General features: G+C 37.1%; 4 protein-coding genes and 1 long non-coding RNA gene across 14 annotated transcripts; 4 read left to right on the forward strand and 1 right to left on the reverse strand.

The window, feature by feature from the left end:
* The first annotated feature begins 13,469 nt into the window (after positions 1-13,469).
* Positions 13,470-18,694, forward strand: LOC115981943. 8 transcript variants are annotated; one of them, XM_031104382.1, is made up of 8 exons: positions 13,473-13,946; positions 16,784-16,864; positions 16,960-17,019; positions 17,331-17,374; positions 17,829-17,871; positions 17,964-18,035; positions 18,116-18,217; positions 18,333-18,694. In XM_031104382.1, exons 1-8 carry the CDS (start codon positions 13,584-13,586, stop codon positions 18,450-18,452), a joined length of 885 nt encoding a protein of 294 aa, XP_030960242.1. In that variant the 5' UTR covers positions 13,473-13,583; the 3' UTR covers positions 18,453-18,694. The 8 variants fall into 8 exon arrangements, 7 of the variants coding, with proteins under 7 accessions (XP_030960244.1, XP_030960247.1, XP_030960242.1 ...); XM_031104385.1 differs by having other exon boundaries at positions 18,385-18,694; XR_004089483.1 differs by having other exon boundaries at positions 13,474-13,946; positions 17,964-17,986; positions 18,333-18,425.
* Positions 18,695-30,026: 11,332 nt separating this feature from the next.
* Positions 30,027-31,151, forward strand: LOC115980968. Its single transcript, XM_031103163.1, has one exon. The coding sequence runs from the start codon at positions 30,027-30,029 to the stop codon at positions 31,149-31,151; it is 1,125 nt and encodes a 374-aa protein (XP_030959023.1).
* Positions 31,152-40,940: 9,789 nt separating this feature from the next.
* On the reverse strand, positions 40,941-74,898 carry LOC115981946 (choline/ethanolaminephosphotransferase 1). Of its 3 annotated transcripts, none has more exons than XM_031104393.1 (20): positions 74,716-74,898; positions 73,723-73,914; positions 72,871-72,880; positions 72,711-72,761; positions 63,699-63,776; positions 61,216-61,291; positions 61,094-61,116; positions 60,914-61,014; positions 60,390-60,484; positions 60,054-60,122; positions 59,015-59,084; positions 55,166-55,229; positions 55,042-55,082; positions 54,868-54,952; positions 46,580-46,642; positions 42,414-42,472; positions 42,255-42,307; positions 41,911-41,983; positions 41,295-41,353; positions 40,941-41,157 (listed from the first exon to the last, which is right to left on the reverse strand). In XM_031104393.1, exons 2-19 carry the CDS (start codon positions 73,857-73,859, stop codon positions 41,332-41,334), a joined length of 1,170 nt encoding a protein of 389 aa, XP_030960253.1. In that variant the 5' UTR covers positions 73,860-73,914; positions 74,716-74,898; the 3' UTR covers positions 40,941-41,157; positions 41,295-41,331. The 3 variants fall into 3 exon arrangements, with proteins under 3 accessions (XP_030960253.1, XP_030960252.1, XP_030960250.1); XM_031104392.1 differs by having other exon boundaries at positions 40,941-41,144; positions 74,721-74,897; XM_031104390.1 differs by having other exon boundaries at positions 40,941-41,144; positions 74,716-74,897.
* A 2,079-nt stretch (positions 74,899-76,977) lies between these two features.
* Positions 76,978-78,495, forward strand: LOC115981720. The gene is made up of 2 exons (XR_004089418.1): positions 76,978-77,306; positions 78,105-78,495. It is a non-coding gene; the product is annotated as an uncharacterized LOC115981720 (long non-coding RNA).
* A 60,789-nt stretch (positions 78,496-139,284) lies between these two features.
* Positions 139,285-140,104, forward strand: LOC115980970. Its single transcript, XM_031103164.1, has 2 exons — positions 139,285-139,822; positions 139,947-140,104. The coding sequence occupies exons 1-2, from the start codon at positions 139,285-139,287 to the stop codon at positions 140,102-140,104; spliced, it is 696 nt and encodes a 231-aa protein (XP_030959024.1).
* The last annotated feature ends 4,075 nt before the right edge of the window (positions 140,105-144,179 follow it).

Here is a 144,179-nt window from a genome sequence, read left to right on the forward strand (position 1 = left end):
ATGCAGATCTGAAGTTTAAAAAAAAATACAAACTGATTTGTATCTTTATCAGATACATACCTTTTTTTTTTTTTTTTTTGACATATGCGGATTTGGAATAAAGAAAAAGATCATGCATGATTGTGTTTGTTTTATTTAATACATGTATCATGAATTTATATCATGAATGAAATTCTCTTCTAAAAAAAAAAAAAAATCTTTTTCATATTTTTTGAACTTACAAAAATATATTTGATTTTTTTTTTTTTCAAATCAAAAGATTTTGTTTTGTAAAAAAAGATTTGATTTTTCTTTCATTAACAAACCAATTTTTTTTTTAAGTTCTCAAAAATAGATATGATTTTTTATAAACCAAATTCAATTTTTTTTTTCTACTCATAACAACAGATCTACATTTTGAAAAAAACAAAGAAAAGGATGCATTCATAAATAAATTTGTATGATTTAGTTTGTTTCACATGTACAACATATCATTCATCTCATGCATAAAAGGGGTAAATAGGTCACAAGAGTCAAGAAGACCAAACTTTATCTAGGCAAAATGGGTGCCTAACATCTTCCTATTCCGTAACCTAGCCTCCAAATTTAGTATCTTTGGATAGGTAGACTTAGGTCTTATCTTTGCTTTACTTTGGGTAGATTGTAACTAGGACAAAAAGCCATGTAATTATTTGGTAGTTTGTAACTAGAACCCAAAGCCATGTAATTTTCAATTTTTCAAACATGTATTTTCTTTTATTCAATCAATGAAATGAAACAATTCAGCCATGTAAAGTTTTATTTAGTTTTTCTTATTTTTTTTTTGTATAAAAAATAAGTGGCGACTCCACACCACTTACCTAAAAAGAGAGATGCCCTAAAAGTTATCCAAATCTCTTTTTTGAGAGCACCAAATGGGAATTTTCCTCAGTTTCTCACACCTTCTTCAAGCCTATTGAACCATCTCATGGCCGTAAGGCCGAGGCTTGAAGGAAAAACCTTGCACATGAGGGCCTCGTTTCTGGAATTGATGACCATCCTCTGGTTGAAGTGGCTGACATGCTCCATTGGGTCTGTTTTACCGCTTTTAAATAGTGAAGGTTGGTTGAGTAAACTGACAGGGGAGCTTTGCATCCTCAATGTAACCAGAAGATGGTGATCGAGATACTTGGTGCAAGGCCCTACTTGTGGCATCGCCCCCCACATTCCCCAGAGGAGGTGTTCTATTCCTCCTATGAAGGCGTCTTTTTCCCTTTATAGAGAGAGAGGGATTCCTGTGAACATTGCCTTGTGGGCTTCTAGTTCTCCTTCTATGACTCCATTCATCTCCTGAGCTGGAGTTTGGACTTTGCGTTGGGCTTCTATGCACACACATTAAATTTAACATACAAATTGATTGACATATTGGATGATGTGATATGAATGTTGGCCACCATAGTCTAGAAGACCGGTTTCACCGGGCAAGGTAGGTGCCTAACACCTTCCCATCTTGTAACATAGCCTCCGAGCTTAGATCAAGGGTTAGTAGATCAAATACTTATCCATGTAATTTTTGATTTTTAGATTGTAACTAGGAAACAAAGCCATGTACTTTATCTTAGATTGTATCTAGGACCAAAGCCATGTAATTTCCTATGATCAATGTAAATTCAATTTCAAATTAATAAAATGAGGAATTTTCATTCATGGTTTTCTTATTTTTCCAAAAATTAAATAAGTGGCGACTCCATTGTAAAACCCTTAATCTAAAGGGAAAAATATAACTAGTCGAACCTCCATTTTGAGAGGCAATAACACGACTCCACCCATTCACGTGGGTTTGGCCCAACACATCATAAAAACGGGCCGGGGGCGCGGTCTCTCACAGTGGCGACTCCACTGGGGAAATTGAGGGCTAAGCTTCAATTAGGTTATGGTGGCCAACCATGTCATTGTTTGTTTTTTGCTTTTTGTATATAATAGGTCTAATATGTCATTATATTGCATGTCATGCATCATTTGCTTGAATGAAATTCATTTTATTTGTGTGCTAGCCCGGAAGCCCGGTAGTATTAGCCGTGGATTGTGGTCTTCCTGAGACTCACATACCCAGCGGTGAACCTACCACCCACCGCGACAAGGATCATCATGGTTATGCCATGGTGGTTCATAGGGACAAACTGTACCGTTCGGACCAACGCGGCGCTCCTGACGTCACAAGTTGGGAGGTACGACGTCCTAACTTGTGGGGACCTTTAACTTACCTTCTACCCATGTTGTAATGACCCATAGAACCTACCTTTAGGTCGGTCCATGTAAATTGCATTTCATTACGCATTTGTTTGGCCGTTGTTTGAACCATGATGACTCAAGTCCAACGCTTGAGCCCATCATGATTGTTTGAACATTGCATGTTGTGAATGAACTCAAACCCAAAAGCCTAAGATTGAACTCTACTTGAAATGGAAGCCCAATTTGTTTCTTGAATGAGTCTAACCCAACACTTGAGCCCATCAAAGGTATATACTCATGATCAACATCAAAGGCCAAAAGCTCACAAGATGCATGCCTTCCAAGTGTAAGGTCAAGCCATTTCAAGCAAATACCAAATGATCATATGGTTCAAGCCTTTCAAGTGCAAGCCCAAGCCATTTCATCATAATCAAGGTTCAAGCACACCAAGCCTCAAGCATCCTAAATGGACCAAGAAGAAGCAAGTGGCCCAACTTTGCCTTACTCCACATTTGGTTTGCAACATCATGGTTAAGCTTAAAGTTTGATTGTTTATTCCATGTTTCTATGTTTCTTTGAATTCAAATTCTTCATGTAGCATTTAATGAGCTTTGTTTGTGTATATATATAATAAAAAAAAAAACAATTCAAGATTTCCAAATTTCCCAAAAAAAGAGAAAAATTTTCAAATGAAAAAAGCCTTTGGACAAGGGGCATTGAGCCCTTAAGTCATTTTAAAAAAAATTCCTTGAACTAGGGGCATTGAACTTCCTAGTGACTTTTTTAAAAAAGACCCAATTTTTTTTCTTTCTTTCTTTCAAGATTAAAAAAGAAAAAAGAAAAAAAAAAGTCTCCTTTTCAAAATGGTACATGAGAATCCCTTGGACAAAACATTTCCTAAATCTTGATGTTTAAAGACTTGAGCAATCAACTTGTACCAAGGAATGATTAATTTCATTTGATCCATGTAAAGACTTTTGCTACTTGACTTAGAATATAAGAAAAAATGGTCTTAAAAGGCAATCAAAAAAATCCATCCATCGAAAAATCTCGAGAATCCATTCACTTGATCCAATTTTCAAAAGTCTTTTGTTTCACATCATTAGAGCATTCATACTTTTTCTTTTAAGATGAATTTATTAAAAGAGATTGAATCACTGTGCCTACAAGCAAGCATTACTAGGGATAGGAGGCCATCTTTGGTTAAACCAAATTATTTCCTATGACCTAGAATGTTCATCATCCATTGCTAGCCCATTTGAGCCTTCAAACATTTAGCCTTTTTTTTTTGCATAAAACCCACTAAAATCTAAACCTAGGGTGGGAAAGTTCAAAGTATGCATGCTTAAATCTCATGTTGAGGAGGAGTCGACCTTGTAGTTTTGAAGCTAATTGATAAAGCTCTCCTAGAAGACATGAAAGACAAGTAGAGAATTCATTAAGCTAAAGATAATAGATCATCAAAGTAAAAGGAGTTTTCACTCAATCAAGGAAAGAGAAATGAAATTCCATCAATGTGAGAGAAAGCAAAATGTGCATCAAGTTTGAAGAGCCTAAAATTCATCATACCAAGAGGAATACAAGATTCATCTAAAAGAGATTTCATCAAAAAAGGAAAAGATTCATCAAGCATAGAAAGGTGCAAGTGCATTGAGGCAAGACAGAAGTCTAGAGAGTACATCAAAATGACCAAAAATCATTAAGCTGAGAAATACAAGGAGGGCAAAAGGTCCCTAAAAGTTCATTCAATCAAGAGATGAAAGACCAAAAAGGAAAAAAAAAAAAAAAAAAAAAAAAGAAAAGCCTGCTAGGCTGAAAACCCAAAATGGCGGTCTAGGCAAAAGTTAGGGCCAAAAAAAAAAAAAAAAAAGCCCGCTAGGCTGAAAACCCAAAAGGGTGGTCTAGGCAAAAGTTAGGGACCAAAAAAAAAAAAAAAAAAAAAAAAAAAAAAAAAAAAAAAAAAAAAAAAAAAAGAGAAAAAAAATTTGGAAAATCCTACCAAGTTGGAAACTTGAAGAAGCAACCTAAAATGAGAACAATTTTACAAGATGAAAGTCTAGAGGTATGATTCAAGAGGAATGAGCATAAAAACGATTGTTGATACAAGTGACCAATGAAGACTAGTGAGAAGATGACAAAGAAGAAATGGGACAACTCCTCTAATACTTGATTTTTGAGTAATGCATACTTAGGGGAAATATCATAGGGAATTTTGAGCCTTTTATATCTTTCATTTCATAAGCCAAACCCAACCTACATTACAACCCATGAGTAAAGACCTCCTTGAAGTCTTGCTAGTTGTAGGTGCATCTTAAACTCTAATAATATTTTTCTCTTGAATTAAAAAGGAAAAATGCTTAAAATTGTCAAATCCCACAAGATGATATGTCCAAGGACAAATTTTCTCAAATTCTCAAATCCTCAAAATGACTCAAAAGAACTTCCAAACCTGGAGCACTCTCTTTGTTTGCACCTAATAATGTGATTCATAAATATTATCACATTTCATTTCTTGATTGCCTTTGGAGACTTAATCTGACGATGTTCAAAAGGAAGAGGCAAATTTGATTACATGAGTTTAATGATCTTGACCCTTCCTAATCAAAGAGATTTTTTCGACTCTTAAACACTTTGATTTGCCATAATGGTTGTTCAAAGAATCACCTCTTGTTCATAATTATAAAAAAAAATAAAAATAAAAAAATAAAAATAAATCATTCTTTTTCAAAATCCGGTTCTCTTGAACTACGTCTTGACCTGATCCTCTGTGACAGAGGTACGTAGGCAGCCTTGCAGAGGCCCGGTCCCTTTCACTCAAACAACCTTGGAGAACAAAGTCAAAATAATGTGACAAAATTGTTTGGGTGCATGTTAGGCTAAACTCATTTGTTTTGCATTAAGCATGTTTAAACTTAGAGCATTGGCCTATTTATATTGTATGCAAGTTTTCATGATAATTGGTTTCTAACAAGCTAGAGAAAGAAAGTCTTTTTGCAGGAACCAATGATGACGGACCGTGATCTTCTTTCATGTTCCCCAATGGTCACAATATCAAATGAATTCAACTTCAATCTAAGCATGGAACATGCCCCAAACTAGGGGCATTGGGTAAGTACTTCCAATTCATTTCAATGAATAAATCCATTACTAATTGAAATTATCTTTTTACAGGAATTGAGCAAGGACTTATCCAGCAATCTACATCAACTTCAGCCAAAGTTATTCTCATTCAAAGGATAGGTTTTTCAAAAAACATCATCATCAATAAATCTTCATCACTTTTACTCCATCTTCATCTTCTTCACTTTTTGATAATGAACAAATCTTCATATTTCAAAAAAAAAAAAAAAAAGGGGGGAAAAAGGAAATTTTCAAAAAAGGCCTTGGGACTACGGGCATTAGGCTCGTACTTCTTAGGTTGCTTTCAAAAAAAAATCATCAATCAAAATTTCCAAATTTTTTCAAAAAAAAAAAGGACAAAATTTCCAAGAAAAAAAATCAAAATTTTCAATTCCATGAAAAAATTCAAAATTTCCAAATTTTTCAAAAAAAAAAAAATCAAAGTTTTCAATTCCTTAAAAAAATTCAAAATTTCCAAAATTTTCAAAAAAAAAATTCATCAATCAAAATTTTCAATTCCTTGAAAAAATTCAAAATTTCCAAATTTGCAAAAAAAAAAAAAAAAAAAAAAAAAGGGAGACAAAAGACAGTTTTCAAAAAAAAAAAATCAAAGCTTTCAATTCCTTGAAAAAATTCAAAATTTCCAAAATTTTCAAAAAAAAAAAAATTCTTCATTAAATTCTTCTCCAGGAACAGAAAGCTATGATCTTCTTCCACATTTTCCAGTGGTGCAACATCAAGTCAACTGTCCACCCTCAACATTCATTGAAGCGTGGAATATGTCCGAAACTAGGGGCATTTGCCAGGTATGCCAAATTCTTTTCAATGAATAACTCTGTTACTAATTGAAAACGTTTATTTTGCAGGTACTAGTGTAAAAGGCCACACACATCGGCATGAGCTAAGATCCATAAATCCTTGGTCCTCTGAAAAACATGAGCCAGGATCCAGAAACTTTGGTCCTTTGAAAACATGAGCCAAAGTCCAAAAACCCTTGGTCCTCTGAAAACATGAGCCAAGATCCAAAAATCCTAGGCCTCTGAAAACATGAGCCAGGATCCAGAACCTTTGGTCCTCTGAAAACATGAGCTAAAGCCCAAAAAACCCTTGGTCCTCTGAAAACATGAGCCAAGATCCAAAAATCCTAGGTCTCTGAAAACATGAGCCAGGATCCAGAACCTTTGGTCCTCTGAAAGCATGAGCCAAAGCCCAAAAAACCCTTGGTCCTCTGAAAACATGAGCCAAGATCCAAAAATCCTAGGCCTCTGAAAACATGAGCCAGGATCCAGAACCTTTGGTCCTCTGAAAACATGAGCCAAAGCCCAAAAAACCCTTGGTCCTCTGAAAACATGAGCCAAGATCCAAAAATCCTAGGCCTCTGAAAACATGAGCCAGGATCCAGAACCTTTGATCCTCTGAAAACATGAGCCAAAGCCCAAAAACCCTTGGTCCTCTGAAAACATAAGCCAAGATCCAAAAATCCTAGGTCTCTAAAAACATTAGCCAGGATCCGGAACCTTTGGTCCTCTGAAAACATGAGCCAAGATCCAAAAATCCTAGGTCTCTGAAAACATGAGCCAGGATCCAGAACCTTTGGTCCTCTGAAAACATGAGCCAAAGCCCAAAAAACCCTTGGTCCTATGAAAACATGAGCCAAAGCCCAAAAAACCCTTGGTCCTCTGAAAACATAAGCCAAGATCCAAAAATCCTAGGCCTCTGAAAACATGAGCCAGGATCCAGAACCTTTGGTCCTCTGAAAACATGAACCAAAGCCCAAAAACCCTTGGTCCTCTGAAAACATGAGCCAAGATCCAAAAATCCTAGGTCTCTGAAAACATGAACCAGGATCTGGAACCTTTGGTCCTCTGAAAACATGAGCCAAAGCCCCAAAAACCCTTGGTCCTCTGAAAACATGAGCCAAGATCCAAAAATCCTAGGCCTCTGAAAACATGAGCCAGGATCCAGAACCTTTGGTCCTCTGAAAGCATGAGCCAAAGCCCAAATCCGTCGTCCTCCAGGTAAGCATATCTTCTACTCATACCAAAAAAAAAAAAAAAAAAAAAAATCTACATGCATGAACTACGTTTAGACCTGATCCTCCCATTAAGAGGTACGTAGGCAATCTCCCTCGAGATTTGGTCCACATTTTGATCTAGAACATGACCATCTGCATTTTTATTTTCATGCATCATACATTCACCACGGTTAAATACTGATTGCAAAGTTAGGTGTCTCTTTCATACATTGGCATTCGCTTTTCAAGCTTTTCCAATGAGGGGCATTCTGTTGACACCCTATTTTGCAACCCGTATTTAACCTCACATGAAGGGTAAAAGGGTAATTTCACATTGAAAATATGCATCTTGATTCGGGTCATTAGATCTTTAATCTCATTTCACCAAAATAATCTTGATGTTGTAACGATCAAATCGACTGGTCATGAGCCCTAATCGGACCATTAGATTGAAAGTTATCATCAAATCAAGTTTTAATGGTTGAGATACACTATCACAAATTGAGTCCGACTATATGGGATTATGAACAATTGATTTCAATTGGTTATAATTATAATCAATTTGAGATCGATGATGTGTCATAATTGGGTTGGTTAGGACTACATTTTATGGTAAGGTTGCACACACCTAATTAACTAGATAGTTAAACATTAATTATTCAATGAGTAATTTGTTCAATTATCTTTTAATTAGAGTAAATTTAGAGCCAATTAAGTCTGAAATGGGAGTGATTGGAGCCATTTAATGTTAATTGGGAGCTAATTTGGGGACCTATTAATATTAATTGTGCTGAAACCATTTTCTAACAAATGACCTCTGCTTACCATTTCATTGATATCTCTCAGAATATTTTGAATCTGTGAATGAGGTTATTTTTCTCAGAAACTAGACATCCGGGGCTTCAATTTGAGCACAAGAATGAGACAATTTCGATCAGAATTGAGGCAGATATGATTTTTCAAAGTTGGCTCTATAGGCTGTGACAGCAGCTACGGGAAAACCGAATTTTGGCTTGCTCCTCACTCCCACCAATCTTTCCATTTAATGCACCAGATTTCCCCAAAGACTAAAATGAGGTCTAGGTTCATGATTCCTTGTCAACTCTCATTAAATGGCCTTCCATTCATATTTCCTCCACCACTACTATATAAACCCCCCTCTCCTTCATTCCAAGACACAACAAAAAATCCCCCTCTCTTCTCTTCTCTTGAGTTCTAGTGAAGTTGAGTAGTCTTGTCATATCTTGGTCTTCCTGAGACTCAAGGTATTGAGTGAGACTCACTCTCCCTTTCCTAGTTCTTCTTTTCCTCTACCCTTAGGACCTCCATCAAGAATCTCCTCCTCCATTACATGGATCTTGCATGAAGGTATAATCCCCTTCCCTAATTGTTTGCTTCTATTGTCATGATGAGAATTTAAGATTAAAGCATGATAATTCTCTTGAATATATTTGAATGTTCTTAATTGTTTTTTATGTGTTCTTCACATGTTCTTAGTTGTTCATCACATGTTCATGCATATCACTAGATTTAATCTTAAATCCACATCAAAAATATGAAAAACATGTTTGTTTAGTAATTCTTTCAAATCCTTAAATCTAGGTTATCACTATCCACACACATTCACTAGAGTTTATTTTTCAATTCAAATGCCATGCTTAATAAATTGAGTTAGGGTTTATCATATGCACACACATTAAATTCAACATACAAATTGATTGACATATTGGATGATGTGATATGAATGTTGGCCACCATAGTCTAGAAGACCGGTTTCACCGGGCAAGGTGGGTGCCTAACACCTTCCCATCTTGTAACATAGCCTCCGAGCTTAGATCAAGGGTTAGTAGATCAAATACTTATCCATGTAATTTTTGATTTTTAGATTGTAACTAGGAAACAAAGCCATGTACTTTATCTTAGATTGTATCTAGGACCAAAGCCATGTAATTTCCTATGATCAATGTAAATTCAATTTCACATTAATAAAATGAGGAATTTTCATTCATGGTTTTCTTATTTTTCCAAAAATTAAATAAGTGGCGACTCCATTGTAAAACCCTTAATCTAAAGGGAAAAATATAACTAGTCGAACCTCCATTTTGAGAGGCAATAACACGACTCCACCCATTCACGTGGGTTTGGCCCAACACATCATAAAAACGGGCCGGGGGCGCGGTCTCTCACAGTACTCCATCCAATATTTCATCTCATGATTATTTAAATAATTTGAGTTGTCCAACTATGTCTAAATACAGATGGTATCAAGATGTTTTTACTTCCAGAGTAATGCTCCAGAAAGATTGTCATAAGCCTTATTGGAAAGAAAAGTTTATTGACGGTCTGCCTCCTATCTTTGCTCATAAGGTAAAACAAGAATTAATGGATAAAAATGATTCTATTGATTATGATAATTTAACCTATGGTGATATTTTCAGTACTATTAAAAAACTTGGTATCAATATGTGTAATAACAATTCCTCTGATATTAAAATTGGTAGAGGTTCTTGCTGCAATGTTATTAAAACCAATGTTCTCACCAAAGGTAAAGAGGAAAAATTTAATAAAAAGAAATCCAAAAAACTAACTGTTAATGATTTACAACATGAAATTAATATTGTTAAATAAGAGATAAGCGAACTAAAACATGATTTTAAAGATATTAAAAGTGATAACAATAATCTTAACCAAGGACATGAGCATAAAGATGGAGATGAATCCTGTTAACAAGCTCTTCTTTCTGGTAAAGGTATTCCTGATGCTTTCACTAATTCTCAACTTGCTCTTGTTAATAAAATAATTCCTCCAAAATGGTTTACAAAAGTTAAAATTGTTGTTTCTCTTGATTATCATTTCACTGTTATTGCTATGATAGATTCAGGTGCAGATATCAACTGTATCCACGAAGGATTGATTCCTTCAAAATACTTTGAAAAATCTACTGAAAGATTAGTTTCGGTTAATGGTCCTCAGATGAAAATAAAGTATGAATTGAATAATGCTCATGTATGCCATGCTAATGTCTGTTTCAAGATTCCTTCTGTTCTTGTTAAAAATATGACTGATAAAGTGATTCTTGGTTTGCCTTTTATAAATGCTTTATATCCTTTTCTTGTTGAACATGATGGAATTACTACTGATCCTTTTGGACAAAAAGTAAAGTTCCAATTTGCTTCGAAGTTTGATATTGATACTAATACTGCTTCAAACATGATTCATGCTAAAATTAAACATCTTAAATTCTTTCAGCAAGAAGTTAGATACAAGAAAATTGCTGAACAAATTTCTGATAAATTGTTGCAATCCAAAATTGATAATTTTCAGAAAATATTGATTGATGATGTTTGCTCCGATGTTCCTAATTCTTTCTGGCATAGGAAGAAACATATTGTTGATTTGCCATAGGTTGGATTTAATATATCAAGAAGTATGTTGTTCAAACATATCAAGTCATTAAGGACATAAAGGTTAATCCAAGAAACAAGTAAAGAAAAGCTGTTTCATTAAGTCTTGACATAAGCTCGACAAATGTTGCCATCGAATTTTAATGAAGAAGCTTGAAACAAACTCTATTTATCGAGATCTATGATTTCAGAATTTCCAGATCTGAAATTCAACCTATGATGACTTGGATGATTAAGGTTTCTTTTCTTGCAACCTTAGTCATATATAAGGCTTATTTTAAAAGTCATCAAGTACGAAAATAGAGACCTAGAACTCATATACTTTGTGTGAAGCTACTGCGTTTGTATGCCTTGGGGTTTTGTAACCAAGTGCTTCCTGGTCTTCATCGTTTATGAAGTGAAGAACTTTGCAATCAACAACAATCATACAAGTTGCTGGAGTTAATCACGTACTAGGATCTGTGCAAAGGAGTTAGTTACAGATTAGAGATTTGTGCAACAAAGAAAAGAAGGCTACTACAATATCAAGTTCAATTATATATTGAAGTGAAGGTTCAACTGTAGGATGGTATTTTAGGATAAGCCAAGGTAGTGGTAAGATTCCTCATACTTGTAACCGCTTGATTATTTATTAGTAGATTCTTGAGAGTGTTGACCTTAAATTCACCCGTTGGAATTTTTGCCTTGCGAGAGGTTTTTCCATTTGTCAATAAATCACCATACCAATTTATTTTTCGCAGCATATTAGTTATTTGGTGATTTGTTGGTACCTCCATGATTTGCATATAATTTGACCTAATTAATCAACTTAGGTAATTGAATTACCAACTTTTTAAAACTTTTGTATTATTTAATTTACTTTCAAAGTTCAGTAATTTTTTTCATGCTTGTCATTTGTCTTCAACCATGTAATTAAAAGTTCTAAATCATCTTAATTGTTGTTTCTGAATCCATAAAGTTTATTATTTTTTTAGAAAGTGAAGCCACAAAATTTATTTACTATGAACAATTATGTTTTTGTTAGTATATGTTTGGTTCAGATAGTTAAGATCAATCATTACTTATTAAGGTTTTTTTTTTTTTTTTTTTTTTGCATATTTTTAGCAAAAATTTTTTAGTTTCAGTAAAATAAGTTGTAGGGTCACAATTTGGGGCCCAAGCCCAAAATGTATGGGGTCTTGGTCCAAGGAGCCCAGAAACAATGAATTTGTAGAGAGTGGGCTATAGAACTAGGTCTTAGCGAGTTGGACAACGGTTAGTATTGGGCTATACAACCATTGAACACAAGTAAAACATGTTAACATCCATAGATCTTCAGTCCGAGGAGATAAGATGAATATATGTCAATCACTGTTTGATGATTATGGTCATTTGTACTGCTTCAGTATTCTCTCTTCTTTTTTCTCCGTCCCCCACCTCATAGGGACTCCCCATCTTATATAGTCTTCTTGAAGCCATCGTGGTCTTAAACTTGTTGATCATCTGGACTCTTACTTGAGTGCTTGTCCCATCGGACATCCCCTTTCAGCCTTCTGTGAGTTGTGGTGGGCAAGACAGCATTGTTCACAGGTCCTCTCCACATTAATGCAGCCAAAAAAGTAGCTGCAACACATTTAATGTGGTAGCAATAGCCTCTCCTTGGATATTTTATGTTTCCTTCTTTCCTGCGGGTCTGTGGGACGCATCCCAACTGCTAATGTCTATTGGGGAGTGGGTCCTTCTAGTAGATAGAGTGCATGTTTGAGCCATACTCATCACGTCCGAGGAGGCATCCCTCCTTGGACCGTCCTCCAAATGCCCCCTTGTCTACGAGAGCTAGGTTGGAAATCCCTTTAGCATCCATTTCCTCTCCTCAAACATTGCTAATCGTCTCGGATGGGGCCCAAGGCCCATTACATGATTTAGGGTCTTTGCCCCTACATAAGTAATTCTCAAATAGACCCTAAGTTGCTACAAGAATTTAAGATTTTGTTTCTAAATGTTAGACATTTGGTGCATTTGTGACCCTCAAAAGTCCAACAATATTGAATTTTATTTTAGTTCAATTTGGTCTTGTTTGGAGGTTTTCACATTTTGAATTATTTTTGGAGAGTTATTTTTCGAAGAATAGTTTTTGACTTTTAGTGAGACTATAAGATGAAACTTTATGGGAATGGAATCGTTACCTTGTACCTGGTTTATACAATTGTGTTCAAGGTTGTAGATGCCCCATTTTGCGACCTTTATTATTATTTTAAGTCTGATTTGAGCTCATAAGTAATCATTTTAAAGAAAAAATTAATTATTTTTCATATGAGCTCAAATTTTGTCACAACAATCAAACTTGCATTGTGTGTGTGTTTGTTTCTCTGAAAAAAAAAAAAAAAAAAAAAAAACTAACTTGAATTGCCTATATATATAAAATAGAACACAATTGTGTTCATCAAATATGTTATAGTGTGTGGATGATCAATTGAAAGACTAAATTCTATATATTATTTCAACTTCATATTTCTTTTTAGTTCATTTTATTTGGCAAAACTTTCTCAAAAAAAAAAAATATATATATATATATATATATATTTGGCAAAAAGGCAAACTAGTATCACGAACCAAAATAAATGGGAACTTGTGGAGGAGAATCTATCCCAAAAAAAAAAAATCCTCTTATTATGCCATTACCGCTGGGCTAGTTTTATTCCAGCCCAAACTCAGTGAATGTACTTTGTATAGAAAGAGAAAACCAAGGCCCAAAGACACTGAGTCAGCTCCCTATCTAAAGTCCTCCGTATGGTATGAGCTATCTAAACTAAAGTACTAGTTAGTGGTTACTAGTCATTAGTTGCATCTGCATATATCTCCAATCTCCATGAACCATGATTATTCCTGTTCCAGTTCCACCCTTGAAGCTTCTTCGACTTCAACCCCATCTTCCATATTTTTCTATTTCCCAAACTACCCCTCTCCCTCCACCTCATTTTCTCTCTCCTTCCCTTCACAAATCCACTCTTTTCCCCAGGTTCAAACCCACCTTCAATTTCTTCAGAGTTTCAAAACCTGAAGCACCAATTGCTACCAATGAAGGTGGTGAATACTCTTCCAATGTTTTTTCACCGGAACTTGAAGACTTGTCCCCAAACGGTGTCGTTTATAAGAAAACTCTGGCATTGGTTGAGTGCTCCATGTTTGCTGCGCTCACTGGCTTGGTCTACTTCTTGAGCAATTCTCTCTCAATTGAGGTCTCTTGCTCTTAAAACTCTTATTTGCAAAATGGGTCTTAGCCAATTTATTAGTTATTGCTCTCTACACTTTCTATCGCATTATTTGTGCTCTGTTCTTTTTCTCTTATAATTTATTTATGCTGCTTTTTGTACCGTCTCCTGTGAACCATTCTTTATGTGTGTGTATATATTCCATGGCTTATTTTCTGTTTCCCTGCATTTTTTTTTTTTTTTTTTATAGCTTCGCTGGTTTGCCTTTTGGTTTATATTAGCACATTAGTATACGCACAAGGCTAATTCTATTTTGTTTGCAAAGCAAGTCTCTTATTTGTCCTAGAAGTGTATTAGTCTAGGATTTAGTCTATTATATATAACATTGTTATGGTTTATTATAATACAGAATTTGTACTATACTCTAATATATTATTGATGTAGTCATTTAAGATTTTCTATGTAACCCTTGTGTATTACTGTATTCTATACTTTACGCTTTCACTTCCGCATCTATACTAATATATTCAACATGGTGTATCAATTCTAATATTTAAGAGTTTCAAATTGGTTTTTATAAAATATAATTGGGTCTTCTTTTTTTTCCTGGTGCATATTGATTATTTTTATTTTGAGAATGGGTTTAAGAAACTTTATTCAAATGGAGAAAATTACTCCCACAAAAGAACTACAGAGATATCTGGGGGTAAAAAAAAATTAAAAATAAGACTAGATTTCAGAACCAGCAATATCCTTGGCTTTTCTATCCAGGGGGTGAACTACTGCGTTACAATGTGACTTCATTTGCTTGTCCTTAATAAGAGTTCATATAAAGCCATTCAATCTTCTTCAGATTTCAGAGCATTGATGACAAACTCAGAATCGCCTTCAATTATCACCTCTCTATAGCCCAATATTCCAATGCAAAATCTCTTGCTTTCAACCATCCAAGGGCCTGCACTTCTGCTACCAGCGAAACCCTTTTCTGTAAAAAATGGCCCCATCAAAGTTGATTTTAATGAGCTATTTTTCTGGAGGGGTCCATTCTGTGCTGCAAATTGCTGGAATTTGGGCGAGTGAGGGGGTGATGAAGGAGCCACAATACCATCACAAGCATGGTTGTCAAAATCGCGGTTTGAATCGTAGGATCGCACAATTTTAAGATCCCACTTCACCAAAACATTTAGGATCGCACTAAGATCCTAAAAATGGTAGGATCGTACATAGGTTCGTATGGGATCCTACCGATCCTACCAAAAACATAAATTTTTAGTTTTTTTTTTAATTATTTTTTTTATGGGATAATTTTTTGGTTTTGATGAAGTTTTGAGGGTTTATTTATTTATTTATTTTTTTTTTTTTTATGTCGTGATGGTATGATTTTTTTTTTTTTTTTTAAATTATGTTAACCTAAGCAAATGTTTTCTAGTTTCTATTTCACTTGCAATCAAAATGAAGGAATGCTTTATCATTTCTAAATGAAGAATTTGATGTTGACTTTGCTGCCTTTTAAGCTATAATGTTGTTAAATTTGTTTGGTCAATATACTCATTTGCATTCTAATATTACTAAAATATTTTCTTATATATAATTTTATCAGCTATGCTTGTATTTGTCTAATGATTACTTGATTTTTTTGAGCATGCTCTTTAATTGTTGTTGAGTGGTATAACTTGAATAGTTGATTGTGAAATTGTATCTTAATGTCTTTTGCAGCTTTAGTATACAAATATATAATGTTTACATAGATGGTGAAATGGATGATGATGATGATTAGGAATTTAGGACGGTGGTTATAAGAACCTTAAAATGGGAATAATTAAATGTTCACTTCACCTTAATATTCATCTTGCTTTTAGATTTCATATTGTAGTTAGCTAGTTTCTATTTGCTAACTTATTTTGTATTTCAAACTTGGAACTTAGAACTTGGAAAATATTTTCCATATGTTTTGATAAATATTTTGGTATTTGGTTGTTAATTAAACATTTATTGAACTTTTTAGATACATTGGTTCAAAACTTAAATATATTTGTTTCGTTAGTATAAACTTAGTGATGTATGACATGCAAATTACTTCATATGATGCAAATCTTAGTTTTTTTTTATGGATGAATTTATAATTTACGTGATTATTCAACATACAAAGTCATTATCAATGCGTTTTTTTGCTTTAAATCTGAAAATATGTAGGATCTTACGATTCACAATTTGATCCTACAATCTACGATTCCACCTACCTTCAACGATCTTGCGTAGGATCCTGATTTTGACAACCTTGATCACGAGACATTCCTGAAGCACAGCATCTTGCAAAACCAGAATTTTACTAACAAGATCATCAAAAGATGCCAATGTTGTAACCCTCCACTAACTCATCCCTCACATGTTGATTACTTATTTATAGAAATGTGCTGATTGTGTAGGAATTTCCTTTTTTAATAATTCACTTTCGATAGTTGGTATTATTATTCCCAAAAAGAAAAACAAGGAGCAACACCAAGAGCCTTGTTGCTCAGTGGCATTGTCTGCTCTCTTCGATAAGGTTTGAATTCCCCTCCTGCATTGTTGTAAGTACCGAATCATCCAAAAATAAAAATAAAAAGGAGAAAGTGGCAGCACACAAACCTGAAACCTTAACAAAACAGTGTTTTAAACACAAAGGAATGAACAACACAACTTGCCCAAGCAAGAACAGAAAAGGGAGATTCCTTTTCTTTTCTTTTTTCCTGCCCTGATATAAATAGCTAATTATAATGTTCTTCAGTCCCATGTAAATAGCTATTATGTGTCTCACATTATTTTTTTTTTTCTTATGTATTGTGTCATGCATTTTTTTCTCAATAAGATATGGTTTTGTACAGAATTACTTTGGTTGTGTCTTCTCGTTGCCAATAGTAATCTCCTCAATGAGATGGGGCATTGCAGCAGGAAGGAAGACTATGGTTTGTAACCGATATTTCCACCATATTACAATACAGCATTTTTTGAAGATTTACATTGAGATCATTGTGTTATGTGTCTTAATTATTCTTCATAGGTGGCAACAACTATGCTATTACTTGTCTTGTCTGGTCCAGTGAAAGCCTTAACCTATCTGGTGAGCTTCCTTTTAAATTTTACAGCCCTCTGCATGAAGGATCATCTTGTTTTTATGTTTGTGTCTCTAGCTTAGTTCCTAGTCTTTTTTGAAATTTTGTAATCAAAACAAGTGTTTTTTCTGAGCTCTTAATGATTTGTCTTTTGTGGATCTTTCTCAAGAATTTAGTACATTACATATACAAATACTGCATTTAATGAGCTTTCAGTTTCTAGAACTTTTTCTTGGTATTTTTTTTTCTTTTGGAGGGAGGGGGGTGTGTATCAGGTAGCCGATAATTTGCCAACTTTTTGGATATTTGTTTTCTGCAGCTTAAACATGGAATAGTTGGGTTAACAATGGGCACTTTGTGGAGGTATGTGATGCTCAAGGTCTATTAGTATTGATGATTCTTCTTTTGATAAAGTGAAAACTTTTCTAGAAATTTTATTATTTTAAACTGTAAATCACTATTTTATTAATCTTTTGTACTCACCTGTCCCCTATGTTTTGTTTCCCATACATTGTCTACTACTTTGCAGAGATGTGTTTCTGGTAAACAGTTTCTTGGCGTTTCAAGTTTAATGTGTGTGTATATATATATACATATATATATATATATATATATTTTTTTTTTTTATAACATCTAAACTTTATGGATTCATTGTGAAGTGATAGATTAGTTTGCTTAGTGAATTCTGTTAATTTTGATAAGCAGTGGACCACTTTTTCATAATTCTTATTAGTTTTTGAATAGTGAATTTCCTTTCTCCGAAGCAAAATGTATTTAGCAGTAACAGCTTGATGTTTTGATTTTGGTGTATTCTTAGGTTGGGAGCAAATTGGACTGTTTCAATTTTGTCGTGCACAACTGTAGTGTTTGCTCCACTTTGCCTTGAATTCCTTACAACTTTTGAACATCATCATCCTCCAGTTATTTTCAATTAACGAACTTATATATGCAGGTTCGAGCAATTGGTGCTGTGGGGTATGTCTTGATATCTTCATTTTTACTGAGGGAAAACATACTTTCTTTGGTAATTGATTTTCCTTTTACGATTGAGGTTTTACTTGAGTAATTGCAATTCATTCACAGATTTCTTTTATTTGCTTGTAGATCACCATTAACATTCATGCTTCTCTAACGTTCATGTTCACTGCTTTGGGTGTTCATACAATTCCATCAATGAACATGATATATGCCATTTTTACAACCTTGGTATCCTTAATTACTTACTTGCCCTTCTCCCTTGTGCTTTTAACTTCCTCCCTCTCTCACCTCAATTACCTGTCATGCATGAAAGACTCACACATTTCCCCTTCTATTTTATTAGGTTTTATTGAATAGTGGATGCTTCATATTCTTGCTCCACCTTTTGTATTCAGTGTTCCTTACCAAGCTTGGGATGAAGGCTTCGTTGAGATTACCAAGATGGATAGAGAGGGCTATATAATTGCATCTAAGACATTGACTCATTTTTAGTGTATGTAATACCATGCACTAAATGGCCGATAGCCGTTTAACTCAATTGACACTTTTTGGTGTTTTCAACGGAGATGCCAAATGTTCAAATCCCTCTCCCCATTTGGTTAGAATTGGTATATGTATTAAAGTCCATGGTTCCGTCATATATTCAAGTAATTTGAATTGATAAATATATTTGATATCTCATTGCAATTACTGTCATTGAGACTACGTGCATTCTCTCAAGAATCCAATTACTTTATTCTTCTTTGTTTTCCTAAGTTTTATAGATATAAGTGCAATTACTTGCATCATGGAGCCATGAACTGAGAATGGACATCAGCAAAAAAACACGGAAAATGTGGAAAATTCAATGTATAATTACCTTGCATGGATAATCTATTTAGCTAGAACTTGAGCTTATACTGAACCAGACAATGAGGAACTAGAGCAACCTTCAGGTTTACATGTTGTCTATGGTTCCTATCACCCAAGGGCGCATATCACTTGCAATGGGTGAATATGCAATCCCTTTCTTGTAACCAAACTCGGCAATAACCAACTCAGTAAAATAATGTCAACTCAGCAAAAATACCATGCCATCACCAATTCAGCAATAACCAAAAAACCCATATATTTATTTCTAGTAGCCAAATTATTCTAACTCTTTTCTTGTAACCAAACAACATCAAACTCCATCAACCGTGGACGACAAAACTACACAAAATCTAATGCCATGGCCACCACCCACCAGTGAAGATTGTTCGTACATAACATTAATTACATGGGCTTGCTTCATATAAAAGAGGAATCTTTTGTTACAATCGAAGTAGAAGTAAAAGTGACGTGGATTATTCAAGAATCATAGTCGATTTGCTTTATAAAAAGAGATTATCAATGAACTTGTATAAAATGGTTTCGCATAATTCGGCCAATTGACTTTTTTATACGCTTACGAGGCTATTATGAAATATTTGCTGATGGGTGAGACAAGCTCTTTTATTTTAGTTTCTGGTTTCTCTTAGCTATATGGTTCATCCAAGGGAGAGATCAAGATATTTTTGGTCGGTTGTGGGTGAGGCACGTGCTCTAATCCTTTGATTCGCATGAATTGGATCCACTAATGTTAAGATAGACGACCAAGAAAGAAAGACTCCATGCTCTCCTGGTTGATCGTAGTCTTAGCAAATACCATGCACAAGATCTTAGATGGAAGATTCATAAGGGTAGTAGCTCCCTCCTGCTGAGGCAATTGTAGCAACTCCGACACCCATTTATTTTCTCCTTTTGTTTTTCCTCTCATTGGTACTCATCAGCAAAGAGCTGAACCAAACAACACCACTTTGGCACTTGTTTCAGCAGTGAGGGGCCAACGTCAGACTTTGGGATGAGGGATCATCGATTTAGTCTTTGTAGTGGTTTGGCAATCAGTTGCGGGCATTTTCGCTCTTCATTCGTCTCTGTGTGTGTGATTGTTGGGTGGCTTTGGTGAGTTCGGCAAGGGAAAAAGGGAGATGGTGCATGGTGGACATGACTTCAATTGTTTGGGTAGAGGAAAAGGAATTAAATATGTGGGTTTTTTTTTGGGTTATTGCTGAGTTGGTGATGACGTGGTATTTTTATTGAGTTGGCATTATTGTACTGGACCACCTCTTTTGATTGTAGACTAGAGATTGCATATTCACTAATTGCAGGTGATATGATACCATCACCCAATTACTGTAATTTGATTTAGGATTTGGTAATCTCTACTAATTTATCTATCAATCATCATAAAATTTCCTTTTTCCATTGTTTTAAGTGCAGTCGTCGATAGGTTATTGGTATAAGACATATTCTTTAAATCTGGACAGAATAAAGAATGGGAAGATGAGGTGCTAGGGTAATTTGAACTTTGGATTATATATATATATATATATATATATATATATAACAGAAGAAGATGCCAACCAGTGGGACTACAAGGCTTTTTATCCATTCATCTTCATTTTTTACTAAAGAGAGAATTTTATAAGGATTTATTGTTAGTTGTCATGTAAACTACTAATATATGACCTTCCATCTCAAAAATAAAAGATAAAAGGAAAGGGGTTATTTATAGGTAAAAATATTGCTAACAAATTTTTTTTTTTTTTTAATATAAATGTCTCAATTTTGTTGTGAAGACTTGTTGGATGTCACATTTCGAAAATATATAAAAATGAGGGAAAATATACTTTACAATTTACACCTTATAACTGTAATTAATTGTTAACATAGTTAGTAAAATGTAAATCGTATTGTAAATCAATTTTTGATCTTTGGTTTTTTCATATCATATACTACAAGATACCCAAACTCCTGATAAAATTTATGAAAATAATTATAGATATACATATATAAAAGGTATATTCATTCTAAATTTATAAATTTCAACAAATGACTAAGTAATTAGTTATGTAATAATATTTTGGTGAAAATATTATTTTGGCCCTTATATTATTTTGGCCCTTATATTTTAGGATCGCAATTAATTTGATCCTTACATTTTGATAGCAGTTAGTTTAATCCCTATTATTATCAACTTGCAATTAATTTGAACTCTAACGTTAACTCATTAATGGAAAATCGCCTATGTGACAAACAATATGCATGGTTGGCATACTTCAACTTGGCATAACTACTATTTTTGTTCTATAACTTCCATATCTTTATCACCCCAATCAACGTACTGTTTGAATTTCTTTAAAACAATATACGAAAAAGTTATAGAATGAAGAAGGTACTTTGAGAGAATGAGAGAAAATTTTATAGAAGGGATGCACTTAACCTAATCTTGTTGGATCGATTAAGCAGGTAGTGAAATCCATGGAAGTTGCAGAACAAAAATAGAAGAAGCAAATGCAAATTATTAAAATTTATGTATATGTTTAGTCGAAATCGAGAACCACAAGCTCAAAAAAAAAAAAAAAAAAAATTATTGGAAGTTTCAAGACCTTTGGCCCTCACCTTATAAAATTAGGGATTTTAGAAATTTTCCCAAACTTGAACTCACACGTGAACAAAAAATTTGGTTTTTTATTTTTTATTTTTATATATTCTGAGGTGGCAATATAGTTAGCAATTGATGTGACATGGAAAATCTTTTTTTTTTTTTATTCCGTTTGACACATTAGATTTTCTATCCAAGAGATAACAACAAAGACCAAATTGACAAAATTGAAATATTAGGTACCAAATTGACACATTGTGTAAGGATAGAGACCAAATATATAAGGTACCAATTATATAATTTACCCTTTTTTTTTATTAAACACTGATGTGGATGGTGGTACATTTTTTTTTTTCCCGTTAATGTTGACGTCTATGATTTCTTAAATATTGTAAAATGTATATGTCTCATTTCCCTTACATGTCATGATAAAACACTACATGTCAAAGGATGCTTAATTTCGGAATCAGAAAAATGGCTAGGGACTAGGGTTTAGTTTGAATTTAGTTTTACTAGCAAACTTCATAGATTAATCATGACTAAAAATAATAATATTTAATAAAAGGGAAAATTAGTTCATTTTAATATTAAAAATATCGTCAACATTTCTTCCTTTTCTTTTAAAATAATAATAATAATAATAATGTTGGATTACTTTTGTTATGAAAAAGAGTATGTATGTCACAGATTGAAAATATAAAGAAGGGTATTATACTTCTTCCTCTATAAGATTAGACTCCATCAATAATTTCAACTATAAAATTTACGAGTTTTTTTTTTTTTTTTTTTTGAGAAATAATTACTAAGTATAAAATTTAAAGAAGGTATTATACTTCTTCCTCTATAAGATTAGACTCCATCAATAATTTCAAGTATAAAATTTACGAGTTAGCTTTCATACGAGTTTTAACATTCATTAGTTAAATGTTGGGCTTGATGCTTGGTCCATTTACCTTTTATTGTGTCAGTTTATTTTTTATTGGTAAGGTAAAACAATACCAGTTAAAATAGGCAGAATTCAGTTTGGGTTTTCAGTTAGTAGTTTTAGTGGTTGAATTGTTAGTTTGTTGATTTTAAATAGTAGTTGGCAGGATCCATTTATTTTATTTGTAAGTTGCAATTACAGAGCCATAAGATGAAAGAATTTGATAAGAACTCCTAAAGTCAATTTGTATTGGTAACCATACACCAAATGGGTGTATTAATACGACCTAGGTGAGCCAGCCAATTCCTTCTACCAAGGATGATGTATCCGAAGCATGGTGACATTAAGTTCATAAATTGATAGAGACAATCTTTCATTCAACATCTATGTAAATCTGCATGTCGTAGAAAACCAATAGTTATAGAACAGTGTGAAAATTGTCAACAAAGGATTGCATAATTTCGGGGTCCAACAATAGCGACTCCTAAGGTGAAGAAAAGAGTGACCAAGTACTTGAGAAAATTGATCTGCTTGTTTGACCCTATTGGATGCTTTCGCTTGTTTGCTTGGTCAGAGACGAGTTTCAGAACTACAAACCCAACTGTTTTCAATTGAGATTGGTTCCTGTTCCTATAAACTTCTTGCACCAGACCCGACCATAGAGTTTGTTGTTTGCCACACCCTCACCCTCACCCTCACCCTCATCCTATGAGAATTCAAAATTCAATACTTTGATAGAAAAAGATTCATGTTCAAAGATAACTTTCCTCCAAATCAGTTTGGAAGAAACTTTCTTCAACCTATTATGTGGTAAGTCAAATGTACATTTACAGATACATTTTTAATCATGTGACAAAATTAAGATCATGTAACTTGTTCAAATGATTTAATAAATCAAATGATTTATACATGTGTGTGGTCTTATGAGGGAGATTCCACTAACCAAATTTTGGATTCTAACTAAAAGACACAAGTACAAAAGTGCTTTAATGTGTCTCAAGGGGTGTCTAGTAAAATTTATAAATTTTCACATCAAAAGCAATAAGAAAGCCAATATGGAATATTATTTCCATTGCTACTAAATAGGATTCATTAATTAAAATGTTCCAAAACTTAATATTGTTTCATTTGAAGCAAATAAATTGATACCCAAAATTCCCAATTAAAAATATAAATTCAAACAGTATACAAAATAAAAAATAAAAGTAGATAAACGAGAAATATTTCTAAGTCGTCCATTATGAGAAAAAGTAATAGGTCTTGAGATTGTTTGAAGAATGAGTTGGAAACTAGAACCCATCGAAACTTTATCAAAAGTGGGTTTTCACAGGGTTACTTATCATTGCTTATGGACTCAGTTCTACAATGTTTGGGTCAAATTGAGTTGGGATCCAAAGGAACTGATGTTGAATCAACTAAGGAGTTAAGGTTACTGATGAGTTTAGGAACAAAAATAGTGTGGATGGTTAGGCCATGCAGTGTTAGACATTGCAGGTATTTCATCATGGATTGTTCTTGCCACTTTGGTTGACTCTTCATGTTGCAAACTTGTGCTAGTCTTTTGCAATCTGCTAATAACAAAACTTGTCTAAAACCAAGGTCTCTAACTTTTATTAAGGCCTCTGCTACTGCTTCTTGAACAATTGCAGGGTAAGATGTTGCTGCAATACTAGCCACTCCAGTGAGGGTTACTGATGAGTTAAGGCTACTGATGAAATGTCAGTGTCAATCAATCCTAGAGATAGCTAGTCCTCCCCAAAATGAATTGACGAGGCTGCACAACAACTAACTAGACATCTAAGGGCAAAGCATTGTTTTAGTTTGAGCTAACTGTAAATACTAGATATTACCTCAAAGATAGACTATGGGAAATACGCTTCACCATCGCAGGGGAAACAATTTCATTATTTCAATCACCAAGTAAGTTACTGCTCAATGATAAGGATGTAGGGGGTGAAAAGACCACCAACACCAAGGAACATGAGATGAGTAGTTTGGAATGCACAAGAATATTGAATCAAGTGTTGAATTCAAAGGATATTAACCATCAAATCTCTTTGTCAATTCGTAAATATTTACATGGCATTTAAAAAGCACATTATCAATTAAATCACACATTATAGAACTTGTATTATATGAAATGAGATAGATTACGAAGATATCAATGCAATTTGACTTCTTCTTTTTTAATAATTCGATATTGTTGAGGGTCATTTGTGAGAGTCCACGTAGACAGAAAGAAAGCCCAATAATAAGGGCAACAAAGAATTGACAAAATAGATAGCAAAAAAACCATTAAGCCTAAGCGGCAGGAATAATGGATCACAGGCCCAACAAATAAACAAATGGGTCTTGAAGAGGCAAGTGGGCTCAAAGAAGCCCGGAAAGAAAGAAATGGCATCCTATGGGCAGTGTATGAGGTAGAAAAACGAGAAGGGGCCGCCGTAGGCCCAAGGCAATGCAAACTAAGAAAGTAAGGGGTTTATGACAGGCCCATAAACCTCAAGGATGAGAATAAGGTTATTGGGCCAGGGAAACCCAATGAAGTTAGTAAAAAGCCCATGAGAGTGTGAAATTAGCAAATGGGCCGAGGAAGCCCAAAGAAAGTAAACGGGCCGTGGATGCCCAAAGGGACATAGGAGCCCATAAGTAAAAGCAAAACAGTGGCCATGACAAGCTACTGAGAGAAGGAATAAACGGCTGGCCCAAAAGAGACCCAGCAGGATTAAGTTATTACGGCAGGAATAAGAGTACAACATTGCAAGAAATAAAGAAAACCGAAAGTGGGCCAAAGAAATGTAAGGCCCATCATCAGACAAAGTCCAGCTCTTGAATGGAGCGAGAAACCAAAGAAAAGCCCACATAAGAGGTCAGAAAACACGGACGGAGAGTCTCTAGATCACGGCAAACGCATGAGCAGCAGGCAGACTTTTGGACATATCTAAAAGGAAAACATGCGCAAGGCCCAGGCATCACCAGCCTGTACCCAGTCAATATGGGACATGGTGGGGTCATGGGCCAGAGGTAAGAGACAAAGGGGGTATGGTTTGGTGGTGGGGAGAGGGAAAAAGACTTATTTTGCGGCTCCTGCCCAAGCCCTTTTGGGAGGTACGTCTTACTGGGATGACAGACTGCCCAAAAGAGGCAAGGTTGAGGGGGGAACTGTTAGGTGTATGCCTTGAGGGAAAGAGAGAGAAAGCATTTATGCCGTGGCGGGAAAGAGTGCTACGGTGGACTGAGGAATGAAACAAACCAACCTCTGTCTAGTAAGGGTGAGTGTCACACAGACTTGGTGGTCGGCAAGTACGCCCAGACCAGATAAAAGCAGTTAAGGGGCAAAGTGGTAAAAAACTGGCCACGGCAGACACTATAAAAGGACCCTTGCCATGCCCTGAATTCAGGATCGAAAAACAGAGGGTATTCACGGAGTAAAAGAAAAATAGAGTAAAAGAAAACAAGAGAAAGAAAAGAAAAAGATAAGAGAGAAAACAGAGGAAAGAAGAGAGGAAATTGAGGAAAAAAGAGAGATAATACAATGGGCATGCACCAGTAGGTCAATTTCCCTCTTTCCCTCTTCAAATCCTGCTCTCTTCCAAAATGTAACAAGGATTCCTTTTGGGCAATAACCATTTAGGTCCGACTCCCTCAAAGCCATTAATCCCCACGGCAGGATCTTTTCCTAGGAGATTATTTGCATTGAAAGGAGGCGTTCTCCCCTCTTTGGTTTTACTTCGGCGGACCAAACTTAAAACTTGATTCTATGTCCGTTCTTGATTAGTTCATATTATTTTCTTTCTCCTTTATTTTCTCTGTAAATGACATTATCACGACTGCAATCATGTTTCATAAGTAGGGATTACTTGACCATTTTTATTAAATAGTCAGAGTACTCTGTTTTGCTATTATTATTATATCTGTCTGCCGTAACCCATCTGAAACAGTTCTGCTTGCCGTAAGCCTACTCCTGGCAGACAAGACATATTTTGTGCATAAACCGGCCCAAGTTGAGTTACAATTGGACCGGCCCCAACTCCCTTCCTCAGAAACATTCGGGCCTATTACCGCAGGAGGCAGCCCAGCTCAACGCACAATACGCAAAAAAGACCCCTACATTAAATTGGCGACTCCGCTAGGGAGTTGGGAAGCAAATAGGGGAAAAAAGAAAAGAAAACAGAGTCCCTCGCAAAGAATGTCACCAAAGTCCAAGACGACACGGAATATGAGTGCCGTACCCTCACAAGCAGAATCCAGGCCAACAACGCCTCACCAACAGCAACTTAACCAAACAGAAGGTGCCAACAGAACGGGAGTTGATCCTCAGCCTCAGACAAGAGTCCCCGCGGACAATGTCAATGCCTTCATCGAAGTATTGCAATCATTACAGTACTCGCAGCAACAAATGATGGAAGAGATCCGTCAACTGAAGGCAGACAAAACAAAAGAGAAAGGCAGCCAGCATGACCCGGATCATGCGGTAGACAGAGAGGAGACATTGGTAGGAGGTGTCCCACGGAACGCAGAATAGCGTTTCATTACCATGGCTGAAGTAGCGGTTCTCTTGGAGTAAGAGAGAGCCAAAACACCAAAGGAGAGGTTTTACACACGAAGACCTCCTTATCCTTTAAAAGTACTCAGCAAACCGTACCCCGAGAGGTATGAACCAAGGGCCTTTGCACAGTACGATGGCAGGAAGGGAAGTGCAGTAAAGCACGTGAGCAAATTTATTGATACCCTTGGCCCTTACGCAGCAAACGAAGACTTATGTCTGCGGGAGTTTTCAAAGTCACTGTACGACCGGGCATATACCTGGTACATTGGCTTAAAACCAGGATCGATCCCAACTTGGGATGATATGGTGGATGTATTTTGCACTAAGTACTTCCACGGAGAAGAAACGGTAACGCTCGCAACTCTGCAAGCGACCAAGCAAAGGAATAGTGAGGATTTAATGGAATACATTAAACGGTTCAGGGACATAGCACTTGACTACTACAACCACTGTGAAGAAAGGACGTTAGTGGAAATGTGCATGACCAATATGATTCGGGAATTCAGAGTTGTCCTGGAAAATCTAGAAATTTCCCAGTTCGCACAGCTATTGCAAAAAGTTAGAAAGACGGCTCAGTCTGTAAAACTCAGTTCAGACAAAAGAAACGCCCCGCAGGCTATGGCGGTATCCACTGGAGATTGAAGAAGGAAAACAGAGGGGAGAGAGTATAATACGCCCCCACCCTTACCATGTACTCCTAAGGAGCTGGATGTGCTACTTGAAAAATGGATAGCGGACGCGATCTTTAAACCCAACCAGGTTTCTAAAGAGCCCATGGAGGAAGAAAGGAGGGATCCTCGCTTCTGCCACTTGCACAACTATGTACAACATCCCACCGCAGAATGCTGGGCGCTTCGCAGATTGGTGCACCGCAGGATTAAAGAAGGCACATTGGAGCTAACCCAGCAGGAAGTCCAAAGAAACTTACTCCCAAACCACAAGGGAAAGGGTGTAGTAGCAGTGGTAATATGTGTAGACCTGGGAGAAGACGAGGAAGAAAACTTGGCCCTACCTGCCACGACGATTACCACTCTTCAGCAGAGTGCCAAGTTCAAAAATCTATTTGACCAGTTGGGACTTACAGCAAAAGAAAGAAAAATAGCCGCGGAGGCTTTGGTAAGCATCGCCTCTAGGGCAGGGGTGGAGTGTCTGTCAGCAGAAATGCCAGAAGACAAGGCCCTTCTACAGGAATCAACAGAAATCACGTTCAGCAGTGAGGATATGGAGGTGGGACACCCAGATCATAGGAGGCCTCTCTATTTAGCAGCATCTATAAATCAAATCCCCATCAAGAAGACCCTGGTGGATATGGGTGCTTCCATAAACCTTATTCCGTTGAGCACCTTGCAAGCCGCAAGAATTTTAGAAAGAAAGATCCAAGGATGCCCGATGGAAGTAATGGGGTTCGGTGGAAGAGGTGAGTACACCGTAGCCCACATTCAGCTGTGGTTGAAAGTAGGCCCCATAGCCTCTTTAGCTCGTTTCCATGTGGTCAGAACGGAAGTATCCTACCATGTGCTTTTGGGAAGGCCCTGGTTACACAAACACCGACTAGTCCCATCCACCTACCACCAATGTGTGAAAGGAAGATTGAATGGCAGGATGATATGCATAGCTGCAAACCCCTGGCCATTTGAGCAGGCAGAAGCCCACTTGGTGGAAACCATGTTTTATGACCAACGGGCTTCATCTGGGGAAAACTCGATTTCAAAGCCACGAGGCACCTTCGTGCCTAGGTGGGAAGATGTTTAAGATGACCCAGAACCCAATTTAAGAGAACTACTAGCGCGAAAGAAGAAAAGAAAAGAAGCGCTTGCCGTAGAGCCAGACGAAACACCTCAGTGCATTAGGGTCCGAGGCCTTGATGGCAGGATTGTGTATAAATTATGAAGGTGCGTGGGGCCCACGGGTGAGATGCAAGTGGGTCCCACCCAAAAAGGGCAACACAAGAGTTTGGCGTGCTGCGTCGCTGAAGGAAGTTTGGGAAAAGAAGAAGAGAAGGATGAGGCAGTTGCGACAAAAAAGGACATTCAGGTTATGGCAGAGGAAGAATTGGAAGAAGTTGACTTAGGGTCTGATTCACGAGAACCAAGGCCTATCTCAATTAGTGCAAGCCTGACAGAAAAGGAGAAGTCAGAACTCATACTGTTGTTGAAAGAATTCAAAGACATTTTTGCTTGGGATTAGAGTGAAATGCCAGGGTTGGATCCCGGGCTAGTTGCGCATACATTGAATGTAGACCCAGAGGTCAAGCCGGTGGCCCAGTCTACCAGGATATTTCACACAGAAATAGAAGGGCAGATAGTCAAAGAAGTGCAGAAGTTACTGGCTGTAGGATTCATCAAGCCTATTCAGCATCCTCGTTGGCTATCCAACATAGTACCAGTGAAGAAGAAGAATGGCCAGATAAGATGCTGTGTAGATTTCAGAAATCTCAACAAAGCTTGTCCAAAGGACAAATTTTCATTGCCGAACATGGATTTACTAATAGATTCCGCGGCAGGAAGCTCCATGTTCTCATTCATGGACGGTTTCAGCGGGTACAATCGGATCAAGATGGCGCCAAAGGATGCAGAGAAAACTGCATTCAGAACACCCATGGGCAATTTCTACTATACTGTGATACCCTTCGGGTTAAAAAATGCAGGTGCAACTTATCAACGAGCAATGATGGCCATATTTCACGACATGATGCACCAGGAGCTAGAAGACTATGTGCATGACATAGTGGTTAAATGACATAGTGGTTAAGTCAAGGAGGAGAGAAGAACACTTTCGTGTGTTAAAAAGAGTATTCGAAAGATGCAGAACTTTTAAGTTAAGAATGAATTCCCTCAGGTGCACATTTGGAGTGTCCTCTGGGAAATTTTTGGGTTTCCTGGTTCACAACAGAGGTATAGACGTGGATCCGGCTAAAGTCGCGTTCATAACAACTATGAGACCTCCGGCCACAGTAAAAGAATTGAAGAGCTTCTTAGGAAAAGTCTCATATATCCGGAGATTCATCCCTGGGTTGGCATCAATCACCTCTGCCTTCACGAAGTTGCTTAAGAAGGGGCAAAGTTTTGAGTGGGGGGAAGCGCAGCAGACGGCTTTCAAAAGGTTATAGCAGATAATGATGAACCTCTCCATGGTGCAGGCCCCTATTCATAAAAGACCACTGCTACTTTATTTGGCCATCAACTCGTACGCCATCGGCGCATTGATCGCTCAAGAAGATGGAGGTGGTGTCGAGCAGCCCATATACTACATCAGTCACGCCTTAAAAGATGCAGAAGCTCGTTACCTAAGGACAGAGAGAGCGTGCCTGGCCATTGTATACGCTTCGCAGAGGTTGCGTCACTATTTCTTGGCCTACGAAGTATGGCTGACGACTAAGTCCCATGCCATTAAAGCCCTGTTACAACAGTCGATTCTCTCCGGCAGGATATCCCAGTGGTTGTTACAGTTATCGCAGTACGATTTAAGAATGGGGACACCTAGGGTAGTGAAAAGTCAAGTTATAGCAGATTTATTGGCACAGTTCCCAAGAGAGGAAGAATTCCCACTGGATGATGAAGTTCCAGGGGAAGTAGCCATGGCAGAAGAAGTCAGAGAACAGTGGGTAATGAAATTCGATGGGTCTTCTACTACCCATTCCGGAGGGGTGGAAGTAGTTCTGTATCATGAAGAAGACAAGGCAGTGGTGCTGTCATTTAAGTTGGAATTCCCCTGTTCAAACAACACGGCGGAGTACGAGGCCTATCTAACGGGGCTTGCCACGGCGCTCGAAATGGGAGTCAAACATTTGAGAGTACTGGGAGATTCGAACTTGGTTGTCTGCCAGGCCAAAGAAAGCTTTTCCTTAAAGGAGCCTAGCCTAGCCCCGTACAGAGCGATGGCCCATAGAATGGAAGAAAAATTCTCAACCTTTAAAATAGAACATGCTCCGAGAAACGAAAATCGGTTTGCGGACGCGTTAGTTGCATTGGGTTCGCAAATAATCCTCAAAGGGAATAGCACTAATATAGAAGTCAGCAAGAGGGAAGAATCCATCATTGAGGTGTTGAAGGAAAAGTTCCGGGAGGAACAGGGCGAAGGGGATTGGCAAATCCCCATAAAGGAAACCTTGGTGAAGGGAGACAATACAGCAGAATTAAAGATATTAAAAGACTATGCCTTGGTAAAAGAAGAGTTGTACCGCAGGATGCTAGGTGGGTTTTATCCAGATGCGTGGGGCAGGAAGAAGCCCAGAGAAAATTGAAAGAAATATATGACAAGACTTGCAAGTCTTGCAGAGAAGTCAGTCTTTATAGCAGACTTCAGAGAGCAGGCTTCTATTGGCCAAGCATGGGTAAAGATGCAGATCAAGTCCAAACCTAGTGTGGGACCTGCCAGCTTGCGGCAGACAGGAAGGAAAGTTACGCTGTATTTATCAACGAGGATTGGAGTAGCCCTTTCATGCAGTACCTAACAGAAGGCGTCCTGCCACAAAGGCACAGTGAAAGATACAAGCTTAAGAGGTTGGCAATGCGTTACTTCTTGCATAACATGGTCCTTTTCAAAAAGGGATATGATGGAGACCCTTTAAGGTGCTTGGGCCCTGAAGAGGCAAAAGAAATGATAAAAGAAGTACATTCAGGAGAATGTGGTGAACATCAGGGGAAGAAAAAGCTTTACAGATGTCTGCTACAGATGGACTACTACTGACCAACCATGAAGAAAGATGCGGCAAAATTTGTAAAAAAGTGTCACAGTTGTCAAGTACAAGCCAACTTGATTCATACCCATCCACAGGGCTTGCACAACATGGTCACCCCATGGCCCTTCCACACTTGGGGGCTAGATTTGGTAGGGTCAGTCAACCCACCATCATGTGGATACATATGGATATTAATGGCTACAGAGTATTTTACTAAGTGGATAGAAGCAGTGCCACTCCGTAAGGCCACAGGGGGAGCAGTGGCAAACTTCATCAAAGAAAATATAATTGTAAGGTTTGGGGTGCCCTACAGGATCATCAGTGACAACAGCACACCATTTGTCAACAGTGATGTAAGGAGAATGCTAGAGTTCTACCAAGTCAAGCACCATAGGTCATCACCTTATTACCCTCAAAGGAATGGGCAGGCAAAGGCAACAAACAAAACTCTTATAAAGATCATCAGCAAAATGAGCCAAGAGTATACGGGAGGATGGGCGATGCACCTACCGAATACTCTCTGGGCTTACAAAAAATCACCAAAGTCAGCCACAAGCTTTTCACCCTTTTCCTTAGTCTACAGAACTGAAGTAGTGAGTACGGTAGAAATAATGACACCGTCCTTGAGGGTCATGCAGATGCGAGAAAAAGAAAAAAAAGGGAGAAGTCTTCGCGGCAAAAAGGTTCGAGGACCTAGAAGAGCTTGATGAAAAGAGAGAAGAAGCCCAGGAACGCAACCGAAGATACAGGCAAAAAATAACTGAAGCCTACGGCAGGATGACCAAGGAAAGAGTGTTTGCGGAAGGACAACTAGTGTTAAAGGTGGCAGACTATGTCAGGCGAGGCCTGGCCGGACCATCCAAGTTTGCACCAAAGTGGGAGAGACCCCTTGTGATAAGGGAAACGCATCAAAGTGGGTATTATCGTTTAACTCAAATGGATGGTAGAGACTTCATGGATCCCCTCAATGAAAAATGACTGAAACGTTATTTTGCTTAAAGAAGAAAGTTATGTGGTTGTTCCTTTCTTTTGTTTTTTTTTTTTATGTTTCCTTCACTTTTTCTTTTATTCCTCCAAGTGACTATGTCACAGAAGAAAAGGTTGTAACGTGCTTTCATGAGTATGCAATGAAAAAGTACAAAGTATTAGCATCATGTCATAGCAATAGTAAAAAAAAAAAAAGGTAGCAAAGTGTAGCATCATTACAAACCCAAACTATGGCAAACATATGCCAAATAACTACTGTAGGAAAGATATAAGTGTTCTGTGTGACATAACAAAAACAGAAAAGTAGAAAAAAGGAAAGGGAACCGCGCCATCATCAATGGAGTCCGGAAATGAGACTCTGATCTCCAAAACGACTAGGCCCACTAACGCCGGAAAGAAGGTACTCACGACGACCCTCCAAATCCACCACTTCTTTTTTCAAAAGCTCGATACGAGCATCTATGGCATCAACGGTTGGCTGAACTCTCCTCATAAAAAGGGCTCGGGCAACCTCACGAAGATGATCAAGAACAAACTCCACGACAAAACCCACACTGATAAATTCTTAAATCACAGCCCTCCACTACAGGATTCTCTCGGCAGAAACAGAGTCAATGAAGTTATGCTCAATATCGTTCAGCACACACCCTAACATCTTTAAGAAATGCTCCCTAGCAGAACAGCCAAGACGAAATTCCTGCATAAAGTTGCCATGACTGCTGTAGATCATCACTAAGTGAGAAACGCAATCCTCAGGGATTCGGAAGCCAAAAAAGTTTACGTAAGGAGGACCGGAAGCCCAGAAGTCTACCGGACCAAGGTCGTTAACTTGCGGCTAGTCAAAGCGGGCAAAGAAGGTCGCAGCATCATCCGGGACGGTAGCAAAACTACTACCCACCTAAAACTGAGAAGGGATAGTAGGAAGTGGACCTATATAATAAAAAAAATAAAATAAATAAAAATAAATAAATAAATAAAACGCAAAGTAAAGTGAGAAGCCATGACACGGGAAGAGAAGACTTACAAAAAAGAGGATGAAATAAAAGGAAAAGGAAACTTGCCAAAGCTACTAGGAATGGGGGCTGCGGGTGCAGCAGAAACAAGTACTATAGGCACAGTAGAAGCAGGAGTAGTAGGTACGGCTGAAAAGGGTGCTGAAGGTGTGGTAGGAATAGGCGCTACAGGTGTGGCAGGAGCAGTCATTCCCACGCCTGCTGCAATTCTTGGCCCCTCAGAAGTCTCTACAAGCAAGGAGATAGGTATGCAAATGAAACGCAAATACAAAAAAATAAAAAATAAAAAATAAAAAAATAAAAATAAAAAACACAAAAAAAGAAGGGGAGGAAAGATACATACCCATGAAGTCAGGCTAGGGCGAAGCACTCTCCTCTTCATCGGAATCAGAAATCCTTTTCTTCAGGACGGGCGTATCATCGGGATTCTCGAGAATGTCATCGGATCCCCTTGAGGATAAGTCCATATTAGGACCACGGGTAGCGGAGCCGGGAATGGAGGAAGGAGTAACAACAAGGGAGGCACCACCCTTTGCAGCCTAGGAGATAGCTGCAAAAGGGTCACTAGTCGAAATAACAAGCGGCAGAACGGAAGGAGCGATTTTGCTTTGAACGGCGGTAGGAGGAATGGCCCCCTCTGGAGGAGTGGGTCTCTCGGCAAACAAAGGTGTAGTCTCACCAACCCCTTCGACATGAGTACCCTCTCTAGGTATCGACTCGGCAGAAGGGGTGGGAGTTTTAGCAAGAGCCTTATGTGCAGCAGTAGATGGAGCGGGCGTTGCGAATACTGCATCGCCCCCATCAAAAAAACCTTCCATGGGTACACCCATGGAGGCGGAAATCTCCTCGGCAGTAGGGCAATATATGGATAGAGGTTCAAGCTCTTCCTAAAAAAATAATAATAATAATTAAGCAAAAAACAAAAGACATGTGGCAGAGGGAGCGCGTGCGAAAAAGAAAAACAAAAAAAAAAAAAAAAGTGAAGAAAAGGGACTTACCTCAGATTCAGGCTCATCAAGCAAAATAAGGCGGGTAACTGACAAGTCTTCCTTATGCTTGGACTAAAAGAAAAGAGGCAGAGGAAATTAGCAAGTTAGCCGCAAGAAAATTAAGAAGTTTCGTCAAAGAAAAAAAAAAGGGGGAGAGATAACTTACCCTCTGTTCAGTAGCAGATATGGAGTGAGGACTAGTCTTTCTTTTGCTACCACGAGTTCTGCTAGCCAAAAGAGCACTTGTAGGAGGTAGTGGGGTGGCAGGCTTGGTTTTGCCGGCAAACTTAAGTTTGGTAGGAGCTTTCTTGCTCGGTACAGAGATGTTTGTTACTTTAACTTTTTTCTCTCAATCGGGAGGATAATCACCAGCATGCCAATACCATCCTTTCTTCTCTGCGTCCCACTCAAAGATGGCTGACCGGCTTTGTTTTCTAGCATACGCCAAAACAGACTTAGAAGGAAGAAGCAAGCGAGGGTTAACTGAGACAACCATACCTAGCCCATCAGGAGGAATAAGGGAGAAGCCACGGCTACCCACTAGCTCATCCACAAATGTAGTCATCACTACGTGCCAATAACCGTGCATGGGAGGAGTACAGAGACCCTCCCTTAGTGAATCGAGGACTGTAATGGCGTTGAAATGCTGCCTCCAAAACTCAAAGGCAGCGTGCCGCAAGAAAGGACGGACTGAAGAAGGAGATTCCATTAGGAAAGAAATGTCATTGGGGATATCTTGATCCAACCCAAACTGCCTTCTCACCCGGTTGGCAGGATAGTGAACAAACCTAATGCCTTTATCGGCTTGGTAAGGCATTCATCCAGCATTAGTAGCAGCAAGATAGGTGATCCCTGTTTCATCAAAACTAACCAATGGGGTAGTGGTCCCAATGATGTCAACAAACGAACCTATGGCAGAATCCATACAAGTGTAATCTACACCCAAGTTTCTATAGGCACTCCAAGAAAAATCGACGCCCTCATCAAAAGATTCAACCACAGAATAGTCAATCGGCTTCAAACCAGACCAACGAAAAGCAAGCGGAAAATCGAACTCAAACCTACCACAAAAGTCAGTAATCACTCTCGGACATGTCTGGTACTTCTTTCTGGCAAACCGAGCAGATCTACACTTTGTCAGGTACTAAGCACAACGCTCAAACAACAACTGCTGAAGTATGATACAGTGAACAGAAGAGGTAACAATGTGGCAGGACCCAGCCTGACTCTCATCACTACAAAGAATGTCTAATTGAACATACAGATGTTCCAGGAACAAAGGGGCCAGCGGCAGCTTACCTTAGCAGATATTTTAATAGCCAAATGAAAGTACAAAGGCTTTATGACGTAGTGGGGGTGGGACCCAAAAACAAATTTGCAAAGCCAAAATGCAATAAAAGCCGCATGATGAGCAGCAACAGAAAACTTAGAGGAAGAACTCACCCAGTATGACAACTTGGCATTTCCGGCCATCCTTTTCCTCAATTCAGCCTCAGTGGCCTCTTCCTCCGAAGAAAATTCTAGGGTGGCAGGATCGGCATTGCCAAGAATGGGCAGGAGCAACTGATTAGCCACATCTTCAAGGGTCACAGTGAGTTCACCGCACGAGAAAAAGAAGGTGTGGGTGGTGGTACACCACCGTCGGACCAAATGACGGAGGTTATAGAGGTCCCGGAAGTTCGACAGGCAGTGAGATGAGACTATAGCCTTCAAGACGTCGGCTCGTTGCAACAAACCCATAAAGCCCATATCGGAAAGCTCACTATCAACCCATTCCCCCCAACCCGAGGCTGTGCCGGACCCAAATTCGAAATGAAGGGGTATGGGAAGCGAGGTACCTTGGCGAATGGCTAGATCGGGGATCGAAGATGCTAAAGTAGCCCAAGAGACGTCGGGGTTTCGCCGGACAAGAGCAATCCATACACGACCCGGCGGCGGCGGCGCATAATCACCAAGAACTTTTGGAAAGTGAGGATGGACTTCATACCACGGGTCAATTAAAGGAGGGCATTCACTATTGGGGTTGCACTGCGTCTCTTTAGCGGACCGTTCCAAATCAGAATGCTCCATCTCCTCGCCTACATCAGGAACGGCGGGAGAATCGGAAGCAATTGCCTTCCCTTTGCGACAGGAAGAGCCTTGGCTTTTCACCGGCGACATGGTGAGAAGACTCAGTCAGAGAAGATGGATATGGGTGTTTGAAAAGAAAAAAGAAGAGTAAGAGACGAAGGGTGTATGTTCTAGGAAAAGAAAGAATTTGTATTTAAAGTGTAGAAGGATTCCTCCTTAAATACCCAGGTCATTAATAACAGCACGAAAGAAGGTGACAGGTCAGCCATCAGAATAGGATGAAATTAATGAAGCGGTGGCTCTGTTTCGAAAATAACTGCCAAACTGGGAAATTCAAAAAGGCAACCCTGTTCGCGGTAGAAAGGAAACTATAATATATATATATATATATATATATATATAAGAAGGGGTCCACAGCTTAAAAAAGACCTGGGAAAAAGAGAAGAAGAAAAAAAGATGAGAGAATGGCAGAAACGCCTTTTCATTCACATATGAATCGCAGAAATGTTTCATATGTTCAGGGAGCTAAATGTTGAAGGCCATTTGTGAGAGCCCAAGCAGACAAAAAGAAAGCCCAATAATAAGGGCAACAAGGAATTGATAAAATAGATAGCAAAAAAACCATTAGGCACAAGCGGTAGGAATAATGGATCATAGGCCCAACAAATAAACAAATGAGTCTTGAAAAGGCAAGTGGGCTCAAAGAAACCCGGAAAGAAAGAAATGGCATCCCATGGGCAGTGTATGAGGTAGAAAAACGAGAAAGGGCCACCGTAGGCTCAAGGCAATACAAACTAAGAAAGTAAGGGGTTTATGGTAGGCTCATAAACCCCAAGGATGAGAATAAGGTTATTGGGCCAGGGAAGCCCAATGAAGTTAATAAAAAGCCCATGGCAGTGTGGAATTAGCAAATAGGCCGAGGAAGCCCAAAAAAAGTAAACGAGCCGTGGATGCCCAAAGGAAAGTCCAAAGGGACATAGGAGCCCATAAGTAAAAGCAAAACAGTGGCCATGACAAGCTACTGAGAGAAGGAATAAACGGCTGGCCCAAAAGAGGCCCAGCAAGATTAAGTTATTACGGTAGGAATAAGAGTACAACATTGCAAGAAATAAAGAAAACCGAAAGTGGGCCAAAGAAATGTAAGGCCCATCATCAGACAAAGTCCAGCTCTTGAATGGAGCGAGAAACCAAAGAAAAGCCCACATAAGAGGTCAGAAAACACGGACGGAGAGTCTCCAGATCACGACAAACGCATGAGCAGTAGGCAGACTTTTGGACATATCTAAAGGAAAAGCACGCGCAAAGCCCAAGCACCACCAGCTTGTACCCAGCCAATATAGGACATGGTGGGACCATGGGTCAGGGGTAAGAGGCAAAGGAGGTATGGTTTGGTGGTGGGGAGAGGGGAAAAGACCTATTTTGCAGCTCCTGCCCAAGCCCTTTTGGGAGGTACGTCCTGCTGGGATGACAGACCGCCCAAAAGAGGCAAGGTTGAGGGGGGAACCGTTAGGTGCATGTCTTGAGGGAAAGAGAGAGAAAGCATTTATGCCGTGGCAGGAAAGAGTGCTACGGTGGACTGAGGAATGAAACAAACCAGCCTCTGTCTGGCAAGGGTGAGTGTCACACAGAATTAGTGGTCGGCAAGTACGTCCAGACCAGACAAAAACGGTTAAGGGGTAAAGTGGTAAAAAATTGGCCACGACAGGCACTATAAAAGGACTCTTGCCGTGCCCTGAATTCAGGATCGAAAAACATAGGGTATTCACGGAGTAAAAGAAAACAAGAGAAAGAAAAGAAAAAGATAAGAGAGAAAACAGAGGAAAGAAGAGAGGAAATTGAGGAAAAAAGAGAGATAATACAATGGGCATGCACCAATAAGTCGATTTCCCTCTCTCCCCTTTCAAATCCTACTCTCTTTTAAAACGTAATAAGGATTCCTTTTGGGCAATAACCATTCAGGTCCGACTCCCTCAAAACCATTAATCCCCACGGCAGGATCTTTTCCTGGGAGATTATTTGCATTAAGAGGAGGCGTTCTCCCCTCTTTGGTTTTGCTTCGGCAGACCAAACTTAAAACTTAATTCTATGCCCGTTCTTGATTAGTTCATATTATTTTCTTTCTCCTTTACTTTCTCTATAAATGACATTATCACGATTATAATCATCTGAAACAGTTCATATATTACTTGGCCATTATTATTAAATAGTCAGAGTACTCTGTTTTCCTATTATTATTATATCTGTCTGCCGTAACTCATCTGAAACAGTTCTGCTTGCTGTAAGCCTACTCTTGGCAGACAAGGCATAGTTTGTGCACAAACCGGCCCAAGTTAAGTTACAATTGGACCGGCCCCAACTCCCTTACTCAGAAACATTCGGACCCATTACCGTAGGAGGCAGCCCAACCCAACGCACAAAATGCAAAAAAAAACCCCTACAGATATTTACAAGGGGGAGAGGATTCAAACCTTAAATTTTTTTTCATTAAAAATATCAACCATTTGAGCTATAAGACTTTTTGGCAACAATTTTACTTTTTATTTACTTTAAACCCTTAAAACACTATGTCACGTAAGGATTTAAGGTCTTACAATATTTCAATGTCATATTTTAATATAAAAATTTTATTAAATTTAAATTTTATTTTATATTTAAACCCTCTATTAAAATCTAGGTACATATTTTCTTTATATAGTAGAATACAAAGTTCTATATACAGACATAATTATATAAATGCATAATCCTAGAATTTTTTAGTTCAATATACAAATACAATCATAATAAATACCTATTAATAATTATAAAATTATATATATATATATATATATATATATATTAAAAATAATAAGAGAGGATTATAAATATTAAGACAAAACTTAAGTATAATACTTGGATGTTATAAGGTCACAATTTGGCTCCCAAGCCCAAATGATGGATGAACTTAGGCCCAAAGATCCTAATACAATAAATTTGTAGAGAGTAAATTGAAAAACTAGACTTTAATGAGTCAGTCAACAATTAAAGTAGATCTAGATGACAAAAAAATAAAAATAGACTGGTTTAAACTAAAAGAAATCGTCCTCGACACAATCCGAGGAGATCAATTCTTATATATTTCTTCTCAAGTTTGATTACAAGTTCAATTCTTGATTGCTATAGTGTTTCTCTCTCAATTTCTCAATCTCCTCTCTTTAGGGTGTTCTTTCTGTTTTATACTCTCTTCCTTCTTTCCTCTTTACCCTCCACGTGTAGAGTAGATTGCTGGTATTGACTCTTATTTCATCAGCACCTTCCTGAAGTTTCTGATAGTAACTGTAAGACTAAAAATTACTGTTCAGGTATCACCTCCACATTAATGCGGCTAGTTGGTTAGGTACAGAGCATTAAAAGCGATGGTAGCAACTTTCTCTTTAGATATTTTAGGACTTCCCTCTATTCTGTACTTCTGTTATGCTTATCCATATCAATAGAATCTCCTGGAATGCTGCCCTAGATGGTAGACCACTCCCTTAGATCTCGACTCTGATTAGTCGAGGAGGCATTCATCCTCAGACCGTTCTTATGGACCCTTATAATCAAAATTAACCTACTCACTTACTAGCACAAACTCCTCTTATAATGTTCACTATTCCTCGAACTACTTCATATCCTCGAATTGAGCCCTAGGCCTAACATCCCTATAGATGTTATTCTTTAAATTCCCCTCTTTAAATTTTAAAAGAGGAGCTTAAGAAACACCTAAATACTATACCTAAATTTTGCCCATTATATCATATTAAGTTTTTTCATGCACCACATGGGTTACTAACTATATATAAAAATGAAAGGCGCATGACTTATGATTGACCTCATAAATTTTTGTCACATTAACTAAGACCTCACAATTTTTCATTTCATTTATTTCATGTATCTAATTGAGTTTAAATTATATAAAGATTCCTTATAAAACCTCATATATCTACATCATTTGTTAGAATTTTATCAAACATAATCTTAGGGTCTGCTTGGGATCCGCTTATTTTGCTGAAATTGAAAACTTTTTGCTGAAAGTACTATAAATAAAGGTAAAAGTTAATTAAAATAGTATAATGAAACCCATGAATAGTACCAAAAAAATGTAATGGAATCCATGAATAGTAGCAAAAATAAGCTAAATAGTAAAATAAGTTGACAAAAATAATCTTGCCAAACAGATACTTAATAAATACCTATTAATAATTATCATAATTTTAAAATTACATATTTAGAATATCATATATTGAACTCTCCTGTGTATTGCACAGGTTACTAACTAGTGTTAAATTTCTAATGCTTGTATTACACAAAATGAGTTTACAAATCTATATTGACCTACTCTATGCTGAAAAAGAAAATTCTAATGCAAAGGTATGGATAACCAAAATGGACCTCAAGCACTGAACCCAGTGAGTCAGTGACAACTATGTCATAAATGTCTTTAAAAAGAACAACCAAAATCTTGGCATAGCTGCATCATTCTGGAATTGACAGCTTGAAGGCAAGAGGAAGGTCAAAACGATCAGCAGAGAACATGCAGGTACAAAACCAGCAAACATAATCAGCTACAAAATCTTTGGTAAAGATACAAGAAAGCATAGGGAAAAAAGTCTCAAGAATGATGGGTGAACCTGGGAAGAATAAGCCCAAAAGAAACACTCGCAAAGTTCAAGCTTCTTTCCTAGTTATCCTGTAATTGACAAAGAAAAACATATACAAAGGTCATACTCATGTAAAGAAACTACAGGGAAAAATCCGAAATTTTAATACTGCAGTATACATTAAATTGTGCTACAATAAATTACAGTTAAATTGCTAATTACGTGTAAATGTTTGTTTTTATGAAAATAAAGATTCAACGTAGTTGGACATACTTTGGGTTCATTTACAAGAAACCAAAGGAATATTAGAGGTAACAAATACTAGGGTCTGCGTTAGTAATGACTAGCAAGCAAGTATATTACATCCTAAATAAAATACGCAGCTGGAGTTCACTAAAACCTTTTTTTGGACTAATAGATGTGTCATAGCCACCAAATAAAAATGTAGACAACAAAAATTATACAAACATTTCATATCACGGTAGTAAAGGTTACATAAATTTCAATATAATTTGAACAAGTAGGTTTAAATATGCTCAATTTGGTGAAGTCAGAACTGACTTTAAAACCAAAAAACCTGCATCCAATCTAAACCTGATTTGAACCAAGATGTGAAATTTTACAGATTTTTGAATGACAATCTCACCTGAAGCAATAAATTCCCAACGCAGTTGTGATTTCATGAACGACAGATGTTGCGAAGTGCAAATACAGTACCACTGAGTTCAGTAAAAGAGGATGTCAGGCACAGGAGAAAGATCACAAAATCACAGTATTACATCTCTAATCAATAGTAAAAGCTAGACCAATATTTTGCCAAGTAGACACTGCAGCAGCAAATGCCTAAATATGCCCCCACACCCCCCCCCCCCAACCAAAAAAAAAAAAAAAAACTAAGCTCAACAAGGAGGCCTATTTCAAAAAAAAAAAAAAAAAAGAGAGAGAGAGAGAGAGAAAAAAAAAAAAACAAAAAGGTGAGAGTCACCATACCTGAGAATGCACAGTAAAGAAGAAGGACCAACCTCTCATCAACTAAAGGAACTCTGCCACAAAAGATCAAAAGAGGTTCATGAGTGAAATAGAACCAGAAGCATTGAGAATAGAATGGTAAGTCCATTTTTAGCACACAAAAATCAAATTACAACATACCCATCATTCAGTCTGGCTGTGAGTGCATTTGCAATGGCAAAAGGTAGATACAGTAGTGACTGCACAAAATAATAAAGATTGTGAATTACTTTCTTTTTTTTCTTTTTCTTTTTTTGGGGGGGTGGAGGGTGGGGGTGGGGGCGGGGTTGAGTGGTGGTAGTAATTCACAATGGAGTTTAGACACACATCACCCACCATCCCATACCTAAGAAGGGAAATAGCAACAGCATGACATGAGACACAGCAACAGCAATTCTTAAAAAATTAGGACACAACTTGAAGGGAAACAACAATTAATTAATTATTTATATTTTATATACTTTTGGGCATATATTACGTTTATTATAGGTTTTAAAATATATAACAACCATTAAAATGCTAACAAATGATACGACTAACTAAACCTTAAACAATAGTCTTAATAATAAATGATAAATCACATAACTATATAAGTTTATAGCCACTAAACAGCAAATGTATACAATAAACATCTAACTAATAACCAAGAATTTTACCTATCAAAAAAATAATAACCACCAAAAATTTAAATTTTTATAAACATTAAAAAAAGAAAAGTGTTCAAAACCCATTGCCATTGCAATACAACACTAGATTTTTTTTTTTTTTTTAAAGAGCAGCTGACTGTTGTGGCAAAGCTTATAGAAATCAGATCGATGTGCCAGATGCATTGCCAATCTGATAGTGAGGATTATTGAAGAGGTGCAAACGGGCTGTTTGGTTGCGGGGCTGATCATGAGAAAGCATATCGATGGCCAATGGTGCAGCGCATAGTGAGAGAGAGAAATTTGTTTCAAAGTCATGTAGTCTATGACTCTATAAATCTACTGTCATTATTGTGCCAAGAAAGCAAATCAATGACTTTTTTCTTTTTCTTTTTTTAAATTCTTTTAGGTTCAGCCGTGTCGTGATTGTGTCCCCTCCGTGAACTAAACAAAAAATAATAATAACTTTTTGGGCTGGTTGCCCCACAGACATGCATGCAGCAATATTTGAGGTGTGCCTATGTACATGCAGCCCTTTTTGCTGTGTCCGTGCTTCCTAACCCCATACTCATGGGAGATGCCCAATGCCACTGGCATATAACTCAGTGGCTATATAAATTGCAACATCATTAACTAGTTCAAAAGAAACTTCAAATAACATGACAGAAACTGACAAGCCCTTTTAATTTCTCAAATTTCTAGTTTCCAGCAGTTCACACTGGACAAAGTAGCCACACTTCTTCTTTTTTTTATTACCGAGGAACCTTTCTACATAAGAGACCTTTGGACTCACCTTTAGCTAATAAAACTTATGGGAACTAACCCCTCTCACTAGAACCAATTGTCAGGTATCCAGGGGCATTCTAAGAAGCCACACTTATCTCATGTCAAGTTCTCAAGCAATAAAGCTGACTGATAGAATAACAATTACGCAAATTTAATAACCAGTAGAGCTGTACAAATTTCCTTGTTTTGATTTTCCATAAAAATGGGACCTTATGTGTAAACACTGAAATGTAAAGGTAATCCCAACTTAGCTTTGAATCAAATATCTAGCAAACAAGCAAACTATTTTGATAAGCATCATGTTATTAAGAGGGAATTACTCCAGTACACAGAATAATACAGCTCTAGCAAACTAGGTAAACCATAGACCAAGAAAATCAGGTTTTCACTTAATGGGCTAGCAAACAAGCAAACATTATGGTGAAGCCCTTTTTTTTCTTTTTTTTCTTTTTTTTTGGTGTGGCTAATAAGGGTATCCAGAGCTCTTTAAACACTACTATTCCCACAGTGTATATAGTCCCCCTATCACACACACCACATAATTACAAGGATAAGTCTATTAAGGTGGCCCCAAATTGCTAGGTAGAGGTTTCAAACATGATCTCATGGATCTCATGAGACCTTAGAAACTGGTAGGCCAACCCTTTGGAGTTGGTGAAGCTGTCAATAAAATCAATTAGAAATTAATCTATTAATTACTACCTGAACGCACAGGTATTCTCACTTAAGTATTCAAACATATCACCAAAATCACTTGCAGTCCCATTCTGTCCATAGTACTCCCCTGAGATCTTGTTGTTTGTTTCGTTTACCCAAAGCCCCCTCCAACACCCCCACCCAAAAAAAAAAAAAAATTCACTATAACCGAATTTCATGAAGACCTTTTTGCTTTCAATGCATTGAATGACCAGTCAAATAAATTATTTTTCATTTTTTAATAAATATGGTGCAATGCCAAGTTCCTTCCATCATAAGTGAAAGTTTTAGATCACGGGTTTAAGTACAAAAATCAACCTCTTCAATAAAAATCTAAAGTTTCCTACCAATCACCTCTCCTAAACATAAAAGTGAGAGTTTTGTGCACTGTGTATGACATTTTATTATTATTATTATTATTAGGCGTAAATGCACTTTTAGTCCCTACATTTTATTTTTACCACTTTTAGTCCCTAAACCAATTAACACCTGACATTTAGGTTTTTTCCGTCACTCAACTAATGGCAAAAGCTGACGTGGCTGAAGGTGGAATAAAAAAATAATATAATCACACACATTAATTAATTAAATTAAAAACAAAAATTAAAATAAATAAAAAAATTAATTTATCAATTTAAAAAAAACACATAAATTTAGATATGAGTTCATCTTCAACAATAACACAATGAACACAAATCCAGATTTAAATATAACAACACACACCCAAATTTTCTAGCATTTTCTTGCCATTTCTTGTCAACCAAACACAAAAACACACACAAACCGTGGCAACCAATGGACTCAAGGTAGTGAAGAACTCCATCCTTGAACTTAGATTGGTTTTAAGGAAAATTAAGATACTCTAATACATTTTCTTGGCAACCAAACAAATTTTTCAGTTTCACCCAAAAAAAAAAATTCCAGATCTGACAACCAACCAAATTTTTGATGTCAATCCTAAGATCTAAACATTTTTCACAAACCCATTAAATCCCCTTATACACAAACCCAACAAATTCTCTATCACAAACCCAAAAACTTCCTTTCACAAACCCATATTATCCCTTTTCAAATTTATCAAAAATCCAAAACAAATACAGCAAACTCAACCCAAATAAAGAGAGAGAGATGAGAAAGTGAGGAGGGAAAGGGGTTTCCGATCTAACTGGAAACCCATGCGATGGCGCCAGCGCCGGCGACCTACCACCTCACCACACTCCTCAATCTCACCCTCACACTCACGCCCACTCTCACCACCAACACTAGTAAATGATTCTCGGCGATAACAGTGTCGGGGACGAGGACCATGAAGTCGAAGTTGAAGTCAAGGAAAGCCGAGATGTGGGTCCAAGACGAGAGCTGAGACGTGGGTTCAAGCCAAAGTCAAACAAGCACTTGTGGGAGTAGATCTCGTTGGAGATGAGGGAAGTGGAGGAACTTGCTCAAAGAGTTCAAGAAAGCTAAGCACCAAGATAGAGGGAGAAAGAGGAAAAAGAGGAAGAAAGAAAGAAGACTAAAGAAGGAAAGGAAGGCAGAGAAACTGAGTGAAAGATCTAGGGAAGAAGAAGAAAAAGAAATTAGGCACAAACATAACAGATCTAAGTTCCACCATTTTTTTGTTTTTAATTATGTTTTTTATAATTTTTAAAATTGACAAATTTATTTTTTAAGGTTAGCTGCTGATGTGGAAGCTGATGTAGATGCTGATGTAGCATTTTTTAATATTATTTTAATGGAAAGTCAGCATTTACTATGCCAACAGTGCACTCCGTTTGCCACGTTAGCTTTTGTAGTTAGTTGAGTGACGGAAATGACCTAAATATCAGGTGTTAATTGGTTTAGGGACTAAAAATGGTAAAAATAAAATGTAGGAACCAAAATGGAAAAAGTGCAAAATGTAGGGACTAAAAGTGCATTTACACCTTATTATTATTATTATTATTTAATAACCCTTCCAATTTTCCATGTACTCTTTTTCAAGTGACCAGACTCAATTGCTTTTAATTGTTTTCATTTTAGGCTTACTCTCAAATTTTGAGTGGTTCTCAAACCAGTTATGGTGGAAAGAAACAGATAGGCAAGATATACAAACAACACAGCCAAAAAAATAAGCCATAACGATAACCAAATTCTAAATTACCAACTAAATTCAAAGTCGTTTGGTATGAGATAGCAACATACCATGCACATATTGGTTTTCAAGCCCTTTGGTTCATCGCACAAGTGAGCGAGGATCATCCTTCCCTGCCAAAACAGATGTAATTCAAAAAATAAGAAATCTTATCCAGCAAAAAGTAGCTATAAAGAAGGATAAAGCAAACACTAGGCAGACATTAGAACAATGTTAGAAAATAAATGAATATGTTTGTGTGAATTATTTATTTATACTATTTTTTTTTTACAAGACATCGCATGCTGGGACTTCTAGAGGAAAATCTACAAGACAGCCCAAAACACAAGCCAGAGAAACATCTTACTAGGTTAACAACCATGATCTTTGTTAAAGGTATTAAGTTTATGTTGATGTAAAGCTGGGAAGCATAGACACGAAAAAATGCCTACCGTGTCCGTGTCATATGGGTAGTCGGGTACGGGAAAAGGAATACTCCTGGGACACAGCTGCACGTGTGTCCCAGCCGTTTTTAAAAAAAATATTTGGATACGGCAGGGACATGGCTCAGATACGTTTGGGATACAGGAGGGATATAGTCGGGACACGGGCTAGCAAAAAATGAGAAGAAAAAAAAAAAATCATGCCTGAAACTGTTCGTTTTGAAGGCAGAACCGCATAACTTAAAAACAAAACCTAAAATCTCTCTCTAGATCCCTCTCCTGTGCTTTCGTCATGGGGCTTCAATGCCGTTGCCTTTACTTTAGCTGTTGGACTTTTCTCACTCTCTGTCCAACGGCTAAAGTGGCAGAAGAATAGAAGCCCCACGACGAAAGCAAAGGCAACAGCAGTGAAGCCCCACTGCGACGGCCGACAGTAGTCACGGTACTTTTCTCATTTCCATTGCTCTCTCTACCCCTCTTTCTAATTTTATTGCTCAATCCAATCTCTCTCTCTGGCTCACTCTCTCTTTCTGTCGCTCTCTCTTTGGCTAATTTAGTTGATGCTTGATCACAATTGGAAAAAAAAAAAAAAAAAAAAAAAAAAGTTGGAAGGTTGGTTACTGTATTTCACTTTATTGTCTACTATTACTCATAAATTGATAAGTGTTTACTATTATATGAAAAAAAAAATGCTTAACAATATATAGAAATTTTTTTTTTTTTTGATAAGTAATAAGATATATTGATAAAAAGGGGACACCCTAGTGCACAGGGAGTGAACAAGGGAAAAGAAATCAAATACAAAAATTGCAAGAGTCTAGGAAATCAATAAAAGAGGGGAAAGATTTATCTTGCAAAGCAAACAGCCAATCCCTTAAAGTTCTAAAAAAGAGAAGCTTGAGGTCTGGAATAGATTTCTCAGTATCTTCAAAACATCTACCATTCCTCTCCCTCCAAAGACACCACAATAAGCAATGAGGAATGATGGACCAAATATAACCATTTCGATGACGACCAAAGCTGCCTTGCCAACACCATAACAGCCCCAGAACAGTGTGCGACATAACCTAAGAAACTCCAAAAAGGCCCAAAACCATAGACCATAGATCCGAAGCAAAAGGACAATGAAGAAATAGATGGTCAACCGATTCACCATTTCTCTTACACATGTAGCACCAATCCAAAATCCATACCTTCCTTTTACGTAAATTATCAATCGTCAAGCATTTCCCTAAAGCAGCAGTCCAAACAAAGAAAGCTACTCTAGAGGGAATCTTCTGCTTCCAAATACTTTTCCAAGGAAACCCAAAGAAAGCGGTGCCAGCTAAAATTCTATAATAATCACTAACCAAGAAACCCTTAACTTTGCTAGGAATCCAACACATTTTATCCTCACCTCGCCCCCTTATATGCGAACCATAAATAGTTACCATGAAGTCGGACATAGCCTCTAGATCCCGAGCATGCACACTCCTAATGAATCTCACATCCCAAAAGAGGACACCATTAGTGGACCTCATAAGCTCAGCCACTATTTGTGTCCTACTTTTTTAAAAATTTCTGTGTTGTCGTACCGTATCCATACCCGTACCTGTATTTGTGCATGTGCTTCCTAGATGTAAATACCTAAGAGGCTTGGTTATGTTGTAAGCCCATGTACGGTTAACCCTAGCTTCTAGTCTCTATATATACCTTTTTAAGCGTTCACGGTAATAATTGACTTGATTATACAGAAAAGATATAGCCACTAGGACTTTATCTTGTGGACATAGGCCGTTAGGCTAAACCATGTAATTCCTTGTGTTCTTCTCTCTTTCTTACTTCCGCTTCTCTATATTATTTTATTCTTGTCTTGAACATGGTATTAGAGCCATTTTCCTGTGGCTGATTGCTTTTCCTCTTTCACAATTTCTATCATCTTGTTTCACCCACCAAACAGATCGACACAACACCTATCTCATTGTTTTTGTTCTCAATTGTTAGTGGTTGTTTGCTTGTGCAACCTTCAAATCTAACTTTGTAGGTTGTTCACAGTGGATGCTATTGTTATTGGTTGTTCTCAATGGTTGCTGTTGTTGTTGTTGTTGTTGTCTTGTTGTCTCGTTGTTGTTTTGGTGGTTGTCACAGTGGCTGTCATTGTTAGGGGTGTCCACCCACATGCCAGACCCGACCCGACCCGACCCACCCGCAACTGATCAGAGAGCTTCGATGGTTGACAGCGGGTTTTAGACTTCATAAACCAACTCCAGCAGGTAGGCTGCCGAGTTCTCTTCTCTAATCGATTCACCCAACCCGACTATAAAACCCAGAAAAATCCGGCAACTCCAATAATTTTCTGGTGATTATTTGGTGAAAATTCATTAGATCCACCTAGATTTCCGCCGGATCTAGCAGGATCTCACCGAATCAAGTGAGATCTCCAACAGATCTGGCGAGATTTCGCCAAATCTGGAATGTTTTGGGCAATTTGACCGAACCGACCACCACCCAACGCGTATCCAACCACTCTAATCCGACTCCTTAACAGTCAGTGGCGAGTCTAAAAGTCCTCCACCCGATTTGGTTGGGTAGGTCATGGGTTAGGCACAAACCCAACCCGGACCGACCTGTGGACACCCCTAGTCATTGTCGTTGCGGATCCAACCTGAATTCATATTCAACCCAAGATCCAGATCTAACCCGCAACCTATCTTGCCAAATCTCAACAGTTGGCCTTTATTTTTTGTTGTTCTCGGTGGAAGATCAATGGTGGTTTCTAACCATCATCCACCAATTATTGTTTGTTTTTGTTGTTCTTGGCATTTATCGGTGGCTTTTTGTTGTTGGGTGGTTTTCAGAATATTCTGGCAAGTCTTGGCAGATCTAGTACTTCTCAGTCGGTTTTGGCTTACCCCGGTGGTTTTCAGATCATGGAGGTTGCTTGCCAAAGCTTGCAATGGCTTCTCCTCGATCTCTTGGTAGTTTCCAGTGGTCCTAGGGTATTTTTTTCTCAATGGTTCTTGGTTGTTATCGCCAGAGTTGTTGGTTACTAACGCAGTGGTCACCAGCATGTTCTAGAGCCTCTAGTGTTGGTTGTTGGTTAAAGTAGACAAGGAAGTCCCATGTTTGCCTATTTGATTAATTTTGATTGTTTAGGTATAGATTTTGGTTGTCCTTTATCCATGATAAGGATAACCTAACAACCTATAAACCTCTGTTTGGTTACCCATTTGGTATTGAAGAACTTCAACTGGCTCATGCAAGTATCTTGGTCGGTTCAGCTTCAATTTCGACCGGTTCCCTCAAGTTTTGGCTGGTTCATATTGTTTTTCAGCGTTTTCAAGCAAGTTGGCACTATTTTGAAGTTGTTTAGAGTTTATGTGTTACAAGCTGGAACTATATGACTATATGCTCTAGCTTGAGGAGGAGCGTTAAAGGTATTGAGTTTATGTTAAGGAAATGGCCCAAGAGGCCCTAGTTATGTTGTAAGCCCATGTAAGGCTAACCCAAACTTCTAGTCTCTATATATAACCTGTTAAGGGTTCATGGTAATATTTGACTTGATTATATAATAAAAATGTAGCCGCTTGGGCTTTAGTTGAACCACATTATTCCTTGTGTTCTTCTCTCTTTTTTGCTTCCACTTCTCTATATTGTTTTTATTCTCATCTTTAACAACTGTAAACTGCAACTAATTACGGCACCCTGCAGAGTTATTTATGCACCATTAGGGTTCTACAAATTTTTTGACAAAAGACAAGCTCTTTCTACAGTTTATTACCAAAAATTTAGCATGAAATAGGTAAAAGGTTAACCGTCACATATCATGCTACCAGAGCAGTTCTGTAAGGAATTTATTTCACACCAATAATAAAACACCATATACCTTGAGCAAGTCAACCCGTAGACCTTTGGGGATCTATACAACTGATTATTGAACCAAAGCAACTAAAGAAATACATGCAATTACATGGACAACAAACTATCAATTTGCAAATTAAGCAGTATCAGCAGCCAGCCTGGAAAAAATTAATCTAGAAAGTTGCACTAAAACTAAAAACTAATATTGGCATGTAAAGGCTAACAAAATTACCTATTGCCCTACTAAGAAACTTAAATCATTATATTTCTAGCAAAATACTGCACAAGATGGAACATGTTCTTGATGCAGCATCAATTCTTAGTTGTTTTGGAATCTAAATTGCTGCTTTCATATGATCATGTGCCACCCATAGCTACCTACACAAATATGATTAACATGGCAAATACAGAAATCAAGTTGCACCATGATTTAGCTACTACCATAACCACAAAACCTCAACCACCATATATCAAAGCAGGATTATCTTAGATCCACTGAGCTTTCAAAAGGCAATCAACAAGAATTGTTAAATTTACAAAAAGCTCAAATCTGCCACTTCTTTGATTGGAGGCCTACGCCCTATGGTAAATGGTTTAAATTTTAGATTGCTAAACCAAAGAATTGGCTACAAAGACCCTTCAAAAAGGCGGATGTGTTAAATGCTCTAAAGGATTTGAATGAAGATTAAGGCTTAGGTCTAGATGATTTTATAATGGCTTGCTTTTAACACTATTGGAGGATCATGGAGGGGGATGTTAAAACAATTTTCCATGAATTTCACTAGTCTGGTATGTTTGAAAAGCCTCTTAATGCTAGTTTATAACTCTAGGGCCAAAAAGGCAGGAACTTTAACTGTGAAAGACTTTCAGTCTATTAGTTTGGTGAGCAGTGCATATGAATTATTAGCTAGTCTTAGCTAATAAATTGAAACTTGTGATAGGAGATTTTGCATAAGATATTCAAAGTGCACTTCTTGCTGGAAGTGGAAGAAAGTGGTAGCCAGGCATGATTTATAAGCTAGATATGAAGAAGGTTTATGATCATGTGATTTAAGATTGCTTGATTTATTAATTTTATATCTAAGAAAGGCTTAGTTTTTGTGATAAGTGGAGGAAATGATCTTCTATTTTATCTCAACTGTTAGTTTTTAATATTGGTGAATGGTGATCCACCTAGTTTCTTTGCTAGTTTTAAAGTATTGAGGCAAGGAGATTCTTTTTATCTCCATTATTTTCTTCTTCTAGTTATCTACATTGTCAAAAGAATGTGCTATACATAGCAGTGGAAGGCAGCAGATTTCTAACAGGGTTCCAAGTTGGAGATCATGGGGAGGATATGGAGATTCCTCATCTCTTATTTGCAAATGAAACCATTCTTTTATGTGGAGAATCTTCTGAAATATTGAGAGCTATCAGATGTGTTCAACTTTGCTTTGAAGTTGCGTTCAGAATGAAGGTGAATTTAGGTAAAAGTAAACTACTACCTGCCCACTGGGAGAGGTGGGAGGACTTTCTGAGTTGGCTGTAACATTGGGTGGAAAGTGGGCTGCTTTCCATGATATATAGGTTTGCCATTGGATCTTCTTTCAACGCTAGGATGATTTTGGAATTCTATAATTGAGAAAAGTTTGACAAGTTAAAGAAAATTGTATTAGTCAAAGGGAGGAAGATTGACTCTTACAGCCCGTTTGGATTGAGAGGGGAGGGAGAGGAAGTGGAGAGGAGTAAACTTAGCTGAAAATAGGCTAATTTTGGGCCAACTCTACTCTACTCCTCCCCCCCCCCCTCCCCCCTCCCCCTCAATCAAAATGGACCATTAGTAAAAGCTATCCAATCTATCAACCTATTTTCTGCCTTTATTTACCATGCCCATTCACATAGCTAACACACTAGAAAGCTAGGAAGCACCTGCATGGATAAGGGTGCGGGTGGGATATGGCGACATAGCAAATTTTGAAAAAAAAAAGGACACGGGTGCAACGGGATGCATTTATTAATTAATCATTAAATTTTTTTTTTTATATTTTCTATATATTGCTAAGCATTTTTTTTTTCACATAATGGTAAATATATATCAATTAATAATTATTATTATAAAATCAATCAATAATTATTTTATATATCACTCTTAAAATATATACTAAATAAATGACGGAAGTGGAGGAGAGTGGATCACATATCCTTAAGTTAGTGGATATCACTTAATAAAATAAATAAAAAGGAAAAAAAGCATGTAAAGTTGGCATCCACTACAAAGTTTAAAAAAATAAATCAAAAAGAAAAATGTACTTGACTATGCTACACGTTTCCCACCCACCACATCAATACATCACTTCACGTGATAACTTGAGATTTTGGATCTAGTTTCAAATTCATTCATCTATTCTCATTTATTCGGCTATTCCCCTCTCTCTCTCATTCTCATTTCTTTCATTCTTTGTCACTGTGTGGGTGTCACCTTGAAAAGCAAGCTGAGCTGAGTCGAAAGCTTGAAGAGTCGAAGCTTAAAAACTTGTATCGAAAATAAAAAAATAAAAAAATCATGTGGGACATGCGTGCAACTGCGTCAATCGTGTTCAACACAAGTGCGGCTACCATTTAGCCGCACTCGTGCTTCCCAGCTAGAACAGTTGCAGAGGAATTTTCTTTGGGGAGGGTTATGGGAAGCATTCAAATTTCATTTGGTGGAATAAAATAAGATTTTTTTTTTTTTTTTTTTTAAATTTTATGATGACTAGTGGTTTGGGTATTAGTAAGCTAGTAATACCAAGAACTTTTAATCAAGTTCCACTAGGAACATGGCTTTAAAGGAATGGTGTAGAAGGTGATTTGAGTGTGAAGACATATTATAGGTGCAAATATGGAGAAACCTGAGGTTATTAGATGTCTCTAGTGTTGTTAAAGAGGGATGTGCCTGTCAAGGTTTTTTTCTTAAGGAATTATGGAGCTTGATGGGTCATACGTTTGATTACGGTATGATGCATATGTGGAGCTTCTTTACAAGATTAGTTTTTGGTTTTGTTTGCCTTAGCTAGAGATAAGGAAGCCCCTATTGCTTCATGTTTGAGTAGATTGGAGGGAGGGGTGCATTGTCAGAATCATTCTTTCATATAATATTTTTAGGATTGAGAGTTAAGAATCAACAGAAGAGTTTTATGAACTTCTATTCTAATTTTCCATCAGATGAGGGAGGATAAGGTATGTTGGTGGTATTGAAAACTTCAACATTCAATCCTACTATGAAGCTTTAGAGGAACTTGGAAGCTTGGGTTCCCATCGAAGATTATATGGAGGACAAGGGTTCCACATGAGGTTGCATTTCAATCCCACTATAAAGCTTCATTAGAAAATTGGGAGCTTGGGTTCCCATGGAAAATATATAGAGGACAAGGGTTCCATGTACGGTTGCAGTTTTTGTTTGAACAGTTGCATTGAGGTAGATTCTGATAGTGGAAAATCTTCTCAAGAGGATAATTATTGTGAAAGATTGATGCTATATTTGCAAGGAAAATGGAGAAATAGTGAGACATCTTTTGCTTCACTAATTGGTCGCAATTGAACTATGGGCACTTGCTTTTTGTATGGGGCTAGATGGGTGATGCCGAAGACAGTTATAAATTTGCTGGTTTGTTGGCAAAGGAAATGCAATATGGGTAATAAGAGTGAAATCTGGAAAGCTATTGCATTTTTTAGGTGTTTCTTTTTTTGATAATTGAATAGTTGGGGGTGGGTGGATTTGAACCTTAGATGTCTCTATTGAAAACATCAAGAGGTGCCAACCAGTTAAGCTATAAGGCTCTTGGCTTTTTAGGTGTTTCTCTAGTATACTTCATGCATTAATGTTCTAGTCTCAATAAACTAATCATCTAATTATTAAAAAAAAAAAATCCAATTCATCAAACAGTCACAAATAAGTAAAATATATTTGTTAGTGACCACAGAACAGTAAAAGCAGAAAATCAAGAAAATTAAAAGAATACATAGTAACAACAATTTTAAAAGTGAATAATTTCAAAGAAAGAAAAATAGAAAAATCCACTGAATGGAGTAGTCACACTAAAACACAAATATCTTACCACAAGAAATCCAAACGCAAGTCCAGTTCCCAATATAACCAAATAAGGATAGTTCCCAATTAAGTCAGATGGAGACAAATAGTCCCTACATTTGAAAAAATAACAGTATGTAAACCCATCTACAAATTTTAAAGAAAAACATGTAAAAAAACATATAACAGATTTGGGTCATACCAAACTACCACTCCTCCCAAGAGTACAGCAAAAGGGTAAAGCTGACAAGAAACAAGAAGAAAACATTATTACATATCCTATAAGCAATGAAAAGAGATAAGTATCCAAAAGGTAGCAGTAGTACCATTGCTAATGCCAGCAGCATGCTTCCATTTCTTGCCTGAACTACCTTATAAACATTCTGTACACTGCAAATAAACACAAAACAAGGGAGATCTAAGCTGCCTTTATCAAACAACAACATTAAGTCAGACATGTAGGCTGGCTGTAATAGTGTAGGCAAACACATCAAATGCAATTAAAAAGCATAGAGCCATATACTTCCTAGAGCCTGGCGCAAAGCACATACAACTGCCAACTGCTTTACTTAAGTACAGCACAGGTTTTTCAAATATAATGTATAATAACCTCTAGTAGAAAGATTTATAACATATAATAAATAAATAAATAAAAGTTATTAAACTCAAAATAATAATATAGTTTGCCAATAAGCTCATTAGGATAGTGCATTTACACAAAGATTGTAAGTTCAAATTTTAAATAAGTAAATTCAAATTCTTAAAATTTTAATATAGTAAATTCAAAAACAATTATCAATAGATAATACTGAAATAATCTATAATCTATTCATATAAAGTTTACACAGCATTTTTCTTTACATAAGTATATGAGAATTGGTCCCTTGAAGTTTACCGATAGGCAAAAATACATTGTTGGTCCTTGAAATTTACCAAGTGAGCGTTTTTGATCCCTAAAGTTTCAAACGAGCACTTTTAAACATAATTCCAAAAAGAAATCGTTTTCTGGAAGTCATTTTAGTAAAAATTAAACACCTTTTCCACTTTTTTCAAAGTTTGGTGGAAGATTTTGTTTTTGTGTTTGTCATCGTCATGAGCCATCTGGTGAGAAAACTCAGCAATGTAATTGTTGTCCTTGTCATTGTCCATCTCGGCCAAACTGAGTTTTGACTCAACTAGGGAACTAAAACCCACCACACCACGGTGCTGGCAATGAAGCCAGAGGAATTACTGGCCAGAGACCATGGCAGACTTGAGGCGGTGGAGTTTGAGGAGAGAACTTGAGATAGGGAGGGTGGCTTTTGAGTGAGCGGCTTCCTAGTCCCTACTTCATTTCATCCAAACCCGAATTCCTAGGGGTGGAGGATGTGACAAGCTTTGTTGGGATCTTAATGGAAGTAGGAAGTTTGATATTCAGTCTTTTATCATAAGATTCAAAATGCAGCTCCTTCCACTTTCCCTTGGAAGGACATTTGGAAAGTTAAGATTCCTAAAAGGGTGGCTTTTTTCATGTGGACAACAGCTCATGGTCAGATTCTAACCTTGGATAACCTTATGCTTCGTGGTCGCCCTTTGACGAAACGTTGTTGTATGTACTGTTGTAAAGCAGAATCTGTGGATCACCTGTTACTTTTTTGTCCAATAGCTCATTCTTTATGGATGTATATGCTTCGGTTGTTTGAGATCGATTGGGTCATGCCAGGTTCAGTTGTGGACTTATTATTTTGTTGGTATCATTGGCTTGGGAAGCATAGTTCTGATATTTGGAATTTGGTTCCAGGCTGTTTAATGTGGACCATTTGGACTAAACAGAATCGGCGGTCTTTTGAGGATGAGGGAATAACTGTGGTTCAGTTATTAGAGTTTTGCCAACGGACCCTCTTTAATTGGTTCAGTTGTTGTTGGGGTTTCTCGGATTGTTCTACCCTTATGGATTTTCTTTCGTCTATTAGAATAGATTAGGGGTTGCTTCTGTCTTTTTTTTCCTTTGTTCACTACCGTGAACTCTTTGTATTTTTCTTGATATTCTTTTATTAATAATATTCTCTTCTTACTTATCGAAAAAAAAAAAAAAAAAAAAAAAAAAATGAGCATTGCAAAATGCAAACTCACAATACAATTTACTGTCACAGAAATAATTGAATGCCAAATCTCTCCAAAATCTGAAGAACTGAAATCCATTTGTTGGTAAGGAATGAATGAAGGCTTTAAACTCTCGCTCACTTTTAGTCACAGTATACCATTTACAGTTTTACAGAAAACACTATGCAACTAACCACAACCACACAACTTTGTTCAGTAAATACAGAGAAAAGTGAGAAAGCTCCTTGGACCAGACGACTCTAGTTTCCCCAAGGCCATCAACTACTCTGCTTTGTTCTATTTCCGAGCAGGGGAGGAGCTGCCACTGGAGGTGGGGGATGGGTTAGGGCTCAATTTGGTTTGGTTTGATTTGGGGAAAATGGGTTTGATTTGGGTTTCTAACGTGTCAATAATGATTGTAATTTTTTAATATTATAAACATTGCCACATCATTTAAAAGATGCCACTGCATTGCTCCGTTAACAGATTAAGTGCTGATTTTTTAAACTTCAAGGACCAATAGTGCTCGCTTGGTAAACTTCAGATTGTAACTTCAAATACCAAAACAAGGTATTTTGGTCCATGATAATAATCTATTCAGATAAAGTTTAAACATAGCATTTTTTTGCAATTCTCTTATGCTTTATAAATGTATATAACTTTGATAGTTATTAGTATATAATTCAATAAAAATAGATCCAAAAGACAAAGACCAAAAAGCATAAGAATAATAAATTCTTTGTTTGTGTGTGTGTGTGTATATTTATTCATGTTAATTTTGTTTTTTTAACTTTTTGATATGTAAACAAAAAATTATTTTGTAGTACAAGATCTTAAGAATAGTGTTTGTATAATAAATCAATGCTCCACGTCATTTTCTTCAAGATCAAGCAGTTACTATTAATGATTCATATCTTTTTTAGCCAAAAACAAAAGTGCACCTAAACATGCTTTAGGCTTCTTCAAAAAGCACAAGAAAAGTGCTTCTAAGTCACACTTCATTAAAGGAGCATTGCTTCAGCCAAGCGAAGCACTTAAACCTCGAGGCTTAGAGCTTTAAGCACTAAGCACGCCTAAGCACACCAACACAAGTCATAGTAAGAGACAAATCCTTTTAACTCTATGCCATCAACACTAATTGATACACACAATTAATTTATTTAAATATTTGTGTAAATTCACACTTGGTCACAAAACATGTCTAGAAGGCCTTACACAGAAACACATATGCATACAGACCCCATTGTGCAACAATACCACAGCAATGTGATATCATGGAAATGCCATTCCAATGTCCAAAGGTCAACATTACAGGAAACAAAAACAAAACAAAACAAACAAATAAATAGTGCTGAAACTTCAATCTATTTAAGCTTCCCATCCGAGTTCTGACCACTAAGTCAAAAGCTTGGGCATATTTTGAACAAAATCTCATTTAGGCTCAAATAGGTTTACCAAGTAATATTGACTTCACTCAAGTCACTTGCCCTGCCTTTGACACCCCAGCCTTGTGGTTAAGGTAACAACTTCTGGCATGGCTAGCTCCGATAGTATGACGAGCAGTGTGTGTAGCTGTTTAGATGGTAAAAATAATGATCTCTGCCATTGCACATCTAATCAGTTCGTCCCTGGAACTTTAACCTTTAGTCATTTGCTGACTTAAGATCCACACCATTTCCATTTCTGCCCTCTTTTTTAGCAGTGGAACTATGGACCACTCTCCTTACCATGGAATTACACACTTGCCGTGATCTCTAAAATATTTCTTTTTATGTTCAACTTACCCCGTTTAAACATAATTTTCCCTTGTCTTCATTTCTATTCTTTTCTCTCTTTTTTTCCAAAAAATATAAGTCAAGATCAAATTAATATGATGTGCCTTCTTGTTTCTTTGTTATTCCTATCATATCATAGAATGGGGAAAGCACCTGAAGGTTGCATGTGAAACAGTCCGTCTAAAACAGTTTACAATACATTGAAGAAGTCATAACAGATGCATCATGGTCAGAAAATCACATATGATGTCAAAAGTCACATGCCAGAACAGAAAAGGCTTTAAAACCCAATAATTTAGGGTATGGAGAAGAACATACTTGAAAATGATTGTTGGTATTACAGCAAAAGCAATCATCAGAAACAACACTGCTCTGTTTGTAGGAATTTCTGAAGAAAATAAATAAATAAAAATGAAATCATTACATTTCAAAAAATTGCAAAAGGATTTCAGGAGTTTATTGACAATCATCAAGCAGGTAAGAAAAAATGGAGATGAATTATCAACTGAAATTATGAAATGCCTAGTACAAACTCTTCCTGCAGAAGTACAACTTATTTTCTGGCATCTTAAACAGAGAAAAGAAATTGTGACTTAGCAGCAAACAGCAGCCATATCAAAGAAGGAATATATGAAAGAAAATGCAGGATGGAAACATTGCACAATTGGTAAGGACAACAATAAAAGGAATGAAATGAAAAAAAAAAAAAAAAATGTAGAATTCATGTGTATATATTACCAAATTAGGATCATAGAAGAAATGCTCAAATCCTAAAAGCATTGAAATAAATGCCTTAATGAAAAGGAAGAATGTGCCATGCCAACAAAGATGACACTCAACTACACAGAACCAATGTCAGCAGAAGAGGAAAAAATGGAATGTAATGCATTTTCACTACAATTTCCAGTGAAGGCCACATGAGAAGAAATAAAATAAAAACCTTTAGGCCAACATTCACTGAATACAACACTTAACAAGATAAAACTACCTAAATGACATTGGCTTACAGAAATAGGGTAACTCCGCACAAAAACTTCAAATAATACCACTGAATCACATTCTCTATGACCTCACCAAAAATTTTAAGAACACTGCTGTAATCTAAAACTGTTGCAGATCATTTAGAACAGAATCTATAAAAATGAGACAGCCAAAGGAGGACAAACAATCAAATGGACAACATACTGAGAAAAACCCCCAAATAACACATCTCATAATAAAAACATTATGGTGGGTCTGAATCTTGTTAAACCATTAAAGTATAATATGCAAGATATTAAGCAGAGATTCCATAAGGTTTTTCCAGATCCAAAAATGATGTGTTGTAGGTCGTTGGCTTTATAAAGAATAATCTTACCATAAAGAAAAGGAACCCAATTTAAGAAGGGCAAAGACTTTCCTAATTGTTGAGCCCACCACTCAGCACCTGGAGAAGTTAAGAATTTGGGTATGAGGATCAAATGATTCACAGGGTATATTTCTTAGCAAAGAAATGTGAATTCTTCCAAAATTTCATGGAGCTCAAAAGCTTAGTGTAGAACAAAATAAAGGCAACCCAAGAAAATTACAGTGTCTTGGATTTTAAATTAAGTTTTAGAATACTGATTGAAAGTGCACAAAAGCACATTACTTAAAAGAGGGGTAAGGAAAAGGGTGTGGAGGGGTTGAAGGCACATTGATAGCAGGAGCATACCTACAATAGCTGTGAAGAAATGAGCCACATATATCAACATAAGACCCTCAGTAGGCCCGTTGATAGCAGGAAGAATAAGGGTATTGGTGAAATAGCTGTACCAAGAAAATCAAATATCAATACTGCTAATAAAAAAATCCAACAGTCAATGGAATTTACATATATCAACAATGACAAAACCAGTTCTGAAAAGCATAGTTTTAAACAATAATTAAAATAGTGCAAGGATACATTGAAGTCAAAACGCACAAACAGATCTGTAATCATCATCCAGGATCAAACAGCAAACAACAAGGGTTTTAATATATCCCCCACAAAAACCAGAAACCCCCAGCTATGACCCCCAGTAGACGGGAGAATCAAAGAAAAGTTTTCATTTATAATATTCAAATGTATACAGCAATCCCTTTTTCTTATTGATGGAAAGTATAAATAAAATATTATTATAGTTTACAGATCCATAAAGGTAGGAAATAATGCAATGAATAAAATGCATAAATAATATGGGCATCAATTAAACTTACTGTTCCCATGTTGCACCATAAAATGGAATAGCTGAAATTACCCAGAACCAGAAAGTACTTCTTGCACACAAAGCAGTGTTCCCAAAAGCCAATGCTTCTAACTATATTTAAGAAAGAAAATGATAAAGGTGATGAATTTCCAAGGGCTACAAAATGACAACCAAATATGATGATACATACCGCACAAGCAAGAGCATCGCATCCTACAATATATTGGGAAAGGCAAGAATATTATTTATCAATATTAACACTTAACCTATGGAAGAAAAGGAAATACAATATACATGACAAGGGTATATTACCATGGTCAAAAAGCTCCCCTAATGGACTTGAGGAATTTGTCCGTCTAGCTTGCTTCCCATCAACAGCATCAAAGGTCTAAATGGAACTAGTGAAAGGTTAGAAAGGAAAGTGGTAAAAAGAATAATTAATTAAAAAGGAAAGAAAGGGAAAGAGAAGGGCATGCCAATACAAGAATATTGATGAATAATCAAGTATGAAATACATTGCAGAGGGCACTGCAGAAATTCTATCTACGAATCAGGGAATGAGATTTAGAATAAGGAAAAAAATTAAAATGCAATAAAAATTTCAATTTCCAGAGACCAAGGAAGTGTGGATATGGCAAACTCCCCATCATGTCCAGATCTGAATTTTGTCCTATGAAGCACAGGTGCGAATTTGGATTCGGGTTTGGGTTTGGGTGCGGATGCGGATGCGGGTGCGGGTGCGGGACTCAACAATTTTTTAAAAAGTAGGGTGCGGGTGCGACAGGGTGCGGCAATTAAAAAATTATTAAAAATATTTTTATTTATATTTTCTATATATTGCTAAGCATATTTTTTTATATAATGATAAAAATATACCAATTTAAGAGTAATGGTAAATATATATTAATAAATTTAAAAGCATATTTATATATATTATTAAAATGTTTACACAACTCCAATTTTAGCCCAATAACATATTTATAATATTAAATTATTTTCCTTCAAAAAAAAAAGTAATTAGGTGATAAAATCAAAGTATTAGAGAATAATAAAAACTCATGGGTAAAGGTGATAAAATCAAAGAATCAAAACCTGTATTTTTACTGCTTTCACAAGTTCCAACATTTTCTATCTTTTTGACTTTTCAAGTCCTTATCTCTTATACCAATACACCTATTCAAAAATCTATCCACAGTCCACAACTTTCTCCCTTGCTCTCTCTGTAACAGTTTCAGGAGCTCAATTTATCTCTTCTTCCTTTTCTCTCTCTCTTTTTTTTTTTTTTTTTTCTTCTCTCACAAGGCCACATGAAGCAGAAGAATGGAGGCCGGCGACATGGTGGCAGACCGTTTCGGTGTCCGTTTCAGCCAGAATCAGGCCGTATCGGCCATTTCGGCAACTGTTTCTGCCGAAATCGGCCTGAATTGACATGAAAAAAAAAAAAACTGACACAGCACGGACACGCGGTCAGCAGCATCGCACACCGCATGCCACGTCGGGTGCGGGTGCAGCAGCCCTGGAGCTGCACCCGTGCTTTCTAGGATCTGACACTTATTGGACACAGTAACTCCAGGGGTACAGTTGCATGCATGTCCATGACATTTGAGGGGGAAAAAATTTAATGATTTCAAAGACAGGACAGACATACCAGGGACAATCTGAACACAGGAGGTTATAAAATTTGGGGGGTGGGGGGAGAACTTTATCTAGTGAAACCTTAGGAAATTCCACCTCTCTCTCTCTCTCTCTCTCTCATTGTCATCTTTCACTTATGCATCGTCCTAGTCTTTGATACCTCTCTTCTCTCTATTCTTTTCTCAGATGTTGCTTCTATTAACAGTTTGCTCCTACACCAGCTCTTAAGACTGCAGTGGGCCTTCGCAATCATTATAAAATACACCAACTTAAATAATTTATTAATTCAAGCCAAAATACTTGAAAATAGGTATATCACAGCAATGTTAGAAGCCACATACAGCTTGAAAATATCTGTATTTTAGAAGCCCAAAACAGATTGAAAATAATTTCTCAAAATTATTAGTTGTTTTTTTAAAATCTAAAACTAACATCAAATATACTTTAAAATTATACTAATTAATCAATTGCCATCTCTCCACTGTATCATATCCTTGTGTTTCAAGAATTGCCTGTCATTCTTGTCCATATTAAGGTTAGCAGCAGCATACTAAAGTTTCCACAACTACTATGCATTCCAAACCATTCAATATATGATTAAATCTAGTGGAGACTAAAGCCTTACAACACAATCCCCATCATTCAGCTTGTTTAAAAAACTAGGGATGTTCAAAACCCCAATTCTCTTGACTTCAATAAAGAAAATAAGAACAACATAACAATAAACAAGCCTTCATCCCAATTTTTGGGATCAGCTATGGATCTTAACAGATGAGTCAAGGTTGGCCACAAATATTCTTTTCTGCCATTCCATTCTATCCGAAGTCAAACTCTCTAGTACTCCTTAATGTAAGTTGATTCAACTTACATTCGATGTACTCTTTTTTAGTCCAACTTAATCAAAAGCCTTTAGATTCTGAAGTGCCTCACCAAAATAAGAACAGCATAACAATCAATATAAATTGCAAAGGCAAAATAGCAAACTATAAAACTAAAATTATACATGAAAGTGAAAGAAATAGGAATCAGGAAATATTGTACAAGTAACTTAACTTTATTAATCTATCAGCTGTCACAAAGCATGCCTAATATACATAAAATACAATAACATGATTGGACAAAACAACATTACAAAACGCTTGAATAAAATCCAAACAAACCTGATAGAGAAAAAGAAGCAATCCGTGGGCAAAATGAACCCATCTTGGAGGAGACGAATCCAAGCAAGGTGAATATATCTGAAACAAAAATTATGAAGGATTCAGAGAAGTCAGAAGGCACACAGAACAGCATCACTTCTCTTTATAAATTTGGAAGCATGTGAAAGAATGTTTCATGCAACTCCTTATGTAACAAATTATATACCAATTTTTCTGTCCAATTACAAAACAACCAATCTAGGGCACAGAGCACACAAATGGAGGCTGCCACATGACTATTTAAGACAACTGGGCAATGAATGCTTTACAAAGTATTTGGTGCAGGACAAACCAAAACAATGTAACAGTAAATCAAAGAGTATGAAAAATAAAAATAGAGGACATAGGAGCCAGCACCTAGGCCTGCTTGGAGTCAGCAACATGCATGGGAAAACCTATAGGAGTCAGCATCTAGTGACACAGAATGGAAATTGTGAAAGGACTAGATCTCATTCTAGCTAGACACAAACCTTTAAATTCATAAGGGTCTCCTTGAATCCACAAGAAAGAACTCTGGAATCCACCATAAATAAAGAAAACCTCAATTTTATAGTAAGTAGATTGTTAATTCTGTTTTATAAGTTGCAAGCTTATTTAAGGTCTCAAAAAAACTTATTTTACAAGGAAAAAAAAATCTATCTAAGAACTAACAAATGATAAAAATAAACTCCATATGTTGTCCTACATTGTACCAATTAAAGTAGAGCAGAAAGCATGAAAGGGCTAGATATCATTCTAGCTAGTTAGACACAAATCCTTGCATAAGGCCTTGAATCCACAAGGAAAAACTCTGGAATCCACCAGAACTAAAGAAAACCTCAATTTTATTGAAAACAAATTCCTATTTTCGTTTTACACAATGCAAGCCTATTTTAAGGCCCAAAAAAACATTATTTCACAAGTAAAAAATATTCCTAAACATATCCTAATTGATAGAGTACCATAATATGACTATACTTTGACTAAGAAATCCTTAAAAACACCTAAAATCAAGGAAATAAAAACTATGATGGTAAAAGTGCGCTTAAGCTCAAAGCAGGAAGCCCAAAGACTCCAGCACTTGTTACCTCAAAAGCTAGGCTCATTCAGGCACGCTTTTTCCAAAAGCTCAAAGTGCGCTTTTTGGCACTTTTTTATATTTTTCAAAAAAAAAAAAAAAAAAAACCAAAACTGAATTAAAGCTAAAGGATCTTGACATTATCGATATAAACCATTGATTTGGCATATTTTTAGTGTAACATACTTATCAAAAAAAAAAATATTTTAAGTGTAACTTGTCATGAAACCCATAACCTCCTAGTTCTTCTCTATTTTTATTTTTATTTTTTCTTGATTTTTTCTCCTTGAAACAATAACCCACCCAGCTTCTTCTTATTCTATTTTGTCCCTTTTGGATTACTTCTTGGTACCAATTACCATATTGCCATGTCCTCATATTCTTAGCTCATCCATGAAAAAAAAACAAAGATATGATATAATAAATTTGTGGTAATTGTTTAGTTACTTTAGTGGTTGATGTTGAACATAGCAAACTAATTCTTATAGAGTTATAGTCATTATGTGATTAAATTATTAACTAATATTACTAATTAGTCATAGGGCATTATGGATATTTGAGATTTAAGAAAGGATATTACATGGAAGTACTTATATCTAGTTGATCCAAAAAAATAAAATGACTTGTAATTTTGTGTTAAAATTGCAAAAGTAGGGCTTATCTAAATGTTAGATGAATTATATAAAAAAACTTATTTCAATTTATATGATAATTTGATCATTTGATTGTTGCATTTATCATTAATAATTATCTTTTAAAAATGTGTGCTTCACTTCAATCAGGCGTGCACCTGAGCTTTGCACTTTGCGCCTAGGCTCCAAGATGCCTTTGCGCTTAAGTGCGCCCCTTGCTTTTACCAACATTAAATAAAACTCTCCCCAAAGAACAAAAATTACATAAAACCAAAATATCACTCTTCCGATGCTTTTGAGCAAGTCAGTGACCTTACCGATATTGTCTCGAAGGTCGTTCCACCAAGGGAAGGTACTCCTTTAGCTTTTTCACTCTCCGAAGACTCCGAGTTGTTTCAACAGCACCATTTGCTGGGTTATAACCACTTTTCCCCTTTATCCGAGATGGGTCTTGATATGAACGAGAGTGTGACTCCCTAGGCTGATATGGGATGTTTCTTTGGCCTAGGGTAAGGGTGGGGAGGACTACAATTTTATGGATGTTGCTCCTCTGGCACAGTGGGATCCTAATGGTGGCCTCAATCTTGCCACAAAGGATTGTGAAACAGATGGGTTTTTTTCAAAGGATGAATTGGAGCCTTCAGAATGGGTGAGCATGATGATCAAAGGTTTGGCTACTTTTGTGGAATTCCCAATTGCTTGTTGTGAGAGGCAGTGTATTGATTTCTTTAAAAAATTGGAGAAAGTGTGGGAGAAACAAGCTACTATTGTCAACACTCGTCGGGCAGGTATCTCAAGCCAAAGAGGTATGAGGGAGTTAAAAAATTTGATTTCCACTATCAATTATGAGAGGCAGATTGAAAGCCTCTGGGTTGGGTTTGTCTGTTTATCCATGAATTTGAAGCTTCTGTCTTGGAATGTGAGGGGATTGAATAATCCTCATAAAAGACTAGTTGTGACAAATCTTCTAAAGAAGTGGAAATACGATATTGTTTGTTGCCTTCAAGAAACTAAACTAGACAGTACTAGCTCTAACATGGTAAAAAGTATTTGGGGCAGCCCCTTTATAGACTGGGTAGCTTTAGAGGCCATCTGTATAGCTAGGGGTATACTTCTGATGTGGGATAAGAGGGTATTTGAGAAAGTTGATTTTATGGCTAGAAGGCTTTCAGTTTCAGTCATTTTGAAGGGTGTGGCAGATGGTTTTGAATGGATCTGTTCGGGGATTTATGGACCGACCAATGGAAGCCTTAGGGATGTATTATGGGCAAAGCTAGACATTGTGAGATGACGGTAGCTTTTGGCTTGGTGTTTGTTTGAAGATTTCAATATTATTAGATATCCATCTAAGAGACTTGGATGTTCTTCGTTCAGTCCAGCCATGTTTAAATTCTCGGATTTTATTGCGAAACACTCTTTGGTTGATTTTCCTTTGGAGGGAGGTGAGTGCACGTGGTTTCGTGACTCTAACAGACCCTCCATGTCCAGAATTGATAAAATGTTGGTGTTTGCGGATTGGGAGGATCATTTCTTAGATGTGACCCAAAGAATTCTTCCTAAGGTGGTGTCTGATCATTGTCATCTACTCTTGGAGGCAGGAGGGATGTCTAGGGGGAGGAGTTCTTTCAAATTTGAAAATATGTGGTTAAAGGTAGAGGGCTTTGTGGATATGGTGCGTCAATGGTGGAGTAGTTATCATCTTTTGGGACCTCCTAATTATATTCTAGCATGTAAATTGAAGGCTCTCAAAGGGGACTTGAAACACTAGAACAAGCATGTTTTTTGGGGATGTTTCTTTTAGGAAAAAATGTTTGATGACTGAGCTCTTAGACATTGATATGAAAGAGGGGATGCAAGTTCTAACCCAAGTGGACAGAGACAAGAGTGGTGGTTAAATTTGATATAGATTTTTTGGCTTCTTTGGAAGAGATTTCCTGCAAGCAAAAATCTAAAGCGCTGTTTATTAAAGAAGGTGATAATAACACTTGCTTTTTTTCATAGACTTGCTAACTCTCATAGGCGAACCAATCAGATTAGGGGGGTGGAGGTTGAGGGGGTTCCATATGAGGATGAGTCTAAAGTTATGAATTTTTATAAGAAATTATATCAGGAGCCAGAATCTTAGAGGCCTACTATTGATGGTTTAGACTTTGCACGTCTAGACAAAGTTGAGAGGTACTCTTTGGAGAGGGAGTTTGAGAAGGAGGAGGTTCTAGAGACTCTTACGGAGGCGGAAGATGATAAGGCACCTGGGCCAGATGGTTTTACTATGGCATTTTTCCAAAAATGTTGGAGTGTACTAGAACAAGATGTTATGGCTTTTTCACGGATTTTTATAGTCAGTGTATTTTTGACAAGTCTCTCAATGCCACTTTTCTATGTTTGATCCCCAAGAAAGTCAATGCAATCAATATAAAAGACTTTTGTCCTATAAGTCTTGTGGGTAACCTTTATAAACTTTTGGCTAAGGTGTTGGCACATAGACTTCGTGGGGTTTTGGATGAGTTGATATCTGCTTCTCAAAATTCTTTTGTTGGAGGGAGACAAATCCTAGATTTGGTTCTAATTACTAATGAATGCTTGAATAGCAGATTGAAGTGTGGCATCTCTGGGGTTATTTGTTAAGATAGACATTAAGAAGACATATGACCATGTGAATTGGAATGCCTTATTTTATCTTATGGAGAGGATGGGTTTTGGGGCGAGGTGGGGGAGATGTATTAAGGCCTGTATTTCTACAATTAAATTCTCAGTTCTAGTAAACAAGTCTCCTGTGGGTTTTTTGGGTAGTTCTCGTGGTATCCGCCAAGGGGATCCCCTGTCTCCACTGTTATTTCTCTTGATTATGGAGATGTTGATCATGTTGTTGAAGAGAACGGAAGATGGTTTTTTTGTGGTTTTTAGGCAGGATCTCATAGACAAGGAGGTTTGAAAATTTGTCATCTTCTTTTTGTGGATGACACTATTTTGTTTTATTATGCTTCCAGAGAACAGTTATTATACATTCGGATGGTATTGATTTTTTTTGAAGCTATTATGGGCCTGAGAGTCAATGGTGGTAAGAGTGAGATTGTGCCGGTGGGTGATGTTGGGAATTTGAATGTCTTGGCCCGTGTTTTATGTTGCAAGGTGAGTAGTTTGCCCATGATTTATTTGGGCATGCCACTTGGGACTCATTATAAGGACTCATCGATATGGAACCCTATTATAGAAAAGATGGAGAGGCGGCTCTCTGGCTGGAAACACCTATATCTATTGAAAGGTGGCAAACTTACTTTATTAAAGAGGACCATCTCTAGTCTTCCCACCTATTTTTTATCCTTGTTTACTATTCCCCAAGCGATGGCAGCTAGACTAGAAAGGAAAGGATTTAGAGGAATTTCCTTTGGGAAGCCTCCGAGGATGTTTTTAAATATTCGTTGATTGCTTGGGAGAAGGTTTGTTTGCTTGTTTAGGATGGTGGTTTGGGGATCCGGAGGGTTGGGTTGTTTAACCAAGCTTTGCTTGGTAAGTGGTTATGGCATCAAGTTATTGCAACCAAGTATGGTGAGGCTAGAGGAGGCTAGTGCACTAGAATTGTAAGAGGTACTAATGGGTGTAGGATGTGGAAGAGCATTAGAGAAGGAGCAAAGAAGTTCTTTGGACAAGTAGTGTATAATGTGGGGAGGGTCACCGTATTAGTTTCTGGCATGATCCTTGGTGTGGGATTACTCCTTTAAAGGGCCTTTTTCCTGATCTGTTTACCTGTTCTCTGTCTTAATAGGCTTGGATTTCTAACCTCATTGTATTTGCCTTAGAAGGGGGAAGTAGGAGCTAGAATTTTCAATTCCATCGAGCTCCAAAGGATTGGGAGCAGGAAAATGTTTGTTCTTTCATTGAGTTTTTGTATTCCTCTATCCCAAGGGGTGAGGGGGATGATACTTTGACTTGGAAGTTGACTAAGAAGTTGGTGTTTGATGTGCGCTTTTACTATAAGTTGTTGTTTGGTTCTCTCAATGAGGTTTTCCTTGGAAGTGTATTTGGTGTGCAAAGGTGCCTAAATAGGTGTCTTTCTTTTTATGGACAATCGCTAGGGATGGGATACTCACTATTGATAATCTAGTTAAGAGAGGTCAATCTGATAATCTAGTTAAGAGAGGTCAATCCTTGATTAACAGGTGTTGTGTATGTTGTTGTGATGGGGAAACTGTGGATCATCTTCTACTCCACTGTAAGTTTTCTCATGCATTATGGAGTGCAATTTTTGAGGTATTCGGGATCCATTGGGTATTGCCGAAGACAGTTAGCTCTCTCCTCTTTGCTTGGAGAAATTGGTTTGGAAAATATTTGTCAACCATATGGAATATGGTCCCGGCATGTTTAATGTGGCTGGTTTGGACAGAACGTAATACATGCACCTTTGAAGAAAATGAGAGAACCTTAGATCTTTTAAAAGCTCTTCTCTTCGGTACTTTGTTTAAGTGGGCGCATGTTTGGGGTTTTACAAATTGTATTTCCATTTCTGAATTCTGACACTCTATTAGATTAATTTTTTGAACCTACTGTATTTTTTCTTGATCAAAATGTTCACCATCGTGAACATGATGCTCAACATTTTTGAATAAAATTTTTATTACCTATCAAAAAAAAAAAAATAACATATGATAAAAGTAAAACCTCATATGTTGACCTACATCATCTAGGGTTGGCTGGAGTCAACACCAAACCATTGGGACAATTTCAATAGAAATTTATTACGTCATTGTATTTATATAGACTACCAAACCCCAATTCTAATTCACATAGGAAAACCTAATCCAAAATGACTTGGAAAATCCCAATTATTGAATTTAAAAAATAATCTTTTCTATAGGACATTAAATGAAAATACTAATAAACCTAATTACCTATTGGTAAAATACAAATTACTAGTAAAAATACATTCGACTCCAAAATTAAATATTACTAAATTAAAAAGTGATTTCTCTCCAAGCCACCTACATCAGTATTTCAACAAGAAATTCATACCAAGTAACATAGAGCTTCAATTATTATAGAAATTGTTACAAAACCCGTGCATTTAAGGCACAGAGCACACTAAAACTTGAATGTACATTATATCTTGTCCATATCCCACATAACATTCAAGCTTCATGGGTTTAAGATACTTATAACCTTGTGAAAGATTCTAAAACAAATAATTACATGTTATATGAATAAACACAAATCACAATAAAACCCAAACACAAGAGTGATTACTAAGGAAAAAACCCTCGACCAAAAAAAAAAAAAAAAAGTTGCTATATAATACACTTACAAACCCTCCTACTCTATAGATGTACTTGTATCCAAGCTCCCTGCTCCTTTTAGCAACCAGCAGTACCAGCCCTTTCTCTTTCAGTAGTACCAATTCCACAAGTTGAGGGTCTGTTTGGTTGGGTAGAAAACAAGAAGGATAGAAAACGGAAGAGAAAATGGGGGAGAAGTGTGTTTGGTTGAGAGTGGAAATGGAAGGAGAAAATGGTGGGGCCCAGAAATTTTCTCTCCAAGCCCACCAAAACCCAATCTCCCCAAATTGGGGAGAAAATAGGAAGCAAAACAAGGCTTGCTTTTTATGACAAAATACCCCAGCACCAACGTTCAATTCTTTGAACTTATCTTTCTTTTTTATCTTTTTCTGATGCTGTCTCATTCTCTCTCTTTTTTTATTTTTTGGGTGTTCATCTGTTTCTTCTCCTATCAGGTTTGTTTTTCTGTTTATTTTTTATTTTTTATAAAATAGTCTTGGATCCTTGAATTTTTTGTGCTTTTTAAAAAAAAAAAAATAACTAAATAAATAAAATGTCCATTCATACACAATATTTTAATAAAATATAATGTGTTACTTCTTTTTATCTTATAGAGACATGATGATAAATTTTACAAACTATATTTTCTATCCTCTCATTTTTCTTCTCAACCAAACAAAAGAGTTTTCCATCCCTCCATTTTTCCACACCCCAACCAAGCACATAAAAAAATAAAATAAAATCTCTTCCATCCTCCCACTTTTCCATCTCCCCAACCAAACGGAACCTTAAGCTAATGGATAGTCCAAGGCCACTTGAATGTTTTGGGATGATCTCTGTGATTTCCAACACCAAACACTCAATCCATAGTCCAAAAGGATAAATGGGAGTGTTGGATTTGATCTCCTCTCAAAGTGTATGGCAATTTGGAGAGGGTGAAGTTCTAGAGGCTATAATAGGTTTTTTCTCTACGGGATTGGGTAGACTCTCCTTCTCACTTCATTGAGTTAGGGTGTGATTTCATGGATTTACGAGACACTAAAGAGGGGTGGTTGGATAGGACAGAAAGGTAACGAATTCCTCTTAGGTGCAAACTCGCTCAACCAAAATTCATGCTGATTTCAGGCGCAACTCTTTGCCAAAATGATTTTCTAAAAATTGTCATTTCGCTCAAAATTTGCTGGACAACGAAATTTCATTTGAGCAAAATTCTGGCTCAGACAGTTCCAACTTCAGCTTCTGATCCTTGTCTCAAATGCAAATACAACTCAAATGAAATTTAATACATGGAAAAACTTACAATTTACACACAGACTTTGTCACAGAATTAGCCAACACTACAAATTCCTAACAATATATTTACCCACTCAAGAGAGAAAAAAAAGGTACTAGGAAAGGAGTGCAAGAAAGTTGGGCTTGATAGCTAAGTTGTCCAAAAAGCTCATAGGAGAACACTACAAATTTATGACCAACAATACCAAAGATGTAGACACAACTAAACAGAAATTCTAGCATATGTTTTCCCGCAAAAATTTTAGGGAAAATTACAATTTATTATTTACTCTGCATCCCTCACTTTTAAATATTAACTGGTTTGGATTAAACTATATATTTTGGTGAAGTATTAATGAATCCACTCCACAAGAACACCATGATAATTGAGGAAAATAATGGGAAAAAGGTTGTTCACAACTAGGATGTCAATTAGAGGATGTTGATGTGATATCACTTGAGGGTTCATCAAAACGTACCAATTTAATCCAAATTGTAAGGAGGTTTGCTTTGTTTATCTAAGAGTAAAGTAAAGTGTAATAGACCTAACCTCAGGGAGGTGAATTTTAATTTGCACAAATTTTTAACTTCTCATGCTATCAAACATGAAATATTTAAAGGAAGTATACAGCACTAATTACAAAAATAATAATAGCTTTTTCTTCTCAAAAAACTAGTATTATAAACAGGAGAGCCTAACAAATATGAAATTAAAAAACATGATAATTGAGGAACTCCCACTCACATAGCTAAGCAGTGCTGAAACGACTAAGAACATGAATCCCATAAGTGTTATCTGACAAAATATAAAGATTACTGTCAGTGAGTAGGCATGAGTATATTACATCAAAGAAAAAGTTACAAATGAATGCAACGATACAAAGAAGGAGCCAAGATTACAATACCATGTTTGGACTGATAAAAGATCCCGAATGCAACACCAAAAATCAAAGAAAAAGATAAAAGTCAGCATATCTCAGTAAAATAAAATACTAAAACTTGCTTGGAGAAAAATCATTAACAAACGTACATAGTCAGACTGATAGAAGTTCCCAATAAGGTGAAACTTTAAAATATTAAAGCCAGGGATATCATATAGGACATAACATAATTGAAGGTAACCCATCCATATAAATAGATAGTTGATATGCCAACAGTAATAAAATAAGTGACTCATCCAAAAATCTACAACTACAGATCTAGTGCGCAATTATTTAAAATAAGTGCGGGTCCAATGAAAGAATATCTTAAGAAACTATATATCTTCCATCACGCACAAAATCCATAATTCTCAAACTAGTACGCAATTATTTAAAATTCGTGTTCAAAATCTGTTTAAGATTTAGTTGCAAGAATTCTATGCTATCAAACAAATTCTCAAGTTACTAAGAAAGCATTTAAAGACAAAAGACCAGTTTCAGTGCAAATTTGAGCCTTCTGATCTGTAAGAACTTTGTCCTAAAATCAGAAAATTCCAACCTGAAACATTTGAAATTCATGATTTTTGATGTTTTTTATTAGACACCCAAAAAGATTAGGAAGCAAAAATGAACTTTCAAGTATAAAAAGATAAAGAATTGGAGAAACTGACACCACTGCACATATGAAACTAAAGGTACATACTCCAACACCAATAATAAGATTATGATATTCATGTAATTCTACAACTCCTCCATCTATGCCTTTCACAATTTGGCATACAATCAGATTAGATACATTAAAATTGAAGCAAAAATAGGCATGAGTGAAGCACTTACGGCATCCAAAGAGGAAAGATCTTAACAAAGCGAGTCCAAAAGGGCTGGAGCACATATTTGGCAAGGTAGGAGTGATCCACACCACTGTACTTGTACCTATGAAGAGCCGCTACACCATGTGCCCCTATATACCCCATTCTTCCAAATTTGTCTCAGAAAAAACCCGCTAAACAATGGATTTCAAATTAATCACTGCAATAAGCATGAGCATTTGGATTTAGATGAAGATGAAGATGAAGATGATGCCGATTATGTCAAAGAAAATCCAAGAAAACAAAGGTACAGATCACGCACGGAACGGATCTAGAGAAAAACGAGGAGATAAGAGTAGATCAGACAAACAAAGAAGAGAGAACATTGGAAAAGTGAGAAAAGGGAAAAAAAGAAAAAAAGAAACTTGGCCTTTTGGAAATTGGAATCACTGAAATATTAGTTAAATACACAGAAATTTACAATCCCCCATCATTTATAAATTTACAAGTTTGGCTGTAATATTTGTAAATTTTGAAGTTTGGACATAATTAGAATTTGTGAAATCCTTCACTATAAAAGTAGTTTCCGATTGGAATATTCCAGTGACAAGTGCATTCATTAATACAAGTTCATTTTATTTATCTTTGCTTGAGATAATACAATATATTCTTACAAAACAGCACACAGTAGAATTCAAACTTTAAGAAGTGATCTCTCTAGTAGTTAAAAAAAAAAAAAAAAAATACTAACACTTGCTGCCTGCAGCTGTTAAAGTTTACAACATAAGTGCAGCATAAACTAATATTTATAAATGGCAGTGCAAAACAACACAAGAACAAACATAGCCTTGACTTTCCTCACAAATTAAGTTCTGTACAACTATACATTTAAGCAGAATTAAAAGCATCTGATCTGAAATGTTAGTACAAAAGATTTTGTTCAACTATCGAGATAATAAGAAAAATCGCATCCAGTTGATAAAAACAAAGTTTTTTTCAAATCTCTTAAATATTTTCAAACCTGACCAAAAGTGGAGAATGGTATGGAATGTCAGAAATTTTGAATTATCGGAAACTACTTTACTGAAACGAAGGGTTTACTTCTCCAAATTCCACCACTTTCCCAAACACCACGGAAACTGCAGAATTTTTTTTTTTTTTTTTTCAGTAATGAAAGAGAAAGAGAAGTTTTTGTACGGGAAGATGGAGAAGGGGGGGGGGGGGAGGCGTTAAGTATTACTGGAAACTCCAGATCTTTTTGGTCTCCCGCCCTAATGAAAAAAAAAAAACTATTATTACTGCCTACTACTCTGTTTCATTCTCTTTCCTTCTCTTTTTTTTCTTTCTTTCCTTTTTTAAATAAAGTTAGGGGGAGAATAAAAATCAGAGTGGTGATAATTATACCGTGTATTAGAGACACGATTTCATTTGAAATTGTAAAATTTCATCATGTCATAAACTCATCGTTATATGAAACCGTATTTTAAAAACACAACTTCACAAGCTATGTATAGAGCACTTTATAACTAGTTGTATGCAACAATGTTACTAAATTTTTTTAATAAATTGTAAACGAGGTGGAATTGTTTCTTTGTTATATGTAGAATGTTAGAAATATATTATTAATAATAAAGTTACAAGATACATCATAATTGTAAAAGCGGTGGTATGCTAATTTGAAATTATTGTGAAATTATTGTCATTCGAATGACTCTAATTTGGAAATGTTATGAAAGTGTCATTTTCTTAGAATGACTTTATTATGGTATATAAGAAAGTGGTGTGTCTTGCCTTTCGCTAGACTATTCCGCTTCCTATAATGGAGAATAAAATAGCTCAAAAACCCTTTGAACCAATAGTATGGTAGATAGAACTTGACACCAAGATTTACAACACATCTTTCAAATCTATTAAACTCACAATCTAGATTTTGGAAGCATGCCTTTCTTTCATTACTAGTGAAGGATTAGTTGTTGCAAGGTCAAGAGGATCTAAACGAACTCAACCATGTTGGCCTAAGGATCATCCAACACTTAAGTCAAAGATTCAACCTCTTAATCTTTAGTGTATGGAGATTTAAGGTTTTTCTCATACCTAGAGATCAAATATGGTTGGATCCTCAAATTATGGGGCTAGATGAGTTTTGACCTTGGAGATTTTTGCCCTTGATTGTAACTAATCATATTCATTTTAGGGCAGTGATAGATTTGCATGATCTCCTCATGGGAGATATGCTCTTTCCTTATGTGGTTAACCATTTAAAAATTGAATTAGATATTGGTGCTTGATGATGCATAAAAATCGTCAATGAGCTGATTGTCCTCGATCGCTCCAAAGGGTACTTGAAGAATAAGAAACCAATAACCTAACAAAGAGCACTGGTGGGGTGCCGCCCAAAGACCCTCTAAAAGGTTAAGTCAATGAGTGAGAAATCTTTAGGAACTCTAAAGTGAGAGAACTAGAGAGTTTTCTGTGTAACTGGGAGAAGAGGAGATCTGATGCTTATATAGTGGTAAGCAGTGAATCAAGATCCCTTGGATGTAGGGCTCTTTCCTTGTAGGGAAGATATGGAATTAAGGTTTCTGAAATTTTAAAGTGTCTTTCCATATGATGAAGATATGGGCATGTAGTTGGCTCTTTGGACATGATGTGTAAGATATTTCCATATGGGGGACTATGCGTGGAGAATACATAAAGAATGGTAGGGCCCATTACCTCTGTTCATCGGCTTAGCCATCCGTTCGTCAATTATGCAGATAAGGAGACAAGGACTCATCCATTCGTCGAGCCTTCTCCCGTCCATTACCATGACAGATTCGAGGGACACCACACGGTGAAGGATGCATGGTTAGGGGACAGTGTGGATGGGACCATCAGCTCTTAAGATTACTTGGCTAGACGGATAGAGAGAGGATCTTAGGTCCATCGGGATTGCTTAGGATAGATGAGTAACGAAATTTCCTTTGACGAAAATATCCTTATCAATGCTTATTTTCCCACCTCAGGTTGTCTTATAGGGTAGAAGGTCTTTGAGTTGTAGATGAATTTATGCATCATCAACTAGTATTTTAGTTCTAAATAGGGATATGCTAATTATTAAGGGTGGTGGAAAACGTATATTATAAGATGGTCTTATAAGGCCTCTCTTTCTTAACATATATGATTTATAACTTATAAGTGTAAAACTCATATAATTACACTTTACTCACCTATGATTTGCCTACTTGTGATTTGTCTTAAATTTAACTTACTTACTTGTAGTTTTATTTTTGACACTTTATCCGCCCGTAGTTCAGTCTGTTATTGTTCCGTAACCCAACTCTGTATCTGTCGTTACTCTGACATGTTTTCTTTCAAAATCAAAACATAAAACAAATCAAAACTCCTCTTCCCCAAAACACACTCTTTCTCTCTCTCTCTCATGCTTGCTTACCCACTGAGGATGCTACCCACCTAAGTTCTTAGACCCGTTTATGCTTGGGATCCTCGGGGTGATTTCAAGCAAGGAAACCGTGGAGTTACTGATCTATTGATTTAGGGTTTTGATCGTTACCAACTCGTGATTTTTGTTAACAAATTGGATCTTGATCTGTTCGTGTTTCTCTTTATTGGGTGAGAACCTGACTTTCTGAGTTTGAAGTTTTATTTTTTATTTTTCTTTCATTTGCTCTTTTTCGCGTATTCTAGGTAGATTTAAAAATCTGCACAAAGTGTTTCGGTTGAAGTTGGGTTTAATTTTGAAGTTGGGTTTAAAAATTTGCATAAATTGTTTCTAGGTAGATTTATTTATTTTTGAAATTGGGTTTCTGCAAAGTGGTGTTTCGTTTGAAGTATTATGGATTTGATAGATCTATATGCAAAGTTTTTATGCTATCTTTAAGCTTTTGGATTGAAGTATCATGGTCTTTTGTTTGATATGCTATTTGTAGGCTTAGGGGTTTGTTTTATCTATAATTTAACATGCATATTTGAAAGCTGATATGCATGAGCAGATAAAAAGAAAGCATGATTAGTTATACACTTTATGCAAATTTTTGAATGGCTTAGGGGTTTGTTTTAGGGGATTGAGTCACATCTTTTAAGACTAATTTTCAGCCCATTGTTAAGGAACATAGTAGATTACTTCAGCAGATAAAAAGAAAGCATGATTAGTTATCCACTTTATGTAGATTTTTGAATGGAGTAGAAAACCCACATGCTAATCTTAAATCTTTTGTACTTGAAAATTTATGATTTTTTCTCTCCTTATTTGTGACTGGTATTCTTATTAACATTTTTGCAATTTTTTCGTTGTTAGATTTTCTCAAGCTCTCTGATGGCTTTGGCAAGAACAAATATATTATTCTTGTTTTAACTTTTTGAATAATGGTATATAATTTCAGTTGACATTAAAAAATTATATAATTGTAGGTAGAGCAAGATCTGGCATTATACTGCTACCTTGTGGTGCTGGAAAGTCTGTAGTTGGTGTCTCTGCAGCTTGCCAAATAGAAAAAAGCTACCTTTGCTTAACAACAAATGTTGTTTCTGTGGATCAATGAGCTTTCCAATTCAGGCTATGGTCAACCATCTAAGAAGATCAAATTATTAGTTGTGATTATTTGTGAATTGTGAAATTAGGGAGAAAGTTATATAGGTTAGAGAGAGTGAGAAATTGTACAAGCTGGCACTAATTGTGTCATGGTTATTTTTCATTTTTGCCTCAATGTTGTTGTTGTGTTTTGCCTCAAGGAATGCTGTGAACCTTTGCATAAAAGAATAATACAAAGAATGCTAGAAAAGTTGCCAAGTTTTGAATTCTTGGAATCTTCTTGCAAATTTATGCTCCAAACTTATGTTTGAAAACCAATTTTCCTTGCTGTTGTTAGTGGCTCTTGAAAACAATTCAAAGATGAAATCATTGCATTATTTACCAAACCATGAACATGTGTCATTTATAAGTCCTCAATATAACATGGAACTGATGGTCAAAACTACCATATTTTACTGAAGTTTATGTTTAGCTTCTGTCAGTTACTTTGCTTGTATTTGTGAAACAAAAGAAGCATGAGAACCCAGTAGAAAAGCTTAATGCAGAGAAATCATTCATGACAGAATATGCTAAATAAAATATCATAAAAATGAGGGAAGAAGGAATGAAATTCAGAAAAACACTTTAAACTTCCCTCTTTCTTACAATCGTAAAAGTTTGATTAAATGCAACAGTCACTCCTTAACAAGGTAGGAACAATATTACCAAGCCTTGTAAATCTACAAGGTAATATTACTAAATTAGAAGAATAGTAAATCTACAAATTTCAATTTTTGAAACAATAGGTAAGAATACAAAATCTGTTGGGTCAAGCACCAAATGAAAAAAGGAGCATGTTAGGTCAAGCATACAAAATCTAACTACTGGTCTACCAAACATTAGAATACAAAATTTAATAAGAATACAAAATATGTTGGGTCAAGCACCAAATTTTTGGAGTAGCTCACTTAGTACTAGTTTACATACTTTCTCTTGCTGCTTTGACAGCAAAACTCAGTAATATAAAATTTGCCAATATATATTAATTAAACAACAAGTAGTATTTGTCCAAATGAAAACCTGTTATTTTTCCTAATTAACACAAGTATCAAAGAATGAAAGTTTCTATAAAAAAAAAAATAAATAAATAAATAGTGAAAAGGCAGTCATCTTTTGGGTCAAGCATATTTTCTCTTGCTACTTTGACAGCAAAACTCAGTCATACAAAATCTGCCAATACACGTTAATTAAACAACAATATCCACCAAAAGCAAATACAAGCACAAGTCATTTTGTCTTTAAGCCATATGCATATAGGTTTATAACCAAAACCTCTCTACTTGTCCACTACACATCAAATATACACATCTTCCAACCAAAACAGCCAATATTGTTTTTGGCACTTGACTAGTTACATTAAGTGTGGGAACCAGGACCAAAAAAAAAAATTGATGTCCAACTTCATTTACTGCTTTTGGTGCCCTTACTGGCCTTTTTGCCCTTTCCACCAAGTAATTGAAACTTTGGTGGCCTTGATATACCAAACTTTCTGCCTTTGAACCCCATAGTAACACCACCACCACTTCTTTGACTAGGATCACCAGTAGTGCTCCCAGAGGGACTTGTTGGCTACATAATGAAATGCAATAGTTAGCATGATGCTTCAACAATATCAAGTAAGAGAAAAAAAAAAAAAAAAAAAAAAAAAAAAAAAAAAAAAAAAAACAAGAAATTAAAGTTTGATAAGATGCAATAAGTACTGCACCTTATCAAACTCTACTTTCTTGAGAAAATCATAAATTGTAACAACGAAAAAATTGTAAAAATGTTAATAAGAATACCAATCACAAATAAGGGGAGAAAAAGTCATAAATTTTCAAGTACAGAAGATTTAACATTAGCATGTGGGGTTTCTACACCATTCATGCTTTCTTTTTATCTGCTGAAGTAATCTACTATGTTCCTTAACAATGGGCTGAGAATTAGTCTTAAAAGATATGACTCAATCCCCTAAAACAAACCCCTAAGCCATTCAAAAATCTGCATAAAGTGTATAACTAATCATGCTTTCTTTTCATTTGCTCATGCATATCAGCTTTCAGATATGCATGTCAAATTATAGATAAAACAATCCCCTAAGCCTACAAATAGCATATGAAAGAAAAGACCATGACACTTCAATCCAAAAGCTTACAGATAGCATAAAAACTTTGCATATAGATCTATCAAATCCATAATACTTCAAACAAAACACCCCTTTTGTAGAAACCCAACTTCAAGAAAAAAAAATTAAATCTACCTAGAAACACTTTATGCAAATTTTTAAATCTACCTAGAATAAGAGGAAAAGAGCAAATGAAAGTAAAAGAAAAACAAAATTTCAAGCTCAAAAAGTCAGGAACTCACCCAATAGGGAGAAACATGAACAGATCAATACCCAATTTGTTAACTCAACAATCACGGGTTGTAACGCTTAAAACCCAAAATCTGTGGGTCTCATTCTTCCTTGGTTTCCTTGCACGATCAAAACCTAGATGATTTTCGGTCTAATAGATCAGGTGGGTAGCATTGTAGCATTTAAGCTCTCAGGTGGGTGAGCAAACATGGATGAGAGTGTGTTTTGGAGTAGAGGAGTGTTTGATCTATTTTGTGTTTTAATTTTGAAAGAAAACGTGTTAGAGTAACGAAAGATAGGGAGGTGAGTTATGGAGTAGTAACGGATTGAACCACGAGTGGGTAAAGTGTTAAAAATAAAATCACAGGTGGATAAAGTGTAATTACCCATATATATATATATATATGATGCAAAAAATCACCAAGTTGAGGACCTTGTCTCACCGGATGGACAATCCCACGGTGTGTCGTGTCTATGGTCCAAGCTTGCAAGAAAACTTGAGAAAGAAGTGTAATACACCAGTGTGGTGTTTGCCAAAAACACTTCGATGCTTAAGTTAGAAAGGAAGAAAAATGGTTTAGAGAAAAAAATGACCCAGAGTGGTTTTTTGGTTGAGTATTTGTGTATACCTTTGGATTATGTTGTCCCCTTCTTTTATAGTTGTTTTCCCATCTTTATGGATAATGAATTTTGGCATTTATGGGCAATGGCTAGTGCGTCATGAATAGGAGCTCTGAAGTACATAGCTCACTGGTTACCATTGTCTCGTTAGTTACTTTTTGTCATCAACGCAAGCAATAAAAGCATAATGCTTGTTTGGATCATCATAGACACGGAATGATGATCTCGTATTATTTTCAACTCATCAATTGCCCCCCTGTTCATGTTCTACATCTTTGAGACAAGGCAAGAACATATTCATCCGTTGCTTTGTTTTCCATATTTATTGCAAATCAACGTCTTATTTGCTACACGCCACGTGTTCGGTCAGGATGTCTCTTGCATGTTAGCGAATCTTAGCCTTCCCGCGCACATTTGTCCATTTATTTCGCCTTTTTCCCTCCTTTTCTCTTTTTCCATTTTTTGCTTCGTTTTTTTTTTTTTTTTAAAATTTTTTTATGACGTTTCAACTGCTCTTGGAGCCTCCTTTCTCATTGAGCCTCCTTCGTTTCCTCCCCATCTTCTGGTAAGTCTTTCATGTTCCTCTCTCTGTTTTCATTTTTTAATGGTAGACTATTCTATGGATTGTCCCTCAATCTCTTTTCTCTTTGCTCATTTGTGTGGCTTGCTTAAGGTTGTAGGTAAGTAAGGCCCCAAGGCCAAGCTTTTTGTGGGTAGGGATTGTTCTTTTAGGTTTGCCTTGCGTTTCCTCCTTCCATTGGTTCATTGTTCCGTGGGGATTGCCCGAACTTTGATGATGTTTGGGGAAGGTGAGGTTAGGTCTAGTGGACTTGAAACAGGTTTGTCCTCGTTCAAGGACCGTAGGGCTCTTAAGGTCACTTTTCCCTCGACTTTCTATAAGGCTTAGGACATCCGCTGTGTTTTGAGGGGGAAAGATGAGGGTAGGATTAGGTGCAGGTTTCAATTCCTTTCATCAGTTAGGGTTAGGATTCTTAGTGGCGATGATAGGGCTTGTCGTTCTTATGCTGACCAGGTGTGCTTCTATGAGGCTAACTTCATCAGTGGTTTTCGTTTTTCCATCCATCCCTTTCTTAGGGAGCTATTTAGCCATTTGTCGCTTGCTTTCGCCCAACTAGTCCCCAACTTGTGAAGGATAGTTATTTGCTGCATGGTGGTATGGATGTCAGCTAATGACAGAGACACCATTAGAATGGATGAATTTTTGAACCTGTATTGCCTGAGACGCTTTAGGGATCTTGGTTACTAGGAGTTCAAAACCTAGGATAAGAGTTCAAGGCTGATTCTTGAATTCCCATCTTCCCTCCGAAATTAGAAGACGAACTTTTTCTTCGTCTCTGGCGAAGGTTGGGAGACTGTTACTGGTGAGGATTTGAGTGAAGCTCCCAAGCTGCTTCGTAGTTGGGGGACCCTTGTGTCTGGTGTATCCTTTATTCGTTCTCATGCTTGTGTGTTTCTATGCTTGTGTTGTTATTTGAATCCGTTGTGTCTTTTTGTAGGTAAAGTTCATCCTAAGCTAAAGAGGCAATATCACGCTTGTCTAGAGAATGTTAGGGAGTATTTGGAGATTGTCAAGAATTTTGACGAGCTTATCTCCCCCCAATCTTTATCTTTTCATTTCCTTGGTTCGGAACCCTCCAACAAGGTTCAAAAGGATATTGAGACCGTTTGGAAAAGTAAGTGCGCCAATTTTCTTTTTCTTCTTCTTCTCTTCTTCTTCTTTATTTTTATTTTAATTTTTAATTTTTTACACATCTCTTCCATTTTTCAAGTAGGAATGACAACCATATTCAGCAAAGCAAAACTCGCTGAGGTTTAGGAGAAAAAGGCCAGGACTGATTTGTCTAGTGGCCTTCTATCAAGGAAACACCAGAAAGAGAGCGAACCATCCAAGGACGATGTTATGGTGACTTCCCCTATGGCTAAGTTTCAAGACCGCCACCTTGCCTCACCTACTTCTTCCTTGGAGCTAATCGTCTCACCTGGGGGGGGGGGGGGCGCTTTAAGACCAAAGCCATGAGTAAGGTCTCGATTACTTCTTTTTGGGAAGACGTAGGGACTGCTACGCAAAAGGCTTATGACACGATCTCTATGGAGGATCTGAAGCCTTTGATGGGAAAGCCTTCTTTTGAGTTGATGTCATCACACGTTCATAAGATCATGCATGTATGTGTTCTTCTTACGCGCATTTTTTTTTTCATCTGTCACCTGTTTGTCGTTGCAGGTGTTAGGAGAGTCCTTGTACATCTCTGGAAAGTACTTGGACTATGATAAGAAGTTAAATGAGGCTCAATCTAGGATTGCTTCTCTTTCTGCCAAGAACGAGTCCCTGACGATCCAAATCTCCACTCTTACTGACGTGGTCAAGAAGGGCAAGGATCGTCTAAAGACTTTGGAGGAGAACATCGACACTGAGAAGGCATCTTCAAAATTGAAGGATAAACAAATTGACGAGGCCCTCATGAAGGTCGACAAGGCAGGTTTTGAAGCAGTGGAGAAGTTTAAAGCTTCTGATGAGTTTTCAGATAAGCTCTGTGACTACTATGTGGATGGTTTTGAGCTCTTTCATAAGTATCTGGCAAAGCATCATCTTGAGATGGACTTATCTCAACTCGACATGGAAGAGATAGAGAAGGAAGTTTTGGAGGATCGTCCTTCTGAGGCTACCACGGAAGAACTTCTAGAGGATCGTCCTTTTGGAGTGGCGACGGAGGGTGAGGTTATACCAGATGTAGTTGCATCCCTATAGATCCTTCCTTCCCTAGTCTTCCTTGAGGATTTTCCTTATTTTTGCAAGGCAAAGACATTATATGCCCCTTCTCTTAGCGCTCATTGTTTTGAGCACATCTACTTGCCTTTTTCATTCTTATGAACAACCTCTTGAGCTCGTTTATTTTGAGCGCATAATTTATAAATTTATGAATTTGTTTCGCAATTGTTTTTGCGACGATTTTGTCGACTGTTCCTGAAGCCATTTCCAAATCGCAAGAAGAGGTTATATATTTTCATCTTCTCTTTTAGGTCACGTATGAGTGATGATGTTGTTATGTTCTAACAACATTCTTCTAAGTCATGTATGAATGACGTTTTAACAATATTGTTTGTAAGTCATGTATGAATGATGCTTTTTGTTATGTATTGATAAAATTATTTTTGGCCACAGATGAATGATGATCTTGTTATGTATTCATGTATGAATGACGATCTTGTTATGTATTAATAACTTTAAGTTAAGTATGAATGATGATTTTGTTATGTATTAATAACATTATTTTAAGTCATGTATGAATGACAATCTTGTTATGTATTAATAACTTTACTTTAAGTTAAGTATGAATGACGATTCTGTTATGTATTAATAACATTATTTTAAGTCATGTATGAATGGCAATTTTGTTATGCATTAATAACTTTATTTTAAGTCATGTATGAATGACGATCTTGTTATGTATTAATAACTTTTCTTGAGTCATGTATGAATGACGACTTAGTTATGTATCAATAATTTTTATTAAGTCATTTATGAATGATGGTTTCGCTATGTATTAATAACTTTATTTTAAGTCATGTATGAATGACGATCTTATTATGTATTAATAACTTTTCTTAAGTCATATATGAATGACGACTTAGTTATGTATCCATAACTTTTCTCTTGCATGAATGGTGTTTTGTACATATTAATACTTTTTCTTAAGTCATGTATCAATGATGATTTGGCCAATGGTTCGTAATGGGAGAATCAACTACGCATAATTCCTGAATAGTACTTCTGAGTTTGTTTTATTGATAGGGAGGCAAAACATTCCTTCGTCTATGTAAAGCAAATAATAATAAAAAAGAGGAAAATAAAAGTAAACATTGTAAATATTTTGGAATACTTGGGGATTGTTCTTACTAGTAGTATCTCTTTAAGTGTTCTTTGTTCCATGGACGAGGTAGTTCTTGTGTCCAAGGTCTTCAAGTAGTATGATCCTTCTTTGGAGTAGTGAATGACTTGGTAGGGTCCTTCCTATGCTGGGCCTAGCTTCCCTTGGGACGAGTCCTTTGTTGCCTATGAGACTTTCCTAAGGATGAGATCACCTATGTTGAATCTTTTCACCTTCACCTTCTTGTTGTAGTATTTGGCCATTGCTCCCTTGTATTTTTCCATCCACTTTGAAGCTTCGCCTTTCACCTTATCAATCAGATCCAAATTATTGTTGAGTTCTTGGTGGTTCCTTTACTCTTCGTACACTTTGACCCTGATGTTCGTCAGTCCTACTTCCACTGGTATGACAGCTTTAGTTCGAAATGTTAGTCTGAATGGTGTTTCTCCTGTTGGTACTTTTATGGTAGTCTTGTATGCCCATAGAACGTTAGGCAGCTCTTCTGGGCATGCACCCTTTGCGGTCAAGCCAAGTTTTGATAATTTTAAGCAAGTTTCTGTTCGTCACTTCTGTTTGACCATTAGCTTGAGGGTGTCTTGGAGAAGAGTAATGGTTTTTTTATGCCTTATTCTTGGCAGAAATTTTGAAACTTAGGGTTGTCAAACTGCTTCCCATTGTCTGATATGATTATGTTTGGAATGCCGAATCTATAGACTATGTTTTTTCATACAAAGTTGGTGATCTTGGCTTCTGTGATCATCGCTGTTGGCTCGGCTTCCACCTACTTCATGAAGTAATCAATTGCGACGATGAGAAAATTGTATTGCTTCCTTTCTATGGGGAGTTGTCCCATTATGTTGATCCCTTATTGAGCGAAGGGCCATGGAACGGTTACGGCATCATTGGCTCACCTGGTCTCGTTTGGACATTCGCAAAGCGTTGGCATTGGCCACATGCTTTGATGAGATCATATGCATTCTTTTGTAGCGTTGGCTAGTAATACCCTACTCTAAGTGCTTTTCCCGCTAAAGATCTTGCTCTTGTGTGGCTACCATAGACGCCTTCGTGTATCTCTCAAAGTACGTAGTTGACTTCTTCTTTGTTGACACAACAAAGATAGGGGAGAGAGTATCCTCTTCTGTAGAGGGCATTGTTAATAAGGACAAAGTGAGCAGCGCTGATCTGTACCTTTCGTGCTTCGAACCTGTCTTCTGGGAGTTGACCTTCCTTCAAGTAATGAATGATGGGAGTCATCCATTCATCCTATTCTTGTATCTTCATGACTTCATCACCTGCTCTCCCTCTGTGTTGGGCTACCCCTTTGTTTCCATGCATAACTCTGGAGATATGCCGTGTTCGTCTGATAAGGCTAGACATGCTAAGAAATCAGCTTCAATATTTTTTGCACGAGGGATTTGCTAGAACTCGACACTGTCTAAGTATTGTAGGAGTTATTTGACGATCTTCAAATACTTCTGCATTCTTTCCTCCTTCGCTTCATAATCTCCTTTTACCTGGCCAACTACAAGCTGAGAATCGGCTTAGATGATGAGGGTCTTGGCTTCGAGGACTCTTGCAAGACTCAATCTTGTTAGGAGTGCTTCATACTCGGCTTCATTGTTGGTTGTTGGGAACTGTAATTTGACCGCGTACTTTAGAATTTCTCCTTCAGGTGATATGAGAACCTCACCTGCTCCTCTAGCTTTCTTGGTGGCGGACCCATCAGTCTGGACCATCCATGTCTTCTTTTAGGGCTGTTCTTCCTCTTGAGGATAAGTGAATTCTACAATAAAATCAGCAAAGACCTGGGCTTTGATTGTTACTCGAGGGCGATATTCTATGTTGAACTGGCCAAGCTTTATAGCCCATTGGACGAGGCACCCTGTTGCATCTATCTTGTTCATCGTCTTCCTTATCGGTTGGTCTATCATAATGACGATGGGATGTGCTTGAAAGTAATGGCACAGTTTTCTAGAAGTGACCACTAAGGCGAAAGCGATCTTTTCTAACCTTGGGTAATTTGCTTCAGCTCCCTAAAATGCTTAGCTGGGGTAGTATACTGGCCTTTGCATGTCTTCCTCTTCTTTGATTAGTGTCGAGCTTATTGCTGTGTTGGTGTCGATGCTTGGCCTTGACCGGTCAAGCGGAAAAACCGCCGCCGCTGCGCCTTCATTTGACCCGCCATGGTGACAACTCCCATGCTCGGGGCCTCATTGGAGGGCCCCTCTCAATGTGTATGCATGTGTGTTTCACGTGGAGTTTCGGGTGCTCTCTCTCTCAGTGGAGGAAGGTAGGTCTACCTTTGGCGTTATAGCAGGAATTTGGGCCAAATGTTAAGGGATTACCAAAGGTAATTGGAGTCGCTACCAATCATTGGGTTTTTCTAAGGTGTGATTGGTCACCCGTATCTAGTTGATTTTATTACCAATCCTAAGCTAAGAAAAAAAGTCATTTTTCCTAATCTAATATGGATGGCAAAAAAATTCTTGATTCTTAGGTTCGGAAGTTTGGTTACGTATGGAGAAGGTGTTAGGCACCCTACAATGCAGACGGTCCTTTGTCTTGATAAAACCTTAATTTTTGGAGATTGGCAGTAAAAACATGATTTTGGCATTGGCTTTCGGGGCTTTGCATACATGGGGGCTTTGAGGTTTGGCTTTTGAAAGGGTATGGTCCCAATCTATGCTTTCCTATGGCATTCAAGCCAAGTACCAGATTTCCACGGCGAAAATTCGGCAACACATCACCTTACTTTCACAGTAGAAATTTGGCATTGCTTTACCTTAGGTGACATGGACTACGACGATCACACTGGAAGGGGGGAGCGGGTATATATATATACATCATGCACAATGCAAACACACAAAGCAGGAAAGTAAATGCCGACATCCTTAGAGCATGGCCCAAAATATAAGTACAGGAAAATAAACAGGGGTAGCCATACTCTAAAGATGAGGATGAATGGTACAAGACGTGATATACCTAATACAAACCATCTAAAGGAGAAAGGGAGGAGGAAGGAGGGGGTTTAAAAGAGTACATAACTGAAGGGAAAAGCTAAACTCCTAAACCTACTAATTGTAGCCACTTGGCTCATATTTGCGTGCTCACATTCTTGCCCCTTTTGCTTGCACCCGGGAGACCATGCCCTAGCTCCATGCGTCCTCGCTCCATGTGTGTACATGCAAAGGCAAAGACAAGAAACCATCAGATAAGCCATGGAAGGAAAAGATGCACAGAGCACAATAAAGAGGCATAAAGCAGATAAACATGATAGATAGACATGGCAAACATAAAAACCAGGATACGAGCAAAAAGGGAAACAAAGCAAGATAGCAAATAAACAAGGGTGGTGTCCGCGAGGGACAAATGTAGGTTTGGATTAGATGTCCATAGCTTCATTATGTTGAAGCATGGACGACATAGTAGGAAGCAAGACTTATGCATGGACATGTAAGCATGCATGTAAAGATGCGTAGAAAGCTAACGGGTGGCACAAACAAGCATGGCAAGCATATCATCGCACGAAGCAAAAAAGGAAAGGGTTGACACAGAGCAACCCAACATCCGGAGATGCCTCCCAAGTGGTTACATCCAGACATGGCCTCTTGTGCGTCGGATACAACCACACAACCGCATACCCACTAAGGGCATCAAATGTGGCAAAGCCTAGAACAAGAGAGGCTAATATAAGCATGAAGCATAGAAGCAAGCAAGCACAGACATGCAAATAGGGGTGATCCAAACCCTTTGATATGGGCCAAGGTGTATGGACGATGACAAAGACCATAGGGTCTAGATTGGGTTCGAACCAATAGGCCAAAACACAAGAAAGAAAGGTAAAGTGACAAAAGGGCTACAATAGCACATGGCAAGACAAACATAATCTAGGTCTAAGAACACAAACATGGTATGGAATGCACAAGTACATGGAAGATGGCATAAAGCAAGCAGAGCATAGATCCAAGCACATAAGCATGTGGAAACATAGATCTAGACATATAAGCATAACAACATGTGAGCAAACATGTAGAAAGCTAGTACGTAGACATGGTAGAATATGGATCCAAGCATATAGCCATGTACGGATGTAGATCTAAGCATAAAATATGGCATAAAAACCCTAAGCATGTAGATCGGGACAAATAAACATGTGAACAAGCATAAAAGAACATGGATCTAAGCTAAAAACATGCTAGAAACAAGATAAAGAAAGAAACATGTCAAAGAAAGCAATAAAACATATTATTCTAGTAAAAAGAAAGACAAATGCTAGAAAAGAGATCTAGAAGGTTAAGAGGTGTGGATGATAGCTAAAAAGGCTACATCCACACCCCTAAACCCCAAATCCCAAGTGTAGAACCAAGGAAAAGAAGATTGGGTGCAAAAGCAATACCTTGTGTTCTTGGTGAAGAGGGAAGAATCAAGAGACTTTGATGTGTTTTTTGGAGTGTTTTTGGGCTTTTTTTGGTGTTTGGAATAGAGAAAAAAACGTAGAGAGAAACTAGGTAGAGAGCAAATTTCAGAAAAATGTGTGTCCCCCCTAGTCTGATGGATGCCTAGAGCTATTTATAGCCCCAGGTGCGTTTTGCGAGGTAGCAACCATTTTAGGGCTGGCGACAGCCATTCAAGGGCTGCCAACCTCAAAAAACCTCTAATCGGGATGATCTTGACACCTTTGAATAGATCTTCATTTTTAGTTTCTAAAATGGTATGGAACTCAAAAATCCAATGGTCGGATCAAAAGTTATGACTCCTGGAAGTTTGTGGTGCAGCAATTGGTGCGTTAACCCAGTTTTCGTGATATCTCAGCCGTTCTAACTTTGATTTCGATCCATGAATAGTCATTGGAATGAGAATTTGATAATCTTCACAATGACATTAGTTTCAACCGGTTTCGACGGCCGGATCAAAATTAGGGTTTTTGGGCCCATTAGAAGTCAACTTTGGGTTAAACTTGGTTAAAGTGGCTAAAAATCTCCGAGAAGCTTAGGTTTGATGAAAAACTATGAAATGTGTTATTTGTGTGGATTTTGACATTGTTTGACCTTCGGTCAACCTAGGTTGACTAAGGGCATTTTGTTCATTTTGGCTAAAAAAGGTACTTTGAGCGCTCTAGTGTCTAAACGGGTTACACCACGTTATTATATATGTTCTTGTGACCTCATGGAGAGGAAATGATTTTTTTGGATTTTTCGTGGTCTGGCATGCAAATCGAGGGCGAACAAAATACGATATCAATAGTTGGATATTGCCAAATAGAGTTGCAGCTTCTTTCCTGTTATTAAAGGGCTTAACAATGGTGGCTGTGTTAGGTATTCTTTTAGCTTTGTCAAAGCTTCCTCACACTCGTTTGTCCATTAAAAGGCCTTTTTCAAGACCTTGAAGAAGAGTAGGCATTTGTCTGTCGCTCGAGAGACGAATCTGTTCAATGCTGCAACTTTTCTTGTTAAGCTCTGTACTTCCTTCACTGTTCTAGGGGACTTTACCTCCGTTACGGCCTTTATTTTGTCTGGATTAGCCTCTATGCCCTGTTGAGATACCGTGAACCCCAAAAATTTCCATGATGACATGATAAAGACGCACTTTGTAGGGTTTCATTTCATCTTATACTTAAGCAGTGTGTCAAAGGTTTCCTTCAGGTCATCCAGGTGGTCCGCTTCATCATTGCTTTTCACCAACATATCATCTACGTACACTTTCGCATTTCTTCCTATCTGATGAGAGAACATGTGATTAACCCACCTCTGGTATGTGGCCCCCACATTCTTCAGTCCGAAAGGCATCACCTTGTAGAAGTATAAAGCTTGGCTAGTGATGAATGAGGTCTTCTCTTGATCTTCCTTGTCCATCATGATCTGGTTGTAACTAGAGAAGGCGTCCATGAAGCTTAGAAGCTTGTGTCCAACAGTTGAGTCCACCAGTTGGTCGATCCTGGGTAAGGAGAATTTATCCTTTGGGCATGCTTTGTTGAGATCTGTGAAGTCGACATACATTCTCCACTTGCCGTTGTTCTTTTTTACCATCACTACGTTGGCTAGCCATTCAGGGTAAAACACTTCCCTTATAAAGCCTGCCTCCAAGAGTTTTTCAACCTCTTCTACTACTGCCTTATTGCGTTCAGGTGTGAATATTCTTCATTTTTGCTGCACCGGTCTACACTCCATATTAACATTGAGACGATGCTGGATGACTCCTCTGTCGATTCCTGGCACATCTTCGTGCTTTCAAGCAAAACTGTCTTGGTTCTCTCTCAGGAAGTTTGTTATCTTTGTCTTCTCTGAGGCTGAGAGTGCTGAACTTATTTTCAAGACTTTGGATGGATCTTCAGGGACGACCTCAATTTCCTATGGTACTTTTGATGGTTCGAGTATTGGTTCAGGTTCGTCTATCATCCATGTGTGGTTTTCCCCTAATGCTAGGGCAACTTAATAGCATTCTCTTGCTAGGACTTGGTCTCCTTTGATTTCCCCTATGTCATGGGTTGTAGGGAATTTAACCTTCAAGTAGTAGGTTGATGTTGCCACTTTCAACTTGTTGAGCGTTGGTCATTTAAGGATGACGTTGTATATCGATGGGCAATCTACCACGAGGAAGTCAATCTCCTTAGAGACTTGTGTTGGATAAGTGCCTGCAATTATGATTAGCTTAACAATACCTTTGGGAATAACCCTGTCCTCAGTGAAACTCACCAGTGGGGAAGTGAATGGTCGTAACCTTTCCTTGTTCAGCTTCATTTGTTGGAAGATTGGTAGATAGATGATGTCATCTGAGCTTCCATTATCTATTAGTACCTGATGCATGTTGAACTTCTCCATCTTGAGCATTATAGCTAGTGAATCGTCATGGGGCTGTCTAACGCCACAAGCGTCCTTCTTAGAAAAGACGATGTCTGGTTCATAGTATCTAGGCGTTTTTTAAGGGGGGAACCGTGAGTGTATGCTGTTTACCTCTCTAGCATACGCCTTCTTTAGTGATTGGGAGGATCCTCCTACAACCAATACTCCTGAGATCATCCTTATTTCTCCTATGGGGGCTTTATTGCCCCCCGTCTCTGGCTCCTTTTCCTTCTCGTCGCTTTGTTGTCTTCTATACAGCTTCGTTCTTCGTACGAACTTCTGCAATTTTCCCTAACAGATTAATGTTTCTACTTGGTCCTTTAGGTGCCTGCATTCGTTAGTGCAATGCTCGTGGTCCTAGTGGAATCTATAGTACTTTCTTTTGTCTCATACTTCTGTTGGGGTATGAATGGGTCTAGGCCATTGCAAAGCTGGTTCGTCCTTTATCTGCATCAATACTTGCTCGATAGGCATCAGCAGAGGAGTGAAACTAGTAAACTTAGGTCTTCGATCAGGGAAGTTCTTCTTTTTATCCAATGCATGCCCAGTACCCCGTGTTTCCTTCTTCCTATCAAGGTTATGACTAGTTCCTTCGTCTCTTTTCCTTTTAGTCGTCACTCCTTTGGCTATTATTGCGTTTTCTGCATTCATAAATTTCTAGGCCTTGTGAAGTAATTCTGCTATTGTTTTCGGTGGACTCTTGATGATTGAGAAGAAGAAATCTCCTGGTAGCAATCCCGCTTGGAAGGTTTTACAGATTACTTGGTCTTCCACTTCGTCCACCTGTAGTAACTCTTCGTTTAAGCATGTCACATATTATCTCAGTGATTCTCTTTCTGCCTGGCGTATGTTGAGAAGATGCCCAGTTAGCTTCATGTGTCGTTTTTTGCCCATGAAGTGACGAACAAAACCCATGCTGAGCTAATCGAAGTTCGCAATAGTGCTTGAAGGTAGTTTGCCAAATCATACCCTAGCTATGCCCTTCAGTGTTGTTGGGAAGACCCTGCACATTACTTCGTTTGGGTCATCCGTAAGAGCATCAAAGTCTTGAACGACTCAATGTGATCCAAGGGATCTCTTGAGCCATCAAAGAACTCCAATTGGGGAAGATGAAACTTTGGTGGGAATGGACAGTTCAACACTTTTGTGGTGAATGGTGAGTTCGTCCTCCAGATCACTTCGCCCAAGTTCTCCACGGCTCAATCTTTAATTGCATTCTTGAGTTTGTCCATCTCCCACCTCATGTTGCGAAGCTTGCTTTCCATCCTTAACGAGTTTTCTTTTTGGCGTTCTTGTCCTTATGTTCGCCTGGCTATCCGATCCTTCCTCATTGTGGTTTCCTTCAATCTTCTGAAGCTCTTCTTTATTCTGGTTCTCCAGGATCCGCTGTCGTTCCTCATTCTGGGGTTCAACGGCTCTCCTCAATTCTTCATTCTGGTGAGTCACTTCTTCTAAGATGGCTGTCAGGGCTTAGATTTGTTGTGTAGCTTGTTTAGCATCCATCTCATGCTACGAGGTTCTCTTTGTCACTTAGGGAAGATGACTTTGAATGATCAGCGTTCCCCACAGATGGCGCCAAACTGATGATGCAAAAACTTATCGAGTTAAGGACCTCGTCTCACCAGATGGACGATCCCGTGGTGTGTCGTGTCTATGGTCCAAGCCTGCAAGAAAACTTGAGAAAGAAGTGTAATACACCGGTGTGGTTTTTGCCAAAAACACTCCGATGCTTAAGTCAGAAAGGAAGAAAAATGGTTTAGAGAAAAAAATGACTCAGAGTGGTTTTTGGGTGAGTATTTGTGTGTACTTTTGGATTATGTTGTCCCCTTCTTTTATAGTTGTTTTTTTTTTGTCTTTATGGATAATGAATTCTGGCATTTTTGGGCAACGGCTAGTGTGTCATGAATGGGAGCTTTGAAGTACAACGCTTACTCGTTATCGTTGCTCCATTTGTTACTTTTTGTTATCAACGCATGCAATAAATATGTAATGCTTGTTTGGATTGTCATTCCGTATCTATGACAATCTTGTGTTATTTTCGGCTCATCAATATATATATATATATATATATTAGGAGGGATGTCTTATAAAACCGTTTCCTAAGATAATTTCCTGAAATGAGGGGTAAAGAATGACATGCCTTTCGTCAGTATTAAACAATGCTGCAGCAGTGCAGACTGAGCAAGAGAACCAGCGTGTGATGGTGATTTGTGACAATATTGGTATCTTGATTTCTTCGAATTTCGAAATACATCACACATGCTAGTTATATTATATTGCTTTGCATTTTAACCTTTTCTGTTTGCAAACTTTGCATTTTGCAACTTGCTACTACACTCAGACGTGACGTTACTACCAATAAAACTCTAAACTACCCAAGCTCCAAAGTGCAAACCTTACCTCAATGTTTTGTTTTATAATTTTGTAATCTCTAAACAATTGATGAAGACTGCAATTTCATTCTTAAAAATTTTGCATTTCAACTCTTGTATTGCGTATCCTTCAAAAAAAAAAAAAAAAAACACTCTTGTATTGCGTAACAGATTCGTGTGTTAGAGCATTAGCATTGGGGAATGCTAATGGATCTAAGAGGAATTTGACATTTTAAAGCTAAAAACCTCCTGCATCAGTGAATGTTAAACAGCAGTATTGCAAATTTTTTTGCAATACTGCTACAGTACAATTCTAAACATAGAATTGTACTGTTCACGAATTGCAAAAAAAATAATAATATTTTATTATCCTATTTAACACGAAATTTCTCTCTCATCCCTCTCATTTTCCTGTGCTCTTCTCACTCTTTCTTCTCTTTCTCCATCTGCTCTCTCCTCTCTGAAACTTCATCGCCAAAATTTCTCACCCATCTCCAAAATTTCTCACCCATCTCACACGGCCACTCTCTCATCTCTCATCGCACGGCCTCTCATCTCTCATCGCACGGCTTCTCTCTCATTGCACCGGTGCTGGGTTTTGGATTTTTGAGGTTGGAGGTTGGATCGGCGAGCTGGGTTTGGATCGTTGGGCTGGGATCGGTTGATGGTGGGTTTGGATCGGTTGATCGGTGGGTTTGAAATGGTGGATCGGTTGATCGGTGGGTTTTTGTGACGCTGGGTTATTGTTTGGGGAGATGGTGGGTTTGGATCAGCGTGGGTCGGTTGATCGTTGCACCGGTGTGTGTGTGTGGCTCTGTTGATAGTTTGTGTTTGTGTGTGTGTGGCTTTGTTGTGGTTGGGTTGTGGCTGAAGTGGCTGGTTATTCTGGGTTTCCGATGGGTTTTTTTTTTTTTTAAATATGGGTTTTTGTTCCGGTGGGATTTTGGTGAGCAGTGGGCAGTGGTGGCTTGGGTTTTTCTGGGTTTTGTTCCGATGGGTCTGTGTGTGTCACACAGGTGTTGAGGGAGAAAGAGAGGAAGGCTTTGTGTGTTGAACCGGTGTTGAGGGAGAAAGAGAGGAAAAAAAAGACTGTTGGAAAGCCTAGGAAAACAAAAGTTTCGGTTAAAAAAAAATAATAAAGAAAGATTAAAAGATAATATTTTAATAAAAATAGAAGTTTGGGATGTAGAGGTATTGTAAAATAAGATGATATAAATGATAAAGTGGTTTTTAGAATTGTAAAATAGAATAGCATTAGCATTTTCCAATGCTAATGCTCTTAGATTCTCGTCCTCTACTTTTTAAGAAAGGGGCACTTTTTACATGGCTTCGCTCTCTGCTTTTTGCACCACTTGTAGCACAAGGCATCCCGCATTCAGATTTTTTAAAGAAGACAAAACCTACGATCACCTTTCAATTTATATTCAATAAGTATTGGACTTTATTAAAAAAAAAAAAGAAAGTGGGCAAATCTATGGCATCTTTTCTCAACAATAGCTGCGTTATCCTAAAAATGATTCTTCTTGTGGAATTGGTAAACGAATGCTTTAGGACAAAAGAGTTGGTTGGTGATTTATGCCTGCTTCGAAATTTTACCCTGTAAATGTAATAAAGAGGTGCTGACTTTTTTTTTTTTTTTTTTTTTTTACTTTTACTTAATTGTCATTTTTTTAATTAAAAAATATATATATATATTTATATATATATATATATATATATATATATATAGACACACACATATGTATAACACCTTTTGTAAAGAGAGTAAAAATAAATATCAATTTGCACTAATTACAAGTAAAAAATTTAATGGAGTAAACAGTATTTCAAACTTTTTAAAATTTTTGGCAATGAAATTTTTAAGTAAGAGCAAATTGTTAATTATTTGAATGGTTACAATTTTTTTAATGGAAGAAATATGACAAACAAAATTTTCCCATAGAAAGTTGCACACAATATTTATTTTGGAGGAAAACTTTTTTTGTTTTCCTTTTCCAAAATGATTCATTTTCTAAAATAATATATTTACTTCTTGTTTTTGGTTGCAACCCTAAAAATATATTTTGTTATTGGCACATAAATTATCAATTTTTGTGTAATAACTTACCCTTATTTAAAAGGGTGCAGTATTAATTTGATGAAGTCTCTATTTTGTCCAAAAATTTACTAAAATTTAATGAGTTTTTTGGTGAAATTTTTTAATGAGTTGGTTTTTTGTTGGGAGGGGGGGGGGGAACTTTCTCAATGTCTTGCCCCCAATGGAAACTATAGGTACGGTTATATAACCAACGTATGGTTACATAATCAGATCCTAGAGTACAACTACAATAGGATCTAACCTTTGTAGTTGTACATTGAGGTTATAAATAGCGAACGCTAGACACATACAACCAATGTAGGATAAACATCCATATATATATATTTTTGAATAAACAGTAATACTTATTAGAACACATAAGAAAATAATAATCGGAGAGAAGTAGCATTGCCAATTACTATTTATTTTCATGAGTGGTCCTAAAAAAAGCCAGCCTTGATCGTGTAACACGCTCCGTGTTATTAAATTCATCACTGCTAGTTCTTACTTCTTAGCTTAGGTGAGGTGACTCACCCATTGAATCTCGTTCTCGCTGTTGTTGATGTGTGTGGTTATAATTAAACTACAAAGCAATTTTTATAATTTATTTTTTATTATCTGATGTATCAAACTGGCTTCATCACTTATAGAAGGTTAAGGGGTGTGGATGATAGCTAAAAAGGCTATATCCACACCCCTAAACCCCAAATCCCAAGTGTAGAACCAAGGAAAAGAAGATTGGGTGCAAAAGCAATACCTTGTGTTCTTGGTGAAGTGGGAAGAATCAAGAGACTTTGATGTGTTTTTTTGGTGTGTTTTTGGGCTTTTTTTGGTGTTTGGAATAGAGAAAAAACATAGAGAGAAACTAGGCAGAGAGCAAATTTCAGAAAAATGTGTGTCCCCCCTAGTCTAATGGGTGCCTAGGGCTATTTATAGCCCTAGGCACGTTTTTCGAGGCAGCAGCCATTGTAGGGCTGTCGGCAGCCATTCAAGGGCCGCCAACTTCAAAAAACCTCTAATCGGGATGATCTTGACACCTTTGAATAGATCTTCATTTTTAGTTTCTAAAAAGGTATGGAACACACCTTTGAATAGATCTTCATTTTTAGTTTCTAAAAAGGTATGGAACTCAAAAATCCAACGGCCAGATCAAAAGTTATGACTCTCGAAAGTTTGCGGTGTAGCAATCGATGCGTTAACCCAGTTTTCGTGACATCTCGGCCGTTCTAACTTTGATTTTGACCCATGAATAGTCGTTGGAATGAGAATTTGATAATCTTCGCAATGACATTAGTTTCAACCTATTCCGATGGATGGATCAAAATTAGGGTTTTTGGGCCCACTCGAAGTCAACTTTGGGTCAAACTTGGTTAAAGTGGCTAAAAATCTTCGAGAAGCTCAGGTTTGATGAAAAACTATGAAAGGTGTTATTTTGTGTGGATTTTAACATTGTTTGACCTTTGGTCAACCCTAGGTTGACTAAGGGCATTTTGTTCGTTTTGGTTGAAAAAGGTACTTTGAGCGCTAAAGTGTCTGAATGGGTCACGCTACGTCATTATATATGTTCTCATGACCCCATGAAGAGAAAATGATTTTTTTGGATTTTTCGGGGCCCGGCATGCAAATCGAGGGCGAACAAAATACGGTATCAACAGCTGGATATTGCTAAATAGAGTTGCAGCTTCTCTCTTGTTATTAAAGGGCTTAACAATGGTGGCTGTGTTAGGAATTCTTTTACCTTCGTCAAAGCTTCCTCACACTCGTTTGTCCATTAAAAGGAATTTTTCAAGACCTTGAAGAAGAGTAGGCACTTGTCTGTCGCTCGAAAGACGAATTTGTTCAATGCTGCAACTTTTCCTGTTAAACTCTGTACTTCCTTCACTATTCTAGGGGACTTTACCTCCGTTATGACTTTTATTTTTCCTGGATTAGCCTCTATGCCTTGTTGAGATACCATGAATCCCAAAAATTTCCATGATGAGACGACAAAGACGCACTTTGTAGGGTTTCGTTTCATCTTATACTTACGTAATGTGTTAGAGGTTTCCTTCAGGTCATCTAGGTGGTCCACTTCATCATTGCTCTTCACCAACATATCATCTACATACACTTCCTCATTTCTTCCTATGTGATGAGAGAACATGCGATTCACCCACCTCTGGTATGTGGCCCTACCATTCTTCAGTCTGAAAGGCATCACCTTGTAGCAGTATAACCCTTGGCTAGTGATGAATGGGGTCTTCTCTTGATCTTCCTTGTCCATCATGATCTGGTTGTAGCTGGAGAAGGCGTCCATGAAGCTTAAAAGCTTGTGTCTAGCAGTTGAGTCCACCAGTTGGTTGATCCTGGGTAGGGAGAAGCTATCCTTTGGGCATGCTTTATTGAGATCTATGAAGTCGACATACATTCTCCACTTGCCTTGTTCTTCTTTACCATCACTACGTTGGTTAGCCATTCAGGGTAAAACACTTCCCTTATGAAGCCTGCTTCCAAGAGTTTTTCAATCTCCTCAACTACAGCCTTATTGTGTTCAGGTGTGAATATTCTTCGTTTTTGCTGCACTGGTCTACACTCCGGATTAACATTGAGACGATGCTGGATGACTCCTCTATTGATTCCTGGCACATCTTCATGCTTTCAATCAAAAATGTCTTGGTTCTCTCTTAGGAAGTTTGTTATCTTCATCTTCTCTGAGGCTGAGAGTGCTGAACTTATTTTCAAGACTTTGGATGGATCTCCAGAAACGACCTTAATTTCCTGTGATACTTTTGATGGTTCGTGAAAGTTCAAAAACGTGTAAAAACACCTTTGAACGTTTAGACCCCCAAATAACAACTTAATCAATTCAAGCAATATGTCAAACAACTAGTGTGCGGAAACTTAACATATGCTATCATACGAAATTGATTAAATACTATCTAAGCCATAACAAAATAAAATCCACAGCAGATAATTTAAAGGCAAAGATAGAGGAAGGAAGATGCAAACACAAGGACAACACGCGATGTGTTATCGAAGAGGAAACCGAAGTCCTCGGCGAAAAACCTCTCCGCCGCCCTCCAAGCGGTAATCAATCCACTAGAAAATATAGTTGGGATACAAGGACAGCAATAGACCCTCCAAGCCTAATCTACCCAATGCACCTAAGCCCTCCAAGCTTCTTGCTCCAACGAGGTTGCGCCGAACCTTTTTCTTTTCTAGCTTTCCGGATTCCGCTACTAGACCGTAGCATCAACCAATGAAGATTGGTTCCTTCCTAACTGCTTCCCAGAAATCCAAACAACAGACTCACAATGATGATGATGGTGAGAACCTGGTTTGGTATAATGCCTCTCAAGGATTTAACAATGGAGAGGAAGAGAGTTGAGGAATTTGAAGAGATTCTAAGGTAGAGATTGTGGGTGAAACAATCTGGTTTTTCTTTAGGGTTTCTCTCTCAAAATTCTCTCTGGAAGCTCTCTTTCAATCGTGGGTAATAGGGGTATTTATACTGGAGTGGAGAGGAATGTGAAACGTTAGAATTCTACAAAACAGGGGTGGCTCGCGGCTTGACCTCGCGGCTTGACTAAGTCGCGAGATCCAGTCGCGAGATAACCGTATGGCCAGTTGTCCTGTAGTGCTCCAGCTAGCAGACTGTTCACCTTCCAGCATGCTTGGCACGTGAGGTTGCTTCTGGCGGCTTGAAGCCGCGAGTCACCCGCGAGACCCAGCCGCGACACTCTGTTTTCTTGCACACTCTTGAGCAAACTTCACTCTATCTCACTCACTACCCTTACATCAAACCCACCTAAATACAGGGTTATTAAATGCTGAATTACAAGCAAATTTGGCACGGAATAAAGCCAATAAGATGGTTGAATAAATTCAACCTTACAGTTCGGGTACTAGTTCAAGTTCGTCTATCATCCATGTGTGGTTTTCCCCTGATGCTAGGGCAACTTGATAGCATTCTCTTGCAAGGACTTGGTCTCCTTTGATTTCCCCTATGCCATGGGTTGTAGGGAATTTAACCTTCAGGTAGTAGGTTGATGTTGCTGCTTTCAACTTGTTGAGCGTTGGTCATTTAAGGATGACATTGTATATCGATGGGTAATCTACCATGAGGAAGTTAATCTCCTTGGAGACTTGTGCTGGATAAGTGCCTGCAATTATGGTTAGCTTAACAACACCTTTGGGAATAACCCTGTCCTCGGTGAAACTCATCATTGGGGAAGTGAATGGTCGTAATCTTTCCTTGTTCAACTTCATTTGTTGGAAGATTGGTAGATAGATGATGTCATTTGAGCTTCCATTATCTCTCAGTACCCGATGCATGTTGAACTTTTCCATCTTGAGCATTATAACTAGCGGATCGTCATGGGGCTATCTAATGTCACAAGCGTCCTTCTAAAAAAAGACAATGTCTGGTTCACTATATCTAGGTGTTTTTTAAGGTGGAAACCGTGAGTGTACGTTGTTTACCTCTCTGGCATACACCTTCTTCAGTGATCAGAGGATCCTCTTACAACCAATCCTCTTAAGATCATCCTTATTTCTCCTATGGGGGCTTTATTGTCCCCCATCTCTAGCTTCTTTTCCTTCTCATCCTTTTGTTGTCTTCTATACAGCTCTGTTTTTCGTACGAACTTCTACAATTTTCCCTGACAGATTAATGTTTCTACTTGGTCCTTTAGGTGCTTGCATTCATCAGTGCAATGTTCGTGGTCCTAGTGGAATCTGCAGTACTTTCTTTTGTTTCATACTTCTACTGGGGCGTGAATGGGTCTAGGCCATTGCAAAGCTAGTTCGTCCTTTATCTACATTAATACTTGCTCGATAGGCATCACCAGAGGAGTGAAACTAGTAAATTTAGGTCTTCGATCAGGGAAGTTCTTCTTTTTATCCAATGCATGCCTAGTACCCCGTGTTTCCTTCTTCCTATCAAGATTGTGACTCGTTCCTTCGTCTCTTTTCCTTTTAGTCGTCACTCCTTTGGCTATTACTGTGTCTTCTCCATTCATATATTTCTAGGCCTTATGAAGTAATTCTGCTATTGTTTTTGGCGGACTCTTGATGATTGAGAAGAAGAAATCTCCTGGTAGCAATCCTGCTTGGAAGGTTTTTAGGATTACTTGGTTTTCCGCTTCGTCCACCTATAGTAACTCTTTGTTTAAGCATGTCACATATTATCTCAGTAATTCTCCCTCTGCTTGGCGTATGTTGAGAAGATGCCCAGTCGGCTTCTTATGTCGTTGTTCGCCAATGAAGTGACGAACAAAACCCTTGTTGAGCTAATCGAAGTTCGCAATGGTGCTTGAAGTCAGTTTGCCAAACCATACCCTAGTTATGCCCTTTAGTGTTGTTGGGAATGCCCTTCACATTACTTCATCTGGGGTCATCCGTAAGAGCATCAAAGTCTTGAACAACTCAATATGATCCAAGGGATCTCTTGAGCTGTCAAAGGACTCCAATTGGGGAAGATGAAACTTTGGTGGGAGTGGACGGTTCAACACTTCTGTGGTGAATGGTGAGTTCGTCCTCCGGTTCACTCCGTCCAAGTTCTCCATGGCTCTATCTTTTACCGCATTCCAGAGTTCTTCCATCTCCCACCTCATGTTGTGAAGCTCGCTCTCCATCCTTAACAAGTTTTCTTTTGGCGTTCTTGTCCTTCTGTACGCCTGGCTAGCCAATCCTTCCTCATTGTGGTTTCCTTCAATCTTCTGAAGCTCTTCTTTATTCTGGTTCTACAGGATCCGTTGTCATTCCTCATTCTGGGATTCAGCGGCTTTCCTCAATTCTTCATTCTGGTGAGTCACTTCTTCCAAGGTGGTTGTCAGGGCTTAGATTTGTTGTGCAACTTGTTCAACATCCATCTCATGCTATAAGGTTCTCTTTGTCACTTGGGGAAGACAACTTTGAATGACCAGCGTTCCCCACAGACGACACCAAACTGATGATGCAAAAACTTACCGATTTGAGGACCTTGTCTCACCAGATGGACGATCCCGCGGTGTGTCGTGTCTATGTTCCAAGCCTGCAAGAAAACTTGAGAAAGAAGTGTAATACACCGGTATGGTTTTTGCCAAAAACACTCCAATGCTTAAGTTAGAAATGAGGAAAAATGGTTTAGAGAAAAAAATGACTCAAAGTGGTTTTTGGGTGAGTATTTGTGTGTACTTTTGGATTATGTTGTCCCCTTCTTTTATAGTTGTTTTCCTGTCTTTATGGATAATGAATTTTGGTATTTATCGGCAACAACTAGTGTGTCATGAATGGAAGCTCTGAAGTACACCACTCACTCGTTATCGTTACTCTGTCCGTTACTTTTTGTCATCAACGCACGCAATAAATGCGTAATGCTTGTTTAGATCGTCATAGATACGGAATGACGATCCCGTGTTATTTTTGGCTCATCAATATGTATATATATATATATATATATATATATATATATTAGGAGGAATGTCTTATAAAACTGTCTCATAAGATAATCTCCTGAAATGAGGGGGTAAAAAATGACATGCTTTTCGTCAGTGTTAAACAATGCTGCTGCAGTGGAGACTGTGCAAGAGAACCAGCGGGTGATGGTGATTTGTGACGATATTGGTTTCTTGATTTCTTCGAGTTTCGAAATACATCACACATGCTAGGTATATTATATTGCTTTGCATTTTAACCTTTTCTGTTTGCAAACTTTGCATTTTGCAACTTGCTACTACACTCAAACGTGACGTTACTACCAATAAAAACTCTAAACTACCCAAGCTCCAAAGTGCAAACCTTGCCTCAATGTTTTGTTTTATAATTTTGTAATCTCTAAACAATTGATGAAGACTGCAATTTCATTCTTAAAAATTTTGCATTTCAACTCTTGTATTGCGTATCCTTCAAAAAAAAAAAAAAAAAAAAAACTCTTGTATTGCGTAACAGATTCGTGTGTTAGATTCTCGTCCTCTACTTTTTAAGAAAGGGGCACTTTTTACATGGCTTCGCTCTCTGCTTTTTGCACCACTTGTAGCACAAGGCATCCCGCATTCAGATTTTTTAAAGAAGACAAAACCTACGATCACCTTTCAATTTATATTCAATAAGTATTGGACTTTATTAAAAAAAAAAAAAAAAGTGGGCAAATCTATGGCATCTTTTCTCAACAATAGCTGCGTATATCCCAAAAATGATTCTTCTTGTGGAATAGGTTATCGAATGCTTTAGGACAAAAGAGTTGGTTGGTGATTTATGCCTGCTTCGAATTTTTCCCCTGTAAATGTAATAAAGAGGTGCTGACTCTTTTTTTTTTTTTTTTTTTTTCACTTTTACTTAATTGTCATTTTTTAATTAAATATATATATATATATATATATATATATATATACACACACACATGTATAACACCTTTGATAAAGAGAGAGTAAAAATAAATATCAATTTGCACTAATTACAAGTAAAAAAATTTAATGGAGTAAACAGTATTTCAAACTTTTTAAAATTTTTGGCAATGAAATTTTTAAGTAAGAGCAAATTGTTAATTATTTAAATGGTTACAATTTTTTTAATGGAAGAAATATGACAAACAAAATTTTCCCATAGAAAGTTGCACGCAATATTTATTTTGGAGGAAAACTTCTTTATTTTCCTTTTACAAAATGATTCATTTTCTAAAATAATATATTTACTTCTTGTGTTTGGTTGCATCCCTAAAAATATATTTTGTTATTTGCACATAAATTATCAATTTTTGTGTAATAACTTACCCTTATTTAAAAGGGTGCAGTATTAATTTGATGAAGTCTCTATTTTGTCCAAAAATATACTAAAATTTAATGAGTATTTTGGTGAAATTTTTTAATGAGTTGGTTTTTTGTTGAGGGGGGGGGGGGACTTTCTCAATGTCTTGCCCCTAAAGGAAACTATAGGTAAGGTTATATAACCAAGGTATGGTTATATAATCAGAGTCTAGAGTATAATTACAAAAATATCTAACCTTTGTAGTTGTACACTGAGGTTATAAATAGTGAACGCTAGACACATGCAACCAATGTAGGATAAACATCCATTTTTTTTTTAATAAATAGTAATACTTATTAGAACACATATGAAAATAGTAATCAGAGAGAAGTAGCATTGCCAATTACTATTTATTTTCGTGAGTGGTCCTAAAAAAAGCCAGCCTTGACCATGTAACACGCTCCGTGTTATTAAATTCATCACTGTTAGTTCTTACTTCTTATCTCAGGTGAGGTGACTCACCCATTGAATCTCGTTCTTGTTGTCGTTGACATGTGTGGTTATAATTAAACTACAAAGCAATTTTTATATTTTATTTTTTATTATCTGATTTATCAAACTGGCTTCATCACTTATAAATGGATTCAAATTTTTTTTTTCACTTTCACAGTTTTTTTTTTTTTTGAATTTTTTTTTTTCACAATTCTAACATAATAAACTATAAATTATTTATCACTTACAAATAGATATATAAAATTCTCCTCAAAAAAGAAAAAAAAACTATAATTTTCTTTCCGCTAATATATAAAAACCTATTATTATTATTATTATTTTCATCATTCACGTTGTACCAAATTACAAAAATACTAAAATAGCATGTGGTCCTAGATTTTTTAGGTTGACAATGACTAGAACCATTAGACTAACAACTACTTAAGAACTAAGACTTTGACTAACAACCACCCCCATTTTTTTTTTGCTGAATAACAACTACTTGAAAAGACTTTGATCATGCCGACTCGGAAAAATTAACAGGGCTTCTTGGTGCAGTTTGACCAAATTACCAAATATTATATACATAAGAATTTTATAACTTCATTTATAATTTGTGGATTTTGTTAATGCCCTAAAGGTAGCGGTTAAGATGCATTTAATATCTTAATACATTTAAAAAAAAAAAGAAAGTAAAATTATACAAATATATACAAAAAATTACAATAACCACAATAAATTTGTGCAAGTAAGCCAAGGAATCATTAACATGTGCATTATATTCTTTTTAAAGTGTGTATTGTGTTTTTTTAAAAGTGTGCATTATAGTTCATAATTGATTATTTATTAATCTTTAACATGTGCCTTTAAAACACTCGTTAGCGGAACTTATTATATATATATACATAAAAATCTTAGAACTTCAGTTATAAATGAAACATGACCAAATTTTAAATGGTGATTCCATGGGGAAACAAATTTAAATAGTTGTTACTAATGAGTGTAGCTCCACGATGCATGAGTGTTTTCAAGTGTTTGCACTGTATGTATACATTCCTAACATTAAACATGGTCTTAAAAATGTTCCAAGCTTATTTGTGCGGTTTTGGGTGGGCTCAAGTTGATGCAAAATATGGCCCTTTTGCACTCCAATCTACTGCTCCTATTTTTCCTTTGCTCACTCATTCTCAATTGTGTAGGCTTGGTCCACATAATGAAGAATGAATATATTTAATCTTGCTTTTTGTCCTAGTCAAACCTTAGGGATTTGTGTGAGCCCAATTCAACCCAATTTCCAGTGTTCTCATTCTCACAGGTAATTGGCTGTAGCTACGGGCATTGGATTGATTGATCAAGTACCATGATGCTTGTTGGAAACTGGTTGATCAAGTACCATGATGCTTGCTGACCATTTTTTGTGATGTAAAAATTCCTTGAGGGATATGCATTTTGTGATGTAAAAGTCTTTTGTTGGGAACTTGTTTGGTTTTGGCAATGAAATTATCTGTTTATGTAAATTATTTGGGCAATGAAATCTTTTGGCAATGAACTTGTTTTGTTTTGTTTGTTGGCAATTGGTTGGGAACTTGTTGGATTTTTGTTGAGTGCTTGCAAAATTATTGGTTGGGAATTGGGCAGGAATTGTATTTAGCAGGGAAAAAAAAAGCACCTATAGCCGCGTTTTTTAAAAACACGGCTATAGACAAACCTAATGTAGGGGGCTTTAGTTGCATTTCTAAACGCAGCCCAAAGATGGTCTATAGCCGCGTTTCAAAAAACACAGCTATAGGTTTGAGCCTATAGTTGAAGGTGGAAAAACGTAGCTATAGGCTTAGACCTGTAGCTGCCGTTAAAAAAACGCGGCTATAGACCTGTAGGGGGCTATTGTCGCGCAATATAAGCCGCGTTTGTAAACACAGCTATAGAAAATGCGACTATGGCCTATAGCTATGTTTTTAGGGTCTATAGCTGCGTTTTTGAAACACGGCTATAGCTCGCGTTTTTTGTAGTGGAATACAAATTTTAAAGTATGATGTGAATACAGGTATTAAAGTAGTGAGTTATATGACTTGTGGGCGAACTTTTAATTGGAACCTTAGATATTAAATTTCGATTGGACATTAATTAACCCGGACTAAGAGTTTGGTCATTAGGTCACCTGTTAGGCTGTAGTTTAGTGGTTGGAGACTTGGAATAAGCGGTAATGGTTGACAATTGAATCCAAATTTTTTTGCATTATTTTCATATTTGTAGATCGTAATAGTACAAAAAGAAAGTCATATGCTTTGGAAGAAGCTTGTACAGTTTGGGAAGAGGTCCTAGATATCCCAAGTTTAATCCCCTACTAAGAGTTTCCCTAAATTACCTGATATATGATTTTAGCAGCTAGGGTCATGTATATGTGGTTTGCTCCCTATGATTGGGTTTAAGGGCCCTACTTTGGTGAGATTCCAAGTCATAAAAAAAAAAGGCCAAGCCATTGGGTCATTGATCAAACCGCAAGGTCAAATAAATAGTTTAAATCAATTAAAAAAAAATTGAGAAATCATAACATAAATATGTGGTTAAAAAAATAGACATGCTTGAATTGCTAATTAAAATTAAATAATTTTCAACTAATATTATTCAAAATCAAGGTTTCACAAGTAATGGGGAAGTTAAGATTTGAGTTTGGTGGGGGGGGGGGGGGGGGAGATCAAATGATAAAATTGAAAGCAATAATTCAAGAGAGATTAATATAAGTACATTAAGTTTAAACATGTACTTTAATTACCAAAATTAATTGAAAAAATTAATCTATGTAAAAAGTGTTAAAGACTAGACAATAGCAATACATCTTGAAAGTTCTATATACCACTTCACTACCTTGATCGCTTTTAGAAACATTACATAAAATTCCTTTTTTTTTTTTTCCATATTTTTTCTAATATTTAAAATTTGAGTTTAGGGGGTGAAAAAACCTAGATTTTAAAACTTTGAAAGGGTCGAAGGATTGGGGGGGAAAATATTAGTAGAGGGATTAAGGCATTATTATCGATTAGTGTTTTGTTTTGTTTTTAATAATTATTTTAAGTTTAAAAGGTGTGATCCACTACTTTGAGTTGAATTCTAATGAGAGAGGAATTTTATTTAAACTTTAAACTGTTGTGATATGAAAAAAAATTGAATTTCAATTATTGTAAAAAATTAAAAGCATTGTATTATTCAATTAGTTTTTATGTTCTCATGTTATACTTGTCTCTCTATCTCTTTTTTGCTAGTATGGGAAATGGGAATTGGAAACCAAGATGTGAATTGAGTAAAAGTAACTTATACGTTCGAGATACGTTGTAAAAACTATACTGGATACTTAATTTATTAGCTTACAAAAAGTCCTGCGAGTTCCTCCCTCCCCCCCATAAAAAAGGTAAAATGACAAGAGTGTTCTAATTTCCGACCTTTTATAAATAAATAAATAAATAACATGAAACTAGATTATGTATGGTGATATTTATTTAGTAGTCCCTATGAGGTTACATCTATCAAGACGTTATATTTATCTCTAGATAGGAAGGTGGGGTTACACTTATCTTTTGGAGGCAAACTCATCTAAAGGTTCCCTAAAGTGCAAAATAACCAATATTTATTCCAATTTAAAGCTAAAGTTTTCGTTAGAGCAAACAAATCTAAATTTACTCCTAATTTATAGCTTAAGTTTCATGTCACTAGAAAATATAACATAAAAGTATGTCATAGAATTATATCTTAAACTAGTCGCTAACCCGTGCGATGCATCAGATAGTTAAACAAAATTTATACACATTCACTTTTATTGGTACAATAATTTGAAAACAATTCTAACTAATACCTAAATGTAAGAGACACATTGACTTACTATTTAAAGTAGCCTTCTGAAGAATTTACACATATTGTGCAACTGAGCCTTAATTTCTCATCAACGGTTAGAAATATAAACTGCAAATATATAAATAAAGACCATGACTTGAGAAGGACGCATTAAAGTTCAAATTAGAGTAGTAATGTTACTTTCTCAATCTTTGCTAAGTTGTAATAATAATATAGAGGAAATTCAAAACATGGAAAGAAAATAAAAATTACAACAATTAATTCCATTATCTTTCATGCTATATTTTGTAATTGTCCGGAATTAAGTCAACTCAATTTAAATAGTTGTAATAAAATTGGCTTCTACTATCTCTATTCTATAGAGATATAAACATATTGGATTTCTCAAACAATTACCGGTATTGCAATAAAATGATTTATTATTGAAAATAAGAAACAATTAAGCTCATCCCTTAAAGATTTACCTCTTGTACTTGGTAATTTCCATTCAAACTTTAAAATAGATTATTTGCCTTACCTAGATGTTTTCCTTGTGGTGAGGACAAATAAAATGAGACAGGTGCTGCATGACCTTCAAAGCAAAAAAGCTTTCTTCTAGTCAAAAACAAAACTTGTCAAGAGGAGTAAGAGAGAAAGAAATTACTCAATGAAAAACCATGGTGAATGGAGAAAAGATTTTTGAACTTCCAAAGATCCACACAAATTTTAGCCATAGGTGCAAAATGCCAAGTTAAGAAATATAAATATTGATCTACAGGTGCAATTTTTAAATAGAAAATAGCAATTTCATGAACAAAAACCCTAGCAACCAAATAGAAAAACTATAACCTTGATTTGATTTCTTATTTATCAATGATGGTGACTGGAGAATAAGTTGATTTAGTCCATAAGAGTGGACAAAATATAATAGATAATAAAATTAAAGAGAGAAAATTTTCGGAGGACAAAATATTATAGATAATTTAAAAGAATTTTGGTTTAATTCCTGAACACCGCAACTCCATAAAATTCATACTAATAATAATATTTTATGATTGCACAGACTATTTTTTTAGAGTGGTTGATCTCAACATTGGCGTGCATTTAATCTTTCACTAAAAGCAAAGGGTAGTAGATCATGTGCATACATCTTTATGAGCAGTTTTTGCAAGTCAGGCGTAACAAACGTGTAACCATTTTGTCCTATTCCTACCATCTAAGAACATATCCTCTCTTATAAGTTGATGATGCCAAGTTTTAACATATTCTCTCCTTTTTTTTTTCCCCAAAGAAATAAAAGGACTTTAAAGACATGTCCAATTTGTTAAAATGCAAGTGCTTCAAGCCATAGAACGATTTGATGAAAATTGCAACTCCATGAATTGAATTTGCAAATGGTATTAACTATTGGCTATTAATGTGATTATTAAGCCATACCACATTGAACATGTTTCTCTATCAAAATATATAAACAAACTAACCTTACAAAAATTGAACTTTATAAGCTAAAATCTATACCGTGTGTTGTAGATCTTAAATGCTATACCGTGCGTTTAAGGCTTCCTACATTTGGAGAGATAGAGTTTGCAGAAACCAAAGAAAATCTCTCTATAGTTTAAGAAACACAATATACTAAAATTAAAGAGAGAAAATTTTTGGAGGACAAAATATTATAGATAATTTAAAAGAATTTTGGTTTAATTCCTGAACACCGCAACTCCATAAAATTCATACTAATAATAACATTTTATGATAGCGCAGTTAGAATTTTGGTTCTTGAACACTGAATTGGAAATTGATTATATGAGTATTCAATGGTGAACAAAGTACTATGTATTAATTAATATATAAACAAAACTAACCTTGAATGCTATACCATGCGTTTAGGGCTTCCTGCGTCTAGAGAGAGAGAGATTGCAGAAACTGTGGCTTTATATTTCTTAACTTGAGAGAGGGGTAAGGTTGCTAGGGTTTTGAGAAGTTATAATGTTTTTGTTTTTATTTTTTATTTTTTAAATATTGCGTTGACGTGGAAAATTGTGCTGGAAAGAGAGAGTTTGCAGAAACCGTGGCTTTATATTTCTTAACTTGAGAGAGGGGTAAGGTTGCTAGGGTTTTGAGGAGTTATAATGTTTTTATTTTTTTAAATATTGTGCTGACGTGGAAAATTGTGGTGCCAGCAGAGGTTTCGGTTTTATATATATACTAGTTAAAGGCCCGTGCGTTGCACGGTTTTATGTTAAAATTTATAAAATATATATAATCATTATACCAAATAAGTAATTATTAAACGGAATGAATAAATTGCATTGGTACATCAAATATAAAATGATAGCAGCTCAATACAAAGTTATCTTCTAATATGCCAATTGTGCTATAATATCATTTGTAGTTACATGTATCAAACTATTTGCATATGAATATTATTTCTAATGAATCTACAATATAAATGATTTACAGTATTGTTAACAATAATATTAATGATTAAAATCTTTAGACAAAGTAACATAAAATTAGCCACTTTTAAAAGATAGAACTATTTGAGAAATAAAACTTTTATTCTAATTTTTTTCCATTCAATGCATAGTTTTATACATAAAATAGTCGCTTACCCGTGCGATGCACGGGATAATTCAATAATAATCATATATATTTAATTTGCTTGAAGGTACATTAATAATTTTGCAAAAAAAAAAAAAAAAAAAGTACAATGAAACCCCTAATTGATAGCACACCCTAACATCAAAGATAGTAAAAGACTAAATTAAATTTAATTGGATTTTAGTTGATAGGTGTGGAAACTAAAGCATACCTTGCTTAGAAAAATTTTCATTTTGATAAGACCAAACCTTGAATGTCACAAAGGGATCAGGCCAATGTTCTTATCTTCAATGCAAGGTCTCAATAGAAATTCCCAATAAGTTTAGTCACTCCAAGCCTCCAATTAAGAAGAGCTTAATTCGAATAATTAAAACAAACATAATTCATAAACTATGAAAGATGTAACCAAAGAAATAAAAATTATTTGAATACGTTGGCTAGGACACTCGCAATGCAAGCACTTGTCCATTCACTTACAACAAAAGTATCAGAACATGAAAATCACAATAACAAAATACAAATTTTTAACTAAATAAAAAAGTGCATTAACCTATATTTTACATTAAATACCCATAGAGCAAAATATAACAAAGGAATAAATATGTTTGAAGAATAAATATAGAGCAGAAAATAACAAAGGAAAAATAGTTCAAATTAAAAGTCTCTAACGTCAAATTAGTCACGAACACAAACAAAGAGAATGTTTATTTGTACAATATTGAAGGGTGAACTACAACAAACCAATGAATGCTTCAGAAATTAACTGTAGCCTAATTTTGGCTACTGCTACTAAATTCAATCTAAATTATTGCCAAGACTCCTCTTACCATGCTACATGTTTTCATAATCCATATTATGCATCTATACAGTTAATACTACCTTAGTCTTTGGCAATTCTAAATAAATGTATATTGTCTTGTGGCTACTTTAAATTAGTGATCTACTTTTACAAACATCAATTTAGTGTTGTGAAGCTGTGAAGGTAAACATGTAGAATTTCATGTTCAAAAAGTCATATAATTGAAGGTCTATGCAATAGTAAAGATATAATTTTGGTACACACATACCTTTCTTTCGGCTGATCTTCTAGCCTCCAATTCTCTCTCAACTTCTTCTTTCTTCCTAGTTGTTTATTCTTTTGCACTCTCTCTTGTCACTACAATAGGATCCTTAGCAGCTTGACTGTAAGCTCTGTAGCTACATGACTTGAAAACCCAATATGGATAAATGTTTTCTTGGAGGCAGAGGGAGACGCTGGCTACAACGTTTAGGGTTGTTGAAGGTTTAGGGTTTATGGAGGCAGCCTTTATTTGAGTCAATGATGAAGTGTGGGTTTTGGGCCTTTTGGCAAAGAAGGGTTACGTAAAGAGAGAAATAAAGATGTGTTCTAATTGGAATTGGAGCAAAAAAATAAAAATGATGTGGCAAATAAAAAGAAAAAGAAAAAGAAAATAGTGGTGACGTGGAAAATTGTGGGAGCTCCAAAGGCTTCGGTTTTATATATATATATATATATATATATATAGATTAGTGTAAATGAAAAAAAAAAAATTGCAAAGTTCTACATCTAGATTACAAACCTGAGCTCAAAGCAACACAGAAGAAATATGACTATAGAATTGACATAGAATTGTCTTCACTGGTTATGAAACCAAAAGGCAACAAATACATAAAACGTATTTAAATAATATCAACAAACTGTACAATAGGAAAAGGGAAAAATACACCAACCGTATATATACCCCCACTTTTATATTAGATAATTTTAAGTTGTGAAAAAGTTGATAACTTGATATGAACAAAAAGAAAATGGAGTTTACCCAATCAAGAAGTTTAGGTTTAATTACAAATTAGTTTTTTTTTTTTAAATAATTTATCCCAAAAATATAGTTAACGTTGTTAGCTAGATTTTTTTTTTTTTTTTTTTTTTTTTTTTTTTTTTTTTTTTTTTTACGTTGAAGTTAACGTGAAGAAGTTTTTTTTTTTTCCAATATTTTTTGTTTTTAGATATACACTTACTTTAGACATTAAGCACTTTTTTTTTTTTTTTGGAAATAAACTACTTAATGATAAGAATGAATTAGAGTCATGGTAGTATACCCTCACTTTAATATTAAATAATTTTAAGTTGTGAAGAAGTTAATAATTTGATATGAAGAAAAAGAAAAAGGAACTTATCTAATCAAGAAGTTTAGGTATATTTTATCCCAAAAAAATAGTTAACGTTATTAGCTAGATTGCTATTAGAATTTTTTTTTTTTAATTTTTCTGTTTATGTTTAAGTTAATACAAAAAAGAAGAAGTAGTTTTTTTTTTAGATAAACTACTTAATGATACGTGAAGAGGTGATAGATTTTAGTTTTTTTTTTTTTTTTTTGGAGATAAACTAACATGAAGTAGTTTTTTTTTTTTTTCTTAGATAAACTACTTAATGATATATATATATATATATATATTTGAGATAAAATACTTAATGATAAGAATGAATTAGAGTTCTGGTAATATATTATTCATTTTTAATAAGTTGTGAAGAAGTAAATAATTTGATATGAAGAAAAAGAAAAAGGAACTTACCTATTCAAGAAGTTTAGGTATATTTTATCCTAAAAAAATAGTTAACGTTATTAGCTAGATTGCTATTAGAATTTTTTTTTTAATTTTTTTGTTTACGTTTAAGTTAATACAAAAAAGAAGATTTTTTTTTTTTTTTTTTAACTACTACTGTAGTTGCACGATTTTCCTGGCCCAAATTCGATTGATCAGGCCCTGGCCCAAAGCGCAACCCACAATAAATATTTGTAGAGGATGGGTCAAAGAACTTGGTCTCAGTGAGTCTATTCGGTCTGATACATGGACAGCATTGTTGCAGAGAATAAAAACATCAGAATGGATCTCTCACGTATAAGTTTATTTCTTTAGTTCCTCACACAGAATTTTCGTCCCTTTCTCTAAGGGACTCCACTACATTATATAGTTCCCTTCTCTCATCTCAACCCTACACTTGTTGACTATCTAAGCACCTACTTGAGTGGCTGTCCCATTAGACGCCTTCATCTCTCCCCATGTGAGTTGCAGAGGCCAAGGCGGTACTGTTCAGGGGTCATTTCCTCATTAATGCGGCCAAGAGGGTGGTTGGGGCGCAATTAATGTGGTGGTAGCTCTCCATGGGATATTTTGGATTTTATTCATTTTATATGTTAGGAGGATGAACTGAAGTGGCTGGGGAGAGTTCCTCGTCTGGGCTTCTTGATGTCCGAGGAGGAGTTACTCCTCGGACAGGTTTCCTGGGCGTTTATTGGGATTGAGTAATGCTTCATACGTGGTTTCTATTCGGACAGGACGCTCCTCGGACGGGCCTGAATTTGGAATAGCCCATTATTTCTGGGCCGGGCCCCACATTAGCCCCTCAAAACTCCGGTTTCTATCTCCCTCCGAGGAGGAAAAAACGGGGTTTTGATATTTGGGAGAGGGTGGAAACAAGGAGAGCGTATGGCGCGCGTGCGAACCGTTACTTTTTGACGCGCTACAATTTACGAGGCGCGGCCATTAACTTCTGGAGGCGTTATGTTCCCTCATCCAACGGTGTGGCGCAGATCGAACGGCCATCGTTTTTTTCTCGTATTTTTAGGCGGGAGCGATTTTTTCTCTCTCCTCCTGGCTATTTAAGACGTCAGAAGGGTTCAGTTCCTTCTTTTTATCTGCGTTTCATAAACCTTAGAGGCTTCCAGAGAACTCCATCGAACCCCAGAGATACACGAACACTTGCGACCGTTACGCCATCGTAGCCGTTTTTGTGAAGCGTTTCGTCCACGAGAGATTCCCAGGCGCCTCATTGAACGTTTCGTGAAGGTACCAATACATTTCGTTCATCTTGCTGTTTCAATTTCCTCCTCGGACTCTACTTTTTTTTTTTCTGAGTCTTTACTTTTGTTCCCCGGTTCAGTCCAGATGGGTAGATTTGAGAAATTAGTAAACACCCCCGCCGCTATGGAGGCCTTTAGGGCTAAATATCACATTCCCCCGGGGGTTGGGCTGCGCTACTGTCCTCTTGAAGGAATATTGACAGATAGGCGTGAGGGAGAAGTCGTTATCCCCATGATTGCTTTCATAGAGGGAGGGATGACACTTCCCATGCGTAGGATTACAAGGGAGTACCTGTTCAACCATAGGTTGACGCCGTACTAGTGTGCCCCGAATATGTTCAAGATACTAGGCTGTGTAGATGTCTTAAACGAGCGGATGAATCTAGGCCTTACTTGACACGATGTGGCTTATCTGTACGAATGTCATCGCCTCGAGGATGAGGGGTATTATCTTAAATCCCGGAACGAGGACGTTAGGTTGATCTCTTGTCTCCCAATATCCAATAAGACAGTGAAGAATGATTTCCTTGTTGCTTCTGGGGAGTGGTTCGACGGTATTCATTGTCCAACTCGGGCAGGAAACCCAGGTGCGGCATCTCTAGGATCGGTCCTTTTTGGGATAGGATTTAGCGTTGAGGGGTTACACCTTTTGCTTTCTTTATAATTGGAAGATTTCGTGGACTAATCCCCTTTTCCTTGATTGTTTGCAGATAAAATTCACGTCGCCCCTCGGCTAAACTTTGTGAACGTGCTAGCGCTGAACTACCTTCTTAGGTCGGAGATCTACGTTTCCGAGGACGGGCAGTTGCGTGCTGCCCATCTGGTTCTGGGCTATCAACCTTTGAGCAGCTCCTTCCAGGCTATCGGTCACTCCATAAGGGCTGGTAGTCCGAGGTTGGCTAGGATTGACGTGTCCAGGGACGGGCTCCTAGCTGAACACGATCTGCCACCAGTTGTGTTGCCCGGTGTTAGAGATCCCTACTTGGCAGAGCAGCTACCTCCGCCAAACGAGCCTGGTGCTGCCGTTCAGGTTGAAGAGGAAGCCGAATCATCTCGTCTTTCCCTTGAGGCAGAGATAGACGAGTTTTGTTTTGAGGAGGAAGTTCAACAGACCCCCCTGGTGGAATTTTCTGATCCCGAAGGAGAGCGGGACCGACATTCTGCAGTTGGTGTTCCTTCCATCGTTATCTGCTCGGACGATACTTCGGACGAGGAGATAGAGCCCATGACAGAAAAAGGAAAAACTCTAAAGGAGTTGATGGCCTCCCGAGGGAAAGGCCGGTTGTCGAAAGGACAGTCCTCGAAGGCGCCAACTCCACCACAGGGCAAGACCCTCCCTCCTGTAGCTCCTACGGACACCTCAGACCTTGGCCTTAAGGTTAATCCGGATTTAAAGAAGAAAAGGCCGGCCGACACTCCTGAGGAGGGCGAGGTGGTTGCCCAGCCGACCAAGCAGCAAAAAACCACTCGCGCGCCAAGGAGCAGAAGGGGCAACTCCTCGGAGAGTCGAGACGAGGACATTCTTGCGGAGGTACGTGCTACCCCGCGTGTATGGGGCCCCAGATTGGAGCTGGATGGGGTGGCCATTCCCTACAATGCTTCGATCCGAGAGTACAATCAAGGCCGGGCGGGCTACGTGGCCGAGGCCTTAGAGCAGCCCCTACTCCTTCCTCGGGATATGGAGGCTTATAGGCGGTTCTCTCAGCCCGAGATCTTCCTATCCCTTAAAAGGGATCTCGCGATGGTAAGTAATCCTTTTACTGTTTCATTAATTTATTTGACCTTAGATTACAGCAATCTTGTTTCGTTTGTAGATTACCCAGCAGGTATTCGTGGCTGAGGAATTTTACCGTGGTAACAGTAGTCGGGCTGAGGTCGAGAACCAAGCGCGAGCGGAGGTGGAGAAAAACTTGGGGTCCCTCCAGCACGATTACGCTGAACTCATGGACAAGTTCAAGGAGTCGGAGAACCGGCGCAAGTCTGCAGAGGCTGGTTTGAAGAGTGCTGAGGCCCAGGCGGAGGACCAGCGCAAGGAGCTGTTCTCGACCCAGATTAACCTTGCCACCGAGAAACAGGCAGTGCAGGATCTCAAGACCGCTCTGCAAAGGGTCGAGGATGAGCTGCGACGGGTCAAAGAGGAGGCCCAACTGATCCGAGAGGCCACAGAGGCTGAGAAGAGTGCCGTACGCCAGCTCGGGGCCGAAGAGACGGAGGCCAGGCTATCCGAGGAGATCCCCGAGGTATGCCGGGAGTATTGCGATATCTCATGGTCTCGTGCCCTCGACGCTGCAGGAGTTCCTGCCGACTCGGCGCTGAGACTGCCCGAGAGCATTTTCTATCCTAAAGAGATCCGAGCGCATCCTGATGGTGTCCAAGCTGCCTCTGAGCAGGATCTGGCGACGCCTGATGCTGTCCTTGCGCCCGATATGGCGAATGATCCCGTTGTGGACTCTACCATCGAGGTTCCGCCTCCTCAGCCCAAGCAGAAAGGAGATCCTACTGCTGAGGCTTAGCCTTCTAGGCTTTTGATCTTTGTACTCTTTCCTTTTTTGACCGAGAGTCGTCCTATTTTCCCGCTCTTTTGTAAGGACCTCTCCTTCTAATGTACTCGGAATATTAATATAAAATGTTCGTTTTGCTTACTATGGATGCACGTCAGTAGCGCTCTTCTTTTAACATTTGCAACTATGTAGATACAGATAAACGGTCAAGATAAAATGGGTTTTTGGGCTGCGCATCTGAGGGTTGCGATGGTGCCAGACTGCGCGCACGTATTAAAATGGTTTCCTTTAAGTAATGATCTCCCAATCTACCATAAGCAATAATTTCCCCCAAGTCTGTGGCCCGAGGAGTCATGCAGGACTTAGGTTCTGTTTAAAGCTATGAATAGTTGTCTTAAGTATTAATTTCCCCTTAGTCTGTGGTCCGTGGAGCCATGCAGGACTAGGTTCTGTTTAAAACTTATATGAGTAATAATTTCCCCCAAGTCTGTGGTCCGAGGAGCCATGCAGGACTTGGGTTCTGTTTAAAACTATGAATAGTTGCCTTAAGTATTAATTTCCCCTTAGTCTGTGGTCCGTGGAGCCATGCAGGACTAGGTTCTGTTTAAAACTTATATGTAATAATTTCCCCCAAGTCTGTGGTCCGAGGAGCCATGCAGGACTTGGGTTCTGTTTAAAACTATGAATAGTTGCCTTAAGTATTAATTTCCCCTTAGTCTGTGGTCCGTGGAGCCATGCAGGACTAGTTCTGTTTAACTTATATGAGTAATAATTTCCCCCAAGCCATGCAGGACTTGGGTTCTGTTTAAAATGTAGTTGCGTAGAGCCATAGGTTGAGTAATAATTTCCCCCAAGTCTGTGGTCCGAGGAGCCATGCAGGACTTGGGTTCTGTTTAAAACTATGAATAGTTGCCTTAAGTATTAATTTCCCCTTAGTCTGTGGTCCGTGGAGCCATGCAGGACTAGGTTCTGTTTAAAACTTATATGAGTAATAATTTCCCCCAAGTCTGTGGTCCGAGGAGCCATGCAGGACTTGGGTTCTGTTTAAAACTATGAATAGTTGCCTTAAGTATTAATTTCCCCTTAGTCTGTGGTCCGTGGAGCCATGCAGGACTAGGTTCTGTTTAAAACTTATATGAGTAATAATTTCCCCCAAGTCTGTGGTCCGAGGAGCCATGCAGGACTTGGGTTCTGTTTAAAACTATGAATAGTTGCCTTAAGTATTAATTTCCCCTTAGTCTGTGGTCCGTGGAGCCATGCAGGACTAGGTTCTGTTTAAAACTTATATGAGTAATAATTTCCCCCAAGTCTGTGGTCCGAGGAGCCATGCAGGACTTGGGTTCTGTTTAAAACTATGAATAGTTGCCTTAAGTATTAATTTCCCCTTAGTCTGTGGTCCGTGGAGCCATGCAGGACTAGGTTCTGTTTAAAACTTATATGAGTAATAATTTCCCCCAAGTCTGTGGTCCGAGGAGCCATGCAGGACTTGGGTTCTGTTTAAAACTTTGAATAGTCGTCAGTAGCCCAGCAAGCAGCGGATAATCATGAAAGAAAACGTGTGCTAAGCCATTCTCATTAATAATAATATCTTCTGAGGTTATTTACATTCCATGGTCGAGGTACAGCTTTTTCATCTAAATCTTCTAGGTAGTAGGCGCCTATTCCGGCCACGGATGTGACACGGTATGGTCCCTCCCAATTGGGCCCCAACTTGCCCCAAGAGGGGTTCTTTGCGCTGCCAAGAATCTTCCTCATTACGAGATCACCTGGCCCCAGAGGCCGTGGTTTGACGTTAGCATCATACCCTTGTCTCAACTTCTGGTGATAATAGGCCACGTGAATCATCGCTTTTTCCCTTCTTTCTTCGGCTAGGTCCAGACTCCGTTCCAATAACTCGTCGTTATCGCTTGGGGTAAACGATCTAGACCTCAGTGGGAAAGTTGTTCTCAATCGGGAGCACGGCCTCAACCCCGTAAGTCATCGAGAAGGGGGTTTCACCGGTCGATCGTCACGGCGTCGTCCGATAAGTCCATAAGACATGGGGGAGTTCTTCTACCCATCTCCCCTTTGCCTCGTCCATCCTCTTCTTCAGTCCGTTCACTATGACCTTGTTCACGGCTTCGACCTGTCCATTTCCCTGAGGGTAGGTGGGGGTGGAATATCGGTTGATGATTCCAAACTCGCGGCAATACTCCCTAAAGTTTTTATTGTCGAACTGCAGACCATTGTCGGAAATGAGTGTGCGCGGGGTTCCGAAGCGGGTGATGATGTTCTTCCAGATGAATTTTTGGGCGTCCACGTCCCTAATGTTGGCCAATGGTTTAGCCTCCACCCATTTAGTGAAGTAGTTCGTTCCGACTATTATGTATCGCTTGTTCCCTGCGGCCTTGGGGAAGGGTCCAACTAGATCAAGGCCCCATTGTGCGAACGGCCACGGACTCGAGAGGGGGTTGAGAACTCCTCTGGGTTGGTGGATATTCGGGGCGAATCTTTGGCACTGATCGCACTTCTTAGCGTATTCTTGGGCCTCTCTCTGCATGTTCGGCCACCAGTACCCCTGGGTAAGTGCCCTGTGCGCCAGCGATCTCCCTCCGGTATGACTTCCACAAATCCCCTCGTGTAACTCTTCAAGCAGAGATTCAGATTCTTCTGGGTGTACGCAGAGTAGGTACGGTCCAGAATAGGAGTGCCGATATAGTTTGTGGTCCTCTGACAGCCAAAACCGAGGAGCATTCCTTTGTATCTTCTCGGCTTCCAATTTTTCCTCCGGCAAGACGTCGTTTTGAAGGAAGTTCTTTATGGGATCCATCCAGCTGTGACTCTTTCTGATCTGGTGGACTCTGGCAGGGCCTCTACTGATGGGACTTGCCTGGGCTAGATCTTCAACCAGGATCACTCGCGGCAGATTATGTGCCGAGGACGTGGCGAGAGTGGCCAGTGAGTCCGCATGGGTGTTGACACTCCTGGAAATGTGTGTCAGATTGAAGGACTCAAAATTCGTCTGCAGCCGCTTGACTTGTCCCAGATACTCTTGCATCCTAGTATCTCGGGCTTCCAGCTCACCCATCACCTGTCCGACTACCAGTTTGGAGTCCGAGAACGCTTCTATTATTCTTCCGCCCAACCTTTGAACCATCGTCATCCCTTGAAGTAAGGCTTCGTATTCGGCTTCATTGTTCGTAGCCGAGAATCCGAGCCTTAATGATTTTTCAATGGCAGCACCGTCCGGGGGATATTAAAACTATCCCAACTCCTGACCCTCTCTGGTTGGCTGCGCCATCTACGTAGACCTTCCAATGCGTGTTCCTCTCTGTTGAAATCGCACCAACCGACTTCCCATCCATGTCCCTCTTCTCGGTTATTGTTTCTATGAAGGGCTCAGTAAACTCCGCTACCAAGTCTGCGAGGACCTGCCCTTTGATGGAGGATCTGGGCATATATTTTATATCAAAGGCTCCCAAGAGCGCACTCCACATGGCGATCCTTCCTGTATAGTCAGCGCTTCGAAGCACTGCTCGGAGGGGAAGCTGAGTCAGAATGATGACCGTGTGCGCCTGAAAGTAATGAGGAAGTTTTCGGGTTGCATGCACTATTGCCAGAATTGCCTTTTCTAAAGGTAGGTATCGCACCTCGGCCTCATGTAGTGATTTGCTCACATAGTACACCGGTCGCTGCACCCCATTATCATCCCGTATCAGTACCAGGCTTACAGCGTGGGGAGCTACGGCGATGTAGGCAAACAGCACCTCATCTGCCTCAGGGCTGGACATGATGGGTGGTCGGGACAGGTAGTCTTTAAGTTGCTGGAAAGCCTGAATGCAATCCTCCGACCATGCAAACTCTTTCCACTTGTTTATCAGGAGGTAGAAAGGCCGACATCGATCCGCCGATCTCGATATGAACCGGTTCAATGCCGCAATCATACCAGTGAGCTTCTGTACTTCCTTCGGATTCCGAGGAGCCTGTAGGCTGTTAATGGCTTTGATTTGATCGGGACTTACTTCTATTCCCCTGTGGGTGACCATATACCCTAGGAATTTCCCAGACCCGACCCCGAATGAACATTTGGAGGCATTCAGCCGCAACCGGTGCTCCCTTAATATGGTGAAGATTGTTCCGAGGTCCTTCACGTGCTCGGACGCCCTTCTACTCTTGACGACCATATCATCTATATAAACCTCAATGATCTTGCCCAGTTGTGGTTCAAACATCCGAGTCATCATTCTTTGGTAGGTTGAGCCTGCGTTCTTTAGCCCAAACGGCATCACCTTGTAATGATAGTTTCCGATGGGCGTCATGAAAGCCGTTTTCTCTTGGTCCTCTAGCGCAAGGGGTATCTGATGATAGCCTTGGAAGGCGTCCAGGAAGCTCATTCGAGGGTGCCCCACGGTTGCATCCACCAATCGATCAATTCGGGGTAGGGGGAATGGGTCCTTTGGGCATGCCTTGTTCAGGTCCGTGAAGTCTACGCAGACCCTCCATTTCCCTGTCTTCTTCTTTACTACCACAGTGTTTGCCAGCCACTCTGGGTAAAAGACCTCTTTGATAGCCCCCGCTCTTTTTAGTTTTGCCATTTCGTCTTTTACGGCACTAGCATGTTCCTTTGAAGGGCGTCGGGGTGGCTGCTTCTTCGGAGTGGAAGAGGGGTTGACGTTCAGGTGGTGACAAATAAGGCTGGGATCGACGCCCAGGGCGTCGTAGGCGTCCCATGCGAACACGTCGACATTTTCTCTAAGAAATCCGACCAGTTCCTCCTTTTCTTGAGAGGGCAATTCCGAGCCGACCAGAAAGAACTTCTCCGGGTCGTCGTTGACAGCGATTTTATCTAAACTTTCACACCCTATCTCCTCGGCCAGTCCGTCGTCTTGCTCTGCCGAGGCGGCTGATTGCTATAAACTTTCAGGGGGCGAGGACTCGGCATGGGGCCGATGTAAGACGGCGGCCACCATACACTGCCTGGATACGACCTGATCTCCTCGGATCTCTTCCACTTGTCCTTTGGATGGGTATTTCACCTTCTGATGAAGTGTGGAGGTTACGGCTTCCAGGGCGTGGATCCATGGCCTGGCGACTATCGCGGTGTAGGGTGAGTAAGCGTCGACGACGATAAAATTCACTTCCACCACCTCCGCCCCAGTCTGTACGGGTAGTCGGATTTGTCCTTTTGGCGTAACCATTCTTCCCTCGAAGCTAAGAAGGGGGGAGTCATAAACTGCCAAATCTTCTGACTTCAGGTTCAGCCTCTTGTATAGATCAGGGTACATTATCTCTACTGCACTTCCCGAATCCACCAACACCCTTTTCACGTCAAAGCCCCCAATCCTCAGAGTGACCACCAAGGCATCATCGTGAGGTTGAATAGTTCCTCTCTTATCCTCATCCGAGAACCCTAGTATCAAAGAGCTTCCCTTTTTTGACCTTTTGTGTTCCCTCTGCCTGCTCCCGGAGGGGAGCCGATCAACAGCTAGCACCCTGGGGATGGGTGGTCCCGTTCTTCCTGGTGCAGCGAAGATGACATGTATCGTCCCGGTGGGTGGTCTTAAGGTCACGTCCTTTTGTGACTATTGTGTTGCTTGGCCGGTGTGGCCACTCGACGGGTGCAGCAGGTAACGTAACTTTCCTTCTCGGACCAACTGATCCAGATGATTCTACAGATTCCTGTAGTCCTCAGTAGTGTGCCCATGGTCTTGATGATAGTGGCAGTACAGGTTCTGGTTACGTTTGGAAGGTTCTCCAGCCATCTTTCCCGGCCACCTGAAATAGGGTTCATCTCTTAATTTCTCCAGTACCTGTTGTACGGGCTCTCTGAATATGGCATTCACTGTTTGCGGGTTACTCTGCCCAGTCTGTCGCGAAAAATCTCTCCTCGGCTGACCATGAGTGTGCCGTTCCGACCTGAAATCATTTGCTTTGGGGTGGATAACCTTCTCCTTCCCCCTCCCTTGCAGCTGATCTTCGTCCACTCTTTTGTACTTGTCTATCCTATCCCTCAACTGATCAACGTTGGCAACCGGTTTACCAGTGAGGGATTTCCTTAAGCCATGCTCGGTGGGGAGGCCGCTTTTGAATGTGCTGATAGCGACGGCATCGTGGTTATCATCCAGGTCATTATATACTTCCCAGTATCTATCGGAGTATGCTTTCAGAGTCTCTCCCTCGTGCATGGACAAGGACAATAGCGAACCGAGGGGCCTGGGGACTCTGGTGTTGATGATAAAGCGAGAGCAGAAATCCCGAGTGAGCTGCTTGTAAGAGCTTATGGAATTTGTCTTCAGGCCGTTGAACCACCTCATCGCCATTGATCCCAAGCTGGACGGGAAGATTTTACACATAAGGGCCTCATTTTGCGAGTAGATCGCCATCTTTTGGTTAAATTGACTCACATGCTCTACCGGGTCTGATCGACCGCTATAGATGGCGAATGCTGGTTGGTTGAACTGTCGAGGCAGCTCAGCCCCTTCAATTCTATATGTGAAGGGGGACCTTGAAACCTGATCCAACGCCTTCTTCATGGCGTCGTTTCCCGAACCCTTACTAGATGTGCTCTCATACTTCCGCACAGGGCGTGGTTCCTTTTCGTAGGTAAAGGTTTCACTTGGGGGGGTCCTTGACCTTCGTCGGTAACTCACATCCTCCGCATTAGAGGACTTGTCTGAGTCTGAAGGAGATCGCCTTCGCTGTGCTCGTCGTAGCTTCCTCTTCAGATCATCTATCTCTCGCTGCATGGCCTGGTGACTATTTCGCTTCTGGGACACGTGACTACCTATCTGAGTGTGACTCTGGCTTGTCCGGATAGTATGCACACTTCCCTCACGATTTCCCCTGTGGCCTGGGTTGACGGGGTTATTTTGCCTCTGGGACTCGGCGGGTTGTGTCTGTTGGGAGTTAGCCTGGTGGGGATTCTCCTGGTGCGGACCTAGTTCTGCCATGCTTGACCGTTGTGCTAGCTGATACTCTAGTTCTTCCCACAGATGGCGCCAATTGTAGTTGCACGATTTTCCTGGCCCAAATTCGATTGATCAGGCCCTGGCCCAAAGCGCAACCCACAATAAATATTTGTAGAGGATGGGTCAAAGAACTTGGTCTCAGTGAGTCTATTCGGTCTGATACATGGACAGCATTGTTGCAGAGAATAAAAACATCAGAATGGATCTCTCACGTATAAGTTTATTTCTTTAGTTCCTCATACAGAATTTTCGTCCCTTTCTCTAAGGGACTCCACTACATTATATAGTTCCCTTCTCTCATCTCAACCCTACACTTGTTGACTATCTAAGCACCTACTTGAGTGGCTGTCCCATCAGACGCCTTCATCTCTCCCCATGTGAGTTGCAGAGGCCAAGGCGGTACTGTTCAGGGGTCATTTCCTCATTAATGCGGCCAAGAGGGTGGTTGGGGCGCAATTAATATGGTGGTAGCTCTCCATGGGATATTTTGGATTTTATTCATTTTATATGTTAGGAGGATGAACTGAAGTGGCTGGGGAGAGTTCCTCGTCTGGGCTTCTTGATGTCCGAGGAGGAGTTACTCCTCGGACAGGTTTCCTGGGCGTTTATTGGGATTTAGTAATGCTTCATACGTGGTTTCTATTCGGACAGGACGCTCCTCGGACGGGCCTGAATTTGGAATAGCCCATTATTTCTGGGCCGGGCCCCACAACTACTTAATGATAGTTACGTGAAGAGGTGATAGTTTTTAGTTTATTTATTTATTTTTTTTTGAGATAAACTAATGTGAAGTAGTTTTTTTTTTCTTAGATAAACTACTTAATGATATATAGAAATATATATATATATATATATATATTGAGATAAAATACTTAATGATAAGAATGAATTAGAGTCTTGGTAATATACTATTCCTTTTTAGTTCTTTAAAAAACTAAAAATTTAATAAAATTTCTATAATTTGGTGAAGCCAAATGACACAATCACAGCATCTAAACCTAATTTTTATTTTATATATATATATATATAATATAATATAATATACGTTTAAGTTAATACAAAAAAGAAGAAGTAATTTTTTTTTTCCTTAGATTAATGATAGTTACATGAAGAGGTGATAGTTTTTAGTTTTTTAGTTTTTTTTTTTTTTTTGAGATAAACTACTTAATGATAAGAATAAATTGGTAGTATACTATTCATTTTTAGTTCTTTAAAAATCTAAAAATTTAATAAAATTTCTACAATTTGGTGAAATCAAGTGGCGCAACTATGACCTCTAAGCCCAACTTTTATTATATATAATATGATAATATAATATAATATAATATAATATAATATACGTTTAAGTTAATACAAAAAAGAAGAAGTAATTTTTTTTTCCTTAGATTAATGATAGTTACGTGAAGAGGTGATAGTTTTTAGTTTTTTCGTTTTTTAGTTTTTTTTTTTGAGATAAACTAACGTGAAGCAGTTTTTTTTCCTTAGATAAACTACTTAATGATAGTTTTTTTTTAGATAAACTACTTAATGATAAGAATAAATTAGAATTCTGGTAGTATACTATTTTTTTTTAGTTCTTTAAAAATCTAAAAATTTAATAAAATTTCTACAATTTGGTGAAGCCAAGTGGTGTAACCACGGCGTCTAAGCCCAACTTTTATTATATATAATATGATATATATAGATTATATTAATTTTTTTTTTTAAAAAAAAAGCATATTTCAAACTCCAAAATAACATCTATACATATTGCATATCTCCACCTGCTCCAATCCCATGGATAACAATTTGAGCCGAAAGTCGAAACTTTATTTTCATTGAAAATTCCAACGTCAACTTAATTATAAGATCCTTGGTTACCGGTATCTCCATCTTCATTGTCATCAACTCATCATCTTCAACTAGCTCTTCAAAGTTTAAGTTATCCACATACATTTAAACTCTTGTATAAGGCCACAACCACAAATGAAATAAAAGGAAACTATGTGCACCAACACAAGTAAATTTTGCAATTAATGCAACAAATTAAGCACTATCATGGGTAAGAGTTGCTAATTCATGTTGGAATGACTCCAGTTCAAGGGTGTCAATACCGTACCGGAGGCTGTACCGGTTTGACCAGCGGTACGATATATTTCGGATACCGGTCAATACCGGTGTACCGTTTCGGGTTTACCGCTATTTTATATATTTAATATATATATATATATATATATAAATATATACACACACAAAATCTCTATTTACCATAAAACATTACCTCAATAATTTCTATTTATTATAAAATATTAATTCAATTGTTCATTGCATATATAGGAAAAAAAATATACAATATAAAAAACAAAAAACTTAATTATTCATCATACAGACAAAACTAAAAAGTTGCTACTTAAAAAAAAAAAAAAACCTATAAGTTTCTATTGATGTGATGCAATTAATGCATCACAATATCACATAACGTGGGGCTCAAAACTGAAAAGAAGGTAAAAGGTTGAACCATTCAGCCCATCTTTTATTAAAAAAATATAAGTTTTCAACATTTCCAAGGCTAGTCACGTGTAAAAGGGCTTAAGAAATTTCAAATAGCACAAAACAAAGATGGAGATACCACAGCAATGTTCATTGTTCAGCAAAAAAAGAGAAGAAATCAGAGCAATGGAGAAGGACAACAGACGAGAAGAAGGAAAAAAAAAAAAAGGGAAGAAGAAGATCTAATCGGCGATGTCAATGTGATGGCAACTTGCTGCACTGGGGTTTGTTCAAATCATGCATTTCTTCTATTTTTCCTTTCAGTTTTTGTACCGGCCGAATTTCTCTTTTCCGGCCGAAACGTCCGGTATACTCCGGTACGGCCGGTATTGTCTGGTATCTTGAGCGGTACATTTTGAAGGTGTTTCGGTACCGGTTCATTGACCGGTACGAAGAATTCCGGCCGTACCGGCCGGTACGGTACGGTATCAACATCCATGCTCCAGTTCCTCCACTTACAAATTTGGTGGCACATTCTCTAATACCTAATTGGCATTCTCATATAAAACCTCGAAATTAATAGGATCATAGTTTCGACGCTTGAAGTAATTTCTACATGAATTTATTGAATATATATATGAAAGTTTTACATTGTTTTGTTTAGTGGGGATGAGAGATGATGGAAAATAGGGCGGGTGGAGTTTTCCACCGATGGCCACCAAAGTCCATCCTCTCATAATTGGGAGGAAAAATGGGAGAAAAAAAATGTTTATTACATTTACTTTACTATTTTGCCTCTTTTAATAATAATTTTTTCTTTTAAAAAATTTACAACATTTTCTATTATTTCTTGACGTAATAAGGATATAAAAGCAAATTTATTCAAATAACATTTTTTATTGTTTCACTTTTTAAAATTTTTTTTTTTATCATCTTTACCAAACACATATGAGGAAATACAAATATATATATATTTTATCTTTGTTACATTTTCAATCATCTTACTTTTTCATTTTCTCAACCAAACGGACCATGAAAAGACAAGCAATTAAAAAATATAACTAAGTCAAAAATTAAAATAGTCTTCTTACTAGGAAACGTAACTACAAAGTCATTAATAATAGATTTTTGTCCAAAATTATTGTATACATTTCTAAATAATTTAATCTCACTTGTCAGCTTGCTTTATAAAGTAGGATTTCCATAGGGATACTTATCAATGACATCCAAGAGCTTGAATGTAGTTTGCCTATAATTTTCCATTTCAATGATATTGCATTGGATATTTAAATTTTAGTAATTTACCAATAACCAGTAGAATGAAGATTTTTGGGTAGTTAGTTATCCAATCGATAATCTAAAGTAAGGTTCATTTCTTTTCTTCTTCCTCTTAAAGCTCTTGGTCATCTCTCTCTCTAGCTTCATGGATAACTGAATACAAATAGACCATAATAGGTCTACAAACACTATCAACAATACAAAAGACACGAACGAGTGGCTCAATGATTTTTACAATTATTGCACATTCTCTCTAAAAAATGGAATCCGGAACATTATCCACAAATATTTCCTGTTACTTTCTCTATCATAGGCTGAAATATTCCATTTTCTAGATATAACCATAGCCCTTAATGCATAATTTTGAGCCAAGATACTCTGCAATACAATTAAATTGGTTGCAAAAGTGTTGATACTAGGGGTGTGCAAACTATCACCAGAGCTGACAACACCGACCCTCCCACACCGCCATTGGCACTGACCGATGGAGCCGATGCTGGTGATCGGAATGCGAACGGAGCTCCGATGCCGGTGCGGTGAGGACATCGGAGATGCAAAGCACGCACCAAGTAGAGCCGAACCGAACCGATACAAATAGAGAGAAATATTTTCAGTTCAGATCAGGGGTACGACATCGTTTAGGTGTGTATCTATTTTAAATTTTTTTAGTAAAACGTTGTCGTATTGGGTTATTATTAAAAAAAAAAAAAAAAAAAAAAAAAAACCACACACACACACACACACAAACGGCATCGTTTTATGTAGGTTTTCAGACACAGACATAGTGGGAATGGGAAAAAGCCCATTGGTCCTCCTAACTATCTTGATTGGGAAAATGTCAAGATCTTTGTGAAATTTCTAGGCATATTTTATGAGGCGACACTTATATTTTCTGGGTCCTTGTTTGTCACTTCTAATACATACTTCCATGAGCTAATTAGCATTGAAGTTCAATTGCAACAGTTGTGTAATGTTGATGGGGATTCACTTTTGAAGAGTATGGTGGTAGAGATGAAAAAAAAAATATGATAAGTATTGGGAAAGTATGGATAATATCAATTTGATGCTTTTTGTTGCTGTTGTTCTTAACCCAAGGTATATATTGAAGTATGTAAAGTTTTGGTTTAGGGAGTGGTATGGAAAGGACAAGGGGGATGCAATGAGCTCTAAGGTTGGGGATGCATTGAAGAGGTTGTATGTGGAGAGAGTGGGTCAAAATGAAGCTTTGAGTTCTAGTGGTAGTGGTGCTTCATTGTCTAGGGACTCCAGGCCAAGTGTTGGCAATGCTTCATTGTCTGATCACATTAAAAGTTATAATAATATGTTTAAGAAACACTTGGCGGACGAGGACAGTGTGAAAAGCAAATTTGAGTTGGATAGGTATTTGTTGGAATCTTCTGAGGACACTGATGTGGAAGATTTTGACATCTTGCTGTGGTGGAAAATGAATTCCTCTAGATATCGAGTCCTTTCCCAAATTGCACGTGATGTGTTGGCTATTCCTGTCTCTACAGTTGCATCTAAGTTTGCTTTTAGTATGGGGGGGCGTGTTTTGGATTCGTTTCGTAGTTCACTATCTCCTAATACAGTTGAAGCCCTTATCTGTACCCAAAATTGGTTGAAAGATGTAAAGAAAAAAAGACCAATAAAGCTTCGGGAGTGATGGATAATGTGGAGGATATGGATGGTTTTGAGATTAACATTGGTAAATATATGTTCATTTTGTTTGTTGTATATATCAATTGTTTATTTATTTTCTCAATGCTTACGAATCATTTTATTTTGAATGGGATTGTAAAAATTGCATCGGTTTGCCCAATGCCTATGGAGGAGGATCCAAGCACCGTTGTGTTGGATGATGATGAGTGATGTGCTACTCTTTACTTGGAGTTAGTTAGTAGTTAGTATTATGTAAATATACTTGCTATTCTCATTCGTTTGTGTTAATTATAAATATTCTATTGTTTATAAACGTTTTATTGTTATTAACACGTGTTTATTTTGTTTTGTTTAGTATTTTGTAGGAGTTCTAGAATGATGCATAGTGCACAGACTTACTGGACAAAGGACTTACAAGAATTAGCATTCTTTTGCCATATGCTAATTATATCTGTACATGTTATTGGTAGTGGACTTTTCACTAATGATAGTTATTTAGGTATTCATGGGTGAGATTATTATTGGGGATATAAGCAATTAGCATTCTTTTGCCTAAATGCTAATTTAATTTCTATATCTTCCTTTTGGCATTTGTGGACAATGACAAATGGTTCTATAATACGTTATTAAGTAGATACATTAACGCTTATTGTTATTGACACTGACACATACAGTGACACTAATGATATTATATGCTACATGATAGTATTTTGGGAGTTGAACTCTTATTGAGGCAATTTCAAAATATTTTTGCATGGTGAATGAAATGAAAAAATTTGGATCATTATGTGAACATATTTTTTGCACAGGTTTGAAATGAAAAATACAGTTTTGAAATTTTGGATCATTATGGATCATTATGTGAAATTTTGCACAGGTTTGAAATTTTGGATCATTATGTGATCATTATGAAATGAAAAATACATTATTTGACACAGGTTTCTTGAACAGGTTGATATATTGATATTGGGCTTGAAAGCCCAATTTTTTTTATTATTAAAAAAATAGTTTTTTTTTTAATATTTCAAACCGACCAAACCGACTAAACCACACCACAAAAACCGCACCGCTATAGGTCGGAAAACCGACCCTAGGCGGTGTGCATCGGTTCCAATTATGAAAAAACCGATCTCTATCGGTTCGATAATAAATTTGGAAAAAAATCGCCCTTACTAAACCGCGCACACCCCTAGTTGATACTGTATTTTATCTACTATAGTTTTACATGTAAAACACCAATTTTCACATAAAAATGTCAAGATTCACATTTTTCACATGATAGTCAATGTGTTTTACCGTGAGAATTGAGCCAGATAGTATCTCCATGTGCCTTAAGTGCGTGGGGGAACACAGGGGCCTTAAGCCTCAAGAGAGAGTGGTGGGGTATTTACACAGTATTCTAACTAATTCAAAAAAAAAAAAAAAAAAATCAATGTTTTTCATCCACTCTTTTCTCCCCTTATGAAATATAACTTATGCGTTCAAGTAAAATCAAACCGGTGACCCCTCCTACTATTAAGAGGGTTTGAATGCTACTTGGCCTATAGCCTATAGCCAGTCATTCCCTTTTACTCAACAAAATACAAGGCGACATTATAATTCTTATAACATCCCTTACATTTTTTGGTTTATAACAATTTTCACATTTAATGTGCACTTAGACGTCATTTCTTATATGTTGAAAATAGGGTAGAAAAGGGGTTTTTTGTGTGTGTGTGTGTGTGTGTGTGTGTGGGGGGGGGGGGGTAAAGATGATGGTATACAACTTGTAAATCATTGAACATTAATATTCCAATATCAATCATCTTTATTCTCTAATTTTATTAATGTAGCATTTGGTTTGTGGAGAGTGTTAGGGTTTATGCCCTAAAATCCAATTTATTGGCATGTTGTAAATAATTAAATTGTTTAATTATATGAGACTATTTGTAAATGAATTAAATGGACATTATCATAGTCCTTGATATGCATTGTATGTGATTTGTGTGATTTAGTTATAGAAAATATAAATCACAAGTTTCTTATAAACTCAAAATGTAGTTCGTAGTCGGTGATGATTTTCATCTGTGAAGATTATAATACATCAACTAAGATGGTTTGTCTTAATCATGGAAATGGAGACTTCTAGTTGATATGTTGATGTGTCTTAAGTGTGTAAGATATATTAAATTGGACTACTGTGAGATTAATTATTCAATTAATAACTGTCACCTGAATAATTAATCTCACAATTTCTAATTTCATAGATTCTCAATCCTAAGAGGATTGTGAACTCGATCATGAAATGTAAAATAATTTGATATATCAGGAATTAGATCTAATTTAACGGTCAAAACCCCAGTATGTTGGGTAACCACACGTAGTGTTAAGGGAACACATATTCTCAAGATGAAATCCATAATCTCTTTCATAGAGACATGAAATATCCTCTTGAGATAAGTTTAATGGAAACTGGTTATTCAGGGTCGACCACTTTAGTAAAGAGTTACTAAAGTGTATATTTATTGAAATTAGATTTCATAAATATGAATAACTAAAAGATTAAACCGGGGACTCAAGGAATGATAGTTCATTATGACTTTGTTCACTATGAATATTTCATAGAGGGGTTAAATGATATTATATTAGAGTCTTGGGATATAATTTATTAATAAGGCTTAGAGTGCAATTATATTTCTATAACGGTACTTGTTATATAATTATTGGTAACTTTGGACTTGTCAAGAGTTGACAGATAAGTTTGAAACCCATTAGAGCTAGAGCCTTATTAGTCCCTTTGGTCTCATCCCAATCCACAAACTTAAGCCTAATTGGGTTGGCGCAAAAGGCTAACCCAATTAAATAATTAGTTATTTATTTAATAAGAGTTATTAAATAAAGTAACCGTCTAGATAGTTAAAATGAACGTATGATTAAAAGAAGAGAAAACAGTTTTTCTCTACAGTATCTTTGGAATACACTTCTACAAAGGAAAATCAACGTACATAAGAACTGATTGAGAGACTACTCATCTTGGGCACCATGTGGAATTGGGATGAAGATTGAAAATATTCTCAAGTCTTGTTTTTGAATTTTACTGCATCAAGGTATTCTTTCTCTTCTTTGTTTTAGAATTCAAGGTTATATATTATCTCTCATGAATGAAGTAGATCCTTGTGTTGCTTTCGCTGTGGGTTTTGTATGGGATGCAAAACCAATTTTTCTAACAGAGAGTTCTTTAATTATCTAGCTTTCTGGAAAAGTTATGCCTATAAATCTAAATTCTTAGGAATTTAATTATTTTCATTTTTTATTAACTAGTAATTTGATAAGATTTCCGATAATATGAACTATGTATATTTTGTACTTGAGAGTTCAATAGAAATGATTTATTATTTTCAAAATATTCCTGTACAATGCAAACGTTGTATACCTCCTATATTTTAATTATGATTATAAAAAATCAATAATAGCAATATGTGGGAAAAAAATTTGATCGAAGGAAAAAAAATAACAATAGCATCATGTAAAAATAAATGAAAAAGTTAAGACATTGGATAAATACCTTACAATATTCTTGATTATATTACCATAACAATAGCATTAGGAAAAAAAAAAAAAAAGTCTGTCAACAAGAGACCAGTCTCGCCTATTACGTATATAAGAGTTTTATATGATTTTATCATATAAAATCATATAATATATATAATAAAAGTTGGGATTAGATGCCGTAGTTGCGCCAAGTTGCTTTACCATATTACAATTTTTTTTTTTAGATTTTTAGATTTAAAAATAAATAAATAAAAAAGTCTAATGCATTTTAAATTGTAGTAACGTATACTACACTAAAAAAAAAAAGAGGTCTACTGCATTATTTTAGATAAAATAATTTTTTAGATAAAAACAACCACTTATTTGTTTTTATCACTTTTTTTGTTTTATTTTTTTATTGGATGTATTTGATTCTTACATAAACTACAATTTTATCTCTTGCATTGTTCAGCTTTTTTTTTTTTTTTTGAGTTTATGAATTATCAATAATTTTCACTCTCCTTTCCGTCTCCAAGTTTAGATTAGATCATAAAGAATTATTTGATTGAGGCTTATCAATCTAAAATGCTAAAATCATATTTATCTCTAAGAACAATTCAATGGAGGCTAATCAATCCGAAATGTTAAAATCATAAATATCTCCAAATATATTTATAACTCTACTATTGCTAGAATTATTCTAAAACTAGAAAACCAAGTTATCTATTTCTATTTAGAAAATGAACGGAGGCTTTTGCAGTAGAAGTTGAAATCTATTTCACCTAAGAGCAAGGAGCACATTGCTTTTTCAAGCGGTCAAACCAACGAATCAACGGACACATGATACATAAAATCTTTCATGGCTTGCCATGGTTTCAATCTTAGAAAACAATCAGGTGGCACATGAACTTACTTAGCTTTAGTCATCTATTATATGTATTTTGTTGCAGTTTTTTCATAGCCTTTTGTACTCTGCCTAATCTTTTGATGTTTATGCATATATTGTTGATTTTTTTTTCCTTGGTCACTTCTTTTGTACTCTTTATATGGATCCCATGCAAGCATGCATAAAATTAAAGTTTAATTTTGTGGTTAGAAGCTTTAGACTTATTTTCTTTATGTGGTGCTCATTACAGGAAATTTTTTTAAAAAAAAATTCCAGCCATTAAATCAGTTCAAAAACTTTAATGGCTGGAATTAAAAAATTTTAGATAGACACAAATTTTAATTGTTATTATCAACATTTTTTTATATATGCACTGTGAGGTCCTAGAACACATATCATAGATGGGGCAAATTAGTGAAGATGGTTGTAACAAGTTTGATAGATTGGAGTTTTCAGCACACATTCTTGCATGGTATTCACAACACTGGGATTGTTTTAGAGCTTAATTAAAAGACATAGTAGATTGTATTGCCCATATTGTTAACTAGGAAGCTACTGCGTTTGTTTTAACGGTCTACTATTTTCTTTGTAGTTTAAGTTTTATTCTCTACTAGCCGCGAACCCCACGCGTTGCGCATGATAATTTTTTTTATGGTGGTTTTATTAATTTTTTTTTTACAATTTAAACTAATCTAATAATGAGTAATGTATTTCGTAGATATATTTTTATTTATTATAGGAACAATTATAAATGTAATATAGGAACAATCCAAAACACCAAAAAAAACGTAAACTAAAAAAAATTAATAAAACTTAACAATGATTAATTGAACCAATATTAGGATAAAATTTTGTTTTTGATAATCTATTAAGGTTATTTTCTTTGTAGAAATTATAATTTTGGCCGTCCAAAATATATTATCAAATAAACAATTATTAGCAAAATCTAAGAATTAAATTTTTATACATGCATTGTTATAAAATAATAAAATTGCAAAAGTTAAAATTTGTCATCTATCTGATTATTTTCGTTTGGCTAACCTTTGCTTTTCTTTAAATAAATGGCATTATAGAGTATTTTCAATACAACTATTAAGAGTACTTTGTCCACCACAAAGGATTAGAAAATAAACAAAAATTAGTAAAGTCTCATAGTTTAACATCTAAATTGAGCACTATAAAAAATCATGCTATGTAATAAAATAAATACCAAATTATCCAAATCATGCTATGTAATAGAATAATATTATATTTTTATATGCTATATTTAATTCTTTAGAATGCAATAGGATAACATTTAACAATCAAAGAGAATTAAAAAAAAAAAACAATTTAAAAAACAAAACTAAATCGCATTAACCCAAAATAGAGTTTTAAAGAATATAAAAAATTATCAACCTAAAGTAGAGATGCAAGAAAAATAAAAAAATCCACCAAAAAATTTAGAGAGAGAGAGAGAGAGAGAGAGGGAAACTTACTTTTTTTTTTTTCTTTTTTTTTTTGGTGAGGGAAAACTATGCATAGAATAGAAGAGATAGTGGCAAATTTATAGTAAGAGGGTGTGAATAAGAAGAGACAACAATAAAGGAAGATGAAGGGAAAGAGGAAGAATGATATTAATGTAGAAGGTAGTGGGGAGATGAAAGGGTAAGGGAGGGAGAAAGATTGAAGAAATAGTGGGGAGATGAAATGGTAAGGGAGAGAGAAAGGTTGGAGAAGTGTAAATATTAAAAAAAAATGTTAAAAACAATTATAAGAAAATTGGAACGAAAAAAAAATTATTTTTTTTTTGATTTTTTTTTTCCTTTAAGCTGAAAAGGCTCACACAAAACCCTAAAGTTGAACTGAAAAGGTTTTGGGTTGGGTTTGATAGTGGAATTAAATAAATAAGAGATGGGTTGGATTAATTATACAAATTTATTATAGGGTGATGGTGGAAGTAAATAAATAAGTAGTGGGTTGCATTTATAGGGCTGAAAATTGTAAAAACCATTTTAAAATTGTAGGAAAAATTATATTTTAAAAAAGAAAAGAAAAAAAAAGAATGACGTGGTAGTTGATGTGGCGCAATGTGAGAGCAGCAACATTAAACACTACGCTTCAGCTTTTAATAATATATAGATTGCTTGGCATATTGTATCTCTTCGTAGTTAAAGCTTTATCCTCGCTTTGAAAAAACTTATTTTGGGTGAACTAGATAGCAAATAACATACTAAGCATTTTTTTTTTTTTTTTTTTTTGCTACTTATTTTGTTTTGCTAATAATTACAGAGAGAAGTTGAGATCAAATAATAGAGATTATTGTTCACAAGGTCTCAATTCTCATCATATCTCAATGCCATTTTTTCAATTATGGATGAAAACTTATTCCCAATGTCTTAACTCTTGGTTTTTCTCAACTAAAAAAAAAAGCTTGAAGTTTATATATATATATATATATATATATATATCCTCTTTGTTAATTATATTTTTTTGGTAGGGTGAAAATCGCTCAAGTTTTGGTGTCTTCTAACATGCTTTCAAGGATAAAAATTAAATTTTTATGTAAGTCTCTCTACTTCAAATTCTTAAATGTTTATTAATTTAGATTGTTCTTAATTATTGAATTAATGTTTCCACTTAAACTGTTTTCAATCATTTTTTTGGGATAGTTTTTAATTATTAAATTCAAGGTTTTTCCATTTAAATATTACTTGAGCCTTAAATCTCAATATATTATATAAAATCATTTTATATTGACCACCAGTGGGTGTGGTACAACTGGTAGGTGACTGCTGAGGCTTCACCACATTCTAGGTTCGAGTTTTCACGAGGACTGTAATTGCAATTTCTGGAAGTCCCAGAAACCAATAGGGCCAGGGGTGTGTGTGGGTTCAGAGTTTCCGAGCTCCAGTTCAAGATGGTGGTACCCATGGGCTTACCCAACTGTACCGTAGGGCGTGGGACAATGACTGCCACATATGAGTCCCCCCTTTTTTTTTTCTCAAAGAAAAGAAAACATTTTATATTTTTTTAGGTATCTCCCTTTATATTAGTTACATAGCTATCTACCATCTTCCATTCAATTATTTTATATACATATATATACATACACATATAAATGGCTTTTTGTAATACATTAGTGTCACACAATTTGCATTCATTATATAATGTAAAAGTAAAATATTCATTTATTTTTATTATCTATTTTATTATTTAATTTTAATTAAATTAATATAAAAAATAGTTTACATATGAATTTTGATTAAACCGTTTATCGCACGGGCATAATACTAGTATATATAAAATCGAAGCCTCTAAAAATCCCACAATTTTCCACATCGGCATAGTATTAAAAAAAAAAAAATGTAAACCCCACAAAAAAAAAAAAAAACCTATTCTAAAACCCAATAAATGCAAATATATATTTGAAAACCCTAATCCATGCTCTGCCTTATCCTTCCTCCAAAACGCAGACCCACGCTCTGCCGTTCCTCTCTCTTCTCTATTCTCTACTTTCTCCTTCTGCAAAACCCAACATTGAAAATCAATCTTGCCAAGAAGCCATCCCCACACTGTCAGGTCCGAGATAGAAAGAAGGCATCATTGAATAAGCCACTATCCCAACCGTGGCGGAGGGTATGGCTACTGTGTATAACTCCCTTGGTTCTTAATTTCGCTTCATAATCATAAGTCTACTTTTTCCTTTTGCTGATTGGTTTCTCACAATCCTAAAAAACCACAAACTAAGCAAAGAAGCCATGAGTCGTGGAGTATTGTTGTAGATTCAAGATTGGTCATAAAGATTGGGCTTTTAGGGTCGTTTATGAGAAACCCAAATAGATTTTTTGAGGGGTTTTGTTTGATTCTTTGTTTGGTTTTGGTTGCAGACCTAAGATTTTTCTCCAATGTCCTGCCTTGTTATTATTTACTTTTGGTGTTTTGGGTTGCTATGGCTGAATAATTGGCCTTTAGTTCGCTAGGCTTTATTCTTATTGTGGTAGAAGTCAAAATAAACACTTTAGTGGGTTTTCAAACTTGGGCTTCTTCCTCTAGAGGTGGAAGATTCTTTCTTTAATTTTTGGTTATTGGTTCTGGATTTACATTACTTTGCTATTATTGTTATTTTCATATGTGATGCGTAGAATTGGATCATGGGTGAATTATAATTGAATTCATAGATTGACGGGTTTAGATGTAGAGGGTTTAGATAATTCAAATTATTGGACGCATTGAATTTTCATGTTCCTATCTGTGTTGTGATTTGTTATTTAAAAATATTGTATAGTTTATATCATCAATTGCCCTTTTTAGTTGGTAGATTTTGGATCAAGCTGAATTGCATGGTGTCCTTTCTTCAAAATTCTAGACCTTTACATAAGACTCATTGAGACAAAAGATTTTTGAAGATAGGCCAACCCTATCATAGCATCACCCAATGTGCTCGACAATTGTTTGAGTGAAGTCAAAATAAAAAAAAATAGCCTGGAAATTTTTTTATGTTTATTTTATGGAAATCCTCTATTTTCGTTTGGATTATTTATTGTTTTTTTTTTTCATGCCAATACAACATGATATTTGTTTTGTTTACTACAAGGATTTTCGTAATTATTAGAATATGATGAGTCTTATACCTTGATGTTTTTTTGCTAATTCTTCCCACTGTAGCGGTAATACTGTTCAATATCCCAACCAAAGCACCTAGGTTGTCCACCTATTTCAGACCATTGTACAGCCCCTTTTAATTTTCAGTTCAAGCCATTGATAATTGCACTACCTACAAGCTCTCTGTCTTTCTCCATGTATATGTGTATGTGTTGAAGCATCTAGTGAACTAGGTGATGATGAAGTCTCGGGTAGCAGAAACAGAACATGTCAAGAATTACAGAGAGATGAAAACGACACTGTTTTGATCAAAAGGAAAATAACTAGATTGAAGAAATAGAGCCGTTAGATTAAATGTACAGCTGTCAAGTTTTAGGTTTGCTTTGATGTAAAGCTAATAGGTGTTGATTTGTGTTTTGTTAGCTTTGCTAGTTTTTTAATTTTCCTCCCTCTCTCTTTCTGCTGCGTGTATATAAAGAAGAGTAGGGCTTGTAAATCATCTAAGAGCTTCTAGATATTTCTATGATCAATAAAAATCCTTTTTCTATTTAGAATTGCTCTCAATTTTACATGGTATCAGAGCTTCCAAATTCATCAATGGCTTCCAACGTAGTTGTAGATTCTGAAACACTACCAACAGATCCTTTGCCTTCAACGAATTCTTCAACAGATCCTTCGATGACTACATATGGCAGATCGAATTCTAATTCTTCAATGGATGATCAAAATTCCAATCCACCAAGTCCTTACTTTCTTCCACCATCTGATAACTCTGTGATTCTTGTTTCGCAACCACTCACTGGTCCTGAGAATTACTTGACTTGGTCGAGAGCAGTATTTCTCTCCTTGAGTGGTAGAAACAAATTTGGTTTTGTCAATGGCCAAATCTCCATGCCTGATCCATCTTCATCTCTGTACAATGCTTGGCACAGATCAAACACCACCATTCTTTCTTGGTTGGTGAATTCCTTGAGCAAAGAGCTTCAATTTAGTGTGATGTACATTCACACTGCTAGGGATTTATGGATCGACATGCATGATAGGTTTTCTCAGCCAAATGCTCTAAGATTCTTTGAAGTTCAGAAAGAAATTTTGAAGCTTTCACAAGGTCAGATCTCGGTGAGTTCTTATTTTATAAGATTCAAGATTTTATGGGATGAACTGTGTGAATTATCAAGCATTTCCTACCTGCACTTGCACTTGCACTTGTGGTTCTAAAAAATCTCAATTAGATGCACAAAAGAAAGATCAAGTTTTTCATTTTCTCATGGGGCTTAATGATAGCTATGCTAATCTTAGAAGCCAAATTCTGATCACTGAACCTCTTCCTGGCATCAATAAAGTTTACTCCTTGATTTTGCAAGAAGAGAAACGTAGGCAGATTGGTTAAGTAGATATGGTTTTTGAACCAACTGCTTTGTATGCTACTAATAACTCAAATCCTAAGGGTTATCAAGGACAAACCTATCACAATGGGAATCAGCAAGGGCATCAAGGTAGCAATCATGGAGGATATGGTGGAAAAGGAGGAGATTCAAAGAAGGAAAGGCCTATCTGTACTTACTGTGGAATTGTTGGTCATATTGCAGACAAATGCTACAAATTGCATGGTTATCCACCAGGTTGTAAGCCTAAAGGGAAATCTTTTGCTAATCAGGTTTCTAGTCTAGGAAATTTTGGGATTTTCTCTTCCAATCTTGGTAGTTTTGGGAATTTTGCTCCTCAACCCTTATCTGGTTTTCCTAATCAAGCTGAGATGATGAATTGTCCACCACAGATGATGAATTGCTCACCACAGCAATCTGGATCATAGTCTCAGTGTCCAATCACTCAAGCACAATGTGAGAAATTGCTCTCTTTCCTGGCTTCTTAATCTCTTAAGGAAGCTTCTATTCATCAAGTTGCACCTGCTCATCGAGCAGCTTCAGTTCTGTCACCACTTGGAAATGTTGCTGCCAGTTCTAGTGCTTCCTTGCCATCTTACTTCTCTAACAACTTTTCAGGTAATCCTTTTAGGTTACCATCAAACCTGTCTCATTCTATATTTTTTGCCCAATATGTAGATAGACAAGCATATAAACCCCAAGATTGGATCATTGACATTGGTGCTACTGATCACATGGTGCACTCAGTCTCTTGTTTAACCACCATTACTTCCACTATAAACACCTATGTTTATTTGCCTAATGGAGAAAGGGCTTTAGTAACACACATTGGGACAGTACACATTTCAAAAACTTTAGTGGTTAATGGAGTTTTATGTGTTCCTTCATTTATTTTCAACCTCATTTCAGTTAGTTAGCTCACCAAAACTTTGTTTTGCCGTCTTGTTTTTCTTGGTTCCTTTTGCTTTATCCGGGACCTAGTTCACTGGAACATGATTGGACTGGGTAAAGCAACATGAGGTCTATACCTGCTGCAACACAATTGTTTTCCATCATCCTCTGTGCTAGCTGTTTGCTCACCTGCTGCAGACTTTGCTACTGCAACTTCTGATTTGTGGCATTTTCGTTTAGGACATCCTTCTCATGCAAAATTGTCATTGTTAAATAAAATTGTCTCTAATTTGGCAATATAGCCACATTTTTGTGACATTTGTCATCTTGCTAAACAAAAGAGATTATCTTTTCCTTCTAGTACCCATGTTTCAAATGCTATCTTTGATTTGGTTCATTGTGATCTTTGGGGTCCTTTTTCTATTTCTGCCATTGATGGATATAGATTTTTCCTTACCATTGTGGATGATTACTCTAGATGCACTTGGGTTTATTTGCTTAAATCTAAGGCAGAAACACAAGCCCTAATTCAACAATTTCAATAATGGTTGAAACTCAATTTGGTGCTAAAATCAAATGCCTTCGAAGTGACAATGGCACAAAATTTTTTATGAAAGATTTTTTCAAAACCAAAGGTATACTGCATCAGTTAACTTGTGTTGATACTCATCAACAAAATGCTATTGTTGAGAGGAAGCATAAACATATTTTAAATGTTGCTCAAGCCTTGAAATTTCAATCTTCTGTTCCTCTAGAGCTATGGGGTGACTGTATTTTGATAGCAACCTACCTCATTAACAGATTGCCTTCAAAGCACTTAGGGAACAAAACTCCTTATGAAATGTTCTTTAAGCAACCTCCTTCCTACAACCATCTCAAAACTTTTGGTTGCTTATGCTATATTTCAACTCTTTCTCACAATCGGCATAAATATGCACCAAGGGCTAAAAGGTATGTTTTTCTTGGTTATCCCACTGGTATCAAGGGTTACAAGGTTCTAGATTTGGATACTAGAACCATTTCTGTTTCAAGAGACATTGTCTTTTATGAGTCTATTTTTCCCTTTGCTACTCTGCAAAGTTGTGTCAATTCAGATTCATCCTCAACTATTTTTCTAGATGATTTTGTTGTACCTCATTGTGTACATGATACTTTCCCAGATTCTATTCCATCACTGTCTGTTCCTTTGCAAGATCATATTGAACTTTTGCCTGTTTCTAGAGGTGTTTGTGATTCTACAGATACTCATGATTTTGCAGATACTCATGGTTTTGTAGATCTCACACACACTGCAAATACTCCTTCTGTAGAGAAGTCATCTGCTCCACAGCCTTCTCATGCACATGATACTCCTATATTACCTTTTATTTCTGAAATGGACACTACTACTTTAGTTGTTGCTAGGACTTCTTCACCCTTAGGTATCAGAAAATCCACTAGACCACACAAACCACCTTCCTATCTTCAACACTACTCTTGTAAGGTAGTAGGTTCAAAACCATTACCTGGGCAACCTTATGATATTTTTGCTTGCCTTACTTACTCTAATCTCAGTAAGTCATATCAGCAATTTATCATGGCTATTGATTCCAATTCCCCAGACCCTACCTCATTCCTTAAGTTAGTTCAATCTCCTGAGTGGAGAGCTACCATGGACAAGGAAATTCAGACGCTTAAGCTAACCGATACTTGGACTTTAACCACTCTCCTACCTGGCAAGGTACCAATTGGTTGCAAATAGGTTTACAAAACAAAGTATAAGTCAGATGGCACAATTGAAAGGCATAAGGCTAGGTTGGTTGCAAAGGGGTACACTCAAAGGGAAGGACTTGATTATACTAACACTTTCTCCCCTGTGGGTAAATCTGTTTCTGTGAGAATGGTGTTGTCTTTGGCTGTAGTGAAAGGGTGGCTCCTCCATCAAATGGATGTTAATAATGCCTTTCTTCATGGTGATTTGGATGAAGAGGTTTATATGAGTCTCCCCCCTGGTTTTCATAGCAAAGGGGAGTGTGTTTCTGGTTCTAGCAGTACTCAAGCATTGGTCTGCATGCTTAACAAAAGTCTTTATGGACTTAAGAAAGCATCACGACAGTGGTTTGCTAAATTTTCTTATACAATTCTGAATTTTGGCTTTGTCCAATCAAAGGCAGATTACTCTCTCTTCACTCTCACTAAAGGCTCACCATTCATTGTTTTGCTAGTTTATGTGGGCGACATTTTGCTCACAAGGAATGATCCTAAGTGTATTCATGAATTGAAGATTTTTCTTGATGCTGAGTTTGGTCTAAAAGACTTAGGTTCTTTAAAGTATTTCTTGGGGCTTGAGGTAGCAAGAAGTGACAAGGGAATCAGTCTAAACTAGAGAAAGTATGCTTTGGAAATTCTTCAAGATATTGGTCATTTGGGATCTAGACCAGTTAAACACCTATGGAGCAAAACTTGCATCTTTCAAAGGATCAAGGAAAGTTGCTGCCAGATGCAAACCAGTACAGCAGGTTAATAGGGAAATTGTTATATCTGACCTTAACCAGACTAGACATCACATACGCTGCACATAGATTGAGTCAATTTTTGGTTGAACCAAGAGAACCTCACATGCAAGCAGTCAACGGAATTCTTCAGTACATAAAAGGCACACCTGGCAGAGGTTTTTTTTTTTTGCTAGCAACTCAGATTTGCAGGTAAAAGCATTCTGTGATGCAGATTGGGCAGGCTGCCTTGATATAAGGAAATCTTTAACAGGTTATAGCGTCTTTCTAGGTGATTCTCTAATCTCTTGGAGATCAAAAAAACAATGCATTGTCTCTAGATCTTCAGCAGAGGCAGAGTATAGAGCAATGGCTACCACAACATGTGAAATTGTTTGGGTTCTTTAGTTGCGAAGGGATTTGAGGGTTGATCATCCTAAGAGTGGTCAGTTATTCTGTGATAATCAAGCTGCACTGTATATTGTAGCTAACCTGGTTTTCCATGAGAGAACAAAGCATATTGAAGTCGATTGTCATCTGGTCAGAGATAAGATAACATAGGGTGTGATCAAAACTTTCCATGTTACAAGTCAATTTCAAATTGCAGACATTTTCACAAAGGCATTGGGGCTTCCAGCTTTTTCCAGGTTGGTGAATTGCTTGGGGTTGTTTGACATTTATTCACCAAGTCTCAAGCCTATTGAAAGCCAAGTCTGTG

The sequence above is a fragment of the Quercus lobata genome, chromosome 3, assembly GCF_001633185.2.
Source record: "Quercus lobata isolate SW786 chromosome 3, ValleyOak3.0 Primary Assembly, whole genome shotgun sequence".
NCBI classification, from domain to species: Eukaryota; Viridiplantae; Streptophyta; class Magnoliopsida; order Fagales; family Fagaceae; genus Quercus; species Quercus lobata.

What these genes read in the sequence shown, in the direction of transcription:
- LOC115981946 (XM_031104393.1), bottom strand. Translation starts at nt 73,859, where the DNA reads ATGGGGTATATAGGGGCACATGGTGTAGCGGCTCTTCATAGGTACAAG. An exon ending in TTTCAGCACTGCTTAGCTAT is followed by an intron (nt 63,777 to 72,710) that starts GTGAGTGGGAGT and finishes TTTTTGTTTCAG; the next exon opens with ATATATTCACCTTGCTTGGA. An exon ending in TTGGGAGGAGTGGTAGTTTG is followed by an intron (nt 54,953 to 55,041) that starts GTATGACCCAAA and finishes TTTCAAATGTAG; the next exon opens with GGACTATTTGTCTCCATCTG.
- LOC115980970 (XM_031103164.1), top strand. Translation starts at nt 139,285, where the DNA reads ATGGTATCAGAGCTTCCAAATTCATCAATGGCTTCCAACGTAGTTGTA. An exon ending in AATTTTGAAGCTTTCACAAG is followed by an intron (nt 139,823 to 139,946) that starts GTCAGATCTCGG and finishes AATCTCAATTAG; the next exon opens with ATGCACAAAAGAAAGATCAA.
- LOC115981943 (XM_031104382.1), top strand. Translation starts at nt 13,584, where the DNA reads ATGATTATTCCTGTTCCAGTTCCACCCTTGAAGCTTCTTCGACTTCAA. An exon ending in TGAAAGCCTTAACCTATCTG is followed by an intron (nt 17,020 to 17,330) that starts GTGAGCTTCCTT and finishes TGTTTTCTGCAG; the next exon opens with CTTAAACATGGAATAGTTGG. An exon ending in ACAATGGGCACTTTGTGGAG is followed by an intron (nt 17,375 to 17,828) that starts GTATGTGATGCT and finishes GTGTATTCTTAG; the next exon opens with GTTGGGAGCAAATTGGACTG.
- LOC115980968 (XM_031103163.1), top strand. Translation starts at nt 30,027, where the DNA reads ATGAACCTCTCCATGGTGCAGGCCCCTATTCATAAAAGACCACTGCTA.